Source organism: Silurus aristotelis, assembly GCF_946808225.1.
Source record: "Silurus aristotelis genome assembly, chromosome: 10".
Classification (NCBI taxonomy): domain Eukaryota; kingdom Metazoa; phylum Chordata; class Actinopteri; order Siluriformes; family Siluridae; genus Silurus; species Silurus aristotelis.
In genome coordinates this window covers 25031576-25140392 of record NC_139583.1, presented here as the reverse complement: position 1 = coordinate 25140392, position 108817 = coordinate 25031576, and the positions used below count along the sequence as shown (strand labels likewise).

General features: G+C 36.9%; 6 protein-coding genes and 1 long non-coding RNA gene across 10 annotated transcripts; 4 read left to right on the top strand and 3 right to left on the bottom strand.

Moving 5' to 3' along the window:
- The first annotated feature begins 19452 nt into the window (after nucleotides 1-19452).
- On the top strand, nucleotides 19453-22295 carry LOC310732607 (mRNA decay activator protein ZFP36L1). Its single transcript, XM_083553218.1, has 2 exons — nucleotides 19453-19626; nucleotides 20044-22295. Exons 1-2 carry the CDS (start codon nucleotides 19573-19575, stop codon nucleotides 21058-21060), a joined length of 1071 nt encoding a protein of 356 aa, XP_083409344.1. The 5' UTR covers nucleotides 19453-19572; the 3' UTR covers nucleotides 21061-22295.
- Nucleotides 22296-37807: 15512 nt separating this feature from the next.
- On the top strand, nucleotides 37808-41659 carry LOC310732482 (glycosyltransferase family 92 protein F13G3.3-like). Its single transcript, XM_083553095.1, has 2 exons — nucleotides 37808-39843; nucleotides 41451-41659. Exon 1 carries the CDS (start codon nucleotides 37876-37878, stop codon nucleotides 39064-39066), a length of 1191 nt encoding a protein of 396 aa, XP_083409221.1. The 5' UTR covers nucleotides 37808-37875; the 3' UTR covers nucleotides 39067-39843; nucleotides 41451-41659.
- Nucleotides 41660-48500: 6841 nt separating this feature from the next.
- On the bottom strand, nucleotides 48501-51349 carry LOC310732565. The gene is made up of 3 exons (XR_014535498.1): nucleotides 51239-51349; nucleotides 49766-50215; nucleotides 48501-48646 (listed from the first exon to the last, which is right to left on the bottom strand). It is a non-coding gene; the product is annotated as an uncharacterized lncRNA (long non-coding RNA).
- Nucleotides 51350-61087: 9738 nt separating this feature from the next.
- On the top strand, nucleotides 61088-69914 carry LOC310731720 (uncharacterized protein). Of its 2 annotated transcripts, none has more exons than XM_083551528.1 (2): nucleotides 61088-61199; nucleotides 68336-69914. In XM_083551528.1, the coding sequence occupies exons 1-2, from the start codon at nucleotides 61171-61173 to the stop codon at nucleotides 69675-69677; spliced, it is 1371 nt and encodes a 456-aa protein (XP_083407654.1). In that variant the 5' UTR covers nucleotides 61088-61170; the 3' UTR covers nucleotides 69678-69914. The 2 variants fall into 2 exon arrangements, with proteins under 2 accessions (XP_083407654.1, XP_083407655.1); XM_083551529.1 differs by lacking the exon at nucleotides 61088-61199 and adding an exon at nucleotides 64193-64330.
- Nucleotides 69899-72276, top strand: LOC310732636 (glycosyltransferase family 92 protein F13G3.3-like; the record flags this gene model as incomplete). The annotated part of the gene is given in 3 exon segments (XM_083553247.1): nucleotides 69899-70068; nucleotides 71357-71708; nucleotides 71710-72276. Coding segments are annotated over 3 exon segments (1089 nt in total).
- Nucleotides 72277-75039: 2763 nt separating this feature from the next.
- Nucleotides 75040-89837, bottom strand: yif1b (Yip1 interacting factor homolog B). Of its 3 annotated transcripts, none has more exons than XM_083553139.1 (8): nucleotides 88574-89837; nucleotides 87138-88346; nucleotides 84063-84167; nucleotides 82046-82124; nucleotides 81188-81245; nucleotides 80259-80414; nucleotides 78348-78441; nucleotides 75040-76531 (listed from the first exon to the last, which is right to left on the bottom strand). In XM_083553139.1, the coding sequence occupies exons 2-8, from the start codon at nucleotides 87342-87344 to the stop codon at nucleotides 76376-76378; spliced, it is 855 nt and encodes a 284-aa protein (XP_083409265.1). In that variant the 5' UTR covers nucleotides 87345-88346; nucleotides 88574-89837; the 3' UTR covers nucleotides 75040-76375. The 3 variants fall into 3 exon arrangements, with proteins under 3 accessions (XP_083409265.1, XP_083409263.1, XP_083409264.1); XM_083553137.1 differs by having other exon boundaries at nucleotides 87138-87358; nucleotides 89624-89837; XM_083553138.1 differs by having other exon boundaries at nucleotides 87138-87358; nucleotides 89633-89836.
- Nucleotides 89838-91561: 1724 nt separating this feature from the next.
- Nucleotides 91562-106626, bottom strand: LOC310732409 (HHIP-like protein 1). Its single transcript, XM_083552923.1, has 9 exons — nucleotides 106054-106626; nucleotides 101495-102141; nucleotides 100819-100962; nucleotides 97677-98005; nucleotides 96614-96740; nucleotides 95709-95854; nucleotides 95011-95092; nucleotides 93995-94077; nucleotides 91562-93077 (listed from the first exon to the last, which is right to left on the bottom strand). Exons 1-9 carry the CDS (start codon nucleotides 106315-106317, stop codon nucleotides 92146-92148), a joined length of 2754 nt encoding a protein of 917 aa, XP_083409049.1. The 5' UTR covers nucleotides 106318-106626; the 3' UTR covers nucleotides 91562-92145.
- Nucleotides 106627-108817: the final 2191 nt, after the last annotated feature.

Below are 108817 nucleotides of genomic sequence, written 5' to 3'. Positions count from 1 at the left end.
TAATTTCAGAGTCAAAATGTATTTAACTTGTTTGCTACAGTATAAAGAGGAGTCTTTGGAAAGACTCTGTATAAAGGTTATACTTGTAAGTAAGAAATATAACACAGAATGGCTCTATGAATAAAAAGGGTTAAGGGCCTTGCTCAACAACGCAACAAAGGCAGTCAAATAGCACTGAGATTTTAACACACAACCTTCTGATCAATAGACGCCTTAACCACTGAGCTACCACTTATATAAATACATAAATCAATCCACAGTGGAAAGGTGTGATCCAACTTAAGATAAGTTTATACCACCAACTTTGTATTATTTATACCACAGCAATTTGCCCACAATTACATATATTACTTCATTAATTAAAATCATCCTTATATGAAATGCTATATAATTTATTTTAACACATTATAGCAGCTATAAACGGTCACCGCTCAGCAGATTCTGTTTTTCTTTCTGTTTTTAATTATGACTTAAAAAGCAGCTTATCAAGTTACCCAGAGACCCACACAGTTTATTGTCCAGTACTGGAAGTGCATTGTATGTAACAAAGTGTTGACACTGGAGATTCATCCATAACATGTTATTTTCTTTTTTGTCATATCATCATATCATTTGTTATAATTTTTAGCTATATATTATTATCATTGGCTCATGTAAGTTCCTGTGAAAGAGCTGTAAAATGTATTTTGGAAAAAGCACATAAATAAAGGTATAGTTCAATTTGTTTATAACATAATCTCAAATGATTTATTGAAATTTCATGCAGTGTAGTGAAAATCATTTGGAACAAATAAATGCATCAATCATTGTAGATGTACTTGCATTATTTACAGTATGAACCAATCACTATTTTGAAAATGTAAGCTTTAAATATTAATAAATGTAATTCAAATCTAAACAAATACAAGCACAAGATGCACACTAGGCCCAAGTATTTGTAATATTCAGATTCCACTCTATTTCAAGTTAGAATTTGTTGTTTGTATATGTTCCTAAATATTTCATTAACACATATTTGTTTGGGTGTCCCTTTAAAATGACCAAATGTGTTTCTTAAGCATTTGTTTTGGCATCAACCATGTGCCAGAGAAGAAACAGGTTTCTAACTGCTCTAATCTTACCACGGTTGTAGGAAGCTGTAAATTGGAGCTCCAAAGAGGCAAGGTTTACATAACTCGCATCGACACCACTTTGATCTGGTTTGCCCTACCAAGCAACAGTTGTGAAACTTTTGTTTTTGGTGGGGCAGACTGTGGCTCTTTCTTTCTCTCAAGGCGTTGCAGAGTTAACTGCCAGCGGTTTTGGTCGTTAGCACCTCTAGTTGGCGTCCGTTATGTCTGGGCTGAAACAACCGCAACATCTTGCGCAGTGGTCGTGGATGTTTAGGGGGTGGAAGTCGGCACAGGCAACAGAGGCAGGGTGGGTTTGGCTTATCACCAATTCAATACCACAGCAGTGAGATAGTTCCCCGTTTTGCACCTCACTGTACCAAGCAGCTGTCAGGAAGAGCTTTTATCAGTGTTACTGGAAATCAAGTTCATAAATATCGTTCCAAAGTCAACATGCATGCATTCTCTATGCACGTGTACCTGTCATCTCTGTTTATATGATTTAATATTAATAAAAAAGCAAAAAGTTGAATGAACGATTGTTTAAAAATAACTTTTTTATCTGACTTCTCTGAAGTTCGGAAAAGCTTTTGAAGTCCCTCAAAACTCATTAAATACAATTAATAATGTTCTATGTCATTTAATACGAGTCATTTTACAATAGAGAAGAAACATCAACACTTGAAAAAGCTAAATTAATTACATGTGTACAGTCATATTCTGATTATTTATTAGAGTTATAAACTTTCACCAATGTAATGTATGTTGTTAAAATTGTCATTCCAGTAAGCAACAGGTAGATGTATAATAACTTTAAACTTAAAGGGCTCACAACTTTAACAATATTACAAAAAAAATCACGGATCTCCCTGTATATGCTTAATGGATTTGTAGAGTTACTGGGCACCACTTTGGCAACCATTACCCTAGTAAACCAGCAACATCTGGCCCGCACTTACTGTATTATTTTATATTGAAACGCTATTGTATTGTATGATACAATAAAACTAACTTCAGTTTTCTAAAAGAAATGTCTCAAACATAATGCAATGCTCACAATTTGGCCAGACTGGAGAAAATCTTTGAAAAACATGATTTATATAAAGATTATTGTGAGTTCTTCTATTTGGCTGAGGCTCATTTAAACCTGTAAACTCACCATATGCAGCCCAAATGTGTTTTTTATTCTCGTAGCCCAAAAGCCTACCATGATTTGCTGGACTTCCTGCCTTTGCTGTGTCAAAATAAAGATCTGCTGACTGAAACAACACATGTCTACACAAAGTGAAAACTTGCAGATCCATCCCTGAGGCACTAAAGCTGGCCAGGGACTTAGCTATAAAAAACATACCTGGGGGGTTAAAGGTAAAAATCTAGCATGTTTAAAGTTGTCTGGAAAGAAAACCTTGATCATTATGGTCTGTTGAGTCTAACATCTCATTCGGAGGTTTTAGTCAAAGAATAATACTAAAAACACTATTTTAAAACATTATTGACTTGCGATCAGACAGCAGCTTCCTACATAGGAATCATTTTTAGATTTTCATTAATTGGAAAGCAGTAGCCCACTGAGCAGTGACAGCTGGTGATGATATAAGAGGAGCTGAAAAAATCTCTAATCTCTCAGTATATGAAAAATAAATCTATTAGGGTTGAGCAATGCATTAAATCACAAGCTAGGATTGGTTTAATAACACAAATGATGGAGCAAAATTTGTAGCTGCATTCAAAAGTTCTACTTTTTTTCATTATAGATTCATTATAATTTTATTCAACAAAAATAGGCGGGGGGGGGGGTTTGTACATTTGTACTTTAATTGTATAATGGATACTGAGTGTATTTACTTTGTGCTCAAAACTCATTTCGGAAGAAAAAAATTTACTGTGTGTCTTCTCTAAAATTGCTAATGATGTTGACCAAAAGAATTTTAGCTCTAACAGAATCTAGGAGGGTTTTCACTTGGTGAATTTACCTCAAATGACTGCTAGGCTGCATAATGTGGGCTAGAAGGAAATAAGCCTAAATCTTACGTCCTCCATGTTTTGTATTTTTCCTTTCAACCACTGGTGGTGCTGTTGTGTGTGTATAATTTGATGCCAGTGAAAACTAATTTTCAATAATTTGTAGCTGAAAAAGACACGGTTATACCAATCACCTTGCAACGAAACTTTCTCATTTAGGCCAAAAGCAACTTTTCCTGTGTTTTTTTTTGCTGGAGTATATTGAGTATTTTAACATAATCCATTTAAAAATCAAAAGCCAACATGAAACATAGTGGCATCCATTGCTACAGTGACTTGCAAGTGTTTACTCCATTGGTGGATTTCATTCCAAATATGATTTGACTTTCCAAGCAGTTTTACCCAGAACCACATTCACAGATTTCATGGTAACATTGGCTAAATCTGTTCACAATAAATTGTGATTTTTCTCCTCTATAATATTTTGGATAATTCAGATTATATATATTTCTATACATTGTGACACTACAAAATGTGTTCAAGGTGGTGAATACTTAAACAAGAGCTTATAAAAGTAAACATGTAAAAAGAAATGGAGCTTTGAAAGAAGAAAAGACAGCTTTTTATACTTGTCACATGTATATTTTTACAGCACAATTAATTTTCTTTCTTCGCATTGTGATGTCAGGAAGCTGGGGTCAGAACGCAAGGTCAGCCATGATAGTGTCCCTATATCACAAAGAGTTAAGGGCCTTGCTCAAGGGCCAACAAGAGTTGGAGCTTGCCAATACCAGAACTCGAACCCCTGATCAGTAACCCAGAGCCTCATCACTGAGTTACTCCTTCTAATGAAATATGAACTGAATTCCTCTCTTTGTCAAAAATGGCAAACGTATGATTGTTAACCATAGAGATTGAAATAGTGTCTGTATCACTAGATTTGAATAAATCTATAATAAAATCTAAGCAATCAGATATAAAAAAAAAAACATTTATTTATTTAACACAAAAACCATATTGTATTTTGGTGAAATTGTTGTTTTTTAGCAGCACCTGATGTAACCGCAAGAAAACTGTGAGACAAAAGTCACATTAATAACAGTTGCTTCTCTATATGTTTGCCATTCCAAGAGATCACAGGCTGCTTTGCTTTCTCTCTTGAAGCATCTTATTATTGCACTGGTCAAAATGTACCTGGCTAATATTGGCAAAAAGCAAACTACTTCTACAAGCAAATTTCACCTTTCATGTCTAGTATTTTTTCCTCTTGATTGAGGAAATTTTCTTCCAACAAATGAAATTTATTCATCTTTGTTTTGCAGTTTATTTCTAAAATCGTAAAAAGCTTTGTTGTCCGATGTTTACTGTTTTACTAAGGCAGATGGTCAAAAATTACAAATGCTCTAAATAAACTAGAAGCATATCTGCAACAATATGAAAACTATCAACGAAGAAATAGATGTGTGTAATTGTTACCTTGTCATTTATGTACATAATGATTGGGAAAATAAAGCTGCAAAATAATTCATAATAATCATCAATCATTTCAATTTGGAGCTGACATATTAAAGTATTTAATTTTGTCATGCAACATTACCTAAATGTTATATTGTCTTATTTTATGGGGTTTTCTTCTTGCTCCTTCTGCCTTTTTACAATACAACGGAGTTCTATGACTCCAAATGATAAAGGCAATTCATATCAATCATTCCTAAACATCTCAAACCTGCATTTGAGTGAATAACATCATTGTAAGAAACTATCCCAAGTGCTATTTTTATGTACCCTAAGGACTCCATGACACCAAACTGTGCAATTGAAGAAGGACTGCACAGTTTAGTGCACCATTTGGGATGGGAGCGATGAGGACATTTGTTGCTGAGAAAGGAAGAAATAAAGTGAAAGGCTGATACAGATGGTTGAGAAGCTTTTAGTACTCCTTAGTCCAATTTGTGACCTTTTGTGCTTCTTTTTCCATTTTCCTGTACACATCCTGTGCCTCCATCTAGGCAGGGGGGTGGTGGTTGTATTTACTACACTTCTCATCTCTCCTACTGTTTTTTTGTTGCTGAACATGCATGTTGACTTAGCAGCCTCAGGAAAGCTGTGCCAGGCTCTGGGCTCAGCAGTAGGGATTTGAGAAGAAAATACATATCAAATGAGATATTTGAAGACAAACATGAGGTCACCTCTACAGAGGCAGGCCAAAACCCCAGAGTTGCTATTATTTGTTTTTCCAAGGCAAGCTCAGCAGTGAACCCAGGTGTTCATACAGTAGAAGACTTACATACAGCAGACTTCAAGCTGAAAGCAAACTCACTACAGACATTTTTTAACCAAAAGGACACGATATGCAACAGGACTCATGAATATTTTGGTTAGGGCAGAAATGTTCATAGTAAGTTCATGATCCTATTTAGCAAATTTGTATGTAAAGGCAATATTTAATTCCCCAAGCATTCTACGTTGTCCGAGTTCATTCTTTACACTGAGAGAAATAATATTCCGTGTATTTTAAAGTGTTGCTGGGTGTCATTCCAATATCAACTTTTACTTCAGCAGAATTCCGCTTATTTTGTATAAATTGGACAGCCCTAAAGTTAAATAAAGATTACATAACCTTTCCACCGAAGCAAGCACAAGGCTGATGTTGCCTCATACCCATGCTTCAACGATCTCTTTAAGTCTAAGCAACCAAGCAAGTCAATACAAACAGTATCTCTGCTTACTGCCTGGCTCTATCACACAACCCCATTGTTGATTATTTTCCTATAACAGCATGTTGTAAGCATTTAGTTTCTTACTTGTCTGTGAAATAAACGGGGAATACAGAGCCCATTAATAAGCTAAGCTTTTTAAATAAACAGCTGCTAATAACTGGTATTCAGGTATTTCTTTAGTATGACAGTAAAAAATTGACAGGCTATAAGTAGTCTATAAACTGCTTCTAAACTGTATATAAGATATTTATACTGCCAAAAAAGATACAGAATTATTAAAGTACATAGTGATTGGGTGTGTATTGTTTGGTATTACACACTAACTGTGAAGATTTTACATTACAGTTCACTGGATAGCTTGTTTATCCTTATCTGTTTTTTTTAGTTCTGAAAAAAGGAATGAAAAAAATGGAGCATTGTCAACATTTCTGTTGTGTCCCTGTAAACAACACAAGGTGCTTGCTTCATCTCCTTCTTAATTAATGACTATTCAAGTTCGGGTGCCTTCATGCAGGCAAGCTTCATTACTCATCCTTTGCTATGGAAAACGATTTCTTTCGAGGCTTTCCATCTGAAAACACTGTGAAGCAGAAGATTTGTCTGACGACAGACGAGTCAGAAATCAAAGCAAGCATAATAGGATATTAAGATATTTTTTTGTTTGTTTGTTTGAATGTAAGACCAGGAACAGCAGTCGTCCATCACGTGAGAACGGGTGAGGAGTTTGCAGGAGGACCCCAGAAAAAATATGAGCAGAGTGCGGATGCAGCATTTATCAGCCATAGACAGCCTTCGTCAAACACACTGCTCAAACCAGATATGCCTCATGAACCACGTAGTTGCGTTTATGACAAACCTGCACACATAACAACACTGCAAAATGCTGAACAGCTTTCTGGGACTAGAAAATTCATATATTGAGTAGGTATATAGTCTTCTACAAATCTTTCAACATCCCCATTATATCCTATTGACCAGACACTTCTAATTTGAAATGTTAGATCGTGAGTTGTTTGGTCTACAGTTTGGAGTAAAAAAAACTACCTGCAATGGATTTTTCTAAAACACTTCAGTTATTCCCATAGATTAGACTTGCATCTGGTTTGCCTTTTGCTTCCTTTCTCAAACAGATTTTTACTGCTGAAAAAGATCAGCCCGGTTTGTTATAAGGCTTCTTTTAGGAAACAGGATGTGACCATTTGACCATCTGCTTGCTCCTGTTCTGTCTAGACCTCAACAGGAAGTGTACGTGCCAACAGCAGATGACTGGTATGAGTAACACTGAAGCACAAAGTCGTAACAACACATTAGTAATGGTTCAGATTAAAATGTCCCAAGGGATATTAGCAGCATTAGGAATATAGGACAGGATTTGAAGGGTAAATTCTGTTGCTGTGGAGATATTTTAGTGTTGTGCGGAGGAGAAGTCTGTTTAATACAAAATACTTTTTTTTACTTGGAGAGAAAATGTTGTTTAAGGTAGTGGGATTTAGGCGTAGGAAAACATTGTTTAGTAGGAAACCCATATTATAAAAATATGAGTGTGTGTAGGCAGGTCTTATAAATCTTTGCGTAGACCAAATGTCCCCGGAAGGATAGGAATATCCGATTAGATTTAGCCAAGGCAAAATTTGTTTGTGTGTGTGTTGGCATATGTGTGCTGTAGACGACACCTCATTTCAAACCACAGCACTACACCACTTGCACTACATTTGGTTCAAGCCATAAACACACATTCAGGCATTTCAATTGCACTTTAAGACTCTTAGATCTTTAAACAGCATTAGTCAATGGTTGTTAGTTTTGTTCATTTGTTCACTCTTAACTTTGGGGACATGTACCTGCACGATACACACTCACAAACATGGCCCTAAATGAAAAAGGACAATTTAATGCAAAAATATATACATATAAAATAAACTATAACTAATTAACATATTCTTCTAAGAATTGCTAGCGATCAGAATACTTTTTTTAGTCTAAATAGTAGAAGAAAAACATTTGCATAATTCCCAACCACTCTGGCGAATGCATATAAAGGCATATCAATGTTACTGTTCACACTAAGGAGCAGCCTTCATTTGTTATCATTATTACCTCTTGTCTGTTATATTCGAGTTCAGAAGGCTGAGGCCCACCAGGCTACCATGGAATTCCATCACAGATTGTGTATGTATGAGACATAGAGATGGATGGGGTTTCCAGAATTTTTTTTTTTTCTTCTGGTGTGGGGGGTTAGAATACTGAACACCCTGCCCCCCACCCACCTAGGACTCCCCAGAGTCCATTTCAGGATTTTGTGGATCAGTGAGCTAAAGCCTGGAGAAGAGTGAAAAGAAAAAGGAAGGATAATGTGCTGAGAGAATGGCAGGGGTAAAGAGGAGGGGGTGTCATTGTGTGAAACCTGCACAGCTTACTAAATCCACATCTCAGCGGCCAATGTGTTTGCCCTTCTGTACCGCCGCAACACATGTTACGGTATCCAAAATTCCTTTACAGAAATCACAGAAGCCCACCACCTGTTCCTCAGTGGGACTGCTTTTCCCTGGGAAAGAATCTGGTCTTGTTTTGGACACGTTTCATTTCTTCCACTTATAAAAAAAATTATATTCATACACAATAAGTCTCTGATTTTGCTGCAAAAAGCACAAAAAATCCAGGAAGTTTCTCCCAGAAATCCTATAAAGAACACTTGGTCTTTCTGTTTTTCTCAAGGCATCTGATACTTTTGATCTGTTTTACTTTTTTTTATTTTCTCTAGATAAAAAAAACTCTCAACAACCATAACAACCACGCAGAAGTGCATAAACGTTCATAAGGACAGATATACAGAAATCCCAATGGCTCCAATATTTCAGTGTCTAAAACAGATAGAACAGAATTTAACCTGTAAAAGCTATATGTATATATCTTCTCAAGAGACAATACTATAAAAATGAAATGTGGAGATATTTTAGAGTAGTCAATGCGCAGTTTTATAGCAGTACAGATTTACTGTCCTTTGAAAATAACTAAATATACAGCCATATTGTCAAAATACAACAATGGCAACAAAAGTGCAGCTGTATGTCGCTTAACTATGCGAAGCCACGCGTCCTATTCATCATGTTCATGTTTTTATCTGCTTGACAGGACCATATAAATTTGTGTATTTTGTATTAGAGCAGTTCAAAGTTGGTGCTTTGAGTACAATTCTCTCATACTGACCACTGGATGTTCAACATGGCACCTCATGGTAAAGACTCTCGGAGGATTTGGGAATTAGAATTATTGTTCTCCACAAAGATGGCCGAGGCAATAGGAAGATTGGTAGCACCCATATATTTGTGTATATGAGCTTTTTTTCCCTAGAAATGTTTAGGGTATCAGAATTTATTTATATGAATATACATTTCAGTGGGAAACCCATATGAAAAAAATTTCAGTGTGTGTAGTAAGGTTTTATAGATCTTTGTAGAGACCAAATGTCCCCAGAAGGATAGGATTACCTGATCGTGACATTTGCTTGATCCATATGAGGAAAATAACTTTTTTATTACAAAAACTTTTACTTAAAAATACATATTCCTAGCAAATAGAATAAGGATGTGTTCATTGTATATATATATATATATATATATATATATATATATATATATATATATATATATATATATATATATATATATATATATATATATATATATATATACAATATATATATATATATATATATATATATATATATATATATATATATATATATATATATATACTGTACATACAAACCCGATTCCAAAAAAGTGGGACACTGTACAAATTGTGAATGCAATAATTTACAAATCTCATAAACAAATATTTTATTCACAATAAAATATAGATAACATATCAAATGTTGAAAAATGTCATAGCAAATATTGGCTCATTTTGGATTTCATAAGAGCTACACATTCCAAAAAAGTTAGGACAGGTAGAAATAAGAGGCCAGAGAAGTTAAATGTACATATAAGGAACAGCTGGAGGACCAATTTGCAACTTATTAGGTCAGTTGGCAACATGATTGGGTATAAAAAGAGACTCTCAGAGTGGCAGTGTCAAGAAGTCAAGATGGGCAGAGGATCACCAAATTCCCCAATGCTGTGGCGAAAAATAGTGGAGCAATATCAGAAAGGAGTTTCTCAGAGAAAAATTGCAAAGAGTTTGAAGTTATCATCATCTACAGTGCATAATATCATTCAAAGATTCAGAAAATCTGGAACAATCTCTGTGCGTAAGGGTCAAGGCCGGAAAACCATACTGGATGCCCGTGATCTTTGAGCCCTTAGACGGCTCTGCATCACATACAGGAATGCTACTGTATGTGATGCTACAGGAATGCTACTGTATGTAATGGAAATCACAGCATGGGCTCCGGAATACTTCCAGAAAACATTGTCTGTGAACACAATCCACCGTGCAATTCACTGTTGCCGGCTAAAACTCTATAGGTAAAAAAAAAAAAAAAAAAGCCATATCTAAACATGATCCGCAGGTGTTTTCTCTGGGCCAAAACTCATTTAAAATAGACTGTGGCAAAGTTGAAAACAGTTCTGTGGTCAGACGAATCAAAATTTGAAGTTCTTTTTGGAAAGCTGGGAAGCCATGTCATCCGGACTAAAGAGGATAAGGACAACCTAAATTGTTATCAGTGCTCAGTTTAGAAGCCTGCATCTCTGATAGTATGGGGTTGCATGAGTGCATGTGGCATGGGCAGCTTACACATTTGGAAAGGCACCATCAATGCTGAAAGGTATATTCAAATTCTAGAACAACATATGCTCCCATCCAGACGTCGTTTTTTTCAGGGAAGACCTTGCATTTACCAACATAACAATGCCAGACCACATACTGCATCAATTACAACATCATGGCTGTGTAGAAGAAGGATCCGGGTACTGAAATGGCCAGCCTGCAGTCCAGATCTTTCACCCATAGAAAACATTTGGCACATCATAAAGAGGAAGATGCGACAAAGAAGACCTAAGACAGTTGAGCAACTAGAAGCCTGTATTAGACAAGAATGGGACATCGTTCCTATTCCTAAACTTGAGCAACTTGTCTCCTCAGTCCCCAGACGTTTGCAGACTGTTATAAAAAGAAGAGGGGATGACACACAGTGGTAAACATGGCCTTGTCCCAACTTTTTTGAGATGTGTTGATGCTATGAAATTTAAAATCAACTTATTTTTCCCTTAAAATGATACATTTTCTCAGTTGAGAAAAATCTGATATGTCATCTATGTTGTATTCTGAATAAAATATAGAAATTTGGAACTTCCACATCATTGCATTCTGTTTTTATTCACAATTTGTACAGTGTCCCAATTTTTTTGGAATCGGGTTTGTATATATATATATATATATATATTTTTTTTTTTTTTTAAGCATAACTGTTGCATTGAGAAGGGTCATATTTGTGAATGTGTGTGTATTAACTTTTTTTTCTCTAGAAATGGAGTGCATATGTTTGTTGGAAAGAAATCCTATTTCTGACTGGCTCATGTATGCATGTAAACATGATGAATCACTGTTTCTCCATCATATCTCATAAATTCAAATCCCCAGCAGCAGACATCAGCCAGTAGAACACACTTCTATGTGGATGCAGTTTTGTTGATTGTATTATTCTGTCTCAGATCATTACATTTTGTGTCATTGCATCATCTGTATTTCAGTATTTTTATTTTGTGTATTTCATACTGTATATGACTTTGAGCAATTTTTACTTGTGATTCTTTTGACATGTTGCATACACTATGCTATTCATGCTATCATGAACTTTACTTGTTCTTAACTGTATGTCTTATTTCAAGAGAAATAAAAGTTAAAACAAATGTTTCCTGGACTGTATGAGTTTCCTGTATGATGTTTTATAAACTCTTCATTTATAAAAGCTCCCAGTCAGTGAGAAAGATTTGATTATTTTCATTATACAACATCTGAGACAGTAGTTCTGGATCCAATTCAAGTCAGATTCTCTAGTAACTGCCAATTTGCATGTATTTGAACATTATGGCAGATGGTTCATATAATGGAGTCTCATAATTAATAAATGAAACAAAATGAATGTTTTTCAGTAGAAAAATGTATTGATTTTTTTGTGAAGATTGCTTGAGGGAAAATAATTTAGCATTTTTAGAAGGAGTCTCCAGTGTCAGTGTTGTGTAATAATTAGATATGTTTTACTCATTCTATACGTGTTTACACACATCACTGAGATGTGAGCAGTCGTGCCATTTCTAATTTTTATTCCGATTCTAAAATTAAGATGTTTGGTGTTGAAAGTCTGCAGTTGCTCATATTTACTGCTTGATGATTTTTGTATCTTCTGTGCTGAAGATGTCCTGGAGGTTTATTATTTCCAATATGTTCTAGATGGATGTGAAGACTAAAAAGGCATGAAATTAGATATAAATATCTTTTACAAATATGACCCTTGGTGCATTCTTGCAAAAGAATCCACCCATGACTCATCACTCCTTACTCTGTTTACACGTCACTGTTATGACAACATTAGCCCAACGCCCGCTAAAACACACACTTTTTGAAGAGTTAGAAAGGATGTGAGGCCTCCCAGCTACAGTACCCACGCAGCATAACAACAGCAGCACTCATTGGCCATTGGTGCGACTTTACACATGGAAATGTGCTAATTGTATCTGAGTGTGTGTGAATGGCCAGCTACTGAGAGAACCCAGGAAATGTGTGCTAAGAAGAGCCATCAAGATTAGCAATGCTACACACAATGACATGCACACATTCACATTACATATGTGCATTACAAGAGCCTGGAGACTATAGGTGTATTGTGCACTATTTATATGCAATGATCTATTCCAAAAGAGTTGACACAGAGGGGACTTTTTCCTCTCATTGGGGCAAAATAAAGCTTATAAGACATAGGTGATGCATCTAGCATAATGTTTTGTTGATGCAGTGGAATAAAATATATATATTTTAATGTGTTTATTTCAATGCATTCTTATTCTAGATCTCAAGTTTCTCCCGATGTGTTCACAGCTTGCCCGACTTTAGTCTCGCAGTCTTCATTAGCAGGAAAATCATTATACATATATCAAACAGTAATCCAGCAATAAGAATGCAAATCACTAAGTGTGGCTTTCCATGGATAAATGATGAACTGTAAACATGATAGGGATTTTGTTGGATTTTTACGCACTTCGTAAATTAGAGAAAGAAAAGAATCTACCTCCGCTGCTGCATACATTAATAATATTAATACATTATCAACCACTGGTTCTCAAATCTGATTGGTTAAATTGTGTCATTTAGAAGTCAATTAGCAGATGTTTACATTAATATGCTCATCCCGGTACATTATCTTTTCACAGTAAATTATATGGCAGCTTCTGCATGTGTAGTTGTTACTTAACTTAAAAAACTTGAAAAAATAACATTATTTTCCTAAGAAAAAAACATGCAATCATTGACCTGGATAAGTTTGTCTGGAAAGCAATGTTCATTTACCATTTACAGAATGAATTTCTCTGTCAGTGATTCAGTAGGTTTTACAACACGTAAAAGGTCTCCATGACTTTGTACTTTTTTTTTTTTTTTTTTTTTTGGCAGCATGACAAGCTTTTTTTTAGTATTTGTTTTTTTTTTTTTCAACAGTCAGCAAATCAGCAACAGATCAATATAATAACAGGTAAAACATTTATTTTATTTTTTTGGTGAATTTCCATTAAAAAATAATTACAACATAAAGCATGTTGTTCATTAACACAGTGAGAGACAATGCTGCATGATATAATATTAGAGCAAAAGAGTCCACTTGAAGATGTTATCCCTGCTAACTCTGCTTTGCTCATCAGTCATTGTCAGTCATCACTCATTGATTGTTTTCTTGTAACAGCACACCCAGTAGTGTTTTTAAGTGTTCAAGATCCATGAAGATGGATCTGAACTGTAATTAATATAATTAAATATAATTCATAAATATTCTTAAATTCCCTGGAGCCTCAGTTGCCATGATCATTTGTATTCTTGTCAATCAGGTGATAACCTCGACAATGATCAGACTATTATTTTGAACATTTTGTGTCTCCCAGATGAGGCTGAGTTCCTTTTATAGTCCAGGTTCATCTCAAAGTTTCTTCCTTATACCAATTTAAGGAAGTTTTCTGCCACTTAGTTATTAGGGATAAATGTACAGGGTCTAATTTATTGCATTTTATAGGTGAATTCTATTTGCCGTTAAGTAGTTTTGAGAAAGACAATAAATGACAGATGTAATGTATTTGAACTCATAGTCATAATTAAAGTACTTTAATTATGTATAAAGTACATAATTATGTATAAAGTACATAATTAAAGTACTTTACTAGTAAAGTAAAGTAATGTTGAGTGGCATTTGCTGTTGCTTGTTGTTGTTGCTGTTGCTTGTTGTTGTTTTTGTGTCTTACGTAAAATAATCTATCAAAACGATACCTGAGTAAAATAAAGTAAAAACTTTACCTACTGTAAACATGCTGAAGAGCACAAAAAACCTGCATATCTGTATTTACATGAAAGTCATTTGAAAAGTGACAACGGTTTCTTTTTTTACCTTCACTTATGACTCAGTTCACATCAAGTGTCACAACTGAAACCATGTCCCCACTGTTCATCTGAATGGTTGTTAAATAAATACCTACATGCATACTATATAGTATGAAATAAGAACATTATATAAATATGAGGTGAGCAAGTGAGACTAGTAACTTTTTTTTAGTTACTTTACATTTTCCAGATATATTAGGACTAATAATAATATTAACAGTGGGGGAGTGGTGGCTCCAGCGGTTAAGGCGCTGGGTTGCCGATCGGAAGGTCTGGGGTTCAAGCCCCGGTATAGCCAAGCTGCCACTCTTGGGCCCTTGAGCAAGGCCCTTAACCTTCTATGCTCCGGGGGTCCCTTACGAGGGAAATATCAAGGTCCGTGTCGTGGGGCCGCCTTCCCGTGGGCTCACCACCTGCAGGAGGGACCGTAAGGGACGGTGCTGTGAGGATTGGGCAGCAGTCGAAGGCGGGGGCCTGCTTAGACTGCTGCCCCCGCGACCCGAATTACGGATAAGCGGGAGAAAATGAATGAATAATATTAACAATCTGATTATTGGGTTAAAATCCAGGTCTTTATACAACATCTATTTCAATTTGCGAAATAATCACTGGAATAACCTGGTAATTGCTTAAACAGTTATTATTGAATTTTCATGTGTATAAACACACTAATTGACTGAGTAGTAGTGGGTACAAGTGTGAAAGGAGCAGTTTGGGTTTTCACTGTGCCATGTTTTCTAAATGTGTGTTGTGGAGTGTGCATTCATCCCGTAGCACCATGTTTATGTTAAATAAGGCTGTTGGTCAGTGTGTGTGAGTGTGTGAGTGAGTGTGGGAACTCCTTTGTAACTTATCCCTAGAACAGAGGGGGCACACACATATGCACACACACACACACACACACACACACAAACACACACACACACACACACACACACACAGGCCAGTGTCTCTGCAGGCCTTCTGCTCCTCATATTGATTGAGCCACAGGGTGGAGTTTACACTTCTGGACCATCTACTGACCCTAAACCCATTCATGCCACTAAAACCACGTCCTGTGCGTCCATGAGGAAATATACCCCACCCCCGTGCTCTGGACTTCTCATCCCCCTTCCCTTTCCCTCCATCCAGACGTGTTTATGGCCTGAGCCGGCAGCGTAGGGCTTCTTTGACTCTTCAGCCTGGCATATGGAGGCCTGCAACAAAAGGACTCTTGTGAAGGGGGACACAAAGAAGGGTGATCCATTTCCCACAAGGGGAGGAGCCAAACTGGCAATAAAGCACAAGTGACATGCTGGGTGGGAGGTGTCATGGGAGGAGTCTTTAAGAAAGGGGTGTAGACAGGACATGTCACTCATTCTGTTAGGATTTAGGTATTTTGTTTATGTTGAATTAAATGAGATGATTAGCTTGATTTGCAGCTGAGGGTGAAATGCATTTAACACTTTCGTTTTTTTGGCATAATATATATATATATATATATATAAATATATATATATATATATATATATATATATATATATATATATATATATATATATATATATATATATATATATATATATATATATATATATATTTTTTTTTTTTTTTTATGATTCTACTAGCCTAGAGTTATTAGAAACCACATATGTTCTTAAAATGCACATTAACATAACTAAATGAATTGAACAATATTTAAATCATGATCCTGTAATTGTGTAGAAAAAAAAAGACAATTGAATTATTGCAATAAAAGGCTTTGAAAGGAATTGTTTAATGATAATAAAGGTAAGCTTATTGGTGTACTATGCTTCAAAGGATTCACAAATTAAACCTACAAGTTTTACATTTTAAACAGTCATGTTGAAAATAATAATAATAATAATAATAATAATAATAATAATAATAATAATAATAATAATAATATCAATAATAAATAACACTGCTTCACTTTTTATTTTGCAACATCTTTGATTTATACATTCAATTAAAAATTTATGTAACATAAAAGAAATTACAATAACAAAAAATTGAACATTAATGCTAAGAGGGCCATTATCTAGTCCCATTTAAGAACCATTGAGGTTTAACACTGTTAGGCAGAAACATTTAGAACTAATGGTGGTGAGCAGAAAAACAACTCTATCTGCCATCAATCAGACTCAGCAGCGGTCCAAGCCTCATACTTACAGTTAAAGCCCTCAAAAGGCTCCAGTGTTTGCACTGATAACCTTTTTTTTCTGGGTTATGTAAAAGACCCATAAACGACAGGGTAACAGTCACATTCCTTCCTGTCTCATGAAAAAAAACTGTCACCAAACAACGTCGGGCAGCTAAAACTGAGTTTCAGCTTCCATCTCCTAACCACAGCTGCATACATTTTTTATTCAAGACTCAAACTTAATATAATACACATTTTAAAGCTTTTTTGTTAGACGAACACCCACCATTACATCTATCATTTTGTCCTAGATTGTTTGACTAGTCCCTTTATTTGAATGTGTTCAAATCCAAACCTCAATTAACTCAAAACAAAGCTAGTATAAACAAACAAGACTCAAAACAAAGTCAACTTGGATCGAATGCTAATAAACAGACAAAACAGTCTTGTCCACATTGTTGCCCATCAAAAAGAATCCATCCTGACAAAGTATCTAAAATGTCATTCAAAATGGTGTTTCTAGCTAGAGTTAATTAATTCAGAATTAAGAATTTCTAAATCAAATACACGAATTTAGTAAATCACTGGAATTGTTCATAACATATTGTAGATAAAACACTAACTAATCATGCTAACTCCATCTATCCAAGCATCTATTTGCTTTTCTCGCTTTTATTAGCTCAGTGTGCTCCCACTGCCTGGCTAATCATTAACAATTCTCCTCAATCCTCCTCTGCCTCATTAAAGATTCAGGGCCTGGACCCTGTGACTCAGGAGCTCCAGTGTGTCTCACACTTGGTAAGCTATGACATGGCCAGAGAGCAAAACAGCATCCGCATAATGCTATTGTTGAGCAAGAGAGCACTATGGATCTCTTCAAGTCGCTCCAGCCAGAGAAGACCTCCAGGAGGGCTTTGTGTCTCATAATTGTCTTTTTTTCGAAGCCAGGACATCCCAGTGTCTTTCTCTTTTCTCTCAAGAAGCTGTTGTTGTGCAATCTCTTCTATATTTTTTTAACACGGTGTTTCAAGAGTTTTTATTTAACCCCCCAGACACCCGCAACCAAATTCCCACCAGAAAAACTCCCAGTTTGAGGATTTAATTTGAAAAGCAGGGAATTGAACAAGCAGCTAGCAAAGACACACTTTTTAAAAGTCAGTAGTGCTTTAAAAGGCCATCAAGCCACTATCACTGTTTGTGACAAAGACAATGGCAGTTGCTTGTTTTTGTTTTCTGGCATTCAAATGGATTTTAATCTCCTGTGCAGACACTGTGCCACAAACAAATACAACCCCCAGATTCGGTTGCTTGTCTCTCGGGCCAAATTAAACATCCCTGTGTTTTATCTGCAAGAAGTCAACAAGTGTTCCCTTGGATAGTAGACTGCCTGATCCCTTCAATAACTGAACTTGAAGAGGTGTTGACACTACTCTCTGAGATAAGGCTTCATTGTGTGGAGAGGACACTGTTTCTTATTGACTAGAGCTTCTTATGCTAACATTTACAGTGTATTTTCCCCTGGGGATAGTGCTGAGAGAGCCCATATCCTCTGGAAAAACTATGGAAGAGCAAAAGCGTGGCAGTAATGATGAAAATGTAGTTAAATTAGATTTTAAGCTGACATGTATGGAAAGTAACAATGTTTTCTAGATCGGAGCATTCATTCAAGCAATGTTGATCAAACTAAAAGCTATAAAGTCTGAAATGTGTTTTGGGACAATCTGATATCAAATTTGCAGTTCTAACCTGCAAGCATGTCTATAAAGAAACTGCTGATTAACATGAAGCACAAAAAAACCACCCACAAACATGAAGCTTGAAACCAGGAGCAATGCTGTGACACTTCAGCACTAGGAATGAATAATAAAGTGCAGTCAGGGGGTTCATGGTGCATCATACTGTGTTGTTATGAAATGTTTTGCAGTTTACGTTATTAGGGCAGAGCCAGGGTGCTTACAGACACCCATTTCTGAGATGACTAGACTATATGACTGAGATTAACCAGATGAATTCCCCCTTTAGGTACTGTAGAAAGCTCAGTAGTGGAAGATATGATAGAGGAAGAAAAAAATATGTCTAGAGGGAAAGATAGAACTGTTTCAGTAAACCGAAACAAAAAAGAACCAGTGCGTCTCATGTTTTTGTATTAATACGAATCTTAGCTGAGACCAGGAAAGAAATGTTTAAACACTGATGACTAATTGCCTACATATAATTAAACCATGTTAAATAACTACACAGCTGATAAAAAAAAAAAAAAAAGAATTATCACAGTTGGTTGCATCTTCGATTAAAAATAATCAGATGTAATAGAGTTAAATTTCAGAATTGGTTAATATTAGGTAATATTTGTATTCACTCTGGCATGTTAAATTATACAACGATTCCTTATATGTCTATTCAAATGTGAAAGCATAATTATTTTAATTGAGACAGTATTTTCATTTGATATTCACAAAGATCTGATCATGGATATGTATTATTTGGATGTAAAACTTAAAAATGTAAAAAATGTTAGCTGTTCATTAAAAAAATATAGAAAGCTTTGCCTTATAATTGCAATGTAAGTAGTGAATTGGGGTACAGTTGAAACTTTTAACAGTACTTAATGCTTTATAATGAATTAAAATTAAATTAGAGTAGTTTAGTGCTACACAGCATTGTTCAGGACGAAATACGAAACTTTCCATCTAAAGCATTCTTTGTGTAAGTGCATATAATTCTCAGGTGTTGGCAGGTAAAGAATGGCTCATATACTATGCAAATTGAAATTGATGATTATGGTAAATCACTGGAATGTGGCACAGACTGATTCAACTCTTGGGTATTAATGTGATATAGACTGGGGGAAGAGTGTAAATGGATCCCTCGTCAAACTTAAAGGGGCGTGAAATACCATCTTGCCAAAATGTGGGTGGGGTTCCAAAGTTTCTGCTTATATAAGGGGATTCTAACAGATGGGAGGTAGAGCGTAGGAGTGCCTCACACCCCAATCGTCAACCAACTTCACACTTTCTTGGCTAGGTTTCTCAGGCATACTGTTCAAGGCATCTTCGCAATGCCATCAAACCTCCTTACACCTTTCCTGGAGTTGGATGAGGAATTTTGCAAGGTGAGTAACTGGGAATTCTTTAATTCACTTCATTTTGTGTTTAGATGCAGTTGGAACTGTTTTGCATTGTCGTTGGATGTAAATGAGTTGATCGACTTTTTATTCAACAACAAACACTTTTGAAGGGGTAAAAAGCACTTGGGAAAACTTTTACTTGTTGTGGGTGGTTAGAATTGAAGTAGAGAGTCATTTAGTGCCCACAGTTCTAGTAAAACACATTGCCTTGCAAAATAACTATTATTTAAAATAGAATTGTGGGAGCTGCCTAGTGTAAAAGATGGAAAATTAATGGAAATTGCATTCATTGCATTGATTAACATTTATCATTAATGTTATTAAAGATAATGTATACTATATTTATAGTAAAAAAAAAATGTGTATTTTGAATAGATAATAAACTACTTTTCTGTCCTACAGACTTTTCAGAGTCTAGAAGTGCAAGATGGGTCGCGACGCACAGTGGGTTTCCAGCGCAGACATTCCCTGTGCCCTGTCACACTTCCCAACTCCAAATTCAACATCGGTGGAGGAGTCCTAGATACTACAGACGACCTCTGGTCCCTCACAAGCATTACTAACCAGCCATGGAGCCGGGAGCAGCTTCCACGCTCTGCCCTACAGCGCATTCCGTTTCGGGCTGACCGCTCCGTGAGTATGATCGAAGGACACGTGAGCGGTGAGTCCACCCTACCTCCGCCCCCGGGGCTGAGCATCTCGCCCCCGGGACTGAGCATCTCGCCACCGGGCCTGAGCATCTCGCCGCCTTCTCCACGAGCGACCCCTGTGCCCGTGGTTTCCGCGCGCTACAAGACCGAGCTTTGCCGCACGTACGAGGAGAGCGGAGCGTGCAAGTACGGCGCTAAGTGCCAGTTTGCGCACGGCGCGGAGGAGCTGCGCGGCCTTAGCAGGCACCCCAAGTACAAAACCGAGCCGTGTCGCACCTTCCACACCGTGGGCTTCTGTCCGTATGGCGCGCGCTGTCACTTCATCCACAATGCCGACGAGCTTCAGCAACAGCGTCAGGTCGTGGGCGCCCCACGGGAGCGGCCGCGCCTGTTGCGCCAGAGCGTCAGCTTCGCCGGTTTTTCCTCCCGAGCCACTGTGGCCGCCTTCCAGGCCTTGCCGGACCCCCTCGCGTTCACCAGAGCGGCATCCGTGTCACCTCCACCATCATCTTCGTTTGCGTGCAGCCCAGATCTCCCCTCTCCACCCCTGCTCCACGAGCACGGAGACCTGAAGCCCGATTTCGGGTTTACGACCAATATTACGCTCAGTGACCGGATCGCGGCTCTGCAGCGCAGCGCGTCCGCGGACTCGCTCTCCGACCACGACGGCTACTCGAGCTCCGGGAGCATGAGCGGCTGCGACTCGCCTGGTGCAGATGCATGCAGGCGACTTCCCATCTTCAGCCGCCTGTCTGTCTCAGACGATTAATGAACAATCTGTGCATATTGCATATTAGCTTTGTTATAGATTTCCTTTGTTACTTCTTTATCAGATTCAAAAGTTGACAGAAAATTCCATAGTTTCGAAATAACACCTATAACTCTGATAATTAGATGGGGGAAATTGCGACCACGTGACCTAATCTGATCCTAACACTATTGGTGTTAATTGAACACTGGCTTTTTTTTTGCTGTGTGCCAATGTATACTGTTGTATACCAGTTAAAACTGTACTGGGTATTTCATACACTTTTTTTTAGTCTCCCAGATGCATGGAAAAGTTCTGAGAACATTTTCTGTATTTGCAAAGTTTTAAAGAATTAAGCAATAGTACAGATATTGCATGTCCCACTACATGCAACCATCTGTGGCTTTAACCAAAGCTGATCAACTTTAGTCTCTATTTAGATGTAGGCTGATCCCTAACCTTGAACCCAGACATGTACTGTAAACAAAGTGTAGCCTTTAGTGAAGGCATTTTATAAACTGATAGTTTGACATAGTAGCTTGAATTAGTTTCTCGTCTAAGATTTTATTTATTGCCCATTTTTATTCTACTGTGGTTGCTTTTTGATACGATTTATTATGCATTTTTACACAGTAAACACGTCTCTTGCTTCGTTTGAGCGATTTCTCAGCTTTAAGTGAGACCAGCAGTATGGACTCTGAATGTAGAAATCTCAGGATCATAAGTGACAAAACTCCACCACTTTCTTTTGTATGCTTCTGTATGCTTACTGAGATCATTATTTGGGCTCAATCATTACAAACAATTGTGAGTGTGCGTGAGTGTATGTTTGTGTGTGTGCAGTGTGACAATGTATCAGGAAAAAAAAGTGCTTCACCATCTTAGTCTCTTGCACTGTCAATCTGTATTATAGAGACGAAAGATGCTAAGTTCTTGTAGAATGCAATGTATACATGTAGGAAAGAGTGCATTTTCTGACTTATTGATTTAAAGCTTACAATGTATTAGGTCCTTTTTGGAAGTTTTAAAGACCCTGCAAATTTCTCTCTTAGTTGCCTGTGTAAACTGTTGCCTTTTGTTAACTTAAACTTATTTATTTGTTCTTTTTTTTCAGTGCAAGAAAAAACAGTATAATGTGTATGATTTTGTATTGTTTCATATATAATTTAAATTGACTGTTTACATTCCTTTGGGTTGTGATCCCCACTTTATAATATATTGTCGATTGTTTTGAAATAAACTTTCAGAAACTTTAACGTCATTTTGGTTCATAATTATATTTTACACCAGTTTCTAACACTGACACAAACAAAACACTTAAATGTTTTTCTCACATTTTATTCTACTTCAGTAAGTAAAAAAACCATCGACAGCTGGACACACAAACATGCAAACTTCAAAGACGAATGAACAGATGAGGGCTTTTGTGTGTAGTCTGATTCTTTGTTGCGACTCTTTGTGCACAGCAGACTTCGAAACATCCCACTGTCACTCGTCCAAAGACAATCGTTCCTGCCTTTCTTTCTGGTCACGGGGGTCGGAGACCGTAAATAAAATCTAGGGCCACTTCTCCCCGCAAAGCTCTTTTGTGAGGCAACTTTCTCTTTTTAACAACATCTGTATGCTAATGCCGCAACAGAAGGGAAGGGTGATTTGCAAGTCTATTGGAGGGTCTTTAGATTACCATTGACAGTGCAGAGACACAAGATACAAAAAGGCTTGATATATGAGCTTATAATGGCATACAGCGATGGTGAAATCGCCTATTATGAATCTATGTAGTGCAACTAATAACCATTTAGTCTACAATACACCATACAGTTTTCAGTTTACTTATATTTTTTACAATTTATCCATGATGATGGGTTTTTACAGTTATCATTCTATGAATGTCTGATAACACTCAGTAAATAAAAAAAACTGCAAGTCCTAGCTATATACAATAAAAACTTTATTAATTGGAAGTTTTATCTGTGGTCCTGTATGTCTGGAGTGTTTTTCCCTGCCTTACAATCCTAATAAACCCAGTCAATAGTTAGTTAATTAAGTCAGGCTGGTTATAATAGGAAAAGCAGTGATTTTATTGTATTCCTGCTATCAAATGCAACATTTAATTAAATAAACTTTTAGTGTAAATCTACAGGGGATTTAAAATGCCATGATATTTCTATAAAATCTATAATGACTTAATTGTAAATTATTTCATAAACAATGAAATGGTAATGGAGAATAGTGGAAAATAAACTGGAATTTGTGTATTATATATGGAATACTTCACCACATTCATGAAACCATTGTGAAAGAAAAAAATAAGAATCAGAGTAAGATAGAAAAGTATACTGGTTTTAATGTCAACGTTTAGGCTAAAATGATTACAAATCTTCAAAGATTTGTTCATATATTTTTTCCTTTTTTCCAATGTATTATTGCCCTGCAAACTTAAAATTTACTTGTGGTTGATATATTTATAACGTTATGTGCAAGAATCCCTCTGATGATGTATGTCAGCTCAGAGAGAAGTAACCAAAATTCAAGTAATGCAGTTGATCGTTGGACCACTAGAGGGCAATACACAAAATAATGAATTCTGGAAAATTCCAGTAATGGAGTTATTGTAGTTAATAAAGTTAAGTTCAGTTAAATTAAAGTGCTTGTGTACACAATTAAACATAGTCCTAAAGATCCTATTTGTAAATTTTTATTCACTATTTGAGGCTAAGTGCAACTCATTTTATTATGAAGTCATACAAATTAGAGGTGGTTGTCTAGAAAAACGCAGAATATACTGCGTAAATATTCATTTATTTTATTATTTTTCTAATGGCAGGATAAACAATCATTGTGATGTGCCAGGAACTGTGATTATAACTATAGACTTCCTCTTCTTCTTCTTTCGGTTGCTTCCGTTAGGGGGCGCCACAGCAGATCATCCGTCTCCATACTACTCTGTCCTTTACATCTGCCTCTTTCAAACCAACTACTTGCATGCCTTCCTTCACCACATCCATAAACCTCCTCCTTGGCCTTTCTTGTGGCTGTCCCTCTAATAAACTTGTTTCTAATCCTGTCCATTATCGTCACTCCCAATGAAAATCTCAGCATCTTCAGCTCTGCTACCTCCTGCTCCACCTCCTGTCTTTAAGTCAATGCCACTGTCTCTAACCCATACAACATCCCAGGTCTCACCACAGACCTATAAACTTTCCCTTTCACTTTTACATATACTCTTTCTACCCACTCCACCCTGCCTGCACTCTTTTCTTCACTTCTCTAACACACTCTCCATTACTTTGCACTGTTGACCCCAGGTACCTGAACTCCTCCACCTTCTCCACCTCTTCTCCCTGCAACTGCACCACTCCACTGCCCTCCCTCTCATTCACACACATGTACTCTGTCTTACTCCTACTGACTTTCATTCCCCTTTTCTCCAGCGCATACCTCCACCTCTCCAGGCTCTTCTCCACTTGCTCCCTACTCTCACTACAAATAACAATATCACCCGCAAAACATAGTCCACGGAGACTCCTGTCTGACCTCGTTCATCAACCTGTCCATCACCACTGCAAACAGTCCTTGATGCAGTCCAACCTCCACCTTAATCCAATCTGTCATTCCTACTGCATATCACTTGTATGACTATCATACTTTAAATAATAGGATTCAATCATGTGTTATGAAAAAGGGTTCACATCATTGTATTACTAGTGTTTCCCGAGCATGTTTTATTTCGTCCCTTTTGCCTTGACCCTATCTGTTTGCAGTACTCAAAACCCAAAGATGTTGGAAGATCTAAACATCTAATGAAGGAATGGGGCATACTCAGGAGCGTTAGCGACATCTAGTGGCTGGTATGGTTAAGAGAGAAGCTTTGAACTAATTTATTATAGACATCAGCAGCAGTGTTACTGTCTAACACAAAGATCTAAAACGATATATAAGATCAATTATTAATTGAAATAAAATAAACAAAAAGATTGAAGATCTATTAATTCTATTACAAAGCTTCACACACATACACACTTAGGGTAGCCAATCTACTTATTTGCATTTTTTAGGAGTTTGGATGTAACCAGAGGAAATACACATTAACATCAATAATAAAAAATAAGTAACCAAAGGATTTAATCTTGGATCTTGAAACATTGAGGCTCTAAATAAGGGTTGCCACCTTTGGGTTTCAGGTACATATAGAATATCGTGCTTTATTTACATCCTTATTAAATACAACTGTCAAGTCAAGTCAAGAAGCTTTTATTGTCATTTCAACCATACATAGCTGAGGCAGTACACAGTGAACTGAGACAATGTTTCTCCAGAACTCTGGTGCTACATAAAACAACAAAGAGCTACTGTACATCACACAACATATACATCAGTCAGTGATTGTTTCTTTCTGATCTGTGTCCTACTGTCTACATGTACATTATGGCACTTTTCATTCTACATTTGTGTTATGTAAAAACACTACTGACTGTCATTTGTACCTATATCTTTTGATTTTGGGCACAAACCTTTACAATTTTTGAAGGACATTTTTTCTGGTACTGGCAACCTAATGTTATACATATTATTTATGATGTACATCACTGAGTTTGTTCTCATTCAGATTCAGATGCTCATACCACACACTGTTTAGTGCTGATTCTTCTATACACATCTGGGATATCCACTAATTCTATCTTTATTTTAAGCGGGTTATGCAGTATAATGAGCAGGCCCTAAGCTAAGCCATGACTGTGTTCCATTTGACACATCGGATCACATGAAAAGCAGGCGAGCCTTGGATATATCTGTGCTGCTGATGCTTATATTGCATCACTGTTACTTTTGCCAGACAAAGTGCTATGTAACATATACTGAATACAGATTCTTTTCCCAGACTCCCTTATGAAAAAGTAGAACAGAGCATGTAGCACACATCGCATTACATTTGCTATTCTGACACTAGCACTGGAGCGGTTTTCTCAATCTACAGATTTTGACCCCTCTGTAAGGAAGCTAATTAACCTGCATCCTGACTGAGTGCTCCCAGCAAGGAGCAGGACATCTAGAACAAGTCAATCATGCCAGTGTGTGGTGAATATCATCACAATTGCTGGTGGGGTTCAGCCAGGCCGCAACCTGCAGATCAGCTTCTGTGGAGAATTCTTGGACTGATGACAGCAGCAGCATCAGTAATCCTTAGGCTTGCTGGAACTGCAGGCATTGGCTAGAAGAGTCATGCTAATGAAACTTGACCTAGAAACAGACAGAAATGTGTCGATGTCTCTGTAGAGGAATTCAGATGATTAGCTCGCTGGAAGTGAGCAGGATGTTTTTAAGATAAGGAGCCAGGAGTGGTCCAGTATGTTTCTCACTGGAGAGTGATAATCACCAGATATGATTATTTCAGGCTGGCTGGTGCCACAGGTTTCCCAAAGGTGGTTAGTTCTCTCTAGTTTAAGGCAAAACAAATGAAGCTAAGAGTGGTCCGGAAGCCATTCCTCAGATGTTTCCATGTTCTGTTTTTTTTTTGTTGTTGTTTTTTAGCAATTGGGGCAGCACAAGGGTCAGTGGCTTTCTTGCTGTGCTGAGAATTTGGCCATAATCACAATTACCCTCATGAAAACTAATTTATGTGCACATAGCCATAGGTGTGGTGGACAACTTTATTATTATGTGATCTTACAAGCTTAGGGCTGTCTGGTGCCACAGGGGTCCCAAAGGTGATTAGCTCCTTCTGGTGTAAGGTGGACCAAACAGCTGGAGCTAAGAGGAAATCCTGAAGCATTTTTGTTGGTCCCTAGGCGTCGCCATGTTATGGTCCATTTATATTAGCAATCAAGCTTTCTTACAGTGCTGGGAATCTCTACATGTGGGCCTAAACATAACTTTCCTCATGGCAACTAAATATGTGCGTAGGAGTATAGGTGTGGTCAACTACAATATTAAGACTCCAACCAAAGATAAGCCTATGGGAGTTTTACAGGGAAATCATGCTTGTGCCTTGCAAATAGCCAAGATTTTAGAAGGGTTCTATGGGTTACACAAGGTCCTCTTTATCAATGTCATATTTAACTAATAGTTAGTGATTATGACAGGCCTTTCCCAATGTTATATTACTTTTTTCACTATAACTGATTACTTCTATTACATAAAATTCAACAAACAGACCACAATGCCCCCTTGTGACCTTGAGATGGAGAGAAAGATCTTGTTTTCTACTGCTACTCTCATTGGATGACAGGTTCCCTGTCAGGTTCCCTTCAAGTGGAATTGTGCATCGCTAGCCAGGATGCCTGTGTGCAGTTTGTCCACTTAGACCGAATCACCAGCTGAAGACTATGATCTAGAGCCCAGGAAACACTTTTGAAACATACTATCCAGGTGAAAATTGCTTTGTGAATGTTGTCCACCTTATTGGCTGACTCCTGTGTACTAGCACAATGACCATTCTTTATGAGTGTATATGGCAGATCTCTGGAAACCCATTTGCTTGCTGAAAGGGCAAGATTTTTCTATTTACCACAATCCTCTCAGAGCCCTGCATGATACATTCCTTTTAAGGTGAAATATCTTAAAGTGTTTAAGAGACTATGCATGAAGTTAGCTTGAAGGAGTGTCCTTAAAAGCTGCCAGCAATTCTGCCAGCAATCCTTTAGCTAAGAGAGTCATTGCATGGCATGCTTAACAATAAGCATGAGCAAATCCACATTTTCCACCCAAGACTCACTTTGTTAATGAGACTGACCCTATTTCACTTTAGTTGCATAAATACCTAAAGCAGGAAGCACCTGACCAATCAATAAAAAAGTGTCTGTGAGGTAGTTTTGGTTCAGTGGTTAAGTTTGAACGGTAAATATCCATGGTTAGGGTTAAGGTTAGCGTATTTTTCAAAAGGTTGTGAGTTCAATTAAATAAGTTCTGTATTGCTATGCTTTCACTGTTAAGACTATTATCAAATGGGCTTAATTGTCTGTTCCACAGATTACAATGAGCAAGGTCGATTAGCTAATTAGACTCATGCAGCCTCTCATTTCCTACAAAGATAACACCAGTCCACAATAATTAATCATTCCAGTAGAGGTCGCACTTTCCAAAGTCCTGGATGCTGTGACAAAGTCTTCTAGTTCATTAACCCACTTGTTGTCATACAGCCATTAAAAAAAACTTTTTTTCATTGTGAGATTCTGCTTGAAACTTGTGTTGCATGCCATTTTATTCTGCTTTCCCCTATATATTTACCTATTAATTATACCTATTTTCTAAAGCCCCCTTGACAACACACATGGCAGTGGCATTTAATTGAATAAGGTGTTGATACAAGTGTATTAGGTATAGCAGTGATGGCATGTTATACATGAACACGTTGAACATTTACTAGCTACTTCATTAAACATGCCCTTTGGTAATTGATCCACCATACAAGTGTCATAAAGACCTACTGCATATTAGGGGAGTAAAAGTCAGTATCTTCTTCAAATAAACCGGACTATAGATTTATTACAGCGCAGCCATGGAGTTTTAGGTGGCTATTTACAACCAAATCAACAAACAATTGCAAAAACAGCTGTGACTTGATAGCTGGGAGATTTGCCTTATCCCTGCACATGTCTCCTTGCAGTGGAGCAACAAGATAGATAATATAAAATTTACTTTGTGGCATTAAAATATAATAGAATTACCTTTCCATTTACAATATTTAAAGTATTGTTGTATTAGACATGCATTACATGTCTGTCTTGTCTCACATGTCAGAAACAAGACGAAATAGATTCCTTGTCTCTACATGGCAAAAAAATTATACTAATCGTTAAATGTGCAATGTGTAACAGTGCATCAAAATTCACCTTTCAATGCAGAAACAGAAAAGTCTTAAGTGCAACCACATCTGTACCAGCACAAAGGGCTTCATTTCTGATCATTAAAACGTCAACTGGTCAAGTAAAGAGAAAATAAATGCACAGCATATTAATTAATACCACTTAACCATGTTTTTTTTTTCTGTTAACCTGCAGCTGGATGATATAGGACAATACATTCTTGTAATAAGATTTAATGTATTCATAATTCATATATTAATATCCATATTTCCTATAAATAGACATTAAACCACTGTAATTCTGCGTTGTAGGTTGGAAATGTTTCTCGAAATATAAAACTGCAACTTGTATAAAATATAAATAACATATAATATAATAATAATAATATATTAGCTAAATGTTGCAGATTTGGTGACTTCTTACACATCAAATGGATAATAATATAAGCAACATTGTAAGAATAGAAGGAAGGAATAGGAGGAAGGAGATGGGAGAAGAGAAAGGCTTTTTCAGGCACAATAACATTTCCATAAAAGGGAAATGATACTGCATAGCTTGGATAAAAACATAAAATATATACACAAGCACAAAACCCTAAGTTTGTGGGGGAAATACAGTGAATTCAGAAAGTATCCACAGCGCTTTTTCTTTGTTCCAAGTTTTGTTATGTTACAGCATTATTCCAAAATAAATTCAATTCATTAAATCCCTCGAAATTCTACAAACCATACCCCACAACATGAAAAATGTTTGTTTGAATTAATTCTGCAATTCTTTGCAAATTTATTACAAAAATAAAAATAAATCACATGTACATAAGTATTCACAGCTTTTGCCATGACAATTAAAATTAAACTGAGGTGCATCCTGTTTCCACTGATCATCCTTGAAATGTGTCTAACTTGATTAGAGTTCACTTGTGGACATGATTTGGAAAGGCACACACCTGTTAATATAAGGTACCACAGTTAACAGTGCATGTCAGAGCACAAACCTACTAAACCTAAGCACAAATTTAATCCATTTTGGAATAAGGCTGTAACATTACAAAATGTGGAAAAAGTGAAGCGTTGTGGATACTTTCTGGATGCACTGCATTAAATATGGTTGTTAATTGCTAACAGATCTTTGAATTTTACAAGGAAAAACCCTGACACTTGAGCTACAGTAATAGGAATCCCTTCTAACTGGGATCAGTTTTTATTGCTGTCAATGCCATGTTTTAGAATATCAGCACGCTAACATCAGTATACAAATCATTTGAAGCAAAAAAGATGCTGCGTACCTCTTACAAAAAAATACAAGTTTCATACAGTTAGCACTTGGGGGGGACTGTGTGCTGCTCTGGGGACCTTGTGGTCAAATCTGTAACACATCATAATAACTTCTTTATGCCAATTTGGTCATGTGTGTGTGTGTGTGTGTGTGGCTTTCTTCCTTTTTGACACTTTCCTGTCTTGCTTTTTGGCCCAATGATACTGTGTGGAATATTTTGCAACCACTGTGCCTTTAACTGAAATCCTCTGTGTAAGAATTTGACTGTATTCCACAACAGCAAATCAAAAACAGAGAAAACTGAATAATCTTCACCTACCACATTCCAAAGAATTTATGCGTTCACAAAGCTGGATTCATATGAACTGATGATTTTACAGTCAAGCTAAACCAGTCAAAGATTTACATATAATAGGCTACCAGAGGACCTCTTCCCCACTTCTATGTGAATATATACAGGTGTGTATATATATATATATATATATATATATATATATATATATATATATATATATATATATATATATATATATATATATATATATATATATATATATATATGTGTGTGTGTGAGGTAAATGCTAAACAAACACAGCATAACATATGCAATCTGTAACGAATTTATGCCTTAGGGTCAGCCAGTTTCTTTCTTTTTAATGTGTTTAGCCAGTGTTGTCCTCAATAACACAGTTTTCTGTAATACAATTTTCTACTTCTACAAGTGTTTCTTCATGATCTCCTGTAGCTGAGTTTCACAGAAGTACTTTAGAACCGGAATAGTTCAGATACTCACTACAGAGTTATTTTTGGTCATGAAAGAAAGCGAGAGAGAGAGAGAGAGAGAGAGAGAGAGAGAGAGAGAGAGAGAGAGAGAGAGAGAGAGAGAGAGAGAGAGAGAGAGAGAGAGAGAGAGAGAGAGAGAGAGAGAGAGAGAGAGAAAAATAGGGCCAAGTATTACAGCCAAGAGCTGACACACAGCACAATATGTACAAACAAGTTGATTTGAAAAGCCATTTTATTTTCTTTTTCTTTTAGGGCAAATCTTTAACAAACCACAGAGAAAAATATGATTAATCTGTAGCTCATTAATGCCCAAAGCATCTTGTATATTCAGTTCCAGTTAAAACATTGGACACACCTTCTCTTTAAGTTTTTTCATGTATTTTTAATCATTGTTTTATTAATACTGAATACATCAAAACTATGAAAGAACACTTATGGAATTATATAGTAAACAAAAAGTGTTAAACAACCAGAAAATGTATACAATTTTAGATTGAACAAAGTAGCTAGATCTAGCTTTGATAGCCTGGCAAATTCATGCCATTGTCTCATCAGATTCATGAGGTTGACATTTCTTAGCTATTTAATGTGCTTTAGACTATTAGTTGTCTTGTGAAGAGGAAAGGGTGAGTACAGCATCAACAGCCCTATTAGTGACACTATATCTACTGAACAAATTCATATATTGGCAAAAAAGACTGAAGTAAAGAGAAAAGATGGCCCATCATTACTTTAAGAAATGGTTGGCCAATCTGAAAAATCTCTGTGACCAACTGTCATATTTGGCAATAACTGGCAATATTTGTCCAAACAGTTTAAATAACAACTTGACCGAACCTGTATGATTTTATTCAGTGAGCTATGGAAAAAAAAAATAACTGAAAAAGTCTCATTTAGCATTCACTTCAGCTTTATGGAAAAGTAAATGACTGGCTGATTCTGTCTTTCTGTTCTATAGAAGTAAATAAGAAGAAAGTAATATTGGACTGGAACAAAATAAAGGCAATTAAATGATGACAGAGCTTTTACTTTTTTTGATTAACTGTTTTTATTGTCATTTATTTAATAATTCACAATCTTTACTCTTCGAATTCCTTTATGTTAAGACAAACAGGGCAAGGTCATGGTTCCAACTCCTCTCATATTTCCTCTTTAAATATGCTGCTTCCAGGAAACACCAGTTTCATCTTGCAGGTGTTACACAAGATGGTTTTGATATCGAAAAACTTTACTGTAACGATTGCATCCTAACTTAAAACATTTTCTCTTAGCACTGACTTTCTTCTAATGGCGGCAACCAGGCAGTTTTGCACTACAAACCCTGATGGTCAAACCCCACCAGACCAGATGTGTCTACTCAGCTACTGCTCAGCAAGCGGAGCACAGTAAGCCGCGATAGCAGACACGTAACCTTTCCGGGTTGATGGAGAGAACCCCGAGGCAAATTGCTCAAGCAGAAACTCCGGCACTGAACTGACCGTGCATTTATCTGGGTTCAATTGGTGGTGCTCACACCACGCAGAGAACAGATGCCATTTAGTGGCATCATAGAGAAGCTCTGGATCGGAGGATGGGCTCTATCAGTCTCTGTGAGGTTTCCCAAGGAGGTTCCTTGAGGATGGCCACCAGGTCGGCAAACATGGTCTGTACGGCCACTGAGGGGCCACCAGGAGGAGACAGACTCTATCCGGGTGAACTCTCTCCAGAACTCCCAGGAGCAGCACAATTGGGAGAAATGCGTACAGGCGCAGCCTCGGCCACGTCTGTACCATGGTGTCCAGCCACAAGGGGGCTGGGTGAGTGAGGGAAAACAAAACAGTGCAATGTCTCTTGGGTTGCAAACAAATCCCCATGTACTCTGTAAAACTTCTGCCAAATCTGCTCCACCACCTCGGGGTGGTGCCTCCATTCCCCAGGCCTCAGACCTTGCCTCAAGAGGCGTATGCTCCCTGATTTAGGTACCCAGGGCTGTAAGCAGCCCTTAATGAGAGCAGTCTTCCCTCCCCACAGGAGTATCTGCTATGCCAGCCTGTAAAGGGGCGAGATCGCAAACCCCCCTAATAATTGATATAAGAAACCACCGATGTGTTGTCCGCATGGACCAGCACATGGTGAAACCTTAGGTCTGGGAGAAAGTGTTTCAGAGCCAGAAACACAGCCAGCATTTCCAGGCAGTTTATGTGCCACGTGAGATGGAGCCTGCTCCACCGTGTTTGGGCATGACCACTCCCCACCCCGTGAGGGACGCATCTGTCGTTAGCATTATGTGATGACAAGGAACTCCCAGGATAGGGGCCTTGAGACAGGATTTAAGTCTTAAGTCTTTCCACACATTTAAGTCTTGAAGGGCTCGCCGCGAGATGGCACGGAGTGGGTTGCCCTTGCGGAAGAATCCTCTGTCTCTGAGCAACCACTGGAGAGGTCTCATGTGCAGGAGGCCAAGTGTGATCACGTTGGACGCTGCTGCCATGAGCCCAAGCAGTTTCTGGAACTGCTTCACAGTGAGTGACTGGCCTTCTTTTACTCTCTTGACTGACATGAGGATAGACTCGATCCGAACAGGAAGCAGCTGTTCCACACTATGCCTAAGAAGGTGGTTTTCTGTAGTGGAGAAAGAACATGCTTCTTTGCGTTTAGTCTTAACCCCATCTCCTTCATACAGGCAAGAATTACATCTTGATAATGGAATAGCCAGAATAGAATAGCCTTTATTTGTCACATATACATTACAGCACAGTGAAATGTTTTCTTCGCATATCCCAGCTTGCTTGGAAGCTGGGGTCAGAGCGCAGGGTCGGCCATGATACAGCGCCCCTGAAGCACACAGAGGGTTAAGGGCCTTGCTCAAGGGCCCAAGAGTGGCAGCTTGGCAATACCGGGGCTTGAACCCCCGACCTTCCGATCAGTAATCCAGCGCCTTAACCACTGGAGCCACCACTCCCCCCTGGACTGATGCTGGACTGCCATAAGCTCTGATCGAGCTAATAACAAACAGTCGTCAATATAGTTCAGAATGTGTATGCCCCGGAGTCTCAGTGGAGTCAAAGCCGCATTCATGCACTTTGTGAAGGTGTAGGGTGAGAGTGCAAGAAGAGAGAAGAAGAGAAATTGGAGAACCCGATATTGAAAGCTTTGCCCCTGAAAGCAAACCTCAGGAACCTCCTGTAAGCCAGAAGGATGGATATGTGGAAGTATGCGTCCTTTATATCTATCGTTATGAACCATCCCTCGGACCTGATCTGGCTGTACTGGCTGTAGAACCCGTACTCTTTGTCAAAGGGAGGGACCACCTTTCTTCCTTAAGAGAGTGTGTACTACCTCTTCCAGGACCAGAGCCTGCTCAGGTCCCACCAAAGTGGGACACATCCCCTCGAAACGGGGCAAAGAGGACCTGAACTGAATCTAGTAGCCCTTCTCTACAGTGCACAGGACCCAGTGAGACACGTCTGGCAGGCTCTCCCAAGATGAACAAAAAATTAATAAAGACAACGTACACAGATGTTTTTCTTATACAGAATGCATATTGCTGTTTGCCATAAATGGATTTTAAATATCTGTCCTATGAGCCTGTCCTGTACTATCCAGAATATGTGTATCATTATCCCCTCTAAATCCCCTCACAATGATCTATTATAATTAAAGAAGCATTTTTCTAACATGTACAATGTTTAACAATTTCAATTTACTTTTTTACAGGGCAGCACAAGTACCATCACAACCTTGGGTTTCAAGGACCATCTTTGTTGCAGTAATGATTTCTGTGATCATTTGTGTCAGTTGTTTGCCATATCGATAAAAACATTGCAAAATAACATGCCAATGCCATATAACCCTTGCTGGAAAAATAATCCTTTATCTTAGGTGCATTGTGGCATGAATGTGCAAAATATTCCAATCATTAAAGTCAGCGATCTGAAAACTTATGTGGTCAGCTCCCACATAGAGCACCGCCAAAATGAAAAGAAAATGATCGCTATAGTGCTTTGTAGTATAAACCCAGAGTATCACTGTTTGCTGTACTGCAACAGACAGAACATATCTGTAACCGGTAAGTATTTCATTCACTCTGACCACTTTGACTTTAAATACGGCATGGCTAATATTGCCTGCAAGATACCAGGCAAGTGTACAAAATCAACACATTTGGAAATCACTTCGCAATCACCTAAAGAGGATGAATCCTTGCAGGACATTCACGTCTTCCAACCTGTTAGGAATAAACAGAAACAGGAAGTCTTTCTTTACAAGTTCTCTGTTTGCATTTCTGCCATGTTTGATTATTGGGATGTGTTGATGCTTGTGCAGGAAATGGAGATAGAGGTGGATGAGTTTAAGTACCTGGGTTCAACAGTGCAAAGTAATGAGAGTGTGTTAGAGAAGTGAAGAAAATGTACAGGCAGGTTGGAGTGGTTGGCGAAGAGTGGCAGGAGTGATTTGTGATAGAAGGGTATCTGCAAGAGCGAAAGGGAAAGTTTATTGGATTGTGGTGAGACCTGCCATGTTGTATGGTTTAGAGACAGTGGCATTGACTAAAACACAAGAGGCGGAGATGTAGGTGGCAAAGGTGAAGATGCTGAGCTTTTCCTTGGGACTGAAAAGGATAAATAGGATTAGAAAAGAGTTTGTTAGAGGGACAGTCCACGTAGAACGTTTTGGAGTCAAGGCACGATTGAGATTGTTTGGACATGTGCAGAGGAGGGACATAGTGTATATCTGTAGTAGAATGCTGACGATGGAGCAGCCAAGAAGGAGGAAAAGAGGTGGGCCAAGGAGGAGATTAATGGATATGTTGAGGGAAGACATTCAGGTAGTTGATTTGAAAAAGGCAGATGTAGAGGACAGGGTGGTATGGAGGTGGATGATCCGCTGTGGTGACCCCTGATGGGAGCAGCCAAAGGAAGAAAAAGAACTAGAAGAAGAAGAAGAAGAAGCTATAAGGCCTATCATAAGGCATATCAGATTTTTTGTTAATGCAATGGCTTTCTCTACTGCTTTAAGTAACCTTGCATAACCTAATGTTATAAAAGACTCATGTAAAAGTTGAAGTACTGATTTACACATTTTTACTAAAGTTAAAGTAAAGAGGTTTGGGCTCTGACATGTACTTGAGTAAAAAGTAGCCATTACAACTACCTGTTTTAGTGTCATGCTGGTAACTGGACCTTACATCATATTAATAAATTAATATATTAATACAGAAGATTTAAAAATGTTTTAATCTAATGAATTTAACCAGGCTGTAAAATAATTTTGGTTTTCTTAGTTTACCATATTTGATAGAAATTACAGATGTTTTGTGCTATTTTATGAAATTCCAAGTTTTTTTGTGTGCTTTTGTTGTCCTGGCGGTTGTTGATCCTCGGTCCCAATTACATATTTATTTATTTATTCATTCTTTTTGTTGGGACGCGGTTTATTCAGCGTGAACCGTATTCAAGTTAATTCAGGGTGAGTACATACGTAAAGCACTTTAACTTAACGCAGCTGTGTTGTGTGCACACACACACACACACACACACGAAGGCGGGCACGGAACAAAACTAGAGAAATGGCCATGCTAGAAGATCTTCGTCAATGGTAAAGGATTTTAATGATATTGTTATTTCAAAGGCTTTCAGTTGTAGTAAAAGTATATAAAACATTATATTATATATTATAATATATTTTATTTTATTATAATGCACCTTCAATGTTTAGTTTCGCTTCCGGTTTTAGATGTGTATAACGGTTTCTAACAACGCTATGAAATCTGACTTTAATATTTTGATGATAAAGATGATTAAATACACGAGGAAGGAAAACCCTCTTCGAATAATCAGCTGCTTTATTACGTGTTTATAATGAAGTTAAAAAACTACGCACATCTGAAATAAGAGACCCAAAAACTGGGTGGAATCTGAGCACAACTGTGGGTGTAACCGCGCTAAAATACAAAATGTCCGAGGTAAAGCTCGTGTTCTTCTACAAATATACATCAGTAATCACTTCTAATATACTCAAATTGAAGTGCATTCTGGTCTGTTGAAGTGCACTGTGCTCCTGTGTGTGGCTGTAAAATATACAAAGTAGTGTTTTAATAGTGGTGAACTTCGTACACACTCGTTTCCTGGTATATGGATTTATCTGTTATAAAGTATTATAGTTGGCTGATATCTAATAAAAGATGCTCTTTTTATTCCCTTTAACATTTAATGTGTATTCCTATTATGAAGAGTGGTGGCATTTACCAATTATTTATGTTTAATGACACCTTAGTGGTCAATATACTTTAAAATGAGCTTACTATGAGCAACATGCAACATTACTTAAAATAACTCCAAATCTATACATACAGTCAACCCCCAATAGTGATTAGAATTTGACTGTATGCATATATATATATATATATATATATATATATATATATATATATATATATATATATATATATATATATATATATATACACACACAGACAATAGCTCTGTTCCCTTTATCAGTTTGATTAAACTTTAAACACAAATGCTACATATTAAAACCAGCTACAGTCACTTTATGACAACAGAGTGAATTTTTATTTTTTTTTAATAGCCACTGTAATATTTGTCAAATTAATTGCATTTGTTTGTTAAAAAGAATAAAGGAATATAGCAGAGCTCCAGCACACAACGCATAATGGTTCTCATGCCTGTTACTATCTGTTAAAATGTTTCAGGTATTTCCCTTTTCACCCTTTACACATGCACGTTCAAGTTTAAACTTTATTGCTAGAGACTCTAAGCACTTTTGTACGTCGCTCTGGATAAGGGCATCTGCTAAATGCTGCAAATGTAAATGTAACCTACCCAAGTTTACCAATTTTTTTCATATTTACAGGGCAGCACAAGTGTTGGAGCAGTTTGGTTTTCCAACTATCCTCCTCATTATATATATTGGATTACAATATTGGTACAAGCCTGGGACATTTAATCCTCATTTGAAAAATGAGACTTTGATGCCGTGCAATATGCCAGTGCAAAATGATACAATCATTAAAGTCAAGCACCTTAAAGCATATATGGTCGGCTCCTACATAGAGCACCGCCAGAGGCCGAAACTGATACGGACGATCGCTATAGTGTCTCGCAGTGAAGAAAATATGTATCACTGCTTGCTGTGCTGTGGTGGACAGAAGATATCCATAAACGCTACATGTGACATTCACTCTGACCACTTTGACTTTGAATACGGCACGGCTGATATTACCTGCGAGATACCAGACATGTGTACAAATCCCACACATGTGGCAATCACTTCCCGATCATCTGAAGAGGATGAATCCTTGCAGGACATTCACATCTTACAACCTGTTAGGAATCAACAGAAACAGGCAGTCTTTCCTTATATGTTCACAGTCTGCATTTCTACTATGTTTGATTATTGGAATGTGTTGATGCTTGTGCAGGCCATGGAGATGTTCAAGATACTCGGTGTACAGAAGGTAGCTATTTACAAAACCAACTGCAATAAAGATATACAGAAGGTCCTAGATTACTACGTCGGTCAGAACTTTGTGGAGATCATCCCCTGGACAATAGGATCTTACATCAATGTGTCCAGAAGCTGGAAAAAGTCCGAATCACCAGGAGACCTGGAATATTTTGGTCAAATTGCAGCACTTAATGATTGTGTGTATCGTTACATGTACCAGAGTCACTATGTAGCTCTGCAAGACTTGGATGAAACAATTTTACCTATAAATAAAAAAAACTGGACAGAACTCCTGCCTGAATTAGAGAGTAAATACAATCATATTGCTGGCTTTGAATTTGAGAATAATTATTTCCCCCTTTCCATCAGAGATTCAAGCTCTAAGTATTCACCAGACTCCTGGAAGAAGGTTGTTGGAGTCAACATTTTAGAACATATCATTAGAATAAAAAATGATCCCAACAAAGCAAATAATTTTAAAGTCATTATTAATCCTCGATTAGTGTATAAGGCTACAGTCCATGGCCTTTTGGAGCCGATTAAGGGGACTGTCAGAGTGGACCCTGAGATTGCTCGTATGTATCACTTTCGAGACATCCCAGAGGAAATTTTGAAAGAGCGTTTACAAATACAGGATGCTCATCTAAGAGACTACATGGACAGTCTGATCCCTGCTGTATCTACAGTCCTTCAACAAGCATTGGGAATTTACTAAAAAGGAAGACTAATTATTGATAACAATAAGAAGCATGATGATAAGCATTCATCTTGAAAATGTTTATTCCCTTCCTACTTAAACGGATGAACTTCTTCTCCTCACCTGCATCAACAAGAACTTTTCAAACTCTGCTGCACTGTGCTTCACCGAAACCTGGCCAAATGAAGCCATTTCGGACAATGCGTTACATTTGCCGGGCTTCCAGCTGTTCAGGGCAGATCGCATCACAGAGTTAACCGGGAAGCGAGAGGTGGTGGATTCTTTTTCTATACCAAAAAAAGTTGGTGTACAAATGTAACAATGCTGAAAAAATTTATGTTGTCCTAATTTACAACTGTAAATCTTTCTGCTTGCCGCGAGAGTTTTCCTTTTCCATTCTCGCGAATGTGTACTTTCCTCCAGACACATGCGTGAGCGTAGTGGTGCAACAGCTGGCTGAACAAATAACTGAAACGGAGCAAAGGTACCCAGACACTCTTTTAATCATTCTTAGATACTTTAACAAAGCAAATCTTTTCTGTGAACAGCGTATTACATGTACAACCAGTAATATATTGGATCACTGATCACCAAAATAAAGGATGCTACAGAGACTTTAATATTTGACGAGTGTGACTGGAGAAAGTTTTGTGAATGGTGTATGGACTTTGACTATGTTGTTATAATGGATCTTTTTCACCGGAGCCCTACAAAGAAACATGGAGCAGTGGAACTTCTCAGCAACAGATGTTCCTCATCAGAGCAACAAAGTTGACATCAATAAGCAAGAGAATTGTAAGAATTGCGAGGAGAAGTATAATTGTATCAGATGGACTGTTCTACCGTGCTATTTTACAAGATTCGGCAAATCATTTTAAAAAGTGAAAAATAAAAAAGAATTGGATTAACTAATGTAGAAACCTTTACAAATATGCGTTGTTTCCAATATTGTATGATGTCAATTTATTTAATTTCTATTTTAAAATGTAATATTACATGCAGTATTGTTTTACTGTACAGATATGGGTTTGTTTTATATCCAGTGAATTAATTTGTTAAATGTGAGAGTATAATTGTTGGCCAATGACTGTTGAGTTAAAGGTTAAAGGTCATGTAACGATGAGAGTTACAATGTGGGAGAGAGAGGAGCAATGCACATGGCGAAAAGAGACTGCGTACATGCTGTGTGTGCTAAAGAAAACAGAGGTTAACATCTTTGAAGACAGTATATTTGTTGAAATATTAAGGCCCAAAGCGTAAAGAAACTGTATTCGGTTTCTATCGTTTAATTTTCTCAAAGTTTAAGGTTATTTAATGTCACCGCATGTTTATAAGACAGACTCCACCATCCGCCAGGTTACACTGTGCTTATACCGGCCTGACTCTTCACGCATAGAGAAATGATCACTATGCTAACAGAGTTCTTATAGACTGTGAAATACTGTGTAATTGGGTTTTTTGTTATTTTTTTTTGTATTGCTTCATATGTTTTTAGGTGTTTAATTTTACTTCAATTTTACTTTTCATACCATTTGATACAAGTATGTGGTTTAATGGTTTCATACCTTTTTGTTTTAAACTACAGCAAAACCAAAATAACAGCAAACTCTAGAATAAGAAAATAAATGATTTGTTAATTTGCTAATTTGCTAATTTGCATTTGTATTCTGGTGTTTCATTCATTGGGATAGTTAGTTTATTTATCAGAGTCATGGCTACTTAAGAAGTTACCACTAAAAAATATTGTGTTTTGAGCATATCTGATATATTGAAAAGTAACTACTTTATTGTATAAGAGACTGGTGTAAATAGTAGAAGACTACTGGCCAATTCACCATTCAACTGCCAGGAATCCAGGTTTCTTTGTTAAGTGAAAAAATAAGAAATTGTAACCTTTTGGGTTGTAAATAGGGTTACACGAAGACTTAAATTAGAAAATCTCATCTGATGAAATAATTTTATGAATCCACACCTTCTCCTAAGACTCCACTCCTAACACTGTATAAATTCGACTGTTTTCATGTTTGAGTTTAAACTTCGGAACATCAGCAAGCAGGATGGTTCATGAATTCAGGCCTTATTTTCACAACTCGATCACCAATGCGGATAATTTTGGAGCCGGTTCAGTAACGAAGACGAAAACACCAGTGAAACGCATGGAAAAAGAAATTTGTTCTAGCGGTTCCATATCCAGCAATGTGCTAGAGAAAGATCTGAAAACTGAGCTCACCTCTGCTCTTCAACAAAAGCATTTTTAATAACCATTCTTCTGTTGATAGTTTTTTTTTTTAACTAGATTTGCTAATGAACAAATTGGTGTTCTTTGTGTAATGTAAATACTGAATGTTCTCTGAAAACTTCCTGTACGTACGAATATTAACCACAATGTTTGCATCTTAAAGCATATGTGGTTGGCTCCTACATAGAGCACCACCAGAGGCTGAAAGTGATACAGATGATCGCTATAGTGTCTCGCAGTGAAAAAAATATGTATCACTGCTTGCTGTGCTGTGGTGGACAGAACATATCCATAACTGCTACATGTGACATTCACACTGACCACTTTGACTTTGAATACGGCACGGCTGATATTACCTGCAAGATACCAGCTATGCGTCATCCAATCAGAATCAAAAATGTGGTCTGGGCCCTGTGATACATGTACCGTGCAATGCAGGTGGTTTGGTGACATGAAGGAATGTGTTGGCGGCATTAGGTATGCAGCTACAGTTAGTGGGGAGAAACCATCGGTCTCAGGGGTGAGCCATTCATAAATGTACAAATCACATCCTGAATCGCGATACATTCTCCGTCCCTGAGCATTGTAAACTAGCACCTAACTTACATAGTAAATCCCTTCCTAACAAATTGTATGGGCATGTGTCCGTGATTAAGAAATTATGTTTGAATTTAGTATTATCCTAAACACAAGGTAATAGTTCGTTAAAGGGTTCTTTAACTGTGTGTCCTGTTGCGCTACGTGATGTAACCCATTTATCTATTTCTTTTACATGTTGTGGCAGCTGTTCGCGTATTATCACGGAATTTGTAGCCCCTGTGTCCAATAAGAAGCTAATGTGTGTCCCTGCAATACTGATACTGACTGTAGGCAAACGTTGGAAAGCTTTCAAAAGCGTAAGCATTTCTTCATTGCAAGCAAAAGAAATAATAGACGAGGACTATTCTGAGTCTGACGAACGCTGAAAACCGTCGTCTTCCTCTCTCTCCTCCTCTCAGTCCCCCTCCTCTTTTTCTCCTTGTCGTGGTTTTTGCCTGGGTGGGTTAGGACATTCTCTTCTGCAGTGAACTTTTTGTCCACAGTTGAAACACACCTCAGGGTCGCCACGTAACTTAGTCCACCTTTGTGGCCTGTCTTTTTCTCTACCCCTCCCTCCCGTGGCTTGAGGCGGGGTTGTTTGTAACCCAGCCATTTTAATTAAGGCCAGTTGGAAGTCATTGTTTTGTTTATCAGATTTATGTTTTCTAGAAGCTTTTATCAGTCCTTGTTGATGTGTGGCATGTCTTTTTACTTCCGCCAGGCTGGCAGTCCCCATCCCCACACAGGAGGTTTTTACACTACAGAGGTCTGGTTTTAATCCTTCCAGAAACATAGTTTTTAAATAGTCTTCGTATGGGCCTGGGTTTTGTGGGTCGTTAGCTGGCGTCATGCCACTGCAAGCGTCAAATGTTTCTTTGAGACGAGCCAGAAATTCCTCTACATCTTCGTCATCTTTTTGTTTGGTGTTTCAGATTTTTTCAATATTTACTACGGTGGGGAAGGCTTGAACAAGATTAGCCTGTAGTTGTGTCAATTTCTGTCTATATGGGGCATTGTCTGCATGGTCCCAGTCAGACTTTCGGGGATGGTCGTCTGCTGGCCATTTTCCATCCATCCGAGCGATCTTGGTGGGTCCGAATTTCAATTTCATCAATCGTGTCAGTTCGGACATTGTGGGAAGAAATTCTTTACAGAAAAGGAGAATTGCGTCTACCAACGCTTTCCCTCCAGCATCCAGTGGTGGGAGATGTTTTGATGCTTCTACAATGTCATTGTTGGTCCATGCTCTGTGGACTAGTATAGGTCCTTCTGGACCCGCCACTTCAACCATCTGGGCCACGAGTATGCACAAATCCATCTTCACTCTCACTCTCTGATTCAGTGTCTGTGTCAGGGTCGTGTTTTTCGTCGGAGTGTGGATCAACGGTTTCATCATACCAGTCCCACTCTCTATCTGGGTCTCTCCTTGATTTCCGTCGTCTGATATTTGTTCGGTCTTTTACCAAACGATGTTCAGATGTTGATTCTTGGCGTCTTCTACTCGAAGATCTGGTTTCCATCTGTGGTCCGTGTCTGCCTCCGTCTTTCTTTCGTGCAGCGGATCTTCCTCTGCTTCTATCTTTTCCTCTTGTATCCATAGTTAGGGCTTCTTCGCCCTTTACTTGAAGGAGTCGTGGAGATGAAGGCGGTGGGAGAGGCAGTGTAGATATTGGCGATAGATCAAAATATGATGGTGCAGCTTGTGTTTCTTTTTTTTCCTCAGCTGGTCCAGGTCCTGGCCGTGATTGTGGTAAGGGGAGTGCGGCGGCGACAATTTGAGGAGCAGGGGGAGGAGAAGAGCGGGGAGAGACTGGACAGCGATCGTCATCCTCTTGTCCTTTGCGGTCCCTTACACATCTATCACTCTCAGAAAAAAACAGAAGTAGAAACAGTGGATGATACAGGAGCCACTTCTTTACACAATTGTTTCTTATATCGTCTATCAGCTTCATTAAACCAGAGCTGTAAGATTCTACCATGTCTTTCATGATTTAGGACATCATCTCTCCCTTTATACTTATGTTCTTTCCATCTCTGCAATACATCTGTCATGTGCGTCAAGCCTAGTTTCCCCTTAAACCCATATAATTGTTGTAAGGCGTTCACATCCTCATGCCACCAAGACCCATGTTTGTTAGTCATTATCTTATAACACCCTTGAGTGAAATCCACTCCTGAGTCTCCGTCTCTGTCTGTTTTCTGTTGACTGTTCCCCATCTCTCCCCTCCCTGTAGATCTATTAATTCTCCACGTGGTCACCACGTATCATCGACTGATCGTCATCAGCCTATTTTTCCCTTTACTTAATCCCCTGTTTTGGATTAAGTCCTGACCCTTTTGAGAATATGTCCCTGATCTACTTTTACCTTTGAGGAGAGAAAAAGGAACACTCACCTAGAATTTTTGTAGTATGTGCACCGCGTGCAAGTTCGTTGGATCGGGTCGCCGGGGATCCCGGATGAGTGCAACCCTCCACCCGATTTTGGGGTTCAGGAGCCAGAAGACGATTTTGTCTTGGGATGATCAGTCTGTTGCTTCCACCAGGAATCCTCAGCTAGCCGATCGCATCCTCGAGCCTTGAGCAAGGCCCTTAACCCTCTATGCTCCGGGGGTCCCTTACGAGGGAAATATCAAGGTCCGTGACGTCGGAGTGATGTGGGGCCGCCTTCCCGTGGGCTCACCACCTGCAGGAGGGACCGTAAGGGACGGTGCTGTGAGGATTGGGCAGCAGTCAAAGGCGGGGGCCTGCTTAGACTGCTGCCCCCGCGACCCAAATTACGGATAAGCGGGAGAAAATTAATGAATGAATGAATGAACTTTATTTGCCCTCTGCAGAGAGCAAACAGGCGTTCATCAGTCAGACAATGCTTCACCGATAAACGCTTCTCACCATGCTTTTATGCTGTTATTCAACCTTCGAGACCACATTATTATTACGACATTGCATATAATCAATTGTTTTCTCTCGCTATTTAAGACAATATTATTAAATCTCTTATTACGACATTGCAATATAATACTGATTGGTTTGCTCCATAATAAAACTAATCATTTGTTTCTCACGCAGTTTTAGTTCACTTCGCCCTAGTGACGCATTTTGCACACAGATGTTTTCCCATTCTGTACAAAGATAATCTTTTATCTTTCTCTGTTTTGCTTAGCTGAGAGCACAGTGCCCGGTCAAGAGCATTGTGTTCAGACATGCTGCCTTGATCACGCTCTACATTGCCTTGGGTTAATACATGGATTATTGCAGCTCAGCTAGGAAAGAAATTCGTTAAATGCATGATTATAACAAAATACATATAAACAGAATTATAATATTAATGTAAAAATTTCATCTTACAGTGTACAAAACCCACACATGTGGCAATCACTTCCCGATCACCTAAAGAGGATGAATCCTCGCAGGATATTCACAGCTTCCAACCTGTTAGGAATCAACAGAAACAGGAAGTCTTTTCTTATGAGTTCACAGTCTGCATTTCTACCATGTTTGATTATTGGAATGTGTTGATGCTTGTACAGGCCATGGAGACCATCCTTCAATTGATAAAGTCTTTTTCTTCAACTATATTTGCTAATGAACAATATGTGAGAATGTCATACAAATTGTGTTTGTGTACTTTACTTTGTGTAATGTAAATACTGAATGTCCTCTTCAAACTTTGTGTACGTACGAATATTAACCACAATGTTTGCTAAAACTTTTTAAATGTAAAACTAGTCATTTAATGTGCATCTTAACCTATGTATCCGATATTTGTTTATCTATCTATCTATCTATCTATCTATCTATCTATCTATCTATCTATCTATCTATCTATCTATCTATCTATCTATCTATCTATCTATCGCCTTTCGAATTCCTTTATAATGTAAATCTTATTTCACAGGCCAACAACAAAACAACCAAAACTAATAATTTCCTTCAATTAAAAAAAGCAATCTTTCAGCTATTAACAGTCCATGCCTTGGAGTAGAAAAAGTGCATAGCCAGATACCTGGCATCATGTCTGGGTTTAGGCTCTGAGCTGAGGAAATCCTCAGGATTGAGTGAAGATGTTTATCAGTGAGACTCTTGATTGGTGTTTTGTTCATCTTCATCAAAGAGAACAGTTGCTCACAAAGATATGAGATGCCGAACACAGAGAGGATTTGAGCAGTTTGGACATGGAGTTGGAGCAGTGTGTCGGGGAGGAAACATGGAAACTGTGCAGCACACACAGAGTCGTACTTTGACTTGAGCGTGTCAGACTCACTACACTGGAGTTCAATCAGCTCAATTTGAAGGTTGGTTGGTGTGCTTTCCATTTCAACCACAAACGGATTACTGAGCAGTTCAAATCTGTATTTCTGAGTTTCAAACCTGGTTAGCGCTGAGTACTCAGAGTTTTTCAGCGGTCTCGACTGACGCGCCAAGGCACTAACAAAGCATTCTGGGATTTGTAGTATTAGTGGTGAATGCGCTATATACTGGCGGGCCATCTCTAATACACATTTGATATGATCTCGCGGGCCAAATAATTAATATCATTATAATTATAATTATATATATATATATATATATATATATATACACGGATGATATTCTGATTTGTGGTGAGAGTAGTGAGCAGGTTGAGAAGAGCCTGGAGAGGTGGAGGTATGCGCTGGAGAAAAGGGGAATGAAAGTCAGTAGGAGTAAGGTGGGCCAGGGCACTCCGAGGAGGGTCTCGCCACCCGTTCAGGGTGGGTGGAGGGCGCCTGAAGGAGGAAAGCCTGGGACAGGCCCGCACAACCTGGGACATGAGGATGGTCAGGTGCCAGTGGCGGGTACCGCGGAGCTTGCTGTGAACTGCCACTGGGTGGAACACCTTTGAGGTCAGAAAAGGTATGAGGCGGAGTGACAACGTAGGATCCGCAATGCGGGTAGGATCTGTAATGCGGAGGCGGAGCGACACCCTCTGCGGCAGTCCGAGGCAGAGCGACGCCCTCTGCGGTGGTCTGAGGGGGAGCTACACCCTCTGCGTCGGTCCGAGGCAGAGCCTAGGTAATGCAAAGAAAATGAATTTCCACTGGACAATATTTACAGAAAATTACATAAATGTCTTATAAATATGTCCCATTGTGCAGAGGTTTATATAATGTACAGCCCACCAGATTTCTTTGAATTTTTGGATTCATCATTCCTACAGAACATCCCAGTAAGCAGATCTACCTTGAGGAAAAAAAAAAAAAAAAAACACAATGGGATGGTATTTTGAGAAAAGCATGACTTAGACAAATGATTACACACTTGCCACAGACATCTGTATCTATCAAACAGAACATAGTAAATAAAAAAATAAAAGTAAAAAGCAGCTCTGTTCCCTTTTCAAATATGATCAAAGTTAAAACAAGAATTTAAATATAAAAACAAGCTTCATGCACTTTTTATTAACTGAGTAAGATACATTTTTATTAGATTTTCTATTTTATTTTTTATAGCCTCTGTAATATTTCTGTAGTCTCAAATTCTAATTTTGTCACACATAATCAAAAACATGAAATGCTTATAAAGCTGGTTTGTCTCTTATAAAAAAATAAAAAGTTAACTTAACTTAAAAAATTTAGTAAATTTGCTGCAAAGCAATTTTGAGTTTACTCAACTTCCGCAGTTAAAGTTATGCCAAATCATTGTAGAAAGTGGATTGAAACTGCTATTTTAAGTTAGGTATACCTTCCTCAGTAAGTTCATCTAACCTTCCTCAGTAAGTTCATCTAACTAGTCATCATGAGTTTGTTTAAATTAAAAAAGGGGGTTGAGTGAACTTTGAAAAACGAGTAGGGAGAACTACACACCTGAAGTTCAGTAAACTCAAAAAAGCTTTGCAGCAAATTTACTAAATTTTTTAAGTTGGTTCAACTTAATTTTTTTCTTTTAATTTACAGCTTTAAATGTTTCATTTAAACTTCTTTCAAATTCCTGTTTGGCACAGGAATTTCACATTAAAAATCAAACACAGATATTGCAAAACATACTGTAAACATATTTTGTTTTAGAATGTTTTTTTAGAAAAAATTTTTTTTTACAATTTTGCCAAGCGACATTTCCTGTCAACATGAACTGCAAAAATTGGATTCAGATAGTTTTTTCTCTAGTCATCAAAATATAATAAATAATTGAAAATAAAATATATATAAAATTGAAATAAAATAAAAGGCAAAAAAGGCAATCTTGTAATGCCTTTAAAGTGCTGGAGTAAAATAAATTGTTCTCAAAGTGCCAGAATAATCTTAAAATGCTCCAAAAATAAACAAGCAGAGTTTTAACACATTCGTTAGAGCAATGAAGTATTAACTGTATAAACAAAACTTAAGTCATTAAACCTTACATTAAAACTTAAAACTGACTTTGGCATATGTTGTACTATTATACAGCTACTAAACAAACAGGAACAAATCAGTACTTGCACTTTTGATCAGCCATATGAACTGCAGCTACTTACACTTTACCACTTTGTTTTGAATCACTGGACTCTTGAAGAGCACTGGGGGTCAAGGCCAATAAACACTTTCTGAATAGTTTCAAAAGTGTATTTTATTCTTTAGGATAGCTAATGATTTAATCAAAAATCAAGTCAAATGAGCAACAGCTGTAGGGACGTCTTGCACATTATCCAGCACAAATTGCTCCTCTAAAACTACAGACAGGCACCTTACATTTGGGTTTGAATGGATGGTGGCAACGTCATCTTCAATGACAGTTTAGACCCCCATCTTCATCCCTTTTGTATGAGTGTCTTCTGGGTCTGTGTCCTGCAGTAAAAAGCAGCATAAAGACAGAATCAAAACCCATTTTTAATTCATAGAGTTCTGCTGGACCACAAAGAGATTTTCATATTGTTTGAGATAGGTCACTCAAAATCACACATGCCACAATTTTCCATTGTGTTTGCTTGGATATACACCATGTTGCCAAAAGTATTGGGACACCCCCTTCTAATGAACAGCTTTTACTACTTTAGTGATTTCCATGAGTACAAATCTTAATGTTTAGGCATATGATGAGATTCGATGGAATTGTGTGCATCTAATTTTATAGCAACAGTTTGGTCAGGACCCTTTTCTACTCTAAAATAGCAATGCTGCTGTGTATGAAAAGGTTCCAAAAAGAAATTACTGATTCAGTCAGTGTGAAAGAACTTGACTGGTCTGCAGAAAGCAATGGCTTAATACCAGATGAACATCTCTGGTGGGACTTATATGCAGACATTGAGCCAAAAACTAATCACCAAACACTAATAACTTCTACTTAGACTATATGGACAAAAGTATTGTGACACACCCTTCATTAGAACAGAAAAAGGCACTTCCAAAACTGTGGCAACAAAGATAAAAACATAATTCATGTATTTACAAATTGTATTTCCATCTCTGTTGCAACAGTTTTGGAAGTGTCTAAAATGACCACCCATATGTATAAGTCATTGGTGTTTGGTTTGAGTTTTGGGCTCAAGCTCTACATTTAAAGTGACATCAAAGGTGTTCAGATGAGATTAGGACTTGGCTTCATGCAGACCAGTCAAGTTCTTCCACACTGACTGAATCAATAATTTCCTTTTAAACCTTGCCTTATACACAGAGGCATTTTCATGTTAGAATAGAAAAGGGGGTGTCCCTATACTTTTGGAAATATAGTGTAACACTTAATTTGTGGTGTCAGACTCATTACTGACAAGTATTCAACTAGGATTATTTAATAAATACATTTTTGCCAACACTTTGCCTATGCCATTCTACTCTTTCCCCTGCCGTTTGGCTTATAGAACAGTTATCAGATTAGTTTCGGACACCAGACAAAACTGTTTTCTCTTTACAGGATCTGTACCTCAGGTATAAGATAATCTGCCTATAACAGACTGATAGCACACTTACCAGGAAAGACTTCAGGAAGTTTCCAGACTTTTCCCCTCATAAACAAAGGTAGACTTTTGAGAGCTCTAGGTTTATTTTGAGCAACACACCAGAAGCCTGAAAGACACAGAAAAAGTTAAAACCTTCAGATTTATGCTTTCGAGATATGTGGCTACTAAAAGTTGAAAGGACATTGGTTGTCAACTCACAATCTTTAAAAGGACAAGTGACTGTGTCATGCCTCCTCAAAGGATTAAAACTGGGATGGCTGACAAACATCTTTAAAATCACATAACTCACATGAAAAATTACATCTTGTCAAATGTGTTTTTAAAGCACCTAAAGTTTTAAAAGTGCAGATGCAGTCAGTATACAAGCAAGGATGCTGCTGGGATCGCCCTAGATAGTGCAGAAGCCTGTAGTGTTTCAAAAGGACCTCTCTGCTACTGTGGGCAAATCTGCATTCCAAACCTATGAAAAGAAAAACAAACACAGTTTGACATGTGCAGTAATACATTCCATCTAAATTGACATTAATTGTTTAAAACACAACATAAATATTACATACAAAAAATGAGAATATACAATGAATCACATTCAAAGCAAAATAATAATGCCAAATTACATTGAACTAGTTAAATTGTGCTAAGAAGAGCTATGCTAAAAAAAAACACTAAGCTCCTAAAATACTAGACATTTGCTGATAATTCAACATGAAATATTTTCTGTATTTTAGACCGGATGTTATGTAAAGCACGTTATGTTTTATGTCTAAGATCAGAAATAACCACACGGTTAACAAGGCTAAGAATACCCTATAACTTACTGAAATGTAAAATGTTGTTTTTCCCCACTTTTTAATAATACTAACGACTTTCCTTGTTGATTGTGTAAGGGTCTTCACTCAGGTAGATCGCATTTTTCCCGTAAGTAGTGCTCTGTTTCATGGCAGCTGGACGATCAATAGTCACGTGTTTAGCATTAACGTTAGCCAAAACTGATTTACAGAGAGCAAAACATAGCCGGTAAAATAGAACTGACCAGCTGGCAGAGGATTCTGTCTGGTCTGAAAGTCTTCCTCTAACGCAAATCAAGCAAAGATTTATCCATAAAGAACTATTCATTCTCAATTTAGCATTTGTAATTAGCATTAGGCGTATGACTGTGTTTCTTATGTCTTTCGTATGATTCTTTAATGACTTAAATACTGGAGATTCCATTAACTCCATCCACAACACACAATCCATTAAAATACAGTTTATTGTAATAACTATAACTTACACAAAAATCGTGTATTGTAAAACATTTCTTTAAAATTTTGCAAAGTGAACTGAACATGACCTTCAAATGAAGCACGCTAACTGTCTGAGCTCATTGCAAAATATCACTACATTCCTTAAAATAGTCTTTCCAAAAACAACGTTACATTTTCCGATAAGCATTTGTGTAATATATTTAGGTTATTTTCGATAATAAAACTTAAAGAAAGCTTACCTGAATCAGAGAACATCCAGCCCCTTCTAAAATGCAGTTGATGAGGGGAAACCCTGTGCACAATGCTGTGGAAACAGACTGCGCATGCGCAATGACAGGACGTGAAACGCTTGAATGAAGAAATCAAAATGTTACGTTTTCCCAACTTCATTGTTTATTTTTTATTGGACAAAATAGTAGTACACATGCAGTTAAATCTTTTTTTATGAGTAAACTCAACACTGTGCTCAAAAATATGTCCACCTAACTTATAATTTTAAACTGATTTAACAATTTGCAAGTTAGATTTTTAAATTTAAACTTATTACATTTTCTGGTCCTTTTCATTAAGCCAAATGGAGTAAAATTTTTATTAACTTTACCTCAATCAGTAAAAATACTTTTGCTTACATGTTAATGTTGGTGTTAAAGGGTTGCACATTCAAATTAGGATGACATTAAATTTGACATTAAATTTATATTATATTATTATTATTTCATAAAACAATATGCCCAATGTTAGTACATAAGCGGGTCAAAAGTCCAATAGACCATAAGATTGAACTATAAGATAAGAACTATATAAATCCCACACAACCACACACATGCACGCACACAAAACCATTAAAGATGAACATGCAAAATGACGCCCTTCGGAGGTAACATATTTGAATGTTATTCTCATCCTAATTTTCTATTTTAAATAAAAAACAAATTATCATTTATATATATATATATATATATATATATATATATATATATATATATATATATATATATATATATATATATATATATATATATATATATATATACAGTACAGACCAAAAGTTTGGACACACCTTCTCATTCAAAGAGTTTTCTTTATTTTCATGACTATGAAAATTGTAGATTCACACTGAAGGCATCAAAACTATGAATTAACACATGTGGAATTATATATGGAATTATATACATAACAAAAAAGTGTGAAACAACTGAAAAATGTCATATTCTAGGTTCTTCAAAGTAGCCACCTTTTGCTTTGATTACTGCTTTGCACACTCTTGGCATTCTCTTGATGAGCTTCAAGAGGTAGTCCCCTGAAATGGTCTTCCAAAAGTCTTTAAGGAGTTCCCCGAGAGATGCTTGGCACTTGTTGGCCCTTTTGCCTTCACTCTGCGGTCCAGCTCACCCCTAAACCATCTCGATTGGGTTCAGGTACGGTGACTGTGGAGGCCAGGTCATCTGGCGCAGCACCCCATCACTCTCCTTCTTGGTCAAATAGCCCTTGATGCCTTTAGTGTGACTCTACAATGTTCATAGTCATGAAAATAAAGAAAACTCTTTGAATGAGAAGGTGTGTCCAAACTTTTGGTCTGGACACACCTTCTCATTCGAAGAGTTTTCTTTATTTTCATGACTATGAAAATTGTAGATTCACACTGAAGGCATCAAAACTATAAATTAACACATGTGGAATTATATACATAACAAAAAAGTGTGAAACAACTGAAAATATATCATATTGTAGGTTCTTCAAAGTAGCCACCTTTTGCTTAGATTACTGCTTTGCACACTCTTGGCATTCTCTTGATGCCTACTTTGAAGAACCTACAATATGACATATTTTCAGTTCACTTTTTTGTTATGTATATAATTCCACATGGGTTAATTCATAGTTTTGATGCCTTCAGTGTGACTCTACAATTTTCATAGTCATGAAAATAAAGAAAACTCTTTGAATGAGCAGGTGTGTCCAAACTTTTGGTCTGTACTGTATATATAATATATATAAACTTTTGGTCTGTACTGTATATATATATATATATATATATATATATTATATATATATATATATATATATATATATATATATATATATATATATATATATATACAGTGAGGAAAATAAGTATTTGAACACCCTGCTATTTTGCAAGTTCTCCCACTTAGAAATCATGGAGGGGTCTGAAATTGTCATCGTAGGTGCATGTCCACTGTGAGAGACATAATCTAAAAAAATAAATCCCGAAATCACAATATATGATTTTTTAACTATTTATTTGTATGATACAGCTGCAAATAAGTATTTGAACACCTGAGAAAGTCAATGTTAATATTTACAGTAGCCTTTGTTTGCAATTACAGAGGTCAAATGTTTCCTGTAGTTTTTCACCAGGTTTGCACACACTGCAGGAGGACTGATTTCTCACCTTCCTTAGGATCATTGAGACCCCACAAGGTGAGATCTTGCATGGAGCCCCAGTCCGAGGGAGATTGACAGTCATGTTTAGCTTCTTCCATTTTCTAATGATTGCTCCAACAGTGGACCTTTTTTCACCAAGCTGCTTGGCAATTTCCCCATAGCCCTTTCCAGCCTTGTGGAGGTGTACAATTTTGTCTCTAGTGTCTTTGGACAGCTCTTTGGTCTTGGCCTTGTTAGTAGTTGGATTCTTTCTAATTGTATGGGGTGGACAGGTGTCTTTATGCAGCTAACGACCTCAAACAGGTGCATCTAATTTAGGATAATAAATGTAGTGGACGTGGACATTTTAAAGGCAGACTAACAGGTCTTTGAGGGTCAGAATTCTAGCTGATAGACAGGTGTTCAAATACTTATTTGCAGCTGTATCATACAAATAAATAGTTTAAAAATCATATATTGTGATTTCTGGATTTTTTTATTTTTTAGATTATGTCTCTCACAGTGGACATGCACCTACGATGACAATTTCAGACCCCTCCATGATTTCTAAGTGGGAGAACTTGCAAAATAGCAGGGTGTTCAAATACTTATTTTCCTCACTGTATTTATATATTGGTGCAGGTTTAGTTTTGAAATGCATGTAGTGGTTTCTTGCGAGACATTCCAAACTAAACTTTAATATTTTGAACATTTACAGTGATTAAGATGACAAAAAGAAGGGAAATAAATTATAATTTTTTTATTACATGTCATTATGGTGGTAGAAAAACAAAGAGCTTCTAACAAAAACCTACAATTAATTTTACAAAGTGCATCTTTACAAGACAATTGTATTAAAGGTTAAGCTTGTGTTTGTCCACAAGAATTGTCAAGGTAAAAAAAATAATCTTTATTTATTTTCTTTCATAAAGAAACAGTATTGATTTTCATCATACTTTGATTGCAGTGCATTGTGTTATGTTGAGGTATACTATATATCATATCTGGCTAAAAATGGCAAAACTTGTGGAGTGAACTGTGATAGGGTTTCTAATACAAATTAAACCTAAACCCACAGTTATTTGTTATATAATGTTTGAAAGGAAACAGTATGTTTTGGACAGTTTGATCTGATCTAAGTAACTATAATAATAATAACAGTAAGAAAGAAAGAAATAATAATAATATTAAAGTTATAATTATAGTAAAATTAACACAAAAGATAGATAGATTAGCCATTATGTGGTTATCTGAGCCTGATAAAAAGCATATAAATTTGTAATTCTATTTTTTTGTCTCGGAGTGTACTTAAACCATTCTAAATATCTATTGATTTTACCATCTACAGCCTAAACTATTACACTACTGCTGCACTGACCTTTAATATTTCTACTATTACTGTGGTACATTGTAGCCTTGTTCTTTTTTTTTGGCTTCTTCCTTTAGGGGTCGCCACAGCGGATCATCTGTCTCCATACCCCCTGTCCTCTACATCTACCTCTTTTAAACCAACTACCTGCATGTCTTCCCCCCTTCCTCTTTTCCAAACTCCTGGTGGCTCCATTCTCAGCATTCTCCTACTGATATGTCCTCATGTCTTTTCTCTGCACATGTCCCAACCATCTCAATCACACCTCCCTCACCTTGTCTTAAAAACGTCTTTCATGTGTGGTTCTTCTAATAAACTCATTTCTAATCCTGTATATCCTCATCACTTCCAATGGAAACCTCAACATCTTCAGCTCTGCTACTTCCAGCTCCACCTCCTGTCTTTGAGTCTAACTGTGGTACATTGTAGTAACTTTCTACATTTATTTTAAATTTTAAAAAATCTTTCTAAAAATTAGAATTAGAATTTTTTTTCCCATTTTATAGCCACAATTGTTTTACTGTAATCAAACCTAAAATTTTATGGGTGGGTTAAATTTGTATTTTTATTTTGATTGCAGTACATTGTGTTATGTTGAAATACACTGCTTCCATATGTGGCTATAAAATGACATAACACAAAATAAATCTAAACTGGCAGTTATTAATTAAATAATGTTTCAAGTGACACAGGATGTTTTGAACAGGTTGATCTGATGTAGTAATTAAAATAATAAAGTTCATTAACCCACTTGTTGTCATACAGCCATGAAAAAACTTTAATTATTTCATTTTTATATTCTGCTTGAAACTTGTGTTGCATGCCATTTTATTCTGCTTTTCCCTATATATCTACCTATTAATTGTAACTAACATTTTCTAAAGCCCCCTTGACAACACTTACCTGGCAGCGGCATTTAATTAATTAAGGTGTTGATACAAGTGTATTAGGTATAGCAGTGATGACATGTTAAACATAAACATGCTGAACATTTACTAGCTACTTCATTAAACATTCGGTAAATGATCCACCATACAAGTGTCATAGAGACAAACTGCATATTAGGGGAGTAAAATCCCCCAAGTCATTATCTTATTCAAATAAACCGGACTATAGATTTATTACAGTGCAGTCATGGAGTTTCAGGTGGCTATATACAACCAAGTAACAAACAAATGCAAAAACAGCTGTGACTTGTTGCCTTATTATCCCTGCACATGTCTCCTTGCAGTGGAGCAACAAGATAGATAATGTAAAATTTACTTTGTGGCATTAAAATATAATAGAATTACCTTTCCATTTACAGTATTTAAAGTATTGTTGTATTAGACATGCATTACATGTCTGTCTTGTCTCACATGTCAGAAACAAGACGAAATAGCTTTCTTGTCTCTACAAAGATAGTAATCATTGAATGTGCAATGTGTAACAGTGCATCAAATTTCCGATTTGAATTTAGTATTTTCCACTGTTGGACAAATAAATTCAGGCAGTTTTATTAGTAGCTTGGTAAATTCACCTTTCAATGCAGAAAAGTCTTAAATGCAATTTAACACTGCACCAGCACAGATGGCTTCGTTTCTGATCATTAAAACAATTGGTCAATTAAAGAGAAAATTAAATGCACAGCATAATAATTAATACCACTTAACGATGTTTTGCCCTGTCAGACTGCAGCTGGATGATATAGGACAGTAAATTATTGTAATAAGATTGAATGTATTCATAATTCATATATTAATAGCCATATTTCTTATAAATAGACATAACACCACTGTAATTCCTGTCTGCGTTGTAGGTTGGGAATGTTTCTTGAATTATAAAACTGCAACTTGCATAAAATATAAATCATTTGTGATTAGCTAAATGTTGCAGGTTTCGTGACTTTTTACACATCATAGGGTTAATTATATAAGCAACATTGTAGCAATAGACGGAAGGAATAGGAGGGAGGAGAAGGGAGAAGAGGAAGGCTTTTTCAGGCACAATAACCTTTCCGGAAAAGGGAAATGATACTGCATAGCTTGGATGAAAACATAAAATATATACAAAAGCACAACACGCTAAGTTTGGGGGGGACATATAAAGGTTTATCTTATATAGTGAATTCAGAAAGTGTTCACAGCGCTTTTTATTTGTTCCGCATTTTGTTATATTACAGCATTATTCCAAAATGTATTCAATTCATTAGTTCCCTCGATATTCTACAAACAATACCCCATAATGACAACATAAAAGATGTTTGTTTAAAATCTTTGCAATTTTATTAAATAAATAAAAATAAATCACATGTACACATAAGTATATACACATCACATAAGTATTCACAGCTTTTGTCATGACAATCAAAAGGTTCCTCCTGTTTCCACGGATCATACTTGTGTGTCTACAACTTGATTAGAGTTCACCTGTGGTAAATTCAGTTTATTGGACATGATTTTGAAAGGCACACAACTACTTTCTGAATGCACTGTATAAAACATGGTTGTTAATTCCTAACAGATCTTTGAATTTTACAAGGGAAAACCCTGACACTCGGACTACAGTAATGGAAATACCTTCTGACTTGGATCGGTTTTTATTACTGTCAATCTCATGTTTTACAATATCAGCACGCTAACAGCAGTATACAAATTATTTCAAACAAATAAGAGGCTCTTTAAAAAAGTGCACGTTTAATACAGTTAGCACTTGGAGAGGCCTGTGTGCTGCTCTGGAGACCTTGTGGTCAAATCTGTAAATCTCACGATAATAACCTTCTTATTGCAATTTGAGCTGGAGTGCCTGGCTTCCTTCCTGTTTGACACTTTCCTGTCTTGTTTTTGGCCCAATGATACTATGTGGAATATTTTGCAACCACTGTGCCTTTAACTGAACTCCACTGTGTAAGATTTTGACTGTATTCCAGAACAGCAAATGCAAAAACAGGGAATAATCTTCACCTACCAAATTCCAAAGAATTTATGTGTACACAAACCTGGATTCATATGAACTGATGAATTTACAGACAAGTTAACCAGTCAAAGATTTACATATAATAGGCTACAAGAGGATGAAAATCAATTGGAACTCTGCCCCACTTCTATGTGAATATATATATATATATATATATATATATATATATATATATATATATATATATATATATATATATATATATATATATATATATATATAAATAATTTTTCACAATCTTTACTCTTCGATTTTCTTTATGTTTAGACAAACAGGGCAAGGTCATGGTTCCAACTACTCTCATATTTCCTCTTTCACAAACTTTTTTGTACCGATTGCATCATAACTACAAATTTTTCTCTTAGCGCTGACTTTTACTAGTGGCCTGCAACCAGACAGTCTTCATTGTAGTGCAAAACTGTAATGCAGACTGCCTGGTTGCAGGCCCTATTATTGCCAGACCAGAGGATGTATATGTGGAAGTATGCAGCCTTTTTAATCTATCATGAAAAACCATTACTCGGACCTGATCTGAGACACGACCTGCTTGAGGGTGAGCATCCTGAACCTAAGCCTTATTAGCGAGCAGTTCAAGGAGTGTAGATCTATAATGGGATGCAACCCCCCATTCTTCATCGGAACCACAAAGTACTGGCTATAGAACCCAGACTTACTGTCTAAAAGAGGGACCACCTCGATGGCTTCCTTCCATAAGAGAATGTGTATTTCCTCTTCCAGGACCAGAGCCTGCTCGGGTCGAACCAGAGTGGGACACATCCCCTCGAAGCGAGGCTAAGAGTACCTGAACTGAATCTAGTAGCCCTTCTCTACAGTGCGCAGGACCCACTGAGACACAGGCTTTCCAAAGCTGCCAGTAAGTCTCTTAAGGTAACCAGTCTCTCGAGAGTGGTCTCTCCACTCCAGAGTGGCTGGAGCCACTGCAGCCAATGGGGCCTCCTCAGAGGCAGCTGGTCTCCTCCATCCACTACGAGAAGGTGTAGGGAAGCACATATCGTGGCATGGTTAACAGACTGACCTCCTGGTGGTGGTGAGAAGGGACGGGCACCGTATAATGAAGTGTACACCATCGTCCTAAAATTTGAGACCATTTGTTGTCAGGGCCTCTACGTCGAAGCCCGCTTGCCAGAGAGGATGGCCCTCAGGTCCGCCTACTCCTTAGGCTTAGATCTGGATGGTGCCCCTCCCGGTGCCCCTCGATCTCTGCTTTTGTTTCTGTTTCTGTGCTTTGCGGTGCCCAGACACACTGGGCTGGGGCTACACCCACCATTTTTCAATTGAGAACAAAAAAATTTATGAAAATTTATGAATTTTTCTTATACAGAATGCATATTGTTGTTTGCCATAAATGAGTTTTAAATATCTGTCCTATGAGCCTGTCACATTTTCAGAATATGTGTATCATCATCCCCAAATTCAATTATAGGAAGACTACAAAGTCCAGACTAGAGCATTTGGTATCCCTTCATATTGATCCATTATAATTGAAGAAGCATTTTTCTGACACATACTGTACAATGTTTAACAATTTCCATTTATTTTCTTTAAAAAGAAGAAGCATTTTTCTGACACATACTGTACAATGTTTAACAATTTCCATTTATTTTCTTTAGAAAGAAGAAGCATTTTTCTGACACATACTGTACAATGTTTAACAATTTCTATTTATTTTCAGAGCAGCACAAGTACCAAGACAATAGTATCTTACATTAATGTGTCCAGAGGCTGGTAGAAGTCGGTATCACCAGGAGAGCTGCATTACTTCGGCCAGATTGCAGCATTGTGTATCGTTACATGTCTCCAGGGTCACTATGTAGCTCTGCAAGACTTGGATGAATTCATAGGTACAATTATATTGGTGGCTTTGAGTTTGAGAATATTTTTTCCCCCTTTCCATCAATGATTTTAAACTCTAAATACTCACCAGACTCCTGAAAGCAGTTTGCAGGAGACAACATTTTAAAACATATTATTAGAATAAGAAATTATCTAAACAAATTCAATGACTTCAAAGTCATTGTTAATCCTCATTTAGTGTGGAAGACTTCAGTCCATTGACTTTTGCATTTTATTAGGGCTACTGTCAGAGTGGACCCTCAAATTGCTCATATGTATCCTGTTCAACATGTCCACATGAATGGCTTGTAGCAAATCCCAAATACAGGACACACATCTCAGGGACTATGCAAACAGTCTTATCCCAACTGTTTCCAAAGTCCTCCAACAAGCACTGGATACAGAGCAAATTTCAGACTTATAAATACTAAACATTCCATGAAGAATGATCAGAAGGAGTAGCACTGTGTGTTTGTGGATCTAGAGAAAGCGTACGACAGGGTGCCGAGAGAGGAGCTGTGGTATTTTATGAGAAAGTCAGATGTGTTAGAGAAGTATCCGAGGGTGGTGCAGGACACGGTTCTAACTCCTCTCATAGCAGGTATTTCCTGATTCCATGAAACACTAGGTCAATCTTGCCTTCAACCAGGCAGTCTGCATTAATGTTTTGCACTACAGAGCCTAACGTGGTTCCCTGGTGGTCTAGTGGTTAGGATGCTGTGCTCTCACCGATGTGGCCCGGGTTTGTTCCCCGGTCCGGGAACCAACCCCAGCCATTAGGGTTGCACAAGCCTTAGTGCCGGTCCCAAGCCTGGATAAATGGGGAGGGTTGCGTTAGGAAGGGCATCTAGCGTTAAAACGTGTGCCAAATAAAACATGCGGATGGTCCGCTTGCGACCCCTAATGGGAGAAGCCAAAAGAAAGTTTTGCACTACAGATCCTAACGTCCAAACTGCATTATTGGCGGACTAGAGATGGCAAAAATACACATCCTTCACTTAAGAAGAAGTGCAGATACTAATGTTATAAAAGACTGTGGTAAAAGTTAAAGTATTGATTACACTTTTTTACTAAAGTAAAGAGGTTTGGGCTCTGACATGTACTTAAGTAAAAAGTAGCCATTACAACTACCTGTTTTAGTGTCATGCTGGTAACTGGACCTTACATCATATTAATATATTAATACAAAACAATTAAAAATGTTGTTATCTAATGAATGTGTCCAGGCTGTATATTTATGTTTTGTTGTTGTTTGGTTTGCTTAGGTTAGGTTGTGCTATTTGATGAAGTTCCAAGTCTTCTGTGATATCTTTAATACCATTCTTGAACCATGTGCAGTTTTGGCAATATGCTTTGTTTTGTTGTCCTGTCGGTTGATGATCCTCGGTCTTATTTACATATTTATAATTTTTTTATTATTTAGTATTTTTTTTTATTATTCAAGTTAAGATCAGGGTGAGTGCATACGTGAAGCACTTTTACTTAACGCAGTTGTGTGTGACCACTAAAGTGTATGCACACACACACACAAACACACACACACACACACACACACACACACACACGCGCGCGCGCGCGCGAACGCGGCACGGACTAAAACCAGAGAAAATGAACACGCTAAAAGTTGTTCATCGAAGGTAAAGGATTTTACTGTTATTCTCATTAAAATGTTTTCATTTCTAGTCAAATCGTATATTACATTATATTATATTATATTATATATTATAATATGTTTTATTCTATTCTAAAGCACCTTCAAAGCGTAGTTTCGCTTTGAGGTTAAGCGAACAGCATCTTGAAAGTACACGGTTAAGCCAGCCGCACTTTTCTTTGTGTTGCGCGTCTAATCGTGCACTTACGGTACGAAATAGAAGTAAAGACGCTTCAGAAAGGCGTTTCCGTTATAAAAATAAAAGAAATAATAAAAAAAAATCTCAGTACATTTTTAGTCATGTTCCACATTCGAACTCTTATTAAACATTTTCTTTTACAGGTTTGCTCATTCTTTTTAAATAATTCTTATTAACAGTGTTCCTGACTATTGCTGTATAAAATTTCAACTCATTTTACTGTACATTTTTTAAAGAAAAGTAAAGACAAAATCATTCTAAAACATATTTACAGTGTCCCTGTCTATTATATTCTTAAATTTCAAGTCATTTTACTGTACAGTTTTTAAGAAACTAATTTTAATGTTTAGTTTTTAAGAAAAGCAAAGGCAAAATCACTCTAAACTTCAGTGCATTTTTAATCATATTCCATATTCTTACATTCATTAAACATTTTCCTTTATAAGTTTGTTCAATCTTTCAAATAATTCATATTTACAGTGTCCCTGTCTATTACTGTATTACATTTCAACTCTGGAACATTATTGAAAATGCACTGATGTGTGGAGTGAATTTGCCTTTACTTTTCTCAGAAACTCCACAGTAAAATGAGTTGAAATGTATTTGAGTCTCCCACCACTCTCAAAGTGCGGCTGGGTTAACCGTGTATTATTAAGATGCTGGCTTAACCGCAGTTTTCGCTTCCGGTTTTAGATGTGTATAACGGTTTCTAACAATGCTGAAATCTGACTTTAATATTTTGCTGATAAAGATGATTAAAAACACGAGGTAGGAAAATCCTCATCGAATAATCAGCTGCTTTATTACGTGTTTATAATGAAGTTAAGAAACTACGAATATTTGAAATAAGAGACCCAAAAACTGGGTGGAATCTGAGCACAACTGTGCGTGTAACCGCGCTGAAATACAATATGTCCGAGGTAAAGCTCGTGTTCTTCTACAAATATACATCAGTAATCACTTCTAATATACTCAAATTGAAGTGCATTCTGGTCTGTTGAAGTGCACTGTGCTCCTGTGTGTGGCTGTAAAATATACAAAGTAGTGTTTTAATAGTGGTGAACTTCATACACACTCGTTTCCGGCACAAGTTACATCTAAAATAGCAGTTGTGCAAAATGTTTTCAAAAACAGAGATATAAAGCTTTCAACAGAATTCACAGCAAAGTATTTTATCTGAAAAGGAAGAAGAATGTAACAGATGCACTCCTGAGAATTTTGTGCCTCTATTTGCATGTTTCTTTTAGTGAACTCTGAGAGGAAAGCTAAAACGAGGACATTTATTTGTATAGACAACTGTAAATTCATAATGCTGAACATTTCTGGTGTAAAATTACATAAAAATGTATGCGTTAGTTTACAAAATGTTCTAAAAAATATCTTCTAGAATTGTTTCTATAAATAAGTCATGTGGTTTATCTACAACACCCATCCTCACAAGGGTGGTGTAGATAAACCACATGACTTATCTATAAAAAAAATAGTGTTTAATTCTTGCTAATTTCTTGAACCATTCTTCTATTATTATTATTATTATTATTATTATTATTATTATTATTATTATTATTATTATTATAATTATATTTTTTTGTGTATGTAAAGACTATTAAAATACATATTTGGCAGATCATGTTTGGCCCATAAACAATTTTAAATATATGACATTTGTTTATAGTAGCTTAGCTACTTTGCAAAGTATTTAGATACTTTGGAAATCTTGGAGTTCTACACCTAAAGTTTAACACTACTACTATTGGTATAACAGTAGACTGCAGTAACTTCCTGTATTTCTTTCTGCCGCACAGAAAGAATACATAACTTTCATTACATTATTTTAGTTTTATTTATTATAAGATTCTTATCATTGTTTTGACTCATTATTTTGTTGCATTTATCCACCACACCTTAATGTAATTTATTTAATATCTCACAATCTACTCTTCGATTTCCTTTACTTTAAAACAAACAGGGCAAGATCACGGTTCTAACTCCTCTCATTTCAGGTATTTTCTCTTTAGACGTGCTGCTTCCATGAAACACCAGTTCAATCTTGCAATTGTTAAACAAGATCGTTTTAATTTCGAAAAACTTTTACAAACTTTATTGTAACGATTGCATCTTAACTCCAACATTTTCCATTAGTGCTGTCTTTCTTCTACTGGCCCACAACCAGGCAGTCTGCATTACAGTTTTGCACTACAGTCATTGATGCCCAAACTGCATTACTGGCAGACTAGAGATATCAAAAGTACACACATCCTTCACTCAAGAAAAAGAACAGATACAAATGTTTAAAAAGACTCTGATAAAAGTTGAAATACTGAATAAATTTTTTCACTCAAGTTAGAGGTTTGGGTTTTGACCTGTACTTAATTTAAAAAGTAGTCATTAAATCTACACGTTTTAGTTTCATGCTGGTAACTGGACTTCACATCACATTAATATTTTAATTCAAAAGATTTATAAATGTTATCTAATGAATTTATCCAGGCTGTATAATAATTTTTTGTTTGGTTTTCTTAGGTTACCATATTTGGCAGAAATTACAGATGTTTTGTGCTATTTGATGAAATTCCAAGTTTATTGTAATAGCATTGCATTTTTTTCAATCTTTAATGACATTCTTGAAGCATGTGCAGCTTTGGCAGTATGCTTTGTTTTGTTGTCCTCTCGGTTGATGATCCTTGGTCCCAATTACAAGTTTATTTATTTTACTTTTTGTCGGGTTGCAGTGTATTTAGCGTGAACCGCATTAAAGTTAAGTTAAGGGTGAGTGCATACGTGAAGCACTTTTACTTAACGCAGTTGTGTGTGACCACTAAAGTGTATGCGCACACACACACAAACACACACACACACACGAACGGGCACGTACCAACCCCAGAGAAAATGAACACGCTAAAAGGTGCTTTTTCAAGGTAAATCTTTTGAATGTTGTTCTCGTTTCAAAGGTTTCCAATTGTGGTAAAAACATATATTGCATTATATTATAGTGTATTATATTCTAGTATAAATGATAGTATATTATATTCTATTATAAAGGCGTAGTTTCGCTTTCGGTTTTAGATGCGTATAACGGTTTCTAACACTGCTATGAAATCTGACTTTAATATTTTGAAGTTTTGCTGATGAAGATGATTACAAAGAAAAGGTAGGAAAACCTTCATCGAATAATCAGCTGCTTTATTACGTGTTTATAATGAAGTTAAAAAACTACGCACATCTGAAATAAGAGACCCAAAATCTGGGTGGAATCTGAGCACAACTGTGGGTGTAACCGCGCTAAAATACAAAATGTCCGAGGTAAAGCTCGTGTTCTTCTACAAATATACATCAGTAATCACTTCTAATATGCTCAAATTGAAGTGCATTCTGGTCTGTTGAAGTGCACTGTGCTCCTGTGTGTGGCTGTAAAATATACAAAGTAGTGTTTTAATAGTGGTGAACTTCATACACACTCGTTTCCGGTGAACTTCATACACACTCGTTTTCGGCACAAGTTACATCTAAAATAGCCGTTGTGCAAAATGTTTTTAAAAAACACAGTTTTAAACAGATTAATGTGATGTAAGTATGTAATGAACATGATCATGATGATGATGAGACAAACCGAAGAGATGAAGCTTTTAACGGAATTCACAGCAAAGTATTTTATCTGAAAAGGAAGAAGAATGTAACAGATGCACTCCTGAGAATAGGAGCTGTCTTAGTAACGTAACCCACGCGAGTTTTGGGGGACCACTTTACACAGTATACAGTGTGTGTGTGTATATATATATATATATATATATATATATATATATATATATATATATATATATATATATATATATATATATATATACAGTGAGGAAAATAAGTATTTGAACACCCTGCTATTTTGCAAGTACTCCAACTTAGAAATCATGGAGGGGTCTGAAATTGTCATCGTAGGTGCATGTCCACTGTGAGAGACATAATCTAAAAAAAAAAATCCAGAAATCACAATATATGATTTTTTTAACTATTTATTTGTATGATACAGCTGCAAATAAGTATTTGAACACCTGAGAAAGTCAATGTTAATATTTGGTACAGGAGCCTTTGTTTGCAGGTCAAACGTTTCCTGTAGTTTTCACCAGGTTTGCACACACTGCAGGAGGGATTTTGACCCACTCCTCCACACAGATCTTCTCTAGATCAGTCAGGTTTCTGGCCTGTCGCTGAGAAACACGGAGTTTGAGCTCCCTCCAAAGATTCTCTATTGGGTTTAGGTCTGGAGACTGGCTAGGCCATGCCAGAACCTTGATATGCTTCTTACAGAGCCACTCCTTGGTTATCCTGGCTGTGTGCTTCGGGTCATTGTCATGCTGGAAGACCCAGCCTCGACCCATCTTCAATGCTCTAACTGAAGGAAGGAGGTTGTTCCACAAAATCTCGCAATACATGGCCCCGGTCATCCTCTCCTTAATACAGTGCAGTCGCCCTGTCCCATGTGCAGAAAAACACCCCAAAGCATGATGCTACCACCCCCATGCTTCACAGTAGGGATGGTGTTCTTGGGATGGTACTCATCATTCTTCTTCCTCCAAACACGTTTAGTGGAATTATGACCCAAAAGTTCTATTTTGGTCTCATCTGACCACATGACTTTCTCCCATGACTCCTCTGGATCATCCAAATGGTCATTGGCAAACTTAAGACGTGCCTGGACATGTGCTGGTTTAAGCAGGGGGAACCTTCCGTGCCATGCATGATTTCAAACCATGACGTCTTAGTGTATTACCAACAGTAACCTTGGAAATGGTGGTCCCAGCTCTTTTCAGGTCATTGACCAGCTCCTCCCGTGTAGTTCTGGGCTGATTTCTCACCTTCCTTAGGATCACTGAGACCCCACGAGGTGAGATCTTGCATGGAGCCCCAGTCCGAGGGAGATTGACAGTCATGTTTAGCTTCTTCCATTTTCTAATGATTGCTCCAACAGTGGACCTTTTTTCACCAAGCTGCTTGGCAATTTCCCCGTAGCCCTTTCCAGCCTTGTGGAGGTGTACAATTTTGTCTCTAGTGTCTTTGGACAGCTCTTTGGTCTTGGCCATGTTAGTAGTTGGATTCTTACTGATTGTATGGGGTGGACAGGTGTCTTTATGCAGCTAACGACCTCAAACAGGTGCATGTAATTTAGAATAATAAATGTAGTGGAGGTGGCAGACATTTTAAAGGCAGACTAACAGGTCTTTAAGGGTCAGAATCTAATCTAATCCGGTCTAACTGATAGACAGGTGTTCAAATACTTATTTGCAGCTGTATCATACAAATAAATAGTTTAAAAATCATATATTGTGATTTCTGATTTTTTTTTTTAGATTATGTCTCTCACAGTGGACATGCACCTACGATGACAATTTCAGACCCCTCCATGATTTCTAAGTGGGAGAACTTGCAAAATAGCAGGGTGTTCAAATACTTATTTTCCTCACTGTATATATATATATATATATATATATATATATATATATATATATATATATATATATATATATATATATATATATATATGTATATATATATATATATATATATATATATATATATATATATATATATATATATATATATGTATACTGTATACTGTGTAAAGTGGTCCCCCAAAAATCGCGTGGGTTACGTTACTAAGCAGGGCCGCTGGAAGTAATTTTGAACAGGGGGTGCTGTGAATTTTATTTATTTATTTTTATTTTTTTGACAAAAAAACCTATGAGCCTATGGGCCTATTTACAATACATTTAAAAAAAATAACATAGGGCTGTGACGATGGCACTTTTTTTTTTTTTAACCACCGCGGTGGTAATGGACCAAATACCGGCGGGGTTGCGGTGGTTGAGGGGTTGTTTTGAAATAATTATAAATAAAAAAAACCCCAAAGAAACAACACACTAAAGCCTGTAAAGCATTGAAATAAATATCAGTAAATACTGGTAACTTTCATAATATAATAAAGTTGAATCCATTAAAAAAAAAAAAACAGTTTTATATTTCCACACAAAGACGCGTTATAGCCTACCGCTCTGCGCTTTGAGAGGGATGTGGAACACGAGCAGGAAAGAGACCATCGATCTCTTTTTCTGATATCTTCATGTTGTTGTAAAAGGTACGAAGAGCTAATTTTATCTTCCACAAGGGCAAGGCATTTAGGCTATGTTTGCGCGCTGCCAGAGAAAGCCAAACTAAAATCACCTGCGCGTGTGAAACACGCTTTACAAATAAACTTGAAAAATCTGTATAATTAAAATAGTTTAAAAAAATAATTTTAATAGGCCTACATTTTAAAAAAATCTCTCTCTCGCCTATAGGGGATGCTGCAGCACCCCAGCACCCCCACTTCCTGCGGCCATGTTACTAAGACAGCTCCTATGGTACCATAGTGAATTCATCAAGACATTATGTCACCATTATGACATAATAGTGTACAGTATTTGACCAAAAAAAATTGATTACAATGTTAATGTTAAAAAGTTAAACGTTATTGCATTTATGAGTCACTCAATGTCAATGCATTACCTGTGCATATGTTTATATGTATATATTGTAAGCAAAGTGTGCAATCCAGTTAACTTATTTATAGAGTAAATAAGATACTGCAGTGTCGGTTTTTAAACTGCTTAAGTTAACACTGCTGAAGATGCAACTATGGTGTAAACAAGTGACAGCCTTTTAAATCTTGTCTTTTTTAATTACGTAATGCATTCTTTTAACTATACATGCGCCTTCACCGAAATTATGTACCAAACATGAATCAGACATTTCTTTACAAATTATTAAAAGTTATTATGTACAAAATATTAACATATATATATATATTAGCCCTTCAAAATGATCATTTATAACTAAATAAAGCATGTATAACTGCACATAGAGTTTAACAATTTCTTTTAATTTTTTTACAGGACAGTAAAAGTACCACTGAAGAACATTTTTTGGTCGATGATCATCAACATTGTACTTTTCATTGTGTTTGTTTATTTGCTCTTTAATTTTAAAAATGAAAAAAATAACATTCCCTTGCCGAATAAAGGGAAAAAAAAGCCTCTACCTTTGATGGCATGTGGCATGAAAGTGCAAAATGATCCAATCATTAAAGTCGCCAATCTGAACACGTACGTGGTCAGCTCCTACATGGAGCACCGCCAAAAGGAGAAAATGATACGGACAATCGCTATAGTGCTTCGTAGTGAAAAAACAGAGTATCAGTGCTTGTTGTGCTGCAGCGGACAGAACATATCTGTAACTGCTACATATGACATTCACTCTGACCACTTTGACTTTGAATACGGCACGGCTGATATTACCTGCGAGATACCAGACATGTGTACAAAACCCACACATGTGGCAATCACTTCCCAATCACCTAAAGAGGATGAATCCTTGCAGGACATTCCCATCTTACAACCTGTTAGAAATCAACAGAAACAGGAAGTCTTTTCTTATGACTTTACAGTTTGCATTTCTACCATGTTCGATTATGAGAATGTCCTGGAGCTTGTGCAGGCCATGGAGATGTTCAAGATACTTGGTGTCCGGAAGGTAGCGATTTACAAAACAAGCTGCAGTAATGATGCACAGAAGGTCCTAGATCACTATTCCAGTCAGAACTTTGTGGAGATCATCCCCTGGACAATAGGATCTTACATCAATGTGTCCCGAGGCTGGCAGAAGTCCGTATCACCAGGAGAGCTGCATTACTTTGGACAAATTGCAGCACTTAATGATTGTGTGTATCGTTACATGTACCAGAGTCACTATGTAGCTCTGCAAGACTTGGATGAAACCATTTTACCTATGAATCTAAAAAACTGGACAGAGCTCCTGCCTCAATTAGAGAGTAAATACAATCATATTGGTGGCTTTGAATTTGAGAATAATTTGTTTCCCCTTTCCCTCAGAGATTCAAGCTCTAAGTATTCACCAGACTCCTGGAAGAAGGTTATGGGAGTCAACATTTTAGAACATATCATTAGAATAAAAAATTATCCCAACAAGTTCAATAATTTCAAAATTATTGTTAACCCTCGATTAGTTTATATGACTACAGTCCATGGCCTTTTGAAGTCGATTAAGTGGACTGTCAGAGTGGACCCTCAGATTGCTCGTATGTATCACATTCGAAACATCCCAAAGGAACATTTGGCAAAGAGTTCTCAAATACAGGACACCCATCTCAGGGACTATGTGGACAGTCTGATCCCTGCTGTTTCTAAAGTCCTTCAACAAGCACTGGGAATTTACTAAACTGGAAAATTAATAATTGCTAAGACAAATATAAGAAAACAAATTTCCAAGGAAGAATTTTATAACCAATTGTGTAATTTATCTATAACTAAATGGTGTGACACTGGTCAATGCAAATGAAAACCATTAACGATTGAGTGCTGTATTTTAAATCCACCAAAAATAAGTAAAAAAGTTTAATGACCTGCTAATCCAAATTGCATGATTTTAGCATTATCCAGATGATCAGGATCTGGGCATCAGTACGCTCCTGGACAGTCTGTGGTACCACTTGTGGTTTTGGTGTGGCTACTTGGTGTGGTTATCTGGTGAATTTACAGGGCACCAGGTGTGGACTTGCCAATTTTAATGTCCTCTGGCAAATGGAATTCGAGCTGCACACTGCTGGACTGTAAGCATAGGTTCCACTAGGGGATGTCATCTCACACACCACTCTCATGGAGTCTGTTTCTGACATCTTGGTCAGAAAAATACAGTCATACAAATACAAAATACAAATACAAAAATACAATAAACTGGTATCATTACCTGCCTTGCACCCATCATTATTATTATTGTTGATTAATTATATAATACAAAACAAAGAGTAGGACCTTTATATCTAATCCCTGACACTTAATACACTACAGCCAGGACAGGTTCTGGGCCCACCACAAACCTGGCCAAGATGAAGTGGTTACTCAGGATAAATAAATGCATTTTCCACTAGTGGAATGCTGAATGGTGTTCCAAACTGTTGTTCCAAAGGGTTAAAAACTGTTTCAAACTGTTTAAAATAAGTCCTATTTATACAATTTATAGAGACAATTATAAAAAAAAAAGATGAGTAAGATGTGATTTTTGCCTGCTGCAGTATAACAAGGGCCTATTGTTTATTATTATTATTATTATTATTATTATTATTATTATTATTATTATTATTATTATTATTATTATTATTATTATTATTATAATTATTTATTTACTTTCAACTGTAATTATTTTAATAGCCCTAAATGAAATGCATGGTTGATCATGACTTTTGTTAAAAATCCAAAAAAAAAGAAGCTATTTTTGCTCAGTTTGAATCTTTTTTTTTATTTTTTATTTTTTTATTTTCTATTGTTTTGGGATTGATAATCAGAAATATTCATCACCCTTTTGAGTCTGGTTCCTCTCAAGGTTTCTTCCTTATATCATTTTAGGGAGTTTTTCTTTGACAGTGTTGCCACTGGCTTGCTCATTAGGGATACAATTATAGGGACGATTATTATGAACTTCAAATGTATATTCCTAATGTTTTTATTTCTGTACAGATGAGTTGGGGCATTTAAAAAAAAATGTAATTGAAAAAATAAAACCATGGTAAAAAACTATTCTGGACTGATTATTTGCAACAGAGTCATAATGTTGTAAACATACAGCTAAACATTTGGTAAGCTACATTTAAAAGTTTCCCTTTAAACTGTTGTAAATTTGTATTATTTGTGCCATGTGGCATGCAAGTACTAAATAATCTGATCATCAAAGTCATCTTAAAACATGTCGGCTCTTTTATAGTGTAACATAAGGAGGTGAAACTGATACGAACGATCGAAAAAGTGCTGCATAGTGAAAACCCAGATTATCACTGCTTGTCCTTATGAGCTTTGCTCGTATGATGACTCATGTGTAGGTTCAATTTATCTGCTATGATAAAGGAAAAGGACACATGTAGCAATCACTTCCCAATCACATAAAAACGATGAATCCTATCAAGACATTCACGCCTTCCAGACTGTTAGGAATCAAGAGAAACAGGAAATCTTTACTTATGAGTTTACAGTTTGCATTTCTACTATGTTTGATTATGGGAATGTTCTGGAGCTTGTGCAGGCCATGGAGATGTTCAAGATACTTGGTGTCCAGAAGGTAGCTATTTACAAAACAAGCTGCCATCATGAGCCTCAGAAGGTCCTGGATTACTACATCAGGAAGAATTTTGTAGACATCATCCCCTGGCATAATGTAACATCCTACATTGATGTTTCCAGAGGTTGGAATAGGAACGCTGTCACCAGGAAAGCTGCATTACTTTGGACAAATTGCAGCACTCAGTGACTGCGTCTATCGTTACATGTACCAGAGTCACTATGTAGCCCTGCAAGACTTTGATGAATTAATTCTTCCTCTTAACCTCAAAACCTGGCCAGAACTCCTACAGGAATTGAAAAGAAAATACAGTCAGGAGGGGGGATTTGAGTTTGAGGCATATATATTTCCCCCCTCCATCACAGATTTGCATCCAGATTATTCACCTGACTCTTTTAAGAAAGTTACTGGAGTCAACATTTTGGAACATATTTATAGATTTAATAACGACCCCAAAGAGTTTAATAATTTTAAAGTGATCGTAAATCCTCGCTTAGTATTTCAGACTACAATGCACGGATTTCTAGAGTCTGTGAACGATAGTGTGAGAGTAGACCCTAAGATCGCCCACATTTACCACCTGAGGAATGTTTTGAGGGAAAAATTGTTAACAGGTTCCATTGTACGAGACGCACGTCTCAGGGATTATGCAGACAGGCTGATTCCTGCTGTTTCTGAAGTGCTTAAGCGAGCACTAGATGTTCACTGATGTAGAAGCTGCATTTAATTAGAATTGCTGTTGGTGGGCTAATTTTGTAAATTTGTATTGAACCTTTTTTCATGTGTGTTAATTCAATGGTAATACTGACTTTTAGGCAAAAGCACAGTTTTTAACTTATATTTCTATAGTTACAATGACTTCTCAGTAACTTCTATAATTAATAATTCGCATAAGCTAAAATAGATTGAAATTTTTTTCCTGTTGAAAAAATTGCTGCTCTCGTATTGGTACTTTGTAGGTTTTCCACCACAGAAAGGTCTTTATGACAGGATTTTCTGCATCTGTTTCTGGTTTTTCTTTCATTAATAATTTGTTTTTTTAGTCTTATTAACTTAGAGATAGAAAAGTAAAATTACTAAGAATGAGGGATTGAATGCTGCTTAAGTCACATCAGCGGGGGTTCAAGTCAAACCTGGACTTTTGGGCTGGGAATCACTACGACCGGGATCGTCACTGATGAATATCACCATCTTTGAATCGTTTACACCATTCAAATGTCTTACGTAATTATTCGAAAATAACTAGTTTTGGGTGGTAACATTAAATATGATACTTACCTATAACACACCCACAAGTTTAATATTCCTTGCATATATTTCTGTTTCCATGAGTCTCAATCACACTGAATTAAATCCTAAAATCTGAATATTGTATTAGTGAATGTGTATTAATTATTGACTCTCATTCTGGCTGTCATTCCCAGCTGTGAATTGTAAATTATAGTTCTTGGAGCAAGAATCTTTCGAAATATGTCTGAATGCAATAAAAGTAGCCTGAAATGCCAGTGGACTTGGCATGTCATGCTTTGCTCAGCTGAGCAAATCATACAACTGGGATCGATGATTGATGGCACATTTTTGAAAAATTATACTAGCATGAAAAATTGAGAAAAAACAGATAAGAGATAAGATTCAATTCATTTTTATTTGTACAGTGGTACCCCGCTTATCGACCAGCTCGGAGATCGACCTTTTCGCTTAGCGAACAGTTTTTCGACCGAAATTTGCGCCCGCTGAACGACCAAATTCCCGCTTATCAACCTTTTTTTACCCCGACCCACGTGGAGCATTTTTTTTTTTAACTTTTGTAATGTTTTTAATTTAAACTTTTTACTGAATTATTGTCAGAAATCCACATGCCATGCCCCCTCCGGCGACTGTCAAAACCTCCACTTTCCCTGAAGCCCCCTGCTTCAACAATGCACACCTGGGGCTCATTATTCACTCTTTCCCAGCTCCTATATAAACCCTTCATTCATCCACACTCATTGTTGGTATGTGAAGGTGTTTGGTGCATGTTTGTCTGTGTTTTCCCTGTCACTCGTATTCCTATGCGTTTCTTCATTTCTGGACTCCACGCGCTCTCCAAGGCTGCGCTTTCTTTCCAAAACGCACCCCGGATTACCTTTTTTCTCCCGTGCGTTCGCCTGTGGACCTCGCCCCTCCAGGGCGTACCACGGATATCTCTCTCTCTCGTTTGTCGGGATTCTATGGACTGCCGTGTGTGTGTGTGTGTGTTTTCGGTAAACCAAAGTGAACTGTGCTCTGGCTTTGCCTCCGCTCATTACACTGCATAACAATTATATACAGTATTATTTAGTATTAATACTGCTAAAAACAGGGCAAAAATTTTTTATAAATGGGTATCGGTGGAGGTCGGAAACAGATTAATTAGTTTTGCATTATTTCTTATGGGATAATTACATTCGCTCTTCGACCTTTTCGCATTTTGACTGGTTTTAAGGAACGGATTAAGGTCGATACGCGGGGTACCACTGTATTGTGCTTTTAACAATGAACATTGCCTCAAAGCAGCTTTACACATATAATGTGGTGATAAAAATAAATAAGATGTAAGTTTGTCCCTGATGAGTGAGCCGGTTGTGTCTGTGGCAAGGAAAAACTTCCCGAGATGGCATAAAGAAGAATCCTTGAGAGGAACCAGTTTCAAGAGGGAACCCATCCTCATCTGCGTTGCAGAGAATGTCTATTCGGTGAAACCCAGATATTATTCATTCATTCATTCATTTTCTCCCGCTTATCCGTAATTCGGGTAGCGGGGGCAGCAGTCTAAGCAGGCCCCCGCCTCCGACTGCTGCCCAATCCACACAGCACCGTCCCTTACGGTCCCTCCTGCAGGTGGTGAGCCCACTGGAAGACCCAGATATTACAAGAATCTTATTCACATTTAACATCACAACACTAAATCAGCTCCACGTTTGTTATGCATATACGGCTTATATTGTTTGCCACTCAAACGATTTGCATCATGAAAATAGGACACTTGAGTCATCTTAACGCAATCTTCATGTGAAAATCAAGATTCTTGTCTCAAACAGCATGGATGATCTTAGACGAATGTAGTTCATAGTTCATTGACTGTATTTATGAAAAAAATTACTTAAAACTATTCAGCATTACAGCAATGTTGTGAAGATTTTAGAATCTGTATATACTGTTTTATACTGATGTATGTCTGTTAGCATCCAACAATGCTAGCAAAGAATGGTGTGAACAAAACAATTTATTTTTTTTATATTTTCATTGTCTTAGAATGCACAATATGTGAAATGTTGAGGCAGATTGGAACAACAGAAGATCATAACAGATTCCTCTCCTTTCAGTCAAGAGCAGAAATTCTAGGCTGAAATCTATACACATTGAATTCTAAAGCCTAAAACAGGTTCATTATACTGAAATCAACTGAATCTAAGAACATGGCTTCCTGTTAAACAGGAAACAAAAAACAGCCTTTTGATCATTTAACCCATTATTTTAATTTTTTTTAATAATTCAAAAACATTGTTTGAGAAATGCTTTTCACATGGTTAGAGTCTGTATTGAAATGTCTTTTTACTTATAAAACTGACAAATGGACAGCTAAATAAACAGCTCAAGCAAGTTTACACTATCTCAGGTCTTTAAAAAAAACAAAAAATAAAGAGTTTGATTTGATACAGAAATCTACAATGGCATATGAGGAATTTTGGCTTTGCAAAAATAACTGCACTTAGCCCCATACATCATGTCCCCCAGTTACAGCACACCCCAATTTGTTTTATTTCTTATACGCAACAGCAAACAGTTCATTGTTTTTGTCTCACTGCTCTTTTTTCGGCTTCTGATACATGATTATTTTACATGCAAAAATGAACGGGTAATATTTGCATGTCATTCATCTTATATAATGAACATGCAAATTTTGCTAAATAGGCCAAGGTTGTAGATGACTTTAATGAACATGAAAAAACAAAGACCTATCATCAACAGCTTTATTTTAAGTAGAGCCGTATATCTAATACAGAGATGTATATACACATATATAAAATAGATTTTTATCCATTCACTAAGTTTTGCATTGCAAAAATCAGTGATGGGTTTGAAATTATAATGTGTATAATCTGTTCCGCAGAGGCAACCACTTTCCGCTTTGTATTAGCGGTTATTTGCCCAGTGTGAAATTGCAGTAAAATTGTGTATCCCTTATGTATATTACCTCATTTCCTAATATTTTAAGGAAAACAAACTAGACAGGGTGCCACTATTTTAATTACAAAATGAATGGCAGGCAGTTTGGTTGCCAGGCCACCGGAATCCATCGTTTAAAGCACTTTCCAGTAATTACATTGACATATTTTTTAAAATCATTAGCAGAGAAATGCATAAACATACACAGATACAAATGGACAAAATCAAAAACAAAGACAAAACAGGCATTTGGTGAGTAGTTACCTGGGTGTTGGGCTAAATTGTGCAGACTGGCTCAAATAAACCTCATAAGACTGTATTTCAAGTGTTCACATTGTGTAAACAAACAAACAAAAAATTAAATTGCACGACATCATACAAAAAGAAAAACATAAAAAGCAAACAGTCCTTCTTATAAATATACAAGTGGAAAGTAACTGACCTAAAGCAGCTACTGTTTTACTGTAAGCCTTCACAATGCTTGTTCATTCGTTTGCATTTGTGCAAATGGACTCTCCTTGCTTTGAGTCTTTTCTGAGGATGGCCGAGGGAGGCATTCAGTCATGGCTGTAGTGGTAATGTCCTTCATCATCATTGCTCCCACCGTGTAAATCCACTTATTACCTAATCAGGTGGAAAGTTAGCCAGTACATGAACACTGGCTGTGCTGCAGCAATGGCCATGGTTAAGTACATGCGCAGCTGATTCTTCGCTCCTCGGACTAGAACGCCCTCTGCGGCCGCCTCGGACAGAATCTTTAACCTCATTGTTCGGATCTACAGCACACACAGATACACACACATGAGCCATAATTCTAACACAGGGTGAACATTGTGAAAGTATTACATAAAAAGCTCATTTGTGGAATCGTACTGAAAACTCTATAGTTTTTGAGAAACATTTCCCTTCAAGTGTCCATCAGTAAACAGTAAATAAAATCAACAATGATGGAATGGAATTATAACTTCTATAATTTTAGACAATTTAGTGTCAGCCAGATGAGGGTGTGTTCCCTTTTTTTCCCCCCGTTCCTTTTTCCTTCTGGCTCTTCTCATTTGGGATAAATATGTAAGGACTATGTTTGGGACAATGTTAAAAGCGTAATACAAATACAGTTGAATTGAATCGTCAGCACTGCCTGTGACAGCTAACTTATTAAAGTGCATTAGCCAAAAATAGGTTTAGAATAAAATCTGGTGCAAACATGAGGCTATTTTTTTTTTTTTTTTATGCAATCTGTATGAACTCTGTTGCCTTTTAACCATGTCCAGTTTCTCTTTGTCATCTATCAAAATGGAAAAAAAAAAAAAACACTGGACAATAAGATAAGACAAATTAAACTGGACTAATAAGATAAGACTGAATAAAAGATTAACTTTAGTGTAAATGTATTTAACTAAACCCAATTATGATAATGGATATTTCAGAAATTTAAGCCATACGTGCACACACAGTGAGGAAGATGTTTAAGTGCCTTTACATATGCACATTTTTTTTATTCAATGGATTTGACCAGTTGCTTTTCTTGTGTTTTAACTAATTAAAAATTAAAGATTTTTTTTTATGTCAGAAACATATTTATATGCAGAATATAACTTCTTGTGAAATGAAAGACTAATGAAAACATGTATTCGCTTTGTCAAAATGGTTTCAATAGCGCCCACTAGTGGTATACAAAAAAAAAGAGCTAAAAACGAATCATTGCCTGTCCAACTACGCAATCTGAAACTTTTCTGGTCCCTCTGTTGTGGAATACACATTTCAGCTCAGAGCATTAGACCTTAATCGTTTTAAAAGCGCATAGAACCTTACTGCCAAAAAAAAAAAAAATAATCATTTTCCCATAAGGAAACAATTTAAAACAGCTGATGGGTGAAATAGAAATTTGTATATCCGAGTTTATTTATAAAAATCACACATTTTAAACCATGATCACTAATAGTACATGTGTGTCCCATAATTTAAGTGAGTGAGTCATTGGTGTGTAGTGTATAATTCTGGGAACAGTGAGAAAACAAAAATAAAATAAATAAATAAAAAGTGCCAGGGTGTCAGTACTGAGATAGACAGATGCAGAATGCTTGCTATGTCTAAATATTTACTAATCAAGCCCTTGCATGTCAACCATTAGAGTCAAGTTACCAGTTTGGGCAATGCTATTGAAAGTTAGAACTGTTTAGCACAAATCATTGAAAATGCATAAAACCATTTAAGGTACCTGCACCCATACAGATTTCCAAACATCCCAAACTAGAGCCTGTGGAGTAGCTATGATAGTAAATGTTTGACAGTGAAGCACCAAAAAAACAACAGATGTCAAGAAATAAAAAATTAAAATACTAATTTAATAGTAACGTAGAATTACTATAAATTTTATAAAAACGGTTGTTAGAGAATAAAAAAAAAAAAATCTACAATGTCCACCTAATAACTATAGCCATATTTACACATTTACATTTCCCCGTACAACAGTGTGACTATCTGCACCATTTAACATCATTAATAATAATTAAACTATACATAAAGTAAAATAAGCACAAATAAATTAAAATCCCAACAATAAATGCAATGAAACGATGATGCTGCACTCACCGTAAAGACAAAAATGGAAGCACAGCACCAGAAGAGTGAGAGATAATATCCTGTCTTGCCAAACAGGAGCCCAGCTAACACTCCTACTATCATCCTGTGGAGAGAAAACAAAATGAAAAATGATTACAACAGATATTTCCAGGTGCAACTGCAATTACCAGCTTTAGAGATATTTTCATGAAATATTAAATGATATATTTCCATAACAACATTATATAATACAAGACCATTACACTCTTTACAACTTGGGTTTAAAGGATAAAACCACCTTAAAACCACTCTGAATGTCCTCAAGATTTATTTTTTGTAATGTGCCATTAGGAATTAGTGTGCGCTTCCTTAATGTACTTAAGGAAAGCAATGCAGCAGTCCTTTAATCCTTAAATCTGTCCAGATTTTGTGCATTTGGCTCAGATGGGCTTCCAAACTTCAGGCTGTGTAGCAAGTCATCATGTTCATCAACAGCGACACGTTTTCAGAGCTATGAGCCGAACGTTTGCTCTCCACATCTTTGTATTTGTCATTAATGTGAAAGAAAGCAGCAAAACCTGAGCATTACCTCTTTAGTTTGAGAATTTTTTTTCACTCCTATTAGCTGGCAAAAATACTCAAAAAACCCGACACCCATTAACTTCTCACGGGAATAATAAAAAAAATGTTATTGTTTTTTTTAATTGTTGTTTAAATGACATAAAAAATATATATATATAAATAAAAAAATATGCTTTTACTTGTCACATGTACAATACAGCATGGTGAAATTCTTTCTTTAAATATGATGGGAAGCTGGGGGTCTAAGCCATGAAACAGTACCCCTGGAGCAAGGAGGGTTCAGGGCCTTGCTCAAGGACCCAAAGTGGCAGATTGGCAATACTGGGGATTAAATGGCATCTTGGCAATACTTGGGCTTTCACTTCCCCAACATCAATGGCTATTTTCATGGCAGAATCAAGGTAATGGAAAACGTGGCAGTAGAAGCATACATGCTTTCTGAGTCAAAACACTTGTCTTGTGTTAAGATGTTATTACTGTATGTTTGTTTTACAGTGGTCACATGTTGGGGGTTCTTCTACATTTAGCACTAAAAGTGTGTGAGGGTCTGGAGCATCCAATGCGAAATCTTGTATATATGAACTGGTTGTGACTGGATTTGAATTGAAAGTTGAGTAACTGTCTTTTGTTTAAAGCTGGGTTGATTCGATGTAATTTTTATCTGTGCACTGGCATCATTCCACCATTTTATTATTTTTTTTAAGATGTACGAGTTTATTATTGATTTGAGGTCTGATGGTGGGATTTTGCGGTCTCAGACTCCCATAGACATTAACAGCAATGTCTTAGCAGATCACAGTCTGATATGGCTTGATATCCACGAAAAAAAAAAAAGGATGTTAAAGTTTTGTCTCTGTAGGGAGTCAACTTTAAATAGGATGGCAGCAATTATGGAATGTTCAATCCTTTGTCCTGGAATACGGATACCACGTCACTGGACTGACAAATTTGAATCACTAGGCACAAATGTACTTGAGTTTCACAGGGGCTCCTTTAAGCAGCAGGATAAAATGCAGAACTATGAAACGGGTTAAGGAGTGCAGATCACTTTCAGAGTGTCCATAAAGGAAGCTATAACTAAACAGTTTCATCCTTCTGTAATTTCGGTTCCTATTAATGGTTGAACAGCAATGTTTTCAAGAAGATTTGTCTATCAAATACACAGCTTTTTCTGTAATTTTATGAAACTTGCATGCAAAGATTAATAAAAAATCTCCACATGGAAACAGGGTATGTACATGCACTAAAGCAGTGCAATAAATAAATAAATAAATAAATTACTTTAGTACTACAGCAGTTTCTGAACCTGTTCGGAACTACAGCAAGTCATTTTATTCAGTCTTTAGGCAGCCACCTTACCCAACATATTTGTATCCAGAAAAAGCCACCAGGTCGATGGTGGTGAGATCTGTGTTCACCGTGACCAGGTAAAGGCTGAGGAGAACGGCAAGAACTTCAATAATGAGCCAGACCAGCGCTGAGCTAGCCTGCATCCCCAAGATCTCAGGGGAAAAGCTGAATATAGACACACATACAAAGCCAGTTTCAGTCATGTAAATCAACTGTGAAAAAAAACTTGTGCAGGTTTAAACCAAATATCCCACAATATTAAACAACCATACAAATAAAAAGTATGACGTGTCAAATACACTGTTATTTTGTTTGTAAATCACTGTATAAATAAAAAAAACAATAATGCAATTTGCATTATGATACATTTGCATTATTACATTATTATATATACATAATTTTTTTATTTAACAGTATATCCTTTTAACGATTGATTATATCATTATTATAGATCATAAATCAACTAATTATAAATCACTATAAAACTATAGTCAATAATTAAGCAAATGAAAGATATTGACGCTATACGCTATACGCCTAAGGAAAGCAGTATGCAAAGACTGCATTATCCAGTTCCATACGTGTAACTGGTTTCATGTTTTGACAGCTTTAGATCAGATCATATTTGACACGCTGTCTGACACAGTGTGGAGACTGCCAGAGAAGGAGAGCATGCTCGGGTTGTGTCTTTAAATAGGAGTAGCTCCTTTGCTGCCCTGAAATAGAAGCCGCATTTATTTGTCACATACACGCTACAGCATGGCGAACTTTGTTTCTTTTCTTGGTAGGTATGGAGCAGAGAAAGGGTCTCAGGGCCTAACAGTGTCAGCTTAGAGGTGTTGGGGGCTTTAACTCTCAACCTTTTGCTCAATAACCCACAGCCACCAGTGCCCTAGTAAGTAAGGGTCTAACGAATATGTGCAGAAAGCCACTCTTACCGGTTTTGTGTGCCGAGGGCCAGGCCTGCAATCAGGACATACGTGATAAAAGCCATTGCTGAAATAATAAGGGGAGGAAATTAGACATCCAGAGCATGGCATGCAAACAATGCACAGGGTAAATACTTGCATTAGCCTAATAACTGGGTAATAATCAGAAACATTATACAAAAGAAAAAATGGCATTTGATTACTCCTCTTTTTGCCTTGATACAAACCGCAATAACTCACAGGTAAAGACACCACAAGTTTAAACTTAACTCCCTTTTCCAATGACTGCATGTAGTCATTGGAAAAGGGAGTTAAGTTTAAGAAAAACATTAAGTTCAAAAAAACATTAAGTTAAAAAAAAACATTTTGATGTGCCCGCTACTGTTTCCAATATTCCTGCAGGTCTCCAGGAAGACTGAGCTGCAAAGAGTCCCATGGTTTGACTGTCTAATACCCTACAGTCCTCAACCTACAAACTGACCATTCGCTTTGAATGTTTTTTTTCCTCTCACCGTTTTTCCTCTCACCGCCGCTTAAAATACTGTTTAGATTGCATGCAATTTACAAGTAAAAAAATGTTAAACGAAAAGATTTGCAGCAGTTTATGCTACACAAAGTTCTTTCGAAATGGACATTCCAATTGATTCGAATCAATGAACAATGAAATGAATAAACACAGTCTGTGTCCCCTCCCTAAGAGCATGCTTTATCTAGAGAATGCTGAAGGCATCATAATCCTTAGCTTAATTTACATATCTACCAAGTAAAGCAAGGACTTATTGACTTATTCCTTTTCTTTTAAAGGAGTAGTTAGCAGATTAGCCAAAACTACTGCATCATTTGTTATGAAATATATCAATAACTTACCAGGAATGTACAGGTCCGGAGCGTTGACATCAAAACGTGGAGCTACTGGAGTATCCTGCTGGTAACTCACTTCCCAGTTCTGTAATGACAGCACTGATGAGTACCAAAGACACACAGTTAACTGTTAATACAGATACAGGTTCAAACTAAATTACTGCATGTGTAAAGAGATTAATAATAAAACCATCGGAAATGCAACTAGTTGTGATATTTGAACGGCGAAGGAACAAATGGGTGGCATTATAGTGAAAAAGAAAAAACACGGCTATGCAAAGATACACAATAAAAGGTTTAAAATCTATGTTTGCACAGTCATGGATAAAAAGCTCATAAACAGCCTGGTGATGCAGGGTATGACCAAAAGTATTTGGACACCTAATCGTCACACAGCCCATTCCAAATTTAATTCCTTTTTCCTGTTATATAATACAACAGTTAATTTAGGCGCACTGACAGGAGTTGTTGAGTGGATTTCCAAAAGTGCTTATATTTACTATAACCGCACTGGGACTTGTAAATGTGTCAATCGCTCCACTAGTCTTTAGAGGTGTACGCCTGTTTGACGTAATACGTAACGAAACAACATCCTGTTAATACTAAAGTGCTTCAACCCGACATCTGGAAGACTGGAAAAAAATAAAATAAAATAAGCTACAATGGATGAAATAAACAAATACAATGATAATATAGTGCTAATACATAGTAGGCCTATTCTTTAAATAAATAAAAAAAGAAAAAAGAAAAAGAAAAAGATGTACCCTGATACTCTGGGTATAGGGTGACATTCAATGATAAACAATAAAATGTTAAAAAAAAAAAAAAAAAAAAAAAAAGCCCTGCTATAATGTAGAAGTTAATTGTATACTCTACTCATAGTATACTCGTAGCAGTTACATACACAGAAAACATTAATAATCCCTTTTAAAGAGCAGAAATAGCTGGTGTTTTGCACTGGTGTCTTTAGAACACTGCTACTGCAAGAGCACCTTTAGTAAAATAAAAAAATAAAAAAAAAACATGCACTTCCCTAACCAAATAGGTTCACACTGCCTGAATGAAAGTTCACCTTTTACTAGTTAAACAACATATTCAGATATATTAAAATGTTTTTACTTATACAAACATAAAGAATGCAAATAGGCCTGTGTGAAGTGGGATTAGCATGATGTATCACTCATTCCATAGGAGACTGTCTGTTTACTTTGGCACTACTTCAGGCAGGTGCACGAACATTATAAAAGTTTGAAAACATCGAGTCTTTTTGAGAGACACAAAAATGTTCCTTTTATTTATATGCAACAAACGAGTAATTTAATGCCATGAAGATTAACTTCGACCAAACAAATATCCGGACAGTTCATTTCTTCAAACATTCAGATTAAATACTTTGCCATGCTTCTTGTAAAACTTGCCAAAAATGTTAACTCGTTGGATCTTTCTTTCTGACCTGGTGATCCAGTTCATCCCAGAGCAGTTCAATAGGATTTACCTGTGGTGACTTGGCAGCCATTTCATGATTAACACTCCAGCGGACTTTTTGCTGTCAAAATAATGATTACAGCGCTTAGACGTATGCTTCAGTTCATTGTCTTGTTGCAAGGGGCGTTAAAGTACGGTATGGTAGCCATGTTGGTTCAGTGTTCCTTTTACCGGAATAAGTTTCCAACCTTCCCTGCTCAAAAACAACCACAAAGCATTACACTTCCACCTCAAGGTTTGACTGTGGGCGTGAGGCAGTCTGCCAACATCTTCTCTCCTGTTTTTCTTCTCACACAAGTTCTTCTGTTAGAGCCAAAAATGTCTAATTTGTACTTATCTGTCTACAGAACTTTCTTCCACTCATTCATTGTCTAATTTTGTGTGATTGTACCTTTAACATATGTTGCATATAAACAAAAGTAACATGCATGTGTCTCAAAAAATAATAAGATAAAAAAATAAAAAGATAAATAAACTTCTTAATCAGGTTTTTTTTTTAACCCTGTACACACAAGTTTACATAGAACATAAGGAATACCTCATGCATATAGGGGAATACTAGCAGTCCCAGCTTCTTGCCAACATATACCGTGTCCACAGCGAAATAATATTTCAGTTTGGAGATGGGGATGAAACGGTCAAGCTGTAAATTGAGAGAGAGAGAGAGAGAGAGAGAGAGAGAGAGAGAGAGAGAGAGAGAGAGAGAGAGAGAGAGAGAGAGAGAGAGAGAGAGAGAGAGAGAGAGAGAGAGAGAGAGAGAGAGAGGCATTAACTCTGACATTTTTCTTTCTTTAAGGACACTTGTAAATAAAACTATTAACTACACCATCACTTTTGACCATGACCATTTATGGGCCTATTTTTTTTGGTTTGGTCAGCAACAATAAAGTAAGCATGTACAGGAACATGTATTTTTTTATTTATTAAATTTTTTCCTCAGTCGAAGGTCCCCGTTGTATCTCCGAAATGTTGTAAGTCATGGTCTGACTGTATTTCAGTTCTGCAATACAGTCATGAATTTCAACACTTTACTTCCAATAGGCCATGCTTATTTTTGTTGGTGAATGCTACGTTTGTAATGTAACACACGTCTATAAAAGGGCACAATTCTAATATTTTATATATATTATATATATATATATATATATATATATATATATATATATATATATATATATATATATATATATATATATATATATTTATAAACATATTTCATAAATATACATACAAGCTTACAAGCTTTTTAAATATGCATACAAGCTTTGATTACCTAAATAAAATCTATAACTTTTCACTTCATAAGATGACCATTTTATAATCTTCTCCTTTTGCTTATGTTGGTTGTAGCGGGACTGAACTGCTTATTTTTATTACAACCATTCGTGTATGAATAAACAAGGAAGTTTGCACAACAGAGCCTTTTTTTTATTCTTAACCCTTGCCCACTCCTGTCATGGTCATGCTTTTTTTTTTTTTTTATATACAGTGGGTACGGAAAGTATTCAGACCCCCTTAAATTGTTCACTCTTTTTTATTTTGCAGCCATTTGCTAAAATCATTTAGGTTCATTTCTTTTCCTCATGAATGTACACACAGCACCCTATATTGACAGAAAAACACAGAATTGTTGACACTGTTGCAGATTTATTAAAAAAGAAAAACTAAAATATCACATGGTCCTAAGTATTTAGACCCTTTACTCAGTATTTAGTAGAAGCCCCCTTTTGATCTAATACAGCCAGGAGTCTTTTTGGGAAGGATGCAACAAGTTTTTCACATCTGGATTCAGGGATCCTCTGCCATTCCTCCTTGCAGATCCTCTCCACTTCTGTCAGGTTGGACGGTAAACGTTGGTGGACAGCTATTTTTAGGTCTCTCCAGAGATGCTCAATTGGGTTTAAGTCATTACTCTGGCTGGGCCATTCAAGAACAGTCACAGAGTTGTTGTGAAGCCACTTCATCGTTATTCTAGCTGTGTGCTTAGGGTCATTGTCTTGTTGGAAGGTAAACCTTCAGCCCAGTCTGAGGTCCAAAGCACTCTGGAGAAGGTTTTCGTCCAGGATATCCCTGTGCTTGGCCGCATTCATCTTTCCCTTGATTGCAACCAGTCGTCCTGTCCCTGCAGCTGAAAAACACCCCCACAGCATGATGCTGCCACCACCATGCTTCATTGTTGAGACTGTACTGGACAGGTGATGAGCAGTGCCTGGTTTTCTCCACACATACCGCTTAGAATTAAGGCCAAAAAGTTCTATCTTGGTCTCATCAGACCAGAGAATCTTATTTCTCACCATCTTGGAGAACTCCATGCGGGTTTTCATGTGTCCTGCACTGAGGAGAGGCTTCCGTCGGGCCACTCTGCTATAACGCCCCACTGGTGAAGGGCTGCAGTGATGGTTGACTTTCTACAACTTTCTCCCATCTCCCGACTGCATCTCTGGAGCTCAGCCACAGTGATCTTTGGGTTCTTCTTTACCTCTCTCACCAAGGCTCTTCTCCCCCGATAGCTCAGTTTGGCCGGTCGGCCAGCTCTAGGAATGGTTCTGGTCGTCCCAAACGTCTTCCATTTGAGGATTATGGAGGCCACTGTGCTCTTAGGAACCTTAAGTGCAGCAAAAAAATTTTTGGAACCTTGGCCAGATCTGTGCCTTGCCACAATTCTGTCTCTGAGGTCTTCAGGCAGTTCCTTTGACCTTAATGATTTTCATTTGCTCTGACATGCATTGTGATCTGTAAGGTCTTATATAAACAGGTGTGTGGCTTTCCTAATCAAGTCCAATCAGTATAATCAAAAATTTCTGGACTCAAATGAAGGTGTAGAACAATCTCAAGGATGATCAGAAGAAATGAAGAGCACCTGAGTTAAATATATGAGTGTCACAGCAAAGGGTCTGAATATTTAGGACCATGTGATATTTCAGTTTTTCTTTTTTAATAAATCTGCAAAAAGGTCAACAATTCTGTGTTTTTCTGTCAGTATGGGGTGCTATGTGTACATTCATGAGGAAAAAAAATAAACTTAAATGATTTTAGCAAATGGCTGCAATATAACAAAGAGTGAAAAATTTAAGGGGGTCTGAATACTTTCCGTACCCACTGTATATACGTGCCTGTGATATTTTTTCTGATTTTCCAAAACATATGAAATATTAACAATTATATTAAGCCACAGTGGCCATAAACAGGATGAAGTGATTACTGAAGATTGAGTGAATGAATGTTGTAAATCAATCTTGCTGCATCCAGTTTGCAATGTTAATCAAAGTGGCCTTTCTTTGTCATGCATCTGATAGTTCCCTTCCACTCACATGAGAGTTCATTACTCTCAGGCTATTTTTCTTGGTTTACAATTCAGTCCTTTGTGTTAGATAGTGGTTGGGGAACTGGGCTGTTTTATACTGAAGCAGGGCAAAGTTAATGGAGTTTCTGTACTCTAGCAGGAAAAACTATTGTTTCAGCCTTTTGATGCTAAACAAGGCTATCAAGAGACAGGAGATCAAGGCATAAAAATGCCACCCTTGCCAGGAGATTTCAGTCACATCACAATCAGCTCCATATTGAATGCATTCAAATATGGACCCAAACAAATTAGAACAAAGAGATCCCTTACGTTTTTATCCATCATTTGTTTGCCCTGGCTTGCGAGGCTGCTCCCATAGGCCATAGCAAGATTGGACATTGGATCTGACAGGATGGCATGGCCTGCGTAATCCATCCCTCCTTTGTCCATGCTGCCAGGTCCAGAGTTGTGTTGAACAGCACTGGTGTCATCGAAAAGCTGACTGGATTCACCAGAGTCTGGGCCTGGACCTCTCATCCTCGACCTGGCTTCTGAAACAAAAAATACATCTGAGTGAGAGACAGGCTGATTCTCAAATTACTTATTTCACTAGGTAAATTTTACAGGATAAATAAAATACTAAATTATCCAGCAGAATGGCATCTGGAAACAAGTCTCAATCGTTCAATGCATTAGACTCGCCTGTATTAATATAGAATTAGTCTAGAAAATCTGAACAGAAGGCAGAAACACTATACGGCCAAAGGTTTGTGGACGCCTGACAATCACACCCGTATGCGATCCTTCTCTTAACTGCTGCCGCAAAAATGGAAATTCAGATTTGCACTCATTCATACAGAGTGCGTTGGCCTGAAAGTTTCAGATTACCACAAATCTGGTGCACATAAGTTATACATAACCATGTTGTAACAGTTTATTTGGTTGTCATCAGACTTAGGGCAATGTAATCTATGCTGCCCAAAAAGTGCCCTTTTAGCCGACTTTGGAGCTTTATTTATGTATTTAAAAAACTGCTCGGAGACTGCTATGAAGCCCATTATATTTTATTAATTTATATATTTTATTCCCAGACCGAGACACTTTGAACCTGTAGTGAAATTTGTTTAAAATTCCAAATGAATCCATAGTTTGCATGAAATTTTATTAATTTTTCTTTTTTCAAACATTTTTGCATTTCATTACAAAAAACATTACTTTATTCTTTATTATCATAACCATGTGCACACAACAAGTTACGTAAAGACAACCAAAGTCAGAGTGAAAAAATTTGAGTGGCCTGAACAGAATCCAAACCTCAACCCAGATGAACAATAACTTTGGGATGAACTGGAACACTGTCTGCAACCCAGACCTCCATGCTCAACATATGTAGACCTATATGTAGACCTCAATAACTAATGTTCTCATTGCTAAATGAGCTCAAATCCCTACATGCTCCAGAAACATGTAAAACCTTAAGGGGCAAAACAAATGGGAGGAAAACTATAATGGGTGTGTTGAGGTCGCGCGTTCACAATCCTTGGTCCATCATCATCATCTTTCGGCTGCTCCCATTAGGGGTCGCCACAGCGGATCATCCGTCTTCATACCACCCTGTCCTCTACATCTGCCTCTTTCACACCTACTACCTGCATGTCTTCCCTCACCACATCCATAAACCTCCTCCTTGGCCTTCCTCTTTTCCTCCTGCCTGGCAGCTCCATCCTCAGCATTCTCCTACCAATATAACTCATGTCCCTCCTCACAATCCTTTGTCCATGTAGTATGTAAATGATGCTTGACTGTATTGCAGGTGAGTGAACATTTGAACAAGTCCTTAACCTACACCTATTGTACTAATTAATTCCTTAATTCCCCAAACTAATTCCTTCCTTTATTCTTCTGTTCCATCCTTAATTAATTCTCTCATCCATTCCATCATTTGTTTCTTCCTTCATTCATTCATTCATCACTTCCTTCGATCACAGTAGGTAAATGATTAATTCAGAAACATGAACATTATTAAGCATCCATTTGAAAAACACAAATAAAAGGCTTTGAACTGGAACAGGAAGCTGTCAAAGAAAACGAGTCATTCATTCTGACCAATCAGAATCAAGAATTCAGCAGAGGTTATGGTATAAAGTAAAAATTGTATATTATGTTTTCTATTACATTGACTACATGTATTAAGAGTCAGTTAAAATAATAATTACAATATCTGATAAATTATCTTACACAGAACACCAGGTTTATATCAGTGACTGGTTAAATGAAGTAATGAATGAACCGACGCTAAGCGGTTTACTAGCCGAGGATTAGCCGTTAAATCTTCTAAATACCGAATTGTACTACATATTCAGTAAAATTGATTGTTATAATATGATATAAATACATGTTTACTTATTTGTAATGTTAATTAGCAAGCTAACATATTTAATATGCTAGCGGTAGCAAAACACGGGAGTGTCCTGGTCCTTACTGAAAGCTAAAAATAGGCCCAATCCCAAACTGCTTGCTGATGGAAAGCTAGTACCCTCCGTTAAAGGGCGCCAAAAGAACTCGGCCCATATATGATGTAGTGCACCTAAATAGAGAGGAGAGAGAGATTTGGGATTGATCCCAAACCAAGACACGGTTTCTGGCCTACCATTATCAGTATCAGATTATTAAATACAAATGTTACTCGTGGTAAATAAACTCATATATAATTAACTAAATCTGAAGTTAAAATCTGACCTGTGGTTGAATTTCTTATTCAAATAAATGAAAATTAAACTGTCCAAAGAAATCACAACACAAATAACACGACGTACGTAACTTACGCTGTCTGAACCCACTCTGATTCGTGTAATCCATCCTCACAAAAAATATATAAATACAAATGTTAATCTTATCTGCGCTCGGTCCGTTTTAAAAGCACTAATAGCTTTATTATAAAGCAACTTTTTAGGAGATTACTTTCGAAATCATCGCCTAAGACACCGGCTTCGTTTCTCCGGAGCCGGAATGACGTCAATTAACTAAACCAATCAAAGTGCGAATTATCATTAAAGAGGGCGGGTCTTTGAAAATCCCAACCAATAAACGCACTCTCCTGAACTACAACGCTAACGGAATATGCAGAAGCAACATTATTGCGCATGCGTGTGAGGACGTTGCGGCAACTGCGCCGCCATCTTGGAGAGGTCAGCTTTGCATCGGTTGAGAAGCTTCTTGGGTAGGTTTTCTCGATGCAGCTCACGTCAATGGGAACATTATGTTTAATGGAAATTCAAACTCCTGTAAAAGAAAGGAAGCTTTAAGAGTTCTAACTGTGAAAGGTGTAAGACTTTGGAGGGACTACTGATAGTCCCTACAATTCAATACCTCATATTGAATCGAAGCTTCTTCCAGTTGGATTTGCGCCCCCTGGCGTACATACAATGTTCTTCCAGCTGCGCCCTCTGGCGTACATAAAATGTTCATTATGATGTAATAAAGCGTCATTCTTGTGATAAACTTTTGACACGCGTGTTCACACATAATTTACTATTAACAAAAAAATTATCTAATTGAAATCACTGATTTGACCAAATAAGTTTTATTTTTTATTTTTATACACAATTTCATACATATTTGTCCCCCCCAAAAAACAATATCCAACCTTTTTAGTCACATTATTTTCATTTGATGTAAAATGTACTGTAGTTTCAGAGAATCACCAACAGGGGGCGTTTCTTTAAAAAAATCAAAACCGAAAGATGCACTCTCCTGAACCACTACATAAATGAGAATGACAGGACCAACATTGTAGCATATGCATATGAAGATTTTAAAAGAACATCCTAAAAAAGCAATCAACAGCACCACCATCTTAGAAAGGTCTGCTTTGTATGGTTCAGTAACTTCCTCGAGAAGTTTTCTTGGTACAGCACAGCCAAAGTGATGCGAGACTGTTGCATAGATATCTATACTACTTTGCTATGTAAAAAAAGGGAAGGTATAATAGCGCATAGAGAGAAGTTATAGTATAACTACTATAGATTGGATCGAAGCCACAATTTGTAGAGAGAACTTCCAAAATCCTCCAGCTGCGCCCCCTGGCGTACATACAATGTAATGTTTCAATGTGATGTAATAAAGTGTTATTCTTGTGATAAACTTTGACACATAATTTTCCAGTAACAACAAAAATCTATGATTAAAATGAAATTATGAGTCACTACTGGCTGTGTATTGAGTCTTTTAAAATATATAAAAAAAAACAGAACTGAAAAAATCTTGCATTTTCAAGTCATTTATTCAAAACTTTTGTACAAGTTCATTTTTTATATATATTTATATATTTTTTTGAAACCCCCCCCAAATAACAATGTCCAGCATTTTAGTATCATTATTTTCATTCGATGTACAATCTAGTTTAGTAAATCTACTAAACACAGAAATAAAACAGACACTTACCACTGACCAACTGTTTACTCACCAAAAGCTTTAAAAAGTAATAATAATAAAAAATCAATTTAAGCATTAAAAATCACGAAGCTTCAACATTAAGTAAATGGGTATGTAGAAAAAGTTATCTGACCTGCAGCTCTAGTTGGCCACGTGTGTGTGTGTGTGTGTGTGTGTGTGTGTATGTATATGGTGTGATTTAGTCAGAAACAGAAGATGGCAGCATTATACAAAAATCTTTTACACTAGCTGGGCAAATGTTTGTGTTTCTGACACTCATAAATGTGTTTTTTATATATTTTTTATTTTGGTACTAGCCCATTTTTGCTGTTATAATAAGCTCCACTCTTTCCGGAAGGCTTTCCACTAAATTTTAAAGTGTAGCTGTGGGGATTTGTGCTCAAATGTTTGGTCAAATAGTTTATGTGTATATGTATTTTCTATGATTTGTTAAAAGGTAATGATCTTAAATTTGGATTCTGGTAAAATGATTGTGAATTCTGCACGATCATTCGCGAGTTGTGTATCGGAAGAGTAGATTTCAAAAAATTAAAAGTTAACCATGTATATAAAGAGCTGAAAAGTGTCTTCCTGTTAATCCTCCTTTTAATGAAAATATGAATTTGCTTGAACCTGATTAAACACAGAATGTATTAGCTATAATAAAGCCTTGTCTTAGTCTGAGATGATCAACACCTCCCTTTGATCATGCAACAGCATCATCATTCATCATTATCATAGCAATCTGTCAATAATCATTTCAAAAGTAATTCCTGGCAAGAATTCAAACACAGATGAGATTGATGAAGTGATTCATCACTATTTGACAAACACAAAATGCAAATCAAGAGTGAGATTTCTGGATTTCAGTCATTCAAGGTTGTTCTGGGATGTCAAATGGTCATCATTTGACTTCAAACACTTCCTCTGAGGTACACACCACCCCTACATCTTCTGCATGTGAGCAGTTGTGTTTGCCGACTGTTGCGTGTTTGCAGTGCAGCAGTGTCCTCTCCGTTCCCTCACATTCCACATCATCCAGAAGGATCTGGAGGTTAGTGGCCACACGGCCCATTTCGCCAGGTTTTGCCACCCTCAGTGCTCTAGCAAAGCCAAGCTGCTTGCACACCACTGTAGCTGCCTTATTGTCAAACAGATCATCACACACCGTACCCCACTCTCCCCTGATAAGGATCTCCACTCGTCCACGATCTGACCGGTATGGATTTGGACTTACAAGCCTCACTTGCCCACTGCGAGACCTTCTGCGACCTCCTTTACCTTTTCTTTGCCCATTTTTTCTGCCTTTCCCCCTGCCTCTTTTGCGAGGCATGTCGGTTGGTAGGGATATCCTCAGGGGGGCCGAAGTCAAATATACAGGCCTGGAGGTGGTGGTGGTTATAGAAGCAGTCCGATATGGATGGGTGTTGCTGGAAGCGTGGGGTTGCTTGGTGGATGGACGTAATGTGGTTGGCGAAGGAGTCCTATGAGGTTCTGATTTCGCTTTCAAAGTGGTAACATACTGTGGCCTCAGTGTGGTTCTCTGGCCCAGAATTGAATGCACAGTCCCAGTTGGGAACTGATGTCTCCTGGAGACTGTAGGGTTTGTCGTTACTGGTTTGAAAGTTGACTTCGGAGCAGCAGTCGTCAGTGGTTTTTGAGTAGGTTTTCTGGGTTTCTGAGTTCTTGCATTGAGTTTGGGCTTTTGAGTAAGGATTCTTGGAGATGTAGTAGTAGGTTTCCTCGTTGTGGCCTGAACTGTGGTTGTGCTGGGTGTAGTAGTTGCTTTGGTCTTAGGGGGAGCAGTGGTTTTAGGTTTTTTGTTGATGACAAATTCTGTAAAAGATCAATGAAGGGATTTAAACCTAAAGTATTTGAATTGTATTAACTGAATCTTCATCCAAACTGATTTAGAAATGAGAATAAATACAACAAAGCAATTTGACTCTACAACCTTCAGTAGTTCTAAGCCTTAACGAACCACTCATCGCTTCCCAGATTTCCATATAAGCCTAGACTGAATCAACTGAAACAGTTTGTTTCACTTTAAATGGATATTTGGTCCATAATTTGTAGATATTTGTCTTTCACAGATTGGTGGAACTTGTCCAACTTTACTTCTGAGAGACTATGGCACTCTAAGCTACACCATTTATACCCAATGATCTTGATGACAGTTAACCTACATAGTTGCACAATATTTTTCCAACTGTTTCATTTCAATATCACTCACTTTGTCCAGACTTTTGTTGCCCAGTTCCCACTTTTTAACTCTTATTTCCGTAAATGGTACATTTCCTCATTTTAACCTTTTGGTATTTTTTCTATGTTCTATTGTGAATAAAATATAAGTTAATGAGATTTGCAATTCATTGCATTTTACTTTTTTAGTTGTATTTGCTGTTCTCGAATTCTTAATCAGTAGAATGATAAGGGAAGAGATAGAAGCTAAGGAATAGGTGTGAACTGGAGCTGGTATTGGTGCAAACATTGTTTTTGGACTGTGTGAAAAGAAAACGATCTTCTTCTGTGTGGATCAAGAGAGAGGAATGCACACTAGATGAGATGCCAGTTCATCACAGAGCACCACAGATATGCACATTTCCACCAAGGGGTAATTTAGACAGCCAGTGCAACTACATGTTTAATACATCAGATTGTATCCATGTAATGACATTAAGCCTTTTGTGGTTCATAAAACTTCACCGAAAGAGTTTAACATATAAGATGAAAACAGGGGTTGAATTTCTTACCCGTTTTAGGATGGAAGTGAATCAGTTTGCCCTTTATCTGGACAGGAGTGGGTTTGTTGCTGCACTTGCCTGGAGGTGCCCGCCTAGAAAAGGTTAAAATACATTTTGCTCAAACTTAGCTTTACCGAAATTATCAATGAGTAGTAAACTGCCTGCAGGCCAGTAATGTTTGTGCCAGCAAGAATTTCTATCATTTCTACATGCAATCTAAGTACATTCAATGCTTTAGCATCTATGGCTCTAAGGGTCACACCATCTGGAAAATACTATTTTATATTATCATACATTATACTTATTTTGTAGGTTTGCCATTCACCTCCTCAGAAAAAAATGTCTGAATACGAATTCTTGTTTATTATAGCTTACTGTTCCATGTACTGGGTGCAATTCAGTTAAAATGTTTTCTCTTTTGCTTCAAAGAATCCCAGAAATTTACTATAGAATTTAAGATCAGTTGATTTTGCAGCTCAATCAAAGTGTTCCACATATGGTTCTAAACACAATATAGTCCTTATATAAAACTGTGTTATAACTTTGCTTACCCGTTTGTTTATCTACATTTAGTCCCCATTTTCTTATAATAAATTCCACTCTTCTGGGAAGATGTTCCACTAAATTTTGGAGAGTGGCTGTGGAGATTTGTGGTCATTTAGCCACAAGGGCGTTAAAACGTACAATAGGTATATTAATAAGGGTGCAGCCAGTATACCAGCTCATCCTAAAGGTGTTCAATAGGATTGAGAACCCTATAGCAGGTCACTCAATACCTTCTACTCCAACCCATGTAAAGTATATTTTCATGCTTTGTGCACACAGGCATTGTCAGGTTGGAACAGGTTTGGGTCTCTTAATTCAAGTGAAGCGAATACTTAATGCTACCACATCTAAAAACATTTTATACAATTCTGTGCCTCCAACTTTGTGGTAAAAGTCTGGGGGGGAACCATATATGGACAGAAATGCCAGGTGTTGCAATATTTTTGTTCATATAGTGTATACTAGTTACATTGAAGTACCTGGATGGATCCACTATTTTGTACACCACTCCCCCTCTGGAAGCTGCACTTGGTATTCCTGTGGCTAGGAAGTATAACTCACCTAAACCAAAAAAGGGAATACAAATCACAAGCACATAATTATGATGTTACAAAATTCGGTAACAGAAGCAAAAACATAATTGCACACAAGCTGTATAAAAAACTAGTCCAAAAGATCATGTACTATAAAAAGCATATTTCTGTATCCAGCTAATTTTGTGAAGGCAAAGCACGAAAGAGCATGTCCAATAAGAAATAAGAAAAATAAGTTGTTTTTTTTCAGAGCATGACTTGGTTATTTTCTTTTTGTGATCTTTGGATAACAAAAGCCTAAACTTGTTGCATGTCACATGGACGTGTAAGGCTAAAGGTCTAGCTATAGCGTGTATGCCACCTAGATACCTAGCATAGTTTCCGGTGACTTGAGATTTGTGGAACAAGGATTCCTTACAATTATCTCTTTCTTCTGTATTTTCTGAACAATTGCTGGAAAGTTTGTTTGGATTAAAAATTTGTTTATTAGAGGGGCTGCGCATGTAGGACGTTTTGGAGACAAGGTGAGGGAGGCGAGATTGAGATGGTTTGGACATGATTGTTTTTTTGTTTGTTTGTTTGTTTTTTGGGTGGGGGGGGGGGGGGTGGTACTATACATACGTACAGATACTCCTCAAAGTTACCTGCCTCATCTTCACCAAAGGATATGATGTACTTGAAGTAGCTGTTGATCAGTTTTGGGAAGTGGCATGTCTTGTCTTTGCCCATGCAGATTTCTGTATAGTCCCATTTTCCAGTATCTGGGTTCTCCTTAAGAGACATCAGTCGCCTGGGTTCAGACAGAAGCAAAAGATTTTCATATATAGGACAACAATGACAATGCATATTACAAACTCTAACCAGGCTCATCTAGGTTAAATGTTTTATTAATAAATAAAGATCAATTGAATGAAATCAGAAACATTCATTGTTAATGGTAGACTAATTTTATATTACTTTGCTTGATTCACTTGATTCATGTTTGTTTTGTACAGAATTTGTTTGTCTGTCTTGTGAAAAGTATTATGTGAAATGTAAATACGTAAGCTGGAAATCTGAGTTACTGGTACCACCCTAAAATGGGTTATTTTCCAATTACAGCATGTCCCAAGGCGTTTTTTCTGGAACACTACTCATTCTTCTATTTATTACAGAATGATACCTCATACTTTTATTTTATCCATTTATAGCAACAATTAATGTTGTGAAATGTCTGGTAAACAGGGTAGTTCATGGTAATGCTTAAATATAACAGACACAAACAGTCATTTCCTAAGATCCTTATTTTTGCTTCTTATTAGCTAATAAAACCAAAGAAATCGCTACAGAGAAACTGCAACATATTTGAATCATTTTTCTCTATGTGAAGTGGCTCTAAGACATGTTCCTATTAACGGGTTACTATAAATATGACGGTTTAATACGAGCATGTCATGATGATGTGGACTAGCCAAAATGCTGTTTTATATATATTTATTTATAAATGTATGACTATTTATATTCTATACAAGAAATCAGAAAGTAAACACGTAAAAGACAAAAACTGTACCCGCTCATATAATCCCCAAAGATGTAGAGACCATTAAGATTTGGCATCTCACAGCCCCTGTATATGTAGCCACCAGTCACTGACTTCCCAATCTTATGTGGATAAGCAAAAATTGGCAGGATGTCATCTAAAAGAAAACAGCAAAGATGGCAGACAATGTATACAATGTATCCATGAAGATGTATGCGCTGAATAGGATCCAACCTAAACATACACTATATTTACAAAAGTATTGGTTCACATGACCTTTCCTGCTATATGTGGTTCTTTTCCAAACTGTTGCCACAAAACTAGATGCACTCAATTGTACAGGACATCTTTAGATACAATTTTGCATTCACTTGAACTTGGAAACCCAAACATGTTCCAGCATGGCAATGCCCCTGAGCACAAAGTGAGCTCCTTGAAGATCTGATTTACATGGTTTGGAGAAAGAGATCTTAAGTGGCTTGCTATAGAGCTCTGATCTTATCCCTACTGAACACCTTTGGGATGAATTGGAACACTGCACCCCAGGGCTCCTTACCTACATTAATACTTGCCTTTCGTAATACCCTTGTAGCTGATAAACACAAATATCCATAAGGACACTCCAAAGTCTAGTGGAACATCTTCCCAGAAAATTGAAGGGAATGCAATGCTCAAAAAAGCAAATTGGGAATGCAATGCTCAAAAATTACATACCAAACCTAGAACCAGATGTCCCAAAACTTTTGGAAATATATTATATAACCGGGCAGAATTCCATGCCAAGATAATTTTGCAAAAAACATTTACCTTATTGTTTTCTTCCATCAATGTTATAGACTATTTTACTTATTTGTTATATTATTTATAATTTATAATATAATATAATATAATATAATATAATATAATATAATATAATATAATATAATATAATATAATATAATATAATACAAAGGCAATTTAAGGGGTCTAAAACAATCTATTGTATAGTTGTATTGCTGTTATATGAATGTTGGGTGTTGATCCTAGAACCCTGAATTTTAAAGAATTATAAAAACTTCTTTAGAGCAAAGCAGAGCTGGAGTGTTTGTCTTACCCAAGGAGGAGTTTAAACAGAGTTTGTTGTCATAACAGGAGAACCCTTCCTTTGCCCTCCATCCATAGTTGCCTCCTTTTTCAATGATATCCACTTCCTCATACTTATTCTGACCAACATCTCCGCAGAACATGCGACCCTGTCCCTGGCCTGTGATCGGGTCTCCTCTGTCGATAGAGCAACGCCACATGTTTCTGACACCATAGGCGTAGATCTCTGGCTTTGCAGTTTCCTCCCCAATGAAAGGGTTATCAAAGGGGATACTGTAAGGGGCGCCGACATCATTGTTGTCCACATCAATTCGTAAAGCTTTGCCTAGTAGCGTGGACCTGCAAAACATGATGAAAGGTTCTCACTGATCTTTTTAAAACTATATGAAGCTATAAGAAGCTATATTATTTTTTTCTAAAATGTCAAGTTATATCAGTGTCCTGCATAAATCTGAATGGCACAATGTTGCAGCACACAGGGGGAAAATGGTACTGGGGGAAAAATGGGGTGAGTACACATGGGGCGATCACAAAGCATTTAAAATGATAATCAAACATAAATTAAATGAATAGACTCTTGGGTGGAGTTTGACATGTACTCTCTGAGTCCAGTAAGTTTTCTCTGGGTTTAACAGTTTCCTCCAACCTCTCCAAAATGCTGTTAGGTGGTTTGGCAAAGTTACATTGCCCCTTGGTGTGAGTGCACAAATGATGCCCTAAATCGTGTGTAAATAATGCTCTGATTGAGTGTGTGGATGGTGATCTGTTGCCATTCTAGGTTGTATTCCCATGTCACACCTAGTGTTGCTTGGAAAAATCTCAAACTTCCGATAAATCACTTACTGAAAATGAATGAATGAATGAATCAATGAATGATTGAATGATTCTTCCCTGCTGGCTACCTAAAGTCCCGCTGCCTTCTTTTCCTCAGAACGGTACAATGCCATCAATAAAAACTTTTTTTGTTGTTGTTTTGTCTGACATTTTGAAAGATGATCACTTCCGCCTATGCCAATTTTCTATCGCAGTTTTTTTCTCTTTGCATCAATTAAAATTTTATGTAAAACAGTACGTAAACACAGCTGACATGATTTAAAGCATATATTGATACAACTTCTGTAAAATATCATGGGTTGTAACAAGCATTACATGGAAATTTGGATTATCTCTTTTAGAACATTAACCCAAACTTTAGAGACATCGCATCAAATATATTGAATGTAATGTAAAAAGTTTCCACATCCCTGATCAAATTTAGTTTTTCTTCATCTGACATGATTTTTTTCATACATATTGCTGCTGTAGTCTGCCACAGGTAGTTACTGCAACTTCAATGCTTTGTGTTGAAGCCCTTGAAGCAGTTGATGTGCGCCACAATGAGACATTTAACATGTAGTCTCCATATTACCACTTTGCACTTTATCCAAAGTGCTGACCGTTGACGTCTTCATCTTGGCACCCAGGTTCTAAAGCCATAGTCTACACTGTGTGAATACGGCAGGACCTTTTTTTCCACTAAAAGTAACCTGTGTTTTAGAGTGGCCCTGTGCTTCTTTCTGTAGATTTACTGGTCAGTGCTAGGGAAGCCAGGCTGCCAGAGCCAACACTAATATTTTGAGGCTATGTCTCTGTCTGAATGAATGTACATTGGTGCCTAAGGGTAAATGTTTGCCAAACACCCTGGACAGTAACCAGCTGAAGTAACACATGGCTAATTTTCCTTTGCAAAAGTAAGCTATGGCTTCCTTGCTTTGAATATTTACAGATGTTTTTGGAAGAAGTGGGTCATATGGAAATCACTGAAGGGGTACAAACACTAATTGTGCTCATTAATAATAATAACAGGGCATTATTGTGCTTTTCATTTAACTATTTTTCAATTATGTATTTGACAAATGGGCGTAGTTACATTTGTAGTAACTTCTACATGGATGTATGGAAAACCTGCACTATTCGGCACTCTCAGAATATTTTCTCTTAACTGGGTTGTTCAATGTAAAATCCATTGGTGTGCTAGTTAATAGTTTTTTAATTAAGCTTTAAAAGGTTTACTTCCCTCTTAGGAAAAAAAGATGCAGATGTACCCTTGAGGTAGAGGTGGGCATTGGGATTGTGAGCCCGCAGAACCAAACAAAATTCCATGAGAGGGGGTGATTTATTCTCTAATAATTTCAGTTAAGGTGGTTAGGGTGTAATGAAATACCACAGAAAAGCTTTCTGTCTCTGTATCTTTTTTCAGTGCTCCAAATATCTATATGTGTATTTAGACTTACACTCCAAAAAATGTCTGTCTTTTTTATTATTATAAAATATTAACAAAGCATGGGCTGTGAAATCTGAAACTTCTTCCACCTCATCTACATCACTCCAGTTCAGAAAGAGTCTCAACGCCAGTCAGTTATAAAAAAATGAATAAACGATTGAACATGGGTTTTTTTTTACCCCCGCAAGCTTTATGTCCGATTGTTTATTCAGGCTGCATTAAAGTAAAAACCTATTAATGCAAAAAATATGTTCAGTCTCTTAACACATTATCCTCCAACCGTTGAGTTTTAGAGTCCCTGTGAACCTTCTAAAAAACTTTGTGCCTCCTATTTGTTTCTGCACTTGTATTTCTTTAGACCATATGACTTGTTCATTACAAATAAATATTCAGTTATTAAGTTAGATTCCTACCACAAAGATCACAGAAGGATGAATAGTAGGGTTCATTGACATAAATATATTGGATACAACTGATGTTATACATGCACTACATGTATATACTGAGTTTACTCATTTACTTATTCTTTTATTTATTCAATCATCAGCTATGCCCGATTTGTCCTAGCCCTAGCCTTTCTGTGTGAAGCTAATTTTTTCTTTCTATTTATGGGATAAAATAGCTATGTTTATAAATATCACCGAGAGATAACTTCACAAGTAAGTGCTGCATTGGGCTTGATTGTTCAATTATGTCTGTAGTAGCCAAAAACAGCTACTGTTCTAGTTAAAAAAACAAACAAAAAAAACCCCAGTCCTGTGTACAATTAAACGTACAGTTTAACAATAATTTTCCCTAAGTGCTTCCCCGCTGTAATGACCCTTGCATTATTGTACTTAAAACATTGACAAGAAAAATAAAACATTGCGGTCTGACAAAATTCACATACTTATTTTGGGAATTCCCAAACAGACCAAAGGGGTCTCCTGCTCTGCCTCCGTCTCCTATGAAGATATAAAGGTAGCCGTCCAAACCAAACAAAAGCTGGCCTCCATTGTGGTTTGATGCCGGTTCCACAACTTCCAAAAGGGTCCTGTTAACAAAAGCAAACACTATAAGAGAAAACCACAATATGCACTTTAGGTCTTAATTGGAAAATTGGAATTAATAACCTTGTATGGCATTGGAATTGTTTAATTATGCAATAGTTTATAATAGGAAACGATGCACACTGTGGGTAGTGGTGTGGCACAGCGCACTAGTGGAGTTGTACGTCTTAATCTGTTGTCTTATTTTTAAGTATGTAAGTGTGTAATTGTTGTGGTGAGAGAGGTATGTATAGTATATAAGGAGCCTGTGCTTTGTTCCAATTTTACATGCTTTATTTCTTATGTCTTATCTTCTTTAGGGAATGAGTATGTTGTTGATTACTTTCTTATGGCAGAACATCCTGTTATGGTGTATTTCTTACTTATATATCATGTGCCAATAATTTGTAAACTTGTGTGAAACTTGCATTACTTTTAGTTGTCGTAGATCAAATATATAAACACAAAATTTGTTGGTTGGCTGGTCAAATTAGATTTTCCCCAAATAATATTCATTATCTTTTCCATTCTGCTCACCTTTCAGATGAGTGATCCAGCATGTTCATATCTGTATCTGACAGAAGGAACTCACTGATCCTTATCCTCTCCTGCTTGTTCACAGACACAGAGTAATAGACATATGCCTTCTTGACCACGCTGAACCTGGGATGGAGAGCGATACAGAGAAACCCACGTTCATCCCCAGCCCATGGTGAAGTCAACACCGCTTTGGTGAGGTTCAGGAAGGGCCTGTCAATCCTTGAGCCATTCGGCAAGTAAATCCATACATATCCCAGCTGCTCGGCTATGAAGAAACGATGCGTCCCGTCATTGGCATGCACCATTGCCACTGGATTGCGCAGGCCATTTGCTACTTCCTGTAGGCAAAGCTGAATGCAGCCCTTGGGATCAGCTTGAACATTGCCCAGGTTAGCGTTTAACTCGTCGCTGGTAAGAACATTGGGATAGCAGTACTCTGGATCCTTCAGCTCCAAATAGTCACAAAATTTATCATGATCCTCCTCAATGATGGTAGTGATGTTGTTGTCTGTGAGCAGACTGAGTGTGTAACGGCACTGATGCCAGTAATCAGAACAGTAGTCACGGCAAAGGCCAGGAAGTTCACGCATGGGAGTATTTGCATCCTCAGCATCATACAGGTGAGCTGCATAAGGAGAGCATTCCTGCAGAACATAGCATATATGGAAATATTATTTGTAAAAACCTGTACCCTGGATAAGACACTATATGTTAGCAGGGTCAAATTTAAACATAATATCGCTATAATTTTTTTAATTGCCTTCATTCTCTTGGAAATATAATGCATGTTTAGTCTCACAGGATGTTTCATTTACAGTTATAGTATTTGGTATAAATGCTCTGGATTATTTGGTTGATGCCCTTATCCAGACTTACAATGATCTCTTTTTTTTATACAGCAGGGAAAATAAGTATTGAACACATCACAATTCTTCTCAGTAAATATATTTCAAAAGGTTCTATTGACATGAAAATTTACCAGATGTTGGTAACAACCCATGCATTCCACACATACAAAGCAAACCATAGATGTCCTTAAATGAAGTTATTTGTAATAATGGGAAATGACACAGGGAAAAGTATTGAACACGATGTATTTAATACTTCGTAAAAAGTCTTTGTTGGTAATGACAGCTTCAAGACTGCATGAGAAAATTAGTAGCACGCATTACTCAGGTGTGATTTTGGCCCATTTTTTTACACAAACAGTCGACAATTCTTCAAGGGTCTGTGGCCTTTTCTATAAACTTGGAAGGGTCTTGTTCAGGGGCCTAGCAGTCACATCTTGGTGGTGCTCGGATTTGAGCTCACAACCATCCAATTTAAAGTTCAACCGCTTAACCACTGAACTATGACTTCACTTCATCTAATTAAATATGTAAAAAAAAATAGCTTTTTTTGTTTAACAAAAAATGCATTTGGTCTTTTGCAGAACAGTTTTGAATATCATTCGTTATAATTTAATAAAGACATTAGAATGTATTGTCATTACATGTTTTAAAATCAATTTTTTGTATAAAATCTGACAACTATGCATACAAAAAAAAAATTCACTTTTAGTGAAAAAAATAGTAAAAAGTCCAACCCCCTATCTCTCTCTCTCTCTCTCTCTCTCTCTCTCTCTCTCTCTCTCTCTCACTCTCTCTTTCTCTCTGCCTCTGCCTCTCTCTCTCTCTCTCTCTCTCTCTCTCTCTCTCTCTCTCTCTCTCTCTCTCTCTCTCTCTCTCTCTCTCTTTCTTTCTCTGTCTGTGTGAAGTTTTTAGGAAACGTGCTACTCTGCACGTTCGACTTTGTCAAGTTCCCAGAATTCATTTCACTGGTGATGGATACTTAAGATATAAATACAGCAGCTCATGGGCACATTGGCTTGTCCAAGCCCTTATTACCTTTCGGCCACAACTCCACACCCATCACTGGTTCAGCCTCAACAACAATGTCGTACATCTACACCAAAGCAATCATCCCAAATGACTATAATGGCTTTACAACAATAAAAGTAAATACAAGTGGCTAAGATTTATTGCTTCACAAGCTGTTGGAATTGTAGTGTTTTACATATTTTCAAAGTGTTTTTTCTTTGATTAGAATCTCAAATGAACTAAAACCCATTTAAGGGTTATTTATGGTAAAAGCAAATGTATAGTCTATGTTAAACCACATGTGTAGCGGATTATGTAATATCTCTGCCTTAGTATATTTGGGTAAAAATCTTAAAGAGAAAACTAGAGTTGATGATTTCCTGTTTCAGTTAAATCCTAAACAAGACAGTGTTTGATTACATGTGCAACATCTAAAGATGTGCTTATTTACAAAAAGTTCTACATACAATTATCCACTTAGAATGTCACCAAAACCTTGTCATGCTTTCCAGACCTTCACTTTTTGTATTGTTCTACAACTCTGTAATTCACTTTACAGGAATAAAATAACAAAATAAAATGGTAATACGATTGCCCTTACGACAATCTATTCTTCAACTAAGTTTGTCATCTCAATACAGCCATATGCACATTGGCCCACTCTTTCCATCTTTGTGTTTACATTTCATTGACATTTCGATAATTGGGAAGCTCTGGAGAGGACTGGGATTTCTGTTGAACTTTTTTTGCTTAGATCGAAAACAGATGGTGGCCCAGTCCAAAATTCACAGCTGGCACATTTGGTACATTCCACGAGGCCTTTAAAACCCAATGAGCTACTTTCTATATGGTGAGTCAGCAGAAATCTGTCTTCTAATCCTCCACTGCGATGTCTGTATAACCAGATTGAGTCTGTTTTCTTATGAATTGAAATATAATAATCCTAGAGGCAAGACATTGTTTTTAAAATTTGGTATTATATGTAAATGCTTGGGATTGAAACATTTAAAATTTACACTCCATTTAGACTTTTTCATTGGCACATAATCAGGGCTTTAAATCAGGAGTACAGTTTGACACTGGCAGGTTTATGAGCTGCTATTATGCTGGTCAGCTCAAGCTTCCTGTTCAAATTTATATACCTTAAAGAGTATGTGCATGATGTTGATAGCAGTTAACTTTTAGTTACACATACAGTGTTGATAATTAATGATTTTCTGTATGTTTTATCTAATAAGAGGCATGCATTTTAGATGGATAATTAACACCTAGGGGAAATGCAGAATAGCCAATCCATCACCCATCATCAAGGGAAACCCAAAAAGGCCCAGGGAGAGCCTGTAAAACTACACATAGACTGTAACCCAAGCTTATGATTGACGCCAGGGTCCCTTGAACTGTGAGGCATCTACGCAACCCATTTCATTTCATACTATATGTACAATATTTACATGTTGTGTCTAGTAAACATGTTAAATGGCTACTAAGTATGGAAAATAACTAATATCTAAAATTGTATATACACAGTGTTGTATACATCCCTGAAGCATTGTACAATGCATACTGTAAATAGGGGAATATCATAGCAGATAAGGGATTTATATTTATATATTAATATTTAATTATAAATCTGTACTCCAAGCCTCCTATTTGTCCTTTCAATTTAAATGATTTTCTTTTTAGCAACCATATATTTTGCATCTGTATAATCTTTTGTGTTTTTTCTTACTTAATATCCCTAGCCACTGTCTGAGAATATGATAGAGCCATGTTCCAGATATGAAAGGAAGCTAATGTTTTGGTTCTCTCCAGGACTCTACTGCCACACAAGCAGCTCCCTGTAGTGAAGATAAATGTCCCAACAAAGGTGGTCATTGAGCAAAGCTTCCTCTTCAAGTGGTCAAGGGAATGAAACCTTTCCTCAGCCAACCACAGTACCTATGGTGGAACAGTGTGGTTAAATAAAACACCATTACTGAAGTGGGTTCAAACCAAATGAACTTGAGGTGCTGCAATGCTGTTGTTATTCCATTATCTGTTAAAGGCATCATTGAATGGCTGGTTTTGTCCTATATGATTAGGATCCAAATAGATCAAGGCACAGAATGCACAATAAACCCAAGAGTCAGACTTGGTTTTGCATAATGACATGTTTCAGTGATGTTCTAAATCTATGTGCATTTATTTGCCCATCAGGAGTTCATTTTGGTTGCAATCTACCATGCATACTTTTATATTTAGACATTTATTGTCCTTGTGAAGTGTAAGATTATCTCTAGACATGTACCCAATTACCAAAATGTTGGTGATTATATACTTTATCATCATGCTGTATTTCCTGGAGCAAAAGAAGTGGATGGATTATATCTGAATTTTAGTTAAACCTGTAAGGAAAACTATGACCACCAAAAGCATGCTGCCACAAGTGAAAAACCTACCATTCATTTAAAACTTGTAAGGCTTTCCATTACAACTCAGTGACATCAGGTTTTTACTGTAAACTTTACATTGGGTGAGATGCTGTGAGCATGACTAACTTTTCTATACATTAATTTTTACATAATATTTTTTCATACAATACGCCAGTATTTTTTTATTATTTTTTTATTATTTTTGTTTCAATGAATAATTTGTGGGTTTTGACACATGACGCTCCGCAGCGATGACAGACCTGGCTGTCTTAAATCTGAGTCTTACCTGGCACAAGATGCTGCGGATGTACTTCCCGCAGACCAAGAACCCAGAGTGATCAAAGTAGTCCATAATTTGTTCGAATCTTCTGGAAATCTGTTTGTCTTGCTCCAAATCGCAGCAGCCAAACTTGGCATACTCTTTGCAGAAGCGCAGCAGCTCCTGAGGCTGGAAAGGTGGCTTGAAGTCCAGGCATTGCGGGTGGGCATCAGCATGCAAAAAGCTCAGGAGGAGCCAAAGCCCAGCTCTCCAGAGTATTACTACACTCATGGCAGTAAAGAAAACAAAAGCAGGAGTCCCAGCCGGCAAAGATATGAATTATAAGGAAAGTTTTTTTTGGTGTGAGTCTGCTCCAATTGCTCAATTATTTGTGGGCTACTTGGATGCCTGTCAGCACTCTGAAAGCTGCTCACACACTTTCATTGGACATGAATAAAGAATGAATAGACTGAAGTTGCACAAGGCCGTCTCATTCAACAGTCTGAGTTCAAGCCACATGTACACACACACACACACACACACACACACACACACACACACACACACACACACTCCTCTACTCCTTCCTCCTCGTCTCTACCAGTGTCTCCTCCTCCTATTCCCGCCTTCTTACTCTTTCTCCATTTTCTCAAGCAAAGGCATTCCTACACTTTTAGGCTGGCCTTTATCACAACTTAGCCCCCCCTCCCCCCATGCTAAATTTATATGTGTAATAATACAATCTGGTCATGATGGAATTGGTTTTAACAATATTGGCATCACGATTCAACTTAATGTCTCAGAATATATATATATATATATATATATATATATATATATATATATATATATATATATATATATATATATATATATATATATAAAAAACAAGTTTCCTTTCACTGTATTAATATTACCCTCATAAAATGACCAGGCTTTTTGTGCATTTTTGTGCATTCATTCCATGCACTGTGGTTTTCTTGGGGATTTAAAATAAAGGCAATAAAGGCAAATTGTGTACATATTACAGGAAACATAAAAGTATAAATGGTTCATGAAAATGACAGTTTGAACTGTTTTGGCTGACATTTCCTCACAATGACCAGCTTTTCTTAAAAAGCTCATCTTGTAAATGTCCTTGTAAGTGTATCTGTGACCAAATCCATTTCTTCTCCTCTGTCAGACATTGTGAAATGAAAAACTATTTTAAATCCACATGAATATATTCGAGCTTGTGCAGTTTGCTACAGATGTGGGTTGTGTGCTCTGACTACTGAAATGTGAAAGGACGTGAAAATGCTGACATGACTGGATGCCAGCTAGGGGGCCTTGGAGTAAGCAAGTCACACTCTGATTGGTTAAAGCAACAGCTTGAAGCAGCATGGATCTCAAGCTGCAGTACCAAGAGGCCGCACTGTTAACTTCTGAAGGCCTCAAAGAACTACATGATGCGACACCTGAAATCTGATTGGATAGAAACTCCAACATAAAAATACACTCCTCGCAGCAGTAAATCCAAGAAAAATGCATTGAAATAAAGCGAATAAACTATTGGGAATAATTAATACGTATTCATGGACAAAAAGTAGATAGAGAACAACAAGAGAAAGTATGTTTTGTTCAAACAGAAGCAAAATAGATTAGGAAAGCACTCATATAAGGAAGCAGGTGTCTTGCCAGAAACCATTACTACACTTCTTTTTTAGTTTATTTGCACTCAGTCTAAAACGCATTCTCTGTTTTGCTTTCAGTATGCAGTAATAAAAAAGTTTGGGATTTGCTTCATGTGGTGACAGAATGACTAGCTCTAGCTCTAAGGCATAGCCTAGATACTTTAAAACAGCAAGCAGTGTCTAATGTCAAAGCGGAGTTTATGATATCCGGCTAGCCTTGGTTGTTTGTTTTTGCTGAATTTAGTTAGCTTATAGCTGTTGGGTTTCATGGTCTCATTGCTGACCTCATTGAATATGTCGGGGACAAAAATGGTTATTGGCAGTTAAATCATTCAGCAAACCAGGAATTTGCTTCATGTGGGAGATTTGTAAATCCAGCTTTGATGGTGTGGTTGAGCATAATCACGACTTGCGGGTAATGTCAGTCTTTGTATTTTCTGTGAAGTCACTAAATACACCTACACTAGCATTAGTCAGAATAAATGTTTTAAATAATAAAAAAATCAATGTCTAGATATAGATATAATGTTGTGGCACCTTACTGCCATGGTCATTTGTGCTTTTTGAGAGCCACATTCTAAAATAAGTGCCCCTTTTCTGTTATATTATACAAAAGTTCATAGGAAGGAATCAAAAGGAAGAAGGGACTCCAATAGTGGGTATGTTCATATCAACAAATCAAATATTATATTGTAGATTTCTTGGGATCTATTTTCTCTCAGGGAGGAAAATGTTTTATTTTATTTTTTACATTTTTTATATGTATTTTTATTTAAAATATACTTTTATATATATATATCCTCCCTGATATATATTGCTCATATAATATATATATATATATATATATATATATATATATATATATATATATATATATATATATATATATATATATATATATATATATATATATAAGCAATATCACCGATTGGCCTGGGGTTCATTCAGTGTTCCAGTTCATCCCAAAGGTGTTCAAGGTGTGGTTGAGTTTCGAGCTTTGTACAGACCCACTTGAGCTCTTCCACTCAACCCTGATTTTAAAGAGATTGTTTTATGCACAGAACCCACTGGGCCTTAGTTTCAATTGAATGGAAAGTATAATACTACAGAATCTATGT

Coding starts and splice junctions, on each gene's coding strand:
- LOC310732607 (XM_083553218.1), top strand. CDS start 19,573: ATGCCATCAAACCTCCTTACACCTTTCCTGGAGTTGGATGAGGAATTT. Junction 19,627..20,043: donor TGGATGAGGAATTTTGCAAG/GTGAGTAACTGG, acceptor TCTGTCCTACAG/ACTTTTCAGAGTCTAGAAGT.
- LOC310732482 (XM_083553095.1), top strand. CDS start 37,876: ATGCCGTGCAATATGCCAGTGCAAAATGATACAATCATTAAAGTCAAG.
- LOC310731720 (XM_083551528.1), top strand. CDS start 61,171: ATGAACACGCTAAAAGTTGTTCATCGAAG. Junction 61,200..68,335: donor CTAAAAGTTGTTCATCGAAG/GTAAAGGATTTT, acceptor ATTTTTTTACAG/GACAGTAAAAGTACCACTGA.
- yif1b (XM_083553137.1), bottom strand. CDS start 89,666: ATGGATTACACGAATCAGAGTGGGTTCAGACAGCGTAAGTTAC. Junction 82,125..84,062: donor TATTCCCCTATATGCATGAG/GTATTCCTTATG, acceptor CTGTCATTACAG/AACTGGGAAGTGAGTTACCA. Junction 81,246..82,045: donor TCCGGACCTGTACATTCCTG/GTAAGTTATTGA, acceptor TTATTATTTCAG/CAATGGCTTTTATCACGTAT.
- LOC310732409 (XM_083552923.1), bottom strand. CDS start 106,317: ATGAGTGTAGTAATACTCTGGAGAGCTGGGCTTTGGCTCCTCCTGAGC. Junction 100,963..101,494: donor CTGGATCACTCATCTGAAAG/GTGAGCAGAATG, acceptor TTTTGTTAACAG/GACCCTTTTGGAAGTTGTGG. Junction 93,078..93,994: donor TCACTTCCATCCTAAAACGG/GTAAGAAATTCA, acceptor GATCTTTTACAG/AATTTGTCATCAACAAAAAA.